Source organism: Pelodiscus sinensis, chromosome 9 (genome assembly GCF_052426305.1).
Source record: "Pelodiscus sinensis isolate ZL-2025 chromosome 9, ASM5242630v1, whole genome shotgun sequence".
NCBI classification, from domain to species: Eukaryota; Metazoa; Chordata; order Testudines; family Trionychidae; genus Pelodiscus; species Pelodiscus sinensis.
In genome coordinates this window covers 35,346,152-35,474,732 of record NC_143060.1, presented here as the reverse complement: position 1 = coordinate 35,474,732, position 128,581 = coordinate 35,346,152, and the positions used below count along the sequence as shown (strand labels likewise).

Genomic DNA, 128,581 nt, shown 5'->3' with positions numbered 1-128,581 from the left:
ATACAGAAGCAGCAGAATATTTTGTTATTGAAAGAAATGTATTAACCACTGTCAAAGAATGATGCAGTGAACAGCTGCAATACAGTGGGGAAGCTGTTTGCACATAGTTAATGAAGTGTTTCAGATCCTATGGGAATCAAAGGTGCTATATAAATGTAAAAAATTATCATTATAAAGTTTCTCCCTCTAGACATAGGGGATTTTGCTGTGTGTGCTAGAAGGATACAATTACAATCTTCTTTCATTCAAAATGCTTCATCTTAGACCTGTTTCAACTCTCCCTCAGTGCTCCATTTACAATGAATACATTAAAAAATTAAAATTAGTTTAATTGCATTTTTCTGCCCCCATAAATGAGATTAATTTGTTTTAGGCTTAAAGACTAAATTTAGAAGGAAACATCATCATCATCTACTCTGACTGCCAGCACATTATAGACCATAGAACCTCACCAACCCACTCCTTAACAGCTAACTAAGTTACAAAAGTCCTCAAATCATGATTTCAAGACAATAAATTATAGAGAATCCACCATTTCTTCGAGTGGCGTCCCCGTGGGTGCTCCACTGTTGGTGTCGGGTTGGTCCCGGCACCGCAGATTGGAGACTTGTCAGCAGTCATCCACCAGAGCATGCATGCACATTGGGTGCCTCATGCCATTCGCGCCATTTCTGTAGCGTGCAGTCCAGCTCCCGCCAGTTCCTTGTAACCGTCCTCTGTCACAGACTAAGTGAGCTCCCTCTCGCACTTCTCAATTCTTGGCAGAATAGAAATAGTTAGTTAGTTTTTCCTTGTAAATAGTTCCTAATCCTAGTTAATATTTACTTACTGTTCATTCAGACGTTAATGTAAAAATAAATAAATAAATAAATATACAATTAAATAAAGAAGTAGTGAAGACCAGAACAAACGGCTATTATGCCTGGTTCACCGGGGTTCAAGAAATGTAGCACTTGTTGTGACCCAATGCTTGCTTCAGATGGCCACTCCCACTGCATTCGCTGTTTAGGAGAGGGCCATATACCACAGAAATGGGCCCGTTGCTTGAAGCTGACTGCTCGAACATGAAGGGACCAAGAAATGAGGCTCCAAATGCTTCTATTGGACAAGGCATTCCATCCCTCACAAGTGGAGCTCTCTCCACCCAGATCAGACTCTGCTACCCTTGATAAGCAGTCTTCATCGGGCGCCACACATTTACCGAAAAAGAAGCTGTCCCCAGCTAGATCTCTACTACCAACCTGAGTCAGCGTTGGTGATAAGCCAGGCACTTCTGGCATGGCCTCTACGAGCCATTCAAACAAGACTAAGCCTGATCGCGAAACGTCAGCATCGCAGCCTAGCCCAGCACCGAGATTGCTGGAACCAGATTACGCTGCACCAACAACACCGTTGGCACTGCCACCGGCACCAATGGCTCAGCTGGCACTGACACCACAGCTGGCACCGGTAGCACTCCCTGCACAGATTACTCATTCTGCACCGGCAGTACTCTCTTCACCTAGATCAGTACCGACACACTCTGCAGCCCCGGTTAGAGCCTCCCCTTCGCAGCCTTTGGCTGATGCATCGGTATCTACCAAGGCTCAACGCAAATCACACAGGGTTACTACTCCTTCTTCTAGCCCAGAATCAATCACCTTTTTCCCTGGACCTGTCTCTCCCTCACTTGGGGCTCAGGAGCGGTCAAGAACACCACACCTCAAGGGAATATCACAGCCCAACAACACGGTGCTCCCTTTCTCCTTGATACCGTGATCGACGCCATGATCTATACCATAAATGACACTGCCATGCATCTCCGATTTCCTACAGGTCCAGATGATCCACATTATCACTGTATACACGTTACAAAGCCACTATCATGACGATCACGGAAATATCTGCTCTCCCAGGCATTCATCGCCTACCAGTTGTTACTATGGGTGCCACCACAGCTATAGCCATTACAACCATCACTGTCCAATACACTCAATTTCATCACATCGGTCCCGATGCTGCTCATCCTACCACCAATCAGATGTTCCGCAGAGCCGTGCACCATCCCCAATCCCAGTGGACACACAAGCTCAGACCCCCGCATAAATTCCATCACAGCCTCAACTCTCTGATCTGGAGGAGGGTCAACTCTCTGACCATGATCAGCAACAAGGGGTTTCCCCCATGGATCCCTCGTCATCTTTCCCTGATGAGGCAGTCCTTACTGGTGACTCATCCCCAGAGGACAACTTCCGTCAGTTCCAGGACCTCTTTAAGAGCATCGCCACTACTCAAGAGGTCCAACTCTAAGAGATACAACAGAAACAACATCATCTGTTGAAGAGTCTACTACCTGCCCAAAAATCCAAATCCTGCCCCTTGATGAAGCTATACTGGAGGTAGTGGATGACATATGACAGATGCCTGCATCGGATTCCATGACTAGTAAGAAGGTGGACAAAAAGTATTTTGTGCCAGCCAAGGGAATAGATTTTTTCTTTACGCATCCCCCAGCTAGCTAGCTTGTGGTAGATGTGGCACAGCAGAGGGCCATGGCTCCGCAATACAGAAACAATGCCAATGATAGAGACATTAAAAGGATGGATCTCTTTGGAAGAAAAATCTATTCATCTGCCACACTGTCATTAAGGATTGCTAATTATGCGGCCCTCCTGGCCAATCATGATTTTGATAACTATACTAAGTTATCTGCCCTCATCGAACATCTTCCAGACAACAAGCGACAGATTTAAAAATCAGTGGTACAGGAGGGCTACACGTCTGCTCATATCACCCTTCAGGTCGCTTTAGACATCATGGACACAGCTGCTCGTACCACAACAACATCTGTGGTGATGCGCAGGGCATCATGTCTCCACTCTGCGCAAGTGCCCAAAGAGCTGCAATTGAAGGTGGAGAATCTTCCCTTTGACAAGCAGAAGCTGTTCTCCAAGAAAATGTATGAGGTCCTCCATACCAGCAAGGATTCTAGGACCACCCTGAGAACACTGGGCATGTATACGCCCCCTTACATGTGTACACAATATATGCCCTATCAAAGATGCCAACCCTTCTCCTACACACCACAACACAGAGGCCTGGACCAGAACCAGCCCAGACAGTGCCCGCAGAAGAGGCGTCCCCAACACAACTGCGCAACAAACCATCAAAACAACAAACAGCAAGCATGATGCGCTGATCGAGGGTCTACAAACCATTCCATGCCTCAGTCACCAACACGAAGAATCTCCTTTGTTCCATCCCCACCTGAGACCATTTCAACGACGGTGGGCTGTCATCACCACCGATCAATGGGTGCTTGAGTTGATAGCATCAAGCTACTCAATCCCCTTCACTTCTCCTCCTTCTCCCCCCTCCTCATCCCTCTTCAGAGACCCTTCTCACGAGGCTCTCTTGAAACAAGAGATCCTGCCCCTGCTCACTATCGGTGCAGTAGAGAGAGTTCCCGAAGAGTTCGAGGACAGAGGATTTTATTCCCATTATTCACACAGAAGAAATCATGGGGATGGTGCCCTATTCTAGATCTACATCAACTCAACCAACACATCTGAAAACATAGATTGCGTATGGTGACCCTAGCGTCAATTATCTCCGCTCTTGACAAAGGGGGTTGGTTTGTGTCCCTCGACCTGCAAGACACCTATTTCCACGTCATGATTCATCCAGCACACAGGCGCTTCCTGAGATTTGTAGTAGGGAGCCAACATTTCCAGTATCGAGTACTCCCCTTTGGCCTATAATCAGCACCAAGGGTGTTTTCAAAGACACTTGCAGTTGTTACAACACACCTACGATGAGCCAGTGCAATCATATTTCCATATCTGGACGATTGTTTAATCAAAGGTCTGTCCTTCACCGATACACTCTACTCCATCATCATAACAAAAGATGGTTTTGAAGCACTCGGCCTTTTAATCAACATTCCAAAGTCATTGATTACACTGCAACAATCTCTAGAATTCATCAACACAAGGTTGGATGCCTCCATTGCCCGTGCATATTTACCACTGCACAGATTCCAAGATAGTTACCTCCTTACAGCTCCTAGGACACATGGTGGCTACGACATATGTGGTAGATCACGCAAGACTCCATCTGTGCTGTTTCCAACACTGGGTAGCTTCCATCTACATTCTGGGGATGCATGACTTCCACAAGCGTGTCTCCGACGGTAGTGTGGTCCTTGAAGTGGTGGACTATCCCTACAAATATGTTAGTTGGGGTTCCCTTCCACCGACCTCAACCGACAATACAGATTACCACAGGTGCATCCTTGGTAGGCTGGGGAGCACATCTCAATGACCATTGTGTTCAGAACCACTGGTCCATGAAAGAGACAGCTTATCACATCAACCTCTTAGAGTTAAAAGCGGTTTTCAGTGCATACAAGCACTTTCTCAATATTATCCACGGTCACACCATTTGGGTACTAACCAACAATATGACTACAGTCTTCTACATAAACTGCCAGGGAGGAGCCTGATCACGTTCCCTCTGTGCAGAGGCAGTGTGCCTATGGAACTGGTGCATCTGCTATGACGTCATCATCCTGGCATCATCTTGACCCTCCCTGGCAAGGACAACATTACAGCCAAAGCCCTCAGCAGATACTTCATCAGGGACCACAAGAGGTAAATACACCCCCAAGTTCTGTGAGACACCTTTCATATTTGGGGGTTCCCCACCATAGATTTATTTGCCAAATGTCACAACATGAAGTGCCATTTTTACTGTTCAAGGGTGAACACTGCGAGATTCCTTTCTCCTCAACTGGGGCCATCAATTGCTATATGCATTTCCTACAACTCCTCTGATTCCCAGGGAGTTGTGGAGAAAATTGCCAGAGATAGGGCCACAGTGATTCTAATAGCTCCATTTTGGCCCCAGCCAGGGCCATTCCGAACCATTTTGGCGCCCTGAACCCAGGCGCACGGCGCCTTCCCTGGGCGCATGGCGCATGCGCGGGCCCACTCCTGGGGCGTAGGCCCGCCCCAGGGTGCACAGTGCATGCAGTGCCCAGCCCGGCCCAGCCACCGTTGCAGGCTCGCAGCCACGGGCAGGCCGTGCCTGGCCATGCAGGGCCCTGTGGCCGTGGGGGGAAGGGCGCTGCTGGCCAGCGCTGCGGAGATGGGGGGGCCGGTGCTGTGGGAGCTGGGTGCACGGCGCCTGATGGCAGCTATAAGGGACGCCACGCGCCCCTTACAGCTGCCATCAGGCGCCCCCCATCGGTTGGCACCCCGGGCAGCTGTCCGGCTCGCCCACCCCTTAGTCCAGCTCTGGCCCCGGCAAATGTGATTGCCCTATCTCTTCTGCTCCTCATCTACACTATCTACTACCAATACTCCATGACTGCCTCACCCAGGATCACGAAGCCATACTGCATCCTCGACCCGAGCATCTTCCGCTCACAGCATGGTTCTTGACTGGTTCCAGGACATAGAGATGCGCTGCTTCCAGGATGTGAAACAAGTTCTCTTACAGAGCAGAAGGCCTACTACCCGATCTACTTACTTACATAAGTGGTGCAGATTTTGCTTTTGGTGCACGGTCAACAACTTACAACCATCCTCTACCTCGATTCCTTGCATACTTTATTACATATTAGGGTTAAAACATTCCAGTCTAGCCCTGTCCTCCCTCAAGGTCCACCTTGCATTGATTACAGCTTTCCAGCATACTGTGGATGGTTATTCTGTTTTCTCTCACTCAATCACCAAATGATTTATGAAGAGGTTGGCGAATCTTTACCCATCTCATAGACACCCACCTCATCCATGGAACTTGGAGCTGGTCCTGGATGCTCTTGGTCCTGGATGCTCTGATGTGGAACCCCCTTGAGCCATTGGCAACCTGCCCACTAATGATACTAAACACCAAGATGGCCTTTTTACTAGCAATAATGTCTGCACACAGAATAGGTGAGCTTGCTACTCTTTTGGCTGTGCCTCCCTATATGGTGTTATTATGACTCATGAGGTGGTACTTCGACCTCAGCTGGCCTTTTTACCAAAGATAAATTCAGAGTTCCACATTAATGAGTCCATTGTCTTTCCAACATTCTACCCTAAGACACACGTCTCCCACTAAGAAAGTAGACTGCACTCTGGATGTACACAGGGCGTTAGCCTTTTACATCAGTGTTTCCCAATTTTTTTTTGGCCACAGAACCCTTTTAGAATTTTGAGGAACCCCAGACAGGAAAATTGGTCGAGGAAAGGAAAAAAAGAGAGAGAGCTGTTTCTTTAACAGGGGTGGGGAATGAAAATTTGTCAAATGTTTGACAAAGGTGCACATTAATCCTGTTTGTTCTTGCTAACTGGTCAAGTCAGAAAAATCAAACAAGATAATTGTCCATGTTTGCAAAAAAAAAAAAAAAAAAAAATCAGGACAGCTGGGCCAGGGCTTAAAAAAGGAATGGGCCCAACCAATGCGGGACATAGGATCACCCTACAAGCCAAAATGAGGGACACAAAAAATGACTCAAGTAGGAAACAATGTGCTGAAGGACTTAGCCCAATGTCTTAACTTTTGCTCCAACTTCAGTTCTTCAGGTTGTATGGCTGATGGTAGCTAGTTTTCACCAGTACAAGTGAGGAGACACTGGATACAGGCAAGGCATATACGCCACAGGCATGGGAGGTGCTGCAGCCATCCCACCCCTCCCCAGTTCCTGGCCCAGAGTTCAGTGTCCTGTCTGCACTCTGTGGGCTCTCTTGCTGTTGCCCCATGCTTTGGGGGTGGTTCTGCTGCCACTCCAGGCTCTGGGAGCCCTGCTGCTAGCTCTCTCCCCGGATCCTGGCTGTAACTGTGTGCCAGGCTCGGCCTCCTCTGGGTGTGGGGAATCCAATGTAAGGAGGGTGTCAGCACCCCCACTCTTAAAAACGTCCCTGTGACACTGCGTAAGTGTGGCAGATAGTCCTACAAGTGCTCCTCAGCCTGGGGGAAGGACGAGAACTGTGAGAGCTCCATGGGTGTAGCTGGTGGGGGGCGGGAGGAGGAGGGAATGCTGCCCCCCTGCAAGCCTCAGGCAGGTGTGTAATCCGCCCACGCGCCAGTACAGTCCCTGGTCCACTTTAGCCCCCTCACACAGAAGTCACTGTGCCTAGGGCGCGCTCTGCCTCCCCAGCTGGCTGGTGACTCGCTCGCCTGCTATGGGCGGGGGAAAAATCTGAAAGTCATTGAGCTGAACTGTAGCTAACGGAACCCGCTCCAGCAGCCCCCGCCCCGCCCCGCCCCGCCCCGCCCCGCCAGCCGTTTCGAATAGCGGCGCCTGTGCGCTGCCACTTCGCACACAGAAGCGCTTGTCGCCTTTGGGAGGCGGGGACTCTACAATGCGCGGAAGCGGGAAAGTTAAACGCATGCGTGTTTCTTCAGCACAGGCTGGGGTGGGGCTGCGGGTGACGTCATTACGCAGAGCGTGTGACGTAATCGCGGTGTGACGCACACCCTGGCGAGCCCGTGAGTTTCCCGTTATGGATTTTTTTCCCCCGGCACTGACAGTGGGGGGAGGGGCGGGTTGCTCTGCACGGGAGGGGCGCGCCGAACTCGCGTGCTTGGGCAGTGGCGGGAGGACCCAAGCGGGGACGAACCGGCTGCCCTAGCGGCGCGGGGTGTCCCCTCCATCCTGCCGCATCAGGGAATATGGCCGCCGCCGTCGCCGAGCTGGTGCGGCAAAGGGACTCGGCCCCGGCCGCTCTCGCAGGGTAGGTGGTGAGGCGGGGAGGCGAGCGCAGGCGGCGGCGCTGCGGCTGGGCTGAGCGGGCTTTTCCGGAGCCGCGGGCCGGCGGGCGGCTTCTCCGCTGCCCCGGCCGGGCCGGACACAAAGGGCTGTGCCGAGGAGGGTTTTGTTCGGTCACATGAAGCGGCGCAGCCAGTGAGCGAGGAGCTAGGAGGGGGAGCGGGGCCGCCGCCATTGCCAGGCGCTGAGGAGCTGGGGGAACCCGGTGTCGCCTCAGGGCGCGGGATTGCCGGCCGGCAGGGCCGAGAGGCGCAGGGAGTGGAGGTAAAGCCCTGACCTGTGGTGCCGAGGCCCCGGCCGGCTGTGCTGCTGCCCGCTGGGGCACCTACAGCAGGACTGGGATAGGAAGCTGTAGTGCAGCCGGGGTCACCCTGGTGGGGCTGACAGGCCCGGTGCCCTGGGAGTGGAAATCAGCCTGGTGGGTTCTGCCAGGTATAGTGCCCATGTGGAGTAGTGGGGCTGGCCACGCGTGATGTCTAACTGGGTGCTTGATATCAGAGAGTGGCGTCCGCATCTGGGTGTTGTGTTAAATCTCTTCTAGCGTTTGTCCCGTTCACATGAAACAGGCAGGTCAGCAAAACGTATGTCATTGTTACTGAAGCTGGCAAGCCCGAGGCCCGTTGTGGAGTCTAAGAAGCCGGTGCTATGATCTGGTGGGTAGTCACTGCCTTCTGGACACATGGTGCACAATATGCAAATGACTCACAATAGCTAAGAAAAAATAGTGGTTCAGGTGTTAGAATTGTATCTGTGGGCTCCGATTTTATTTGAAGTAGAAGCCCTTTTGCCACTATGCCACTTGTTCAAAATACATTTTTTTCCTTTGAATGCCTTTATATATAAGGTCAGTTGAAAAGGCATGCATTGTGGCCCTATGGGCTGTAAACTGACAAGACATGAATAGAAATGTGCCCAAATAGGTTCTCATTAGCTTTGCACAAAAATAACACTTCAAGCAAAATTTCATTTACAATACTGAAAAGGGATATTCTGATTTGCTGCAGTTAACTTACTTATAAAGGCTATGCCATGGAATTTAGCAGTTACAAGCATATTCAAAACCATATACACCCAACCAAGGCAACCATTTCATCTTGAAGTAGTGCAGTGAGGGCCTAACAAACAAGAATAACTCTTGCATAGTTATGTCTTTCAAATTCCATGATGGCATTATAGCTGTGTGTAGCTTTTTATCAGTAATTCTTCATAATATTTTTTCCATTAAGAGTAGATTCAAAGTACTGGTTTGGATCAGGATGGAGAGAGAATGGAGCAATTGCATTACTGGAGAAGAGTTTAAGCAGAGTGCAAGAAAGAGCAGTGCTGTGTGACAATGCTGTTACACTGACATATAATCAGCTGTTGTTGCAAACCCGTCAATTAGGTAGCAAAGTGGTGTGACATAGCAGTGTTTGTGAATTATAACCAGAATTTGCAATCAGCTTCATAATTTATGTATTATTTCCACAGTTATAATTGAAAAGCTTTTTTAAAGTTGGATGTTTGTCTTGCCTCAGAAAGTATTCTGTTTGTCTCTTAAACATTTATGAGAGGATGGGTACAAAATAAATTTTACACTAATTTCACCCCAAAAACCCCCTTGCTCTTTACTGGAAGTAATTAAAGGAAAGCCAGAATACTGTATATATTACTTTCATACATTTGAAATATAAAAACTGTTTCAGCGCTTTTCCTCTTTCCCCTTTTCCACCCACTTTCCAAATTCTCTCCAGAATATGGAGTATCTATAAATCTTTAGATCCTATAGTGCTAGATACTAATCACAAAACAAAATACTTATAAAGTTTTTGGGACAGCAATGTTTTCTTGTAGTATTATCTTGAAACTTATCTCTGCTGTTTCTGTTTAGCTGATCTGAGTTGTCAGAAGAGATGATGACGACTTTAAACATCCTACCTGTCTTTAGCGATGTATCAGTTGATTGGAACATGTGCCAAAGTACTAGTATCAGCAGTTCAATAAACAGGATATTGAACAATGGTAGTAATATTTTTCCATTTTGAAATAACAATGTATTCTGAATTTATTTATGACTATTTCTTTAATTTAATGGATGATTGGATTTTATCAGAAGATTTGGGTTTATAGCTAGCTGTATGTATAAACTGTAAACCTACTAATGCATATGCATTTTTGCTTCAAGTTTCTCAAAATCACTTCTAGAAAATACATACTTTAAAAATGGTAAAGTATTTGCCAGTATTATATAGTTATTGATTTGTAGGTTTTAAATTTTGAACACTGACAGGCTTACTTATAAACTTACAAAAGCTGTTTAGGTTGAAAATTGGAAAAAATGTAGTGGCTACATAATTCGCTTTACAGATTCATGAAATCATTTTCACAGTTAATTGGATTCAGTGAAAATAAGTTGGGCTCTGATGCAATAACCAGAGGGGGGAGTTATTGATTATAGCACAAGAGTATGTGGATTCTGTGGAACTCAGATTTCCCCTCCCCATCCCTCATTGGGTTTTAAAGAAGAAAAGAATTGCTTGTCTTCAACAATAAGCAGAGTAAGTAGTGCTCTTAGAAGAGGGCATCTAAGATTTTTGCTATCTAGTAACTGAAGATAGAATATCCATTATTAACTTTATGTTTTTAAAGAGCTAAATGAAATTTAACATGAGACAGGTTGCTTTGTAGTCTACTGTAGAAATTCAATACTATTTTTTCAAAGGCATGGAACTTTGAAAAAGTTTAGGCATTATCTCAATAAGAACATTTTGATTGGTTTAGTTAAAATTGATTTTTAAATTGATGTGGACTGGTAGAAATCTGTGGCACATTAAGAGCTGCTTATTTTGATTTAGCATAAAAAGTCATTTTGAGCCAAAATAACCATTCCCATTTAAATAATTAAAATGTGAAACTCTAATTTCTCTTGCAGGAATGTCCTAGTTATACAGATGTACTTCAGGTTATTGGTCAAATATGTAAAATTTTGAGTCAATAGTTAAAATTACATAGAAAGATGATGAATGTTTTGTATACGAGCTGTTTTTCACATGAACCCTACTAGGCTAGGAAGTCCCAAAAATGAATTTAAAAGGATGCAGATCACATGAAGTATCCTTGGAGGAATGCCTTTTCCCTATTAAAAAAAAAAAAGGTCAGGGGAGAAGGTGGCATCCTTTTTCATGCACTTCTTTACTTAAACAAGCTTGTTCCCCGTTCCTCTTAAAAATCAAAACTTTTAAATGTTTGCTGTTCCATTTGTGTGTGTGTGTGTTACTTACATCATTGCTTCACACTTGTATCATTCATAGGCTATAGAAACAACCCCCCCCCGTCTTTGCTATCCAAGGGCACGGACATATTTAATATAGTTTCCTTCACCGCTTTAAAATTCCATGAATTAGACCAAAGGTACAGTAACATTTGGTTAATTTCTCAGATAACAGCTGCTTGTCAAGAAAAGATGCCGATTGGTGACTTTGGCTAGATTTTAATATAAGATTTCCAGATTGCTGAAATGAGTGTGTGTTCTTATTTAGGAGGAGTAATGTTACTTGCTATTTAGTTTGTAGGAATCATCCTCAAATTTGGTATAGGTTTGTGTTTGAGAACTGGACAATATTCAAATAATATCAATATAACTTCAGAGGGGTAGCCGAGTTAGTCTGTAACAGGAAAAATAAAGTCAGTCTTTGAATAAGAGAAATACACTTATAAGTTTAAGACAAATGAGTAGTTGTGTGCACTTTGTCTGTTTAACAGTATACAGCAGCTGTTGTGATGAATAAACACTGCAGCAATGCATTTAACTTGCCAGTTATCTTAAAGGGGGAAGAAACTGGCTTAACAGTGAGTATTGATATTTATTTTCTTCTACATCCAGTGTTAAATAGCTTGCTTACTGTTTTAGTGAACTTGATTAAAATTCCCTTTTAAACTAGCATAAGTATGATGCTAATATGTATGGAATGGGCGTAAGTACTTGAGAAATGATGAAATTCACAAGCTCCATCTGTAAATGATAGCTGTATGAATTATTTATATTTTTTAATGTTGAGCAGTTGTTGCAATTTCTCATTGACCAAATGAATGGTGATATATTTAGTCTTTCAGCATTTCTTCGAAATTCATGAGGTCAAGACAAGGTTAATATTAGGTTTAAATCATAATAAAGTTGATTGCTAGAACGTCTATAATAGTATCTATGTATGGGTGACTGTTTCTACAACAACTAATTAGCTAGTTAACTCGGCTACCCCTCTGAAGCTAATTAGCTAGTTGTCTGACTTTGAAAAAGTTCAAATTTTCTAAAAATGGCATTACAACTCTTTAAATTTAACCTTGCAGTTCAAACTTGCATCCTTATTTGTTTTAATAAGGGAAGTAATGCAAATTGACTTTATAACCTATAATATATGCTGCCAGATTATGCTGACACACGCTTATTTTTTAAATAATTGAAATTACCACTCTTCAGTTCATTTGTACTAAGCTACTATTGGATAATGTTACAGGATTTCCAAATGCGAAATATATCAAGTGCACTTTACAGACCTGTGTGTCAGTGTTAAAATAATTACGTGGCAAACTGAAAAGATGATCCTTAAGTTGTTTGGTGAAAAGTGTACCTACTTTGTGGTGTTCATCTCCTGGGAAAGGAGGATGCTGGAATTTCTATCCAGGAGCTGTCCAAAACACACTGCTCTCCTAGTCAACAATTTGAGCTGACATGAAGGCTGGCCTGACCTTTTTGAGGACTGTCTTTTATGTAGAGGGTGTTAAATTTTAAGTTCTTTCTGCTGTAGATGTTGGAAGGGAAAGGTAACTACTCAGTGTTGCATTTTGTGGCATTTTAGAATGCCACAATGGACAGCAACTTTGGAGCTCTGTTGTAGGCTCAAAAATGAATTGCTGTATGTTCATTTCATATTTGAAAGTTTCTTTAAGAAGTTTCTAATCTTCAGGATTTGAAAAGTGAAGAATAAAAGCTGAAAGAGAGATGACTTTTTATTCTTGTATTCAAAAGCTTCCTACTCACAGCTTGCATGTAGTTACCCTTATTCAAACTTCAGGACAGAGCCTGACTTGTGAGAATAATTCACTGTTTTTAGGCTTTGTGTACTTCAGCGCATTTTACCAAAAATTGTATGTCCAGTATTACCGCTGTTAGAAGAACCCTTTTATAGACAAGGTTCTTACACGGCTGGACGTATTCATGCTACCAAATCAATGAAACTTTGTCCTAATGTAACTAAGACCAGTGCTGGGCATAGTGGGAAATATTTAAAAACATGTTTGTGTCCTCACCTTTTGTATTGTGTAAACATGGCCAGTACTGATCTGAATGCATCTTCTTGTTCCCCAGGTTATGTCCCCATCTGTGCTTTTTGCACTGCACTTTGGTGCACTGAATCTGTGGATGACAACAATGGTTACTAATGTGTTTCTTCCCATTTCTATCACACATTTATCCCATATATATGTGCTTTGTCCTTCTGCATTTAGCAACTCCTGTTTCCCTTATTCTGTTTAATTAGGTTGGCCTCAATCAATATGCTAAGTTGCTTTTTGCTGTGCCTGAGTAGAGCTTTACAAAGTTGTATAATCCAATAAAATGGATTTAATACATTTATAAAAACATTGTAGTGAAGCTGACAAATTATAAACTTGTTTTGTAAACTCTGTCTTGTCTTCTGTGAAATAAAAATAAATCACAAGATACACTGTGTTTTTAGAAAAACTAGTCGGCAAGAGATTGATATTGTATACTGACTACTTAACAGAATTAGAAAGAAGGCATTGGTGAATTAGCACAGATTAGTTACAAAGAATGGGTGTTTTAGAGATGAAAAATCATAGAAATATAGGGCTTGAAGTCCACTCCCCTAAACTGAAGCAGAATTAAATATACCTAACCTATCCGAAAGATGAAAAAACGAGTGGTCCTGTAGCACCTTAGGGTATGTCTACACTACCACCCTAGTTCGAACTAGGGTGGTTAATGTAGGCATTCGAAGTTGCAAATGAAGCCCGGGATTTAAATATCCCTGGCTTCATTTGCATCTTGCCGGGCGTCGCCATTTTTAAATCCCCATTAGTGCGGACTCCGTTCCCGCGGCTACACGTGGCACTGAGGAGGTAGTTTGAATTAGGCTTTCTAATTCCAACTACCACTCTGTGCCGCGTGTAGCCGCGGGCACGGAGTCCGCACTAACGGGGATTTAAAAATGGCGGCGCCCGGCAAGATGCAATGAAGCCCGGGATATTTAAATCCCGGGCTTCATTTGCAACTTCGAATGCCTACATTAACCACCCTAGTTCAAACTAGGGTGGTAGTGTAGACATACCCTTAGAGACTAAGAAAAAATATAGATAGTACCATGAGTTTTTGTGGTGCAACCCACTTCTTCAGATTACTTTTTATCATCTGAAGCAGTAGTTTGTGCTTACGAAAGCTCATGATACTATCTATTTTTTGTTAGTCTCTAAAATGCTACAGGACCACTCTTTTTTTTAAAAAAATATACGTGTGTGAGTGAGTTAGTTAGTTAGTTACAGATTAGTTAGTTACAGATTAACATGACCATCCCTGAGACTGTTGTTTGGAAAGTGTTCATCTCACCTAAGCTTAGAAACCTTCCATAACCAGAATTCCACAACTTCCCTAGGTAACCTTATAGTTAGGAAAAACTATAAGGTATCTAATCTGAATCTCCTTGATGCAAACTAAGTCAGTTACTTCTTGTCCTATCATTGGTGGAACTACAGAATAGAGGATGTCTGTGCTCTTTATCACAACTGTTTATGTATTTGAAAGAATGTTATCACATTCCCTCTTCAGAGTTCTCTTCTAAATATGCCCACTTCTTTGCAATTTTCCTCATGTCATATTTACTAAACCTCTTACCATTTTTGTTGCTTTCCTCTGGACTATCCAAGTTGTTCACCTTGCTAAAGTGTGGTGCCCCAAAATTGATGTTGCTTCAGCGGAGGCATCCTCAGTGCCGAACAGAGCATAACAGTTATTTCCCACTTCTTACATCTCCTGTTAATATATTCCAGAACAATAATTATTTTTTGTCACAGTATCTGAGTGTTGACTTGTACAAATTGTGATCTACTCTTAGGAATGTAAAGGGTTAACTTGTTACCTGGTAAAGCATTGTGTTACCAGCATGCCTATCAAGGTAACTGGTTAACCAGCGCGTAGTGTGGCTAGAGCAGCCTGGTTGGGCTTGCCATGCTGCGCTGTGGGAGTTGTCTGCTCCAGCGGCCTCCTGCCTGTGGTGCCATGTGGTAAGCCAGTTAACTGGTTAAACATACAATTTAACTGGTTAACATTTTAAATGGGATTCTATATTCCTAACTCTTAACTTGGATCCTTCTTTGCAGTTTTGCTTCCCAGCCACTTACTTCATATTTGACATTTGTGTATTGGAATTTTCCTTTGTAAGTCCAATACCTTTCACTTGTGTTTGTACATTTTATTATTTCTTAATTTATCAAGATTGTTCTAAATTCTAATCACATCCTCAAGAGTGCTTGCAACCCCTCCTAGTTACGTGTCATCTGAAACTTTGTAAGCATACCCTCCATTAGGGATGTAAAATTTTGTATAATTGGCTAACCGGTTAAACATTGTTTAATTGGTGAAACAATTCAAAGGGGGTGAGCAAGGAGCTGTGCCTTCCATCCCCCACCACAGGCAGGGGCTCCTGTAGCCCGGCCAGAGCAGCCCTTTCCTACAGAGGGCCAGGGTGCCTCACAGGCAGGGGCTACTTTGGTGTTCCGATCGGAGCAACCCCTGCCTGAAGAATGTTTGGGCATGCCTCAGGCAGAGGCCATGCTGGAGCAGCTCCTGTCTGTGGCACGCCCCCACTGGGCTGGAGCAGCCCCTTGCCCATGGCAGGCGGGGAGCTGCTCCAGTCCCACCGGTTAATTGGTTAAACCTTCACATCCGTACTCTCCATTCCACCATCCAAGTCATTAATGAAAATACTGAATTACAATTAGACCTAAGGTGACTCCTTAAGAGGCCTCAATTTACAAGTCCTTCCAGTTTGACAGTGAACTACTGAAAACTTCTTAGTATGGCCTTAGTATGTTTGCAAGTGCTTTGGAAGATAGGGTCATAATTCAAAATGATCTGGAGAAATGGTCTGTGAGGTAAATATGATGAAGTTTAATAAGGACAAATGCAAAGTACTTTGCTTAGGAAGAAACAATCAGTTTTACATATACAGAATGGGAAGTGACTGTCTAGGTAGGAGTATTGCAGAAAGGTAAGGTGTCTAGAGGTCATAGTAGCCCACAAGCTAAATATGAGTCAACAAGGTGACACTGTTGCAAAAAAAAAAAAAAAGCAAAACTAATTCTGGGATACATTAATAGGAGTGATCAAGACATGAAAAGTAATTCTTCCACTCTACGCTGATTAGGCCTCAGTTGGAATATTGTGTCTAGTTCTGGGCACTACATTGCGAGAAAGATGTGGAGAAATTGGAGAAGGTCCAGAGAAGAGCAACAAAAGGATTAAAAGTCTAGACTTATGAGAGAAGAATGAAAGAATTGGGTTTGTTTAGTTTGGAAAAGAGAAGACTGAGAGGGGACATGACAGCAGTTTTCAAGTATCTAAAAGGAGGAGGGAGAAAAAGTGTTCTCCTTGGTCTCTGATGATAGGACAAGAAGCAAAGGGCTTAAATTGCAGCCAGGGAGGTTTAGGTTGGACATTAGGAAAAAAAATCCTGCCTGTCAGGGTGGTTAAACACTGGAATAAATTGCCTAGGGAGGTTGTGGAATCTCCATTACTGGAGATATTTAAGAGCAGATTGGATAGAAATCTGTCAGAGATGATATAGATGGTGTACGGTCCTGCTGTGAGGGCAGAAGACTGGACTTAGTGACCTCTCAAGGTCCCTTCCAGTTCTAGTATTCTGTGATTCTACAATTCAGCCAGTTGATTACCCTCCTTATGAGCTTAATCTAATCATATTCCATAGCAATAGATATAACTGTAGTTTGGAGGTATTTTGTATATTTGAAATCTAAATCAAACTTGACCTAACGGACAGTTGATGATAGTTCCATGTTTTTCTGTGTGTGATCAATTAATGCTAATCACCACCTTGAAGATTTTGACTGTGTATTGTCTTTTCCACAACTTTTTGTTTGCTTTTTAAAATTGGTTGGGTAGATGATAAATCTTTTAGGTCAGGAAGTGCCTTCCTGTATGTCTGTACAAAAGCCGTAAGACAGTGGTCTCCAACCTTTTTAAGCACAAGATCACTTTTTCAATTTAAGTGCAATCCAGGATTTACCTCAAATCCAAATACCTGTGTCCCACCTCCTTCCCACCACTTCTGAGGCCCTGCCCCTGCTCACTTCATCCTCCCTTCCTCCCTCATCTTCCGTCCCTTTAACTGGGCTGGGGCAGAGGGTTGGGGTTTTGGGGATTTGGAGTGTGAGGGGGCTGAGCTGAGTCTGGGGCAAGGGTTAGTGTGTAGGAGGGGGGTACAGGCTCTGTAAGGGAGTTTGGGTCAAGGGGGCTCAGGGCTATGACAGAAGTTGGGGTACAGATGGGAGGTTTATGACGGGCAGGGGATTGGAGCTGGCTCTGGCTGGACACTGCTTATCTCAGGTGGGTCCTGGGTAGTGGGGCTGTGAGGCTAAGGCAGCCTCACCCCTGCTCTGGCCCTGCACCACACTCCAAAACAGCCAGCAAACTCCCTCCATCCCAAGCTCTGTTGTGCCCCCACCCTCTGTTTTGTGGAGATAGAATACAGGATGGGAGAGGGGGCACCCTGACATCAGTGCCCCCTCCTCTCCCTGCTCTGTACCTGCTTGCAGCTTTAAGGCAAAGGACAGGAGATGCACAGCACTGCGGGAAGGGGCAGATTAAGTGCTGCCCTCGATAATAGACTCTTGGCCAAACCAGTCAGGATCACTTTTCAGAGGCTCCAAGGTCTACCAGTAGATCCTGATCTACTCGTTGGTGACCACTGCCCTAAGATGTTTTGGATACTATAGCAGCATAAATAATGCGTGTGTGGAATTGGCAGACATCTCAAGGAGTAGCCTTAGCACTACTTCCTATTAGGCAAATCTCATAATGGGGAGTGGTAGAAAGAAAGAACATGATTGGTTGGTTGTAATTTGGCTGACAAAGTGGAATTAGCCACCCCTCCATAAAGGCCTTAAATTTAATTTTCCCAGGAAATAATACCCATTGGTTTTCTGTTACCTGGTAAGTACACTGTGGGTTCCACTGCTGCTGAAGCGAAAGAAGTAGTGTTCAATTACAAAATATAAAAATTCATTTCTTATCACAGTCACTCAATTGTAACGTGTAAGGTTATCACTGTTTTCCATCATTGCATCACTAGCAATATGCACACAGATCTGTTCAAGAGACAGAATCAGTAATGGAAACGAATTTAGAAGATACCAGCTGAGCTAAAGTATGGCTGGACCACTCTGATCCAGCACTCTCAGAACTTGAGGAAGTTTGCTGGACCAGAGGAGGTTTGCCCCTCCCCCCCCTTTGCTGATGGACTCTGGGTTCTCTCAGGGTCCATTAGCAGATCGGTGGGCAGTGATTGATCCCAGCAGAGATTGATTTATTTTATAAACTATGCTGGAGGGTGTTGGGGAAGCATCATTAAGTTACCAATGAATCTTCCTTGAGATTTAAACGATGAGAACATCCATATAGAACAGGAGTTGGCAACCTTTTCAAATCAAAGAGCCAGACTACATCAAAATTCAGAACAAGTTATCAACAAAGAGCCGTATAAGAATGCCATTTGCATGACTGAAAATACACAGCTTAATATTATTGATAATTGACATAACTAATAATAGCATAATAGCATAAATAAACATTGTCTTCCCAGACTTTATTTAATGGGACTTCTGCTGCTGCATCTTTTTGCCAATTTCTTTGAAGTTGACATCATAACTGGTCAACTCCATCTTTGTGTATATGTTCAGGCTAGCTTCTGTCAATCTTATAGCAGGGGCTGGAGATATGGGTATGACAGGGGTCTTGGGTTGGAGTCTATGGGGGACTCAAGGCAGGGAGTTTGGGCATAGGATGGATTCAAGGCACAGGGTTAGATTATGTGGGGGTGCAGGAGTGTTCTGATGGGACTGAGGATGTGGGGGTGCCAGAGTTTGGGGATATGAGGGGCTCAGGGCAGAGGGTTCAGGCGTATGATGGGCTGGAGTGGGTGGTGCTGGAGTATTATGATGCTGCAGCCAGATGGGGGCTGGGCCCCAATTGGGGCCTTGTTGACCAGGCTTAATTTTGAAATAAAGTAAAATAGGTCTAACACAAAAGGTTTCAACAATGCTTATGACAGGGGTGGGGAACCTTTTTTGGGTCGGGGCCACTGACTCATAGAAAAATCAGTCAGGGACCACCCAAGTGAGAAGCAAAAAACCCTCCAGAAAAACCCAACCCTAACCGATGTGGCCTCCAGCTGAGACACCTCATTCCATTGGCACTCCAGCCCCATGCGGGGGTGGGGGGAGGGACAGGGAGGACTGAGTTTCAAGGCCTTAAAACAGATTAACTCTTTTGGAGTTCCAGGGTTAGTGGATTTTGTGCTCCTCCTCCCTCCCCCCAGGCTCTGGGGTGAGGCCAAAAATGAGGATTCCATTGTATGGGACAGAGCTGCTAGTGAGTGGGATTGGTATAGGAATGGGAGTGCAGGATCTGGGTGGGAGGTAGGGTGCAGGAGCAGGCTAGGAGAAGGGTATCTAGCCAGAGAAGAGGGGTCGGGGCAGACTGGGGTTAGGTGTCTGGTCAAGGAGAGGGGACAGGTGCAAGGTTCAGGTGACTGGCCAGTAGGAGGGGATAGGAGCAGGCTGGGGGTGGCACTGTTTTCCCCAGTGTCTGTAATAGAGATGTTAAAATTAGATCAATCAACTAATCAAATAGTCGATGGAAATTCCATTGACTTTTCAATTAGTCGATAACGGCACTTTTGCTTTGAAATGTAGCAAGAGCCTGCTCAGCTGTTGCTACGTTTCAAAGGCAGAAGTGCCACGTGGTGGTCTGCCTTTGAAATGCACAAGAGACCCTCCTGGGGGGGGTCTTGTACATTTCAAAGGTGGAATGCCGCTGCTATGCCCTGCCCCTTCCCGTTTCCCCCCACTCTCTTGCTGCCTCTTTCTGATAGAGGCAGCGAGGGGGCGGGGAAGATTAGTTGATTAGTCGCTTAAATCTCTAGTCTGTAAAAGGAGCAACAGATGCAAGTCATTCCCACGTGGCAGCTAGCTCCTGCTCCATACGGGAGATGGAATAAGTTAGCATCCCAAGGGTCGAGTGTGGAATGGAGGCCATGCCTCACCAGGAGCACGCAGGGATTCGGGCATGGATGGGAACCGGCCTGCTCGGTCACACCGGCACCAAGAAATCCAGGAAGAAGGTGCTCAGGCTGATGACCGACTCCAGCGGCCCCACGGGGCTCTCGGGCAGGTGCGAGTGTATGGTGCATAGGGGGGGCGGAGCAGTGCGCAGAGCAGAGGAGACCTGGCCATGGCAGCAGCGGGTCCTTTGCTGGCAAGATGGTGGCTGGGTCTGCTTTTCAACCCTGTGCTGTTCTCAGGCTCCTTGTCCCAGGCATGGCTTCCTGCTGCTCTTTTGGCCGGATTCTGGCCGATGGAGCAGCAGGGGAAAGTCTCCAGGCAATGTGTCTGTCGCTGCTTTGTTCCTCCAGAGAGGGAAGACTGAAGGAGAGTGCATGCGGAGTTATTTGTGGCTTCTTCACCGATAGCACAGCAAGGCTAAGGGCTTTTTCTACACCTTCCCCTGCAGGAAGCTGGCTCTGTCTTCAGTCTTGTGAGGGGCGTGAGGCTGGATCCCCGCTAGCACAGCAAGGCTAAGTGTTTTCTCCACACCTTCACCTGCAGGAAGCTGGCGCTGGCTCCAATCTTATGAGGGTCCTGAGGCTGTCTCGCCAGTGCAGACTCCCCTTTGCAGAGGGGAGGAGTGAGGGAGGGCTGAGCTCCAGCTGAGAGCCATATTTGGCTCCAAGTGAGCCATCTATGGCTCGCAAGCCATAGGTTGCTGACCCCGATACAGAGTTTTAATAAGTTATAATTTATGCATATTGATGTCACACTTTTAATTTGTTTTAACTGTTTAATATAGACAAACCTTAAATTATTTATGCATAGTCAAAAGTGTTCATTTTTGAGCACTTCATATTTGAAACTAGTAAGAATTTGGAAAGGTGCAGTAAATTGACGAACAGATTAGATGAACTATTGTCAGGAAGTATTAAGACATAATATAGTTAAACTGAAAAAGTGAAACTGTTTAAACACTGTTTCAGCTTTTTTTTTTAATGTGGTTTAGTTGATAAGTTCAGCTGTTAAATCCTTGTTTTAAAAATAGTTGTGGGATCTAATATGGTTTTTAACATTGGGTGGCCAAACCGTTGGAATGTTGTTCAAGTGGAACCTTATTTATGCCTTGTATTTTAACTTGGTTTTAAGCCTAATTCAGGTAGAGCTGGAAGGCTTTTGAAAGTAGTCTGTCAGTGTTGTAGGCACCTGAAGTTGAGCTTTTTCAAAATGCTGGAGATGGAACAAGGTTCTAGCTAATCTATGAGAAAATTGAAATAGCTTTGAGAGGAGCTGTTTCAATAAAGTTTCCTTGTTATCTGAGACTGGGCTGTGTTCAAAAATTTCAGAAACTTTTCTGTTGTTCCAGGGAACATTTTCAGAAAGCTGCTGTTTACAACAAATTCAAAGCACCTGCAAATTAAACTGAAATCACATATGCTTGGGTTGCCCTGTATCTGAGTCATAAAGCTTAATTTAGCCAAAATTCTTAATTTTCAACTAGATTGTCATCCAAAGCATCTACAGGCAGTCCCCGACTTACGCAGATCCGACTTATGTCGGATCCGCACTTACAAACAGGGCTTTCTCGCCCCGGAGGTCGGGGCGAGAAAGCCCCGTTCGTAAGCTGCTCCGGTGCCCTGGTCTGCTGGAGACCGTCTCCAGCAGACCAGGGGCACCGGGCGGGTTCCCACACATCTGAGGCTTTGCGAGAGCAAAGCCTCAGAGGCGCGGGGAACCGCCGCTGCTGCCGCTTCAGTCTGGGTGCCTGTGGTCTGCTGGGGACGGTCCCCAGCAGACCACAGGCTCCCGGACTGAAGCTGCAGCCGCGGGGGGGTCCCGCGCCTCTGAGGCTTTGCTCTGCGGCCCCCCCCCCCCCAGCAGACCAGGCTTTTGTTTTGGACTCTGGGGCAGAGCAGCTGGGGCGCTGCCGATTGGTCCTGCAGCGCCCGCTCTGGGCACTACTGGACCAACCCGGCAGCACCCCAGCTGCTCTGCCCCAGGCGTCCCCAAGTCAGCTTCTGCTGAAACTGACCAGCGCTGACTACAGGAAGCCCCAGGCAGAGTTGCTCTGCCCCGGGCTTCCTGGAATCAGCTGCTGATCAGTTTCAGCAGCAGCTGACTTGGGGACGCCTGGGGTTCTTAAGTTGATTCTGTATGTAAGTCAGAACTGGCGGTCAGTTTCAGCAGTGTCTGAATCTGGACGCCAGTTCCGACTTACATACAGATTCAACTTAAGAACAAACCTACAGTCCCTATCTTGTACGTAACCCGGGGACTGCCTGTACTTAAGAAAAATATTTGCTGTTAAGGAACAACTTAATTGGAGGGTATTGAGAAATCAAAGTGGTGCTACGAAATATGTAAGCATTTGTCAGTGACATTCTTTGCTCAAATTCAGTATCACTTGAATGTCATGTAGGTACAAAATACAGGACTATGTAGCACTATAAAGACTAATGTAGGTACAGCGCTACTCATTCAGAGAGAGTTCTCTTTTTCACTGTAGAGCAGGGGTAGGCAATACTTTTTGGTGGAGGACTTTTGACCATCAGCCCAGCAGGTTCCCTGCCTTTCATTCCCTGGCAGGTCGTTCAGAGTAGAGATGTGAATGGTTAACCAGTGAACAGTTAACTGGTTACCAGGTAAGCATCAACCTTACTGGGTAACACTTAACTTGCTCCCGCAACAGCAGCCCCCTGTCAGTGGCATGCCATGGATGGTGGGCTGCTCCAGCCCTGCCAAGCCCCTGTGGGGGTCTGCCAACTGGCAGACCATCCCAGAGTAGTCAGTGGCTGCTCCGGCGGGGGCAGGGAGCTGGTGCCAGCCACAGAGTGGGGCCTGGGAGCCAGCAACCATCCCCAGATGTGGATGGGAACCCCACAGGCTGGGTGTTGCTATCCCCAGCCTACATGCCACTTTAGTCAGTTAACCAGTTAAATGTTAGGCAGCAGTACGGAAATGGGGGGAGGGGAGGCTGCATGTAACCACACACGTTAACTGATTAGCCCAGGTTCATTGGTTAACTGTGTAAACGTTTACACTTTCACATCCCTGATTGTCTGAACAAGGAGAGGCATTTCTTCTCTTACTAGAAAGGAGCTGGCTTTGCTATTCCTATCCTAAAGGGAAGCTATTCAGATATTTTACTAAAAAGATGGGAAATTTCCTTTCTTTCTGTCACTCAAAGTGTTTGCTATATTAGTGCTCCCACGAACTCTCCTTCTTTATGGGTCCTGGTGTGTCCTGCAAATATTGAGTTCACTTCAGGAGTACAGACTGTGGAGATTTCAGATAATGCCTCTGCATAAATTAATTGGCACAGTCATCTGATTGGCAGATGGATCTTTTCTCTTAATCTGAGCGTTCATTTTGGTTTGTTTCAAGAAGATTCTTAGTTCTGGGCCATTTGGCACAGGTTACATAAGCTGTATCTTGGTCGGACAAGGTACTCTCCACCAGACAGTGGGATATTTTCTACCTAAATATTTCGAGTCATTTTCCCTCCAGTTAAAAATCTGGCATGGGGTCTGTATTCAAAAGTTAATTGGGTTATTCTGGGAACAGCTAAAAGAAAGTGCAAAATGTATGACTTTCCCCATCTGTTCTGGATTTTCATCAATCTTAGCTCAAGGAGATTTAAAACATTCTTCTAGCAGAGTTCTTTTGGTATCTGTTTCTATCTCCCCCATAATCCAATAGGTGACAAGATTCTCTTCGCTTATTCACTGATTTTTCCCTCCTCCCTCCCCCTTTAGATTGCCTTCTGGTAATATCTCTTAGCCAGAAATATGTGGAAATGTGTTTTTTATCTATCCTATCTTGATGAACTCTTTAAAACATCTTTTGTAAATTTCTTATATATGTGATTATTAAGCAAAAGGGGATAGTGGTTACAAATATTTGAAAGATGTAAACTAAAAAGGGAGGAGAATTATTTAAGCTGTGATCTTCCAATGAGCTCTTCTCTGAAAGATCTCTGCCCTACATGTAGCATCACTGAAGTCATAGAGACTCTATATGGGCAGAGGGATCTGCCTCTGAAGCTCACCTCAGGAATAAGAAACTTTCACTATTATGTGATATTATTTATATATATATGAATAGGGCCCTATCAAAATTCATAGTCCATTATAGCCAATTCACAGCCTTAAGATTGCTGATTGGTAAATTTCACATTTTCACCTGTTTAAACCAGAAATTTCACAGTGTTTTAACTGTCAGATTCTGACTCAAAAGGAGATGGGGAAGGGGGGAGTCATGGGATTACCATCCTCACTTTTGTGCTGCTTTTAGAACATGCTTTAGCCACAGGCGGTTCCAATATGTAGAAAAGGGTCTGCTCTCCCCTATGCTGCTGGGAGCATCTCAGCTAGGGGCTTCTAGTGCTGGCCAACTTGGGAGGGACAATACTTGCTCTCTGCACAGTTGCAGAAAGCTGTGCACCTCCTACCTCACACTTCTTGCCCCTGGCCTTCCCCTGTTCAATCACAGTTAAGAAGCCCTCTGTGATGGGGCCTTCCCAGTAAAGATGTTAAGAGGTAAGTAATTGGCTAATCGTGTAGTCAATACAGTGTGTATCAACTACATGATTAGTCAATACAGGAAGGTGCTTTGTTCTGGCTCACACTGAGTCCAGAACCTACCCCTGATGCAGCTCTGCAATTTAAATGTAGTAGGAACTGCATTTAAAATGCAGAGCCACAGCGGGGGTAGGTCCCAGAGCAGAGCGAGCATGGACTGAGGAAGCTCGGCTCAGTCCCAACTCATGCCGGGTCCGGGACTGCTGCGGCTCTGTATTTTAAATGTAGTAAGAGCTGGCCCAGGTCCAGAAGCTACACGTGCTGCAGCTCTGCAGTTTAAATGTAGTAGGAGCTGGGTGTGCAAGCAGCCCGTCTCCTCCTACATGTATATTGTAGAGCCCCAATGGGGGTAGGTCCCGTACCCGCCGTGAGCCGGGACTGAGTCGAGCTTGCTCTATCCCAGCTTGTGCCGGGTCCAGCAGCCCCTGTCTGCAGTGGGTCCCAGAGGGAGCTGGGACCCCCACGTGGACAGGGGTTACTCCGTGAGATGCAGAACAGCCTCTGCTCACTGCCAGCCTGGGCCCCCTGCAGGTGGAGACTGCTTTGTGGGGACCTCTCCTGCTCCCACCCTGCTGCCTCTGATAGAGGCAGCAGCAGAAGGGAGGGCAGGCGGCACTGTGGAGATGGTCTCCCGTGCACCAGCTCCTATTTCCCATCCCCCCCCACCCACTTGCTGCCAAAAAGGCAGCAATGGGGAGGGGAAATGCTATTAGTCAACTACTCGCTTACATCCCTATTTCCCAGCAGCACAGGGAAGACACAATTTAACTCAACAAGACTCCTCCAGTTGCAGGAACATCATGCTGCTGCTCAGTCTCAGACATCATCCTACAGTTGCGGGGCAGGTATCCAGATATGGGTCCAGTTTGGTCTTCCCCTTTCACTTCCAGAGCAGTTTGCAGAGGAGGGGTGAATTAGGATGACATGAAAAGAATGGGAACATCTACCAGATGGTGAGATGTATAGGGAGTACAGTAAACTTCCGATAATCCGGCACCTTTAGGACCCAGGGGGTGCCGGATTATCAGATATGCTGGACTATCGGAAGGGGGGGCTATGAGGGGTCTGGGATGGAGTGGGGAGGATGCGCCCCTTGGCTCTGCAGGACCAACCCGACAGCACCCCAGCTGCTCTGCCCCAGACTTCCCCAAGTCAGCCACTGCTCTACCCCGGGCTTCCCCGAGTGAGCCGCTGGTCAGTTTCAGCAGCGACTGACTCGGGGAAGCTGGGGGCAGAGCATCTCCAATTGTCCAGCTTCCCGGAGCACTTCTGGGTTCCAGATGGTGCCGGACCTTTGGATGCCGGACCACTGGAGTTTTACCGTAGAATACATTTCCAAAGGAAGTAGTAAAAGCTCATTTCTTCAAGACTTCTAAAACAATTCTGGACAAAACATTGGAAAATGTATTCTATAGAACAACCTAGATTTATAAGGAGATGGATTCAATGATGTAGTGTAAGGGTTTCCAAATATTAAAATGTGGATGTTCTTTGAATACAACAATTGCCGCATGAATCAGCTCCAATTTCCAATCCCATCTAGACCTGGTCTACACTAGGACTTTAAATCAACTGTAATTGCACATCATCAATTTCCAAGTGATGCATCCACATTCCAAGCCTGTCCTGTCACCCTTAGGGAACACTGACATTGATTTCTGTACTCCTGCTTTTCACAAGGAGTAACACTATTCCTGAACTTGCATGGTCAAAGTTATGCTAATGTAGAAGCAGTGTTGCCAGAAGGCAAGGCTATTGGCTTCCGGGAGGCATACCTCAGCTTCTGCTCTGACCACTCTAGCCAGAACATGCACCTCTACTGCTCTCCTGCTAACCTCAAAAAGGCCCGGGAACAGTAGAATGGCCTGTCCCATGTGGCCAATGTTGAGAGCCCATTCTGAGTGAGCTGCACACGTGGACATGACTTCAAGCATTCCAATGGACACTGCAACAACTGCGAGTACTTCTGCTCCCATGAGCTTTAGTTCCCAGGAACACAGAAGAGCATCAGCTTGGAATGTCTAGGAGATTTTGGACCTCATCGAGGTGTAGGGAGATGAAGCCATCCTCACAGAGCTCAGAGCCAACCAAAGGAATGACTACATTTATGAGGGCAGCTCCCCCATTGTGGTCATAGAGTCCACCCAAGACATGTTGGGCATCAGCCTGAAGGAAAGCAGGGTAGCGTAGGGGCAGGAGGGAGGAGGAAGAAACTAGCTAGCTGCCGATCCCTGAGAGTAAGGAGCTGGTCATGACACTGGAGCTGGTTCCCTCTTGTCCCCCTCAGGATGTCTCCCAGTCTACCACCAGCACAAGGGAGGGCACTTGCAGTGAGTTCACAGACTTTTTCTTACTAGCAGGTTAAGGCAATGGACTGTGAGGTGTGGCATGCTCTTTCTGCCTACACAGTGCAGGGGGCATGGAACAGCTTGTTAATGTGTCCACAGATGGAGCAGGAGTCTTGTCTGCATAACTTCATGAAGCTCTCAGATAGGAACTCTTTGCTCCTTCTCACAAGGTTTTGGGGGAGGCCAGCCTGATTCTGTCCACCACAATAAGACATCTTCCCACATCAAGCCACCAGTAAGTGGTCTGGTGTCATTGAACCTCAAAAAAGATATTTTGGCCTTGGAAAGGGTTCAGAAAAGGGCAACTAAAATGATTAGGGGTTTGGAACGGGTCCCATATGAGGAGAGGTTAAAGCGACTGGGACTTTTCAGTTTAGAAAAGAGGAGACTGAGGGGGGATATGATAGAGGTATATAAAATCATAAGTGGTGTGGAGAGGGCGGATAAAGAAAAGTTATTTATTAGTTCCCATAATAGAAGAACTAGAGGACACCAAATGAAATTAATGGGGAGCAGGTTTAAAAGGAATAAAAGAAAGTTCTTCTTCACACAGCGTGTAGTCAACCTGTGGAACTCCTTGCCAGAGGAGGCTGTGAAGGCTAGAACTATAACAGAGTTTAAAGAGAAGCTAGATAATTTCATGGAGATTAGGTCCATAAAAGGCTATTAGCCAGGGGATAAAATGGTGTCCTTGACTTCTGTTTGTCAGAGGCTGGAGAGGGATGGCAGGAGACAAATCGCTTGATCATTGTCTTCGGTCCACCCTCTCTGGGGCACCTGGTGCTGGCCACTCTCGGCAGACAGGCTACTGGGCTAGATGGACCTTTGGTCTGACCCAGTACAGCTGTTCTTATGTTCTTAAAGCAGTGCAGCATAAGGCCCAGGTTTCTGGCCACATTCAGTCAGCATATGCTCCTGATCACTCAGTATGATTCGAGGAAGACTGATACCTCACCTCGCAGCCTGGAGAGAGGAGGAAGGGAACCTATTAGTACTCTCTCCAGGAGACTGTGTATGTTCCCCTCACACATCTTCTCCTGCTGCAGGCTGGAAAAGTAGCACACTCCCTGGCAAGCTGTATGTGCTATGCACACATTCTCCCCTTCTCCGCAGGCAAGAAAAGCAGCATTGTCCCCAGGAGGCCATATGTGCTGGACATAGCAGGAAGCCACCCCAGCCCTTCCCCTGCACTCTATCCCCTTTCCCCTCCCTCCCCTGCAGGCTTCTGCCCTAGCTGGGAAAGTAGCAGTGGTTCCCCAGGAGGCTACGTGTGCCAGACACAAGGAAGCCGCCCTCTTATGCCAACCCGCTCCCGTCTGCAAGCTCCTGGCATAGCAGGTCCCTTCCCATACCTCCCTGCCTCCAGACCAAGTGTGTCTTAATGTTCCCCTAGGATGTCTGGGCACCTGCTGTAAAGTGCCCACTTTAAAACAAACACTTGGTCTTGCCCAGAACACTTTTCCATTGTCTACAGAAACCTTCAGCATACACTAAGGTTGGGGTTAGGCTTAACACAATGTCTGCCTTTGTAACTTTTCTTTGCAGCTGGGCCAGCAGCCAGCTCAGTGCGTCCTCCTTCGACAGCATCTGCCCACCTGGCTCAGATCTGTAGGCAAAAGTGGAAAAGGCAGGGCGTGTTCCACAAGCAAATGGACTGCATGCACTCCCTTGTGCAGGAGAACTGAGCTGAGCGCCTGGACTGGATTGTGGAGGAGAAGGAGAGGCGAGCTGCTAGGGAGCAGCTGATGATGTAGCATAAAACGATATTTGACTCCCTGGCGGCTGTCATGGAGCACGTGGCATCCTGTCTAGAAAGAGCCTCCTCCCAGGATCCTGCCTGCCCCAGTGACACTCCTGGTCTCTTCTCCTCCCACCCCATAGCTTCCACTTCCAGGATCGCCAAGGGCTGCCAGGGCCCCAGCACGAGGGGGTGGGGTAACTCAAGGGGAACTGTACCCTCCAGGGCCTTGAGAGGCAGAAGGCCATCCCACCCACATTTCAGAGGCCCTCCTGCCCTTTGGTTTTCCAATTCTGTTGTTCTCCACCCCCACCCCCCAAATAAAAACTCCTATTTTTTGTACAGCCGTCTTTTTATTGCTTGTACTTCAGGAGTGGGGTTGGGGATTAAAGGGTAAACACAAGGAACGCCAGGCACCTTATGGAGAGCCATGTGAAAGTGTCTCAAAATTGGCCTTGCATAACTCCTTCAAGGCACCTCTGATTTGCGCTGCCCCTTACTGTGCTGTCCTTATGGTACTGGTATCTGGTTGCTCAAACACTCTAGTTAAGCGCTCTGCCTCAGCACCTCACCTTGCCAGTCCCTCTTCCCTCCCCCCCTTGTTCTTGCACAGATTATGGAGCACACAACAGGCCCGATACCACAAAGGGAATGTTGTTTGCTGAGGTCCAACCAGGTTAGGATACTCCTAAACCTACCTTTTAAACGACCAAATGCACATTCCACCACCATTCTGCACCTGCTCAGCCTATTGTTGAACTCCTCCTTGCTGGGGTCCAGGCAAGGGTTAGCCTGTAAACAGCTTCATGAATCATGGGAGCAAGGAGTAGACTGGGTCACCTAGGAACACAGTGGGCATCTTCATCTCTCTGATTTGTGATTTTTCTGTCTGGGGGGGGAAATCTCGATGTGCATCTCTTGGAAGAGACTGGAGTTTCTAAAGATACAGGTGTCATGCACTTTTCTCAACCATCACACATTGATGTCAGTGAAACGGCCTGTGTGATCCACCAGCGCCTGCAGCACCATAGAGATGTACCCCTTGTGGTTGATGTACTCAAAGACACAGTGGTTAGGAGCCAAGATGGGGATGTGCGTTCCATCTATGGCCCCACTGCAGTTAGGGAATCCCATTGTGGCAAAGCCATCCACTATGTTGTCCACATTCCCCAGAGTTACAATCCTCCTTAGCAGAAGGGTGTTGATCACCTTGGTTACTTGTACGACAATAGCCCCTACTATAGATTTCCCCAATCCCAACAGATTCCTGACTGACCCGTAGCTGTCTGGCATGACAAGCTTCCATAGGGCAATTCCAACACACTTCTCCACAGTCAGAGTGGGTCTTAGGTGGATATTCTCGCGCCTCAGGACAGGGAAAGTCAGCACAGTTTCAGGAACCTGGCCTTGTGCATTTGGAAGTTGTGCAGGCTCTGCAGATCCTATCCCCGGATCAAAATGCAGTCCCACCAGTCTGAGTTTGCCTCACAATGCCAGAACCAGTGTTTTACTGTATCCAGAGGCTTGACTGGTGGGTGAACTAGCATGATCACTAGGCCTTGCCTGAAGAGGGCCTCCATGCCACGCCAAGCTTTGTCCTCATCCTTTTCCTGGTGGAGTACCATGGTACGCTCTCCATGAACTATGCCATGAGGTGCACCATGGTGCAAGTGAGCATATCTGTGCTTTCGTGCCAACTGGGCTCCATGCTCATGGTGCTCTGGCATCTGCGCGAGTGACCAGGGTACTACAAGGCACAAGCACACTGCTTCCCCTTTATGCCTTATGGGATGGTTCCAACATGAGCCCCTTTACACCCACTACAGAATTTTGGACCCAGCAGACACCACAATCATAGTCCTAAATGCAAAGCTGCTCAGGGCGTCTTGCTCCCAATCAACAGAAGGCTCCGTAGTGGGAACACACTTCTTCAGACAACAGTCAATTCTTTCCCACAGTGAGCACATGGACCTTTGACTTCTCAGAATCAGGTGCCCCGAAATCAACCATATTAGATTTGACCTTCTCTCGAAGTATAGACCTGCCTCTAGTGAGTACAGCAATGATCTATAGAAAATTAGTATTAGGCAAATCTTAAATATGTTTTTAGCTTATTTTGATGCACATTAATGGGAAACAAAAGGACCCAGCACCTTGTAACCAATTACTTCTCTATGGTTTTTTGTGTTCTAAATCTTACTATATATTTTAGAAGCTTTGTGCATCTGTCAGTGAGTCTGTTTGTTCAAGAACTCCTCCAAAATGGTATCAGCTAGGACCACCAAATTCGGTATACAGCTTCCTCTTATTATTTAAAGCAAGGTCAGGGTTTTATGCCAGGACAATGGGATTTGTGTGGAATATGATGGTTTCTCATCAAACAGAAAGGGAGGGATGTCATAAGAGAGACAGTTATCTTCATGAATGGCCCCGGGGGGCAGCAAATGCCCCAATCCTGGGGAGCAACTGCTGGACATCAGCATGGCCTCTACCATCCTGGCAGCTGCCACAAGGGAGCAACTGCCGTCTGCCCTTGGGTTATTGTACTGTACGGCCCTGCCGTCTCCAGGTCAGTCATGGGAAGATGGTAATGAGCAGCAACCCTCTACCCCTGGTGGACAGCAGTGCCCCTCCCCGGGTTGGTCTCAGGGAGAAGCCAGTGATCGGGCAGCATCTTCTCACCGCAGTCCAGTGTCAGGGAGAAGCCAGCAGACGGACAGCAGCTTCCCCCTTCCAACCTGGGCTGGCTGTGGGAAGAAGACTAGTCAATGTGCACTCCCCCCTCGCAGTGGCTTGACTAGATATTCCCAGTATTTCCACAGTCAAAAACTACTTAGATTTCTTAATAAATTATAAAGAAACCAAATGTATACAAGTCCAGTATTTTAAAAAATCTTTTGCAGGCCATTTTTAAAACGGTTGATAGACCAGTAATTGAATCCTATACAAATATCTTTGCTTTCTATATTTGGACAAAACAGTTGTAATATTTAGAAGTCAGGTCTACAAGAGTTGCATAGAGAGTCTTAGGCTGTGTCTCCATTACAGCCTGTGTTGGCAAAACTTAATGTTGATCATGAGTGTGAATATTCCACTCCTATAAGTGACATACATTACACCAGCATACTGTGTCAGTTGGAGACTAGTGGATGTGGAACTTTTTATGCCAGTAGATCTCTCTGCCGTTGGCATAAACTAAGTGTCTTTACCAGATGTGCTGCAGTGGCACAGCTATACTGGTATTTCTGTGCTGCTGTAGTGCTATACATGTAGATATGCCTTTTATTTACCAGTTTTCTTTAAAAAGTACAATGGAAGCCAAATATTATACATTCTTATTATTAAAACAGTTACCTCACTGAAGATACCATTATGTGCTCTTAAGTGAATGTTACTTAAATATTCTTATTTCTTCTACACCTTCAGTTTGTTGTATATATTGGATTACTGAACTATAATAGCTTCAATCTCAATCATTTACAATCTACCGTGACAAGTTCTCTTGACACTATTTTGGATTGGTGTGGATGTATTTTATCTAATAGCCACTTCTTGCTATGGTAGTGCTGTGATGCACATATATAAATTGGTGTGCTAAAAATCTTTTGCCCATAAAAACAAGTGCGATAAACATTTAATTAAAAATCATTACTATCTTACTTTTCTTTGTCTTTGCTGACCTTCAGCTACTCTGATGTTTGGACACAATAAAAGAAGTAGGAGTCACCAAATGAAATTAATAGGCAGCAGGTTTAAAACAAACAAAAGAAAGTTTTTCTTCATTCAGTGCACAGTCAACCTGTGGAACTCCTTGCCAGAGGATGCAGTGAAGGCTAGAACATTCAAAAAAGAGCTAGATAGATTCATGGAGTTTAGGTTCATCAATGGCTATTAGTCAGGATAGGTAGCAATGGTATCCCTAGCCTCTGTTTCTCTGGAGGTGGGTGACAGGAGAGGGATCATGTGAGGATTACCTGTTGTGATCCCTCCCTCTGGGGCATCTGGTATTGGCCACTGTTGGCAGACAGGATACTGAGCTAGGTGGACCTTTGGTCTGACCCAGTATGGCTGTTCTTATGACAGGAAGTGGTTATATAAGGACCCTAACAAGTGGAAAGAGAATATAGAGCTTATAGCTTTATTAAATTCAATTTGTTGTAGCAATGCCACTACTTTTTGTATGTGAAAAACATGTAATATGTGATTAGGAATGCTAGTAAGAATGTACATTAGGTTTAAGAAAATGCGGAGGAAAGGATTTTAGTACACATAGTTGGAGGGAGCATGCCGTAAAGCAGTTGCCACCTTTGTGTTTAAACAGAGATTGCAGCAAAAAGTGTTGGAATTGTCACAGTATTAGAACTGAAAAGAAAATGCCCACTGGAAATCGTTGCTGCTACAGCAACAACATAGCTTGACTTCTAATGTACATTTTCATATATCATTTGAAATGTTTTGTAAAAGGAAAAAGAGATGCTTAATGGAATTGTATGTTCCCAAATCGTTATTTATAGGTAAGTGAATAGGTAACTGATTAACTGGCAGCCCCAATGAGATCCCACTTTTTGACTGTTAATATATTCTTTTAGAAAATCAATCATTCATTCTATGGTTAAAAAAAGCAGTTATTTCTAATTCCACATTGTAAAATGATGGGTCAAAAGAGCATCCAAAATAAAAATATTTCAATAATATTGGGGGGAAAAATCTGTATCAGTACCTAGCATATAATCCTACTTGGCAAAAACAGAGCCATCTGTGAGTTTTAGTGCAAAAAAGCCTTCATTGTTGAAATTATAATAATATAGAAATATGTAGTGATTATTTTTAAAAGCTAAATCCTGCAACTGAAACACATTCAGGTAGAACTGTTCATGTCTTCTTGCATAGTTGGGACAGAATGGATTGAAATGTATTGGGAAAGCACTTGGTGAAAGTTATAGTTCCTGATGAAGTAATAACTGTTCTCAAACTGTTATAAGTAAAATGCATTTTCCCTTTTTGGAAAAAAAGTTCATATTTATAAAGTTGGCTTGCATACTTCACAGTTCAGGAAATGGAAAAGTTAAGCTTGACTTACGCACTTCTGTTTTTAAAAAACAAAGCATGAAGTTTTCAAATAAAAAATTTTCCACTGGAACAATATATATGAGAGAGAGAGAGAGCATGAGAAAAGGGTACTGTCACTTTAATATGCTGTCTATAGCCTACCAGCTGCAGCTTTGGGATAATCAATAAGACCCTGTCCTGCCCTGCCACCTCAGTTTATATAAACAGCCAAAAACTGAGTAAGAGTGGAGAGCAGAAATTGGGTGGGCAACAGATTGTCCCCTTGGATCGTACCTTTTCATATGTACTGTTTCATAAACAATCACTTCTCCATAAAGGATGTTCTGTTTTCAGATTTTAATATCTTAAGAGAAATGCTTACAATATTTTTTGTAATAGAAGAAATGTCTTTTCTTCAAAAATAGCTGAGCTGTTCATGCTAAAACTTTCAGAAATATTCCCATTGGGGCAGAGGTCAAGTTTAAAAATGTTGAGCCTCTGAGAAGTTTGAAGACATTGTGAGCAACTGAAAATGGGGGATTGAAATGGAAACAGGGTACCCTAATACCTGTTGCTATGGAGGAAAGTCAATGAAATAAATTAGGATCTCTGGGTTGTGTGTGTGTGTGTGTGTGTGTGTAAGTTCTTTGAGTTGAGTTTGTGTTCATGCAGCTTTGTAAATGTGAGGTGGTAGGTTGCTGTAATTGCGCAAACTGAAGATTATAGCTTTGACTTTGTGATTCAGGTACCATCAAAAAAAGGAATCTTTTATAATTCAAACAGGAGGATTTCAGCATGTTGTATGTCAAGCCTGTTTCATATACTACTAATGTATTGGAGCAATTTTGCTAACATATAGATCTAAAAAATTTAAGGTGAAGAAGGATTATGCCAAATTTATATATTGTTGGAAGCAATTTGTGGATTGGAGTGAAATGGAGAGAGAGACTTGAATTGTGCTTGGTAGCTTTCCTTGTTCAAGAGAAGATGTTAGCTTTGAAAGATACAGATTAAGAAGACTGAGACAGCTAGGTTACTTGGTCAAGATAACTAAAGTGGAACTAAGATATAACTGGGGCTGAAAGATGTACAGCCAAGTAGCAGTCTGATATAGATGTAAGGAATTGAAATGCAATAATCTTTGACATTATCCTACTAAATTGGATTTCTTATTGTAAGAGACACCAGATGCTGATAGAGAGAAAGGTGGCAATCACATTTTTATTAAATATTGTGTTAACTGTGTGGCATATTACCATCAATTACCGCAATTTTTCTTTTGCAGAGTAAGTAAACTTCCAAGTAACAAATATACGTAAATAATCTTTTAAGGATTTGAGGCCTTAAAATGTTTTCAAAACTGCAGTTTTCATATGTACACTTAAAAGTCCAGTCATCTAATTGTTCATTGCTTTAACTGTGTATAGTCTGGGTTTTTTGTTTTTTAAAGCATTTGGATGCTGCTTTCTTCCCTCCATCCTCTCTAACAGAAACTTCTTTAAATTGAATATCCTTGTTTAGCGCTGGGAAGGAAAAAACAGAAATGTTTCTATTTGTAATGGTAATAACATGAGGGAGAGCATTTTTTTAGTTAGTTTGGAATAAATATCCTTACCTTAGTTGGTGAAGCATGTTATTGTTCCGTATCTCTTCATTGCTCCTAATTTTAGCTCTTAACTATGTTTTCCCCCTCTCACTGAGAGAGAATTCATTACTGTTTTTTTGTTTGGTGTGTGGTGTGTGGGTTTTTGGTGGGTTTTTTTGACATTTATGGACTTATATACAGCCCAGACAAATATATTACGCTGTGAAATAAGGTGGTGGTTATTTAATTTTCTTTACCATTAGTTCTGTTTTCTGTGCTTGTCAAGCATTTCTTTGAACTACCACTGAATGATTAGGACTGTCAGCAAACAAAAATCTTCTCTAAGACCAAAAAATTGAGAGATTGCAGAGCTGCTCCCCAAAACACGCTCAGGCTTACATGTGTACTGTTGGTTCTTCAATTAAGGTCAGTGGACAGAGGAATAAATGCAACTATTCTGAGAGAATTATTTTCTAGACTCAAAAGTTCATATGACTAACAAAATCGAGCGGTTTTCAGAGGAGTTAGTGTGTAACAGGAAAAACGTAAACAACAACAACATAGTCTGGTAGCACTTTAAAGACTAACAAAACATATAGACGGTATCATGAGCTTTCGTGGGCACAGCTCATTTCTTCAGATGACTGGTATCTGAAGAAGTGGGCTGTGCCCACAAAAGCTCATGATACCGTCTACATGTGGTGTTAGTCTGGTAGCACTTTAAAGACTGTTGGATGTTTTTAAAAATTGAGCAGGAAATTTAGGAAGCTACAGGCAGATCTGCACTTAAATGCTTCAATGAAGACACTGTCTATGCTGATGGGAGGACTTTTCTCATTGCCATAGCTGACATTGTGTAGGTGAGGATATCTTTGTCGGTCAGGGGTTTGAATTTTCACGCTGCTAAGTGACGTTGGTATAACAGTGTAAGGTTATAGTGTTGACCCAGGTCTGTATTGATTTTCTTCTTAGTGTAAGGGATTTTTTTTAAGCAAACGTAGAGATCAAAGGCCTCTAGGAAAAAAAATTTAGCTCCTGATACTGCAAATGCTATTTGCATCTGACGAAGTGGGTCTTTGCCCACGAAAGCTTATGCTCCTACACTTCAGTTATTCTATAAGGTGCCACAGGACTCCTCGTCACTTTTGCAGATTCAGACTAACACGGCTACCCCTCTGATACTTGCAAATGCTATTGTGCATGTTTGCCTTTAAGCTCAAGTAGTGCAATTTAAGTCAATTGATTTATTATATGAATAAAGTTACATACCCTCTTCAGTATTTGCAGGATCAGTTTGTTTCAATGTTTGTTTGCCTCTAGCAGTTCTGTAAATGCCACAAGTAATCTAGCTTGTGTAAATTTTAAATAAAACAGCATTTATAATTTAGCTCTTCATAAATTTTAAATTTCAATAGCACAGGTTATCACATTAGTTTTACAGTCTCAACCTGATTTAAATCAATTTTTTAAAACTCCTGTGCAGCTCATGATGTAAATCGGTGATTTAAGTTGATCCACCCTGGGAGCTACTTTTACTTTCAGGTATTGGATGTGAATAAAGTAATTCTTCAAGTGCTTCAACATAGGTGTGTGTGCCTGCCACATGCATCAGTGCTGGAAGTTTTTCCTTAAGCATTACCCATAGGGACTTGGGTCCCCAGCATCCTCTGGAGTGGCACACACACACTGCACTATATAGGGTACCACTCTCTCCTCCGTTTTCACCGCCTGTGATAAGGTGCTTGGAAGAGCATACTCCAACCTGAGCAGTAGCAAGCACTCCTTTGTATTGTAATACTCCTTAATGAATTGCGAAGTACCTGTGAACCGTTTAGTCTTCAACCCATTGAAGAGACTCTGCCTGGGGAACAGGGCATGCCCTGCTCTCCTGGCTTCAAAGACTGGGCAGTGTGTCCCCTCACAGGCCCATGACAGTCAGGGATCTGCATGCTGACTGACTGCGTTGCCTGGAGAAAGGACACATCTTGGATAAGTGTCACATTTGTTAGGTCCTTCTATTCCTGAACTATTAAAGAGTGGAACATGCATCTTAAAGCGCTCTTAATGGAGTCCATGCTGGCCCTGCAAGATCAGCAGTTAGACTCAGCACTGCGTGCTGATGCTTTGGAATGCAGCATCAATGGTGTGGCACCACTTGTTGCCCACAGCCCTGGTTAGGCCTGCTAGGAAGTTGGGAAGAGACAAGTCCCCTTGTAAAGATAAGGGGAAGAAAGGTGGCCAGCCAGCCAGCAGCCAAGCTGGAAAAGCTCCAGAAGGCATTGAGCTCTTTCTCTGGATCACCCTCACTGGAGTTGAAGATCTGTCTCCCCTCCACACTGGAAGCCTTCCAGGCTGCCCAGGACATAAGTGCCATGCTGATACTGCCCCCGACACTGACAGGGCCCTGGCACAGAATAAACCACTGCTAAGCCCCTGATCTCCTGGCATGGTCTGATCATGCTCTCCTCTAGTGTCCGAGAGGAGAGCGCTCTGAAATCCCCATAGGTCTTCATGTGAGGGACCAGGGCACGATATGTGATTTTCTGTGTCTCTGGAACTGGTACACAGACCTATGCAGGCACACACCCCCACTGCCTTCCCCCTCCCCGGCACCAGAGGCACTGAGGTTATATAGCACTTTAAAGACTAACAAGATGGTTTATTAGATGATGAGCTTTCGTGAGGTTATAGTGATTCTCACTATTTGCTATGCCATCGTTGGGACCTCTTTACATACCACCAACAATGTTCACCATACCATAGATAGTTGGTGGCAAGGCACGTCCTGCTTCTCCCCATCCCAGCATCATGGAGCTTCTCTGACACCTCTCTCCAGACTTGAGGAGTGGTTCTTTGGTCCATCGCAGCTCCTGCGGACACTCCAGACATTCCTGGTCTCCATTGGTACCAGAGTCCCAGCACCGGAAGACCTGTCATTCCTGTTCCTCATCTTGGGCGTCGGTGAGTGTCCATTCCTGCAGCATGGCCTCAGATGTAGCCTCTACCCTCCTCCCACTACCCCAGCTCAGCAGTTGGTACAGCTGCCAGTACCATCAACATCAGCACAGTCCTGGGACACACCATGGCCACCATCTCAGTGACAGGTGCAATGGTGCCCATGGACACACTGGGGCTTTCTGGTACAGCCCCACTTACCCGCTCAGTTTCCAGAGTGTCGCAGGCCCTTTGGTGCTGCCAGGGCCTCATCTTCTCTCCCCTCCCCCCCCCAAAAAAAACAGGCTGTCCAATGTGGCTACACCCTCCAGGTCTCCTCTACACTGCCCTCTGCACCTGTCCCTCTTCAGGGAACTCCCCCCACCCACCCACCCTCCCTCCCACACAAGCAACTTCTTGAGCAGAAGCTATCCCAGTTGCTCGAGGTGGGAGCAATGGAGAAGGTGCCACCCGGAGTTCAAGAACAAAGGGTTCTATTCCCACTACTTTTTAATCCCCTAGGCAAAAGGGGGCCTACAGCCTATATTGGACTTGAGGCTTTAACAAATATCTGGTCCATTTCAAGTTCCGTATGGTGTTCCTGGCCACTGTCATTGCCTACCTGGATCCTGGGGACTGGCATACCTCCCTCAACCTCAAGTATGTGTACTTTCTTATCACCATCTTTGAGGGTCAAAAGTGCTTCCTGGGATTTGTAGTTGAAAGGAACCACTACCAATTCACTATCCTGCTCCTTTGCCTGTATATGGTCCCCAGGATTTTCACCAAGTGCATGTTGGTGGTTGTGGCATACCTGAAGCATCAGGGTGTAAAAGCGTACCCTAATCTGGACAACTGGCTCATCAAAGGCCCAGCACACTGTCCCCACTCCAGCACATGTGCCACTAGCTCGGCCTGCTCATGAATGAGAAAAAGTCCCTCATGGCACGTGCCCAGAGGATAGAGTTCATAGGAGCAGTTCAGGACTCAGCTACATCCAGAGAATTGCTTCCTCAAGAGAGATTTGAGGCCCTTTCAGCCCCCATTCAACAACTCTGTCGTTCCCATGACCACAGCATGAGTGTGTCTGTGGATCCTGGGATATATGGTGGCTGGCACATATGTAGTGCCCCTGGCCAGGCTCAGAATGAGGCCCCTCCAACTGTGGTTGTCTTTGATACATGCACCGGTAAAACGCTCACTAAAAAGGGTGGAGATGGTCCCACCTGAGATTCTGTCTGCCCTGGGCTGGTGGATGAGCCCGAACCAGGTCATGTTGGGTGTTCCATACCATCTTCAGCGGCACTTGAGAGAGCTGGTAACCAACACTTTGGACTGTGGTTGGGGAGCCCACCCAGGATACCCTTCACACTCAGGTCTTTGGTCCACTCGAGAGATCGCTACACGTAAACATAAAGGGCTAAGAGTGATCAGGAATGCATGCAAGGTGTTTCTTCCTCATCTCCTGGTTGGCAGGGTGGTTCGCAGCCTTAGACAACACCACCACCATGTACTGCATAAACAGATAAGAAGGAGCCTGCTCTCCAGAGCTCTTCAGAGAGGCTATGAGGCTTTGGGAGTTTTGCATCCTGCATGACATTGTGCTGGAAGCTCGTTGCTCCCAGTGGTTCGAAACAAGATTGCAGATCATCTCAACAGAGAGTTCTCCTCTCACCACGAGTGGGCTCGCCACCCTAGGGTAGCTACCTCCCTCTTCCACAGCTGGAGCTCTCTCCTAGTGGATCTCTTTGCAACGAGAAACAACATATGATGTGCAACTGGTTCTGTTCCCGATTAGCCCTCGATTGGGGCTCTTTTCCAGACTCATTCCTATACTGGTGGTCAGACGGTCCCATCTACGCCTTCCCTCAGTTTCCCCTCATTGGCCAGGACTTGCAGAAGGTCAAGAGGGACAAGGCGACGGTCATCCTCATTGCACTAGTCTGGCTGCACCAGCATAGGTTCAGGATGCTGATGAAGCTGGTGTACATAAGAACGGCCGTACTGGGTCAGACTAAAGGTCCATCTAGCCCAGTATCCTGTCTGCCAACAGTGGCCAACACCAGATGCCCCAGAGGGAGGGAACACAACAGGTAATCCTCACGTGATCCCTCTCCTGTCACCCACCTCCAGACAAACTGAGGCTAGCGACATCATTCCTACCTATTCTAGCTAATAGCCATTGATGGACCTAACCTCCATGAATCTATCTAGCTCGGGTCTAAGAACATAAGAACGGCCGTACTGGGTGAGACCAAAGGTCCATCTAGCCCAGTAGCCTGTCTGCCGAGAGTGGCCAGCACCAGGTGCCCCAGAGAGGGTGGACCGAAGACAATGATCAAGCGATTTGTCTCCTGCCATCCCTCTCCAGCCTCTGACAAACAGGCCAAGGACACCATTTTATCCCCTGGCTAATAGTCTTTTATGGACCTAACCTCCATGAAATTATCTAGCTCCTTTTGTTTGTTTTAAACCTGCTGCCTATTAATTTAATTTGATGACCCCTAGTTTTTATATTGTGGGAACAAGTAAATAACTTCCTTATTGACTTTTTCCACACCAGCCAGGGATCGTCCTGATTGAGCTGCTGCTGAAATTGACCAGCGGCTGATTCCAGGAAGCCTGAGGCAGAGCTGCTCTGCCTCAGGCTTCCTGGAGTCAGCTCTTGGTCAATTTCAGCAGCAGCTGACTTGGGGACGCCTGGGGCAGAGCAGCTGGGGTGCTGCTGGGTCGGTCCCGCACCGCCGCTGCTCGGCGCTACTGGATCAACCCGGCAGCACCCCAGCTGCTCTGCCCCAGGTGTCCCCAAGTCAGCCGCTGCTGAAATTGACCAAGAGCTGACTCCAGGAAGCGGGCTTCCTGGAGTCAGCTGCTGATCAGTATCAGCAACGTCTGACTTGGGGACGCCTGAGGCAGAGCAGCTAGGGTGCTGCCAGGTTGATCCAGTAGCGCCAAGGAGCAGCGCTGCGGGACCAACCCAGCAGCACCCCAGCTGCTCTGCCCCAGGCGTCCCCAAGAGCAGCTGGGGTGCTGCCTGGTTGGTCTCGCCGCTCCAAGGGTCGGCGTTACCCCGACCAACCCGGCAGCACTCCAGCTGCTCTGCCCCAGGTGTCTCCGATTCAGGCGCTGCTGGTCAGTTTCAGCAGCGGCTGAATCGGAGACACCTGGGGCAGAGCTGGACTATCGGAAGGGGGGGCATCCCCCCCACCCCAGACCCCTCATAGCCCCCCCTTCCGATAGTCCGGCATATCTGATAATCCGGCACCCCCTGGGTCCCAAAGGTGCCGGATTATCGGAAGTTTACTGTACCGCATTTCAGATTTCAAAATTGTTTAAAATGTTAACATGTAATTGTTTTTTAGTAATTTTTTTAAATGGGAATTCCATCAAGTGTATTTTTTGTTCATCCCTATGAAATCTTATTATTTGCTGTGTTATAACAAAAAAGGGCTATAATCAATGTAGTTTGCAATAATATTGTCTTATAGTTTTCAAACCTTAAGCATTCATATAGCTGTGCCAAAACAGAACACGACTCCAAATTTCTCCATTTTTACCTCTTTTCTATAAGGTTATTGAGAAGCAGCCCTATTGCAGATTCATCTTTTTGCTCATCATGGTTCAGTCCAGGGGTGAAAGTAACTTAAATTTTTTACAGGTACTGTCATCTGAGGATGGGGGAGTGGGTTGTGATACAACAGTGCCTGTAAGAAATTTAAGTGTGGGGTGGAGTGCAGGGGGTTGGAGTTTGGGGGTACAGGAGTCAGGGCAGGGACTTGGGGATGTGGGGAGGCTCAGGACAAAGGGCATGGGGGTTTGCACGAGTCAGGGAGGTGAGGAGGGGCTCAGGGCAGGCAGTTGGGCTTGGGGGATGTGGGAGGCTCGGCTGCGGGTGTGAGGTGCAAGTATCAGGGTTGAGTGTGAGGAGCGGCTCAGGGCAATGGCCTGGTGTGTGCAGGGTGCAGGAGTCTGGGTTGGAAGGTAAAGTGGGGCTTAGGCCAGGGGGTTGGTTTATGTGAGGGTGCAAGAGTAGGTTTGGGGGCAGGGATGTGAATGAGTACCCAGTTATCTGGTTACTCGGAAGCAGCCCCCTGCCCACAGCCTGCTCCATACTGACAGCCAGCCCTTTATGGGGCTGGGAGCCAGCAGCCAGCCATGTTGGAGTAGCCTGGCGTCCTGCTTAGTCGATTGACTGGTTAAATGTTAGACTAACTTAATATTTAACTGATTAATTGGGATTTAACATCTCTATTGAGAGATGAGGAGGGCCCAGGGCAGCAGCTTGTGTGTGTGTGTATAGAGACATGCAGGGAGCCAAAAGGGCCTCCCTGAGATTTGTAACAGGGCTGCTTGCTCTTCCCCTTCTTGTCTCTATTAGGGTGTGTCTCGACTACAGGGTTTTTTAGGGGAAAAAAAGTGGCCTTTTTTCAAAAAAAACTTCCCCTACATCTAGACTGCTGCCGTGTTCTTTCGAAAGTAAATCAAAAGAATGCGGCAGTTTTTTCAACTGAGGAAAACCTCATTTTACGCGTAATAATTCCTTTTTTCGAAAGTGCTCTTTTGAAAAAAGGTGCTATGTAATGCAAACTGTGCTTTTTCGGAGCATCCAGACTGCCTGGGTGCTCTTCTTTGAAAAAGTGACTTGCTTTTTCAAAAGTATTTTCTGGAAAAGCCTCTTTCCAAAGAGGCTTACAGTCTAGATGTAGCCTCAGGGAGTAAGAGAAAGGTGCACAGCTCATCTACCCACTGCACTCCCCAGTGAGAGTCAGGAATGCAGCAAACTGCTCTTTCCCTGTACTCCCTGACAGTGACAAAGGGGAACAACCATCAGCATCCCCTTACAAATCTGGATGAGGGGCTTCACCCTCCCTAATAGGCGCCTGGAGGTAAGAGGCTCAGGGGTAGGACAGTTCCATATAGAGGAGTGCACCCCCAGACAGTCCCTTTCACCTGCTTGGTGGTTCTGTCTCTCTTCTGTTTGATTTTATGAGAAGCAACCCCATTCCACGCACATCCCATTTTCTGGGCACAACCAAACCCTTATACTGCTTTAAGTTATGATAAGAGGAAGCTGTATACCAAATTTGGTGGTCCTAGCCCTTACTGTTTGGAGGAGTTCTTGAACAAGCATGCAGACTGTCTAAAATACATAGTAGATTCTCGTGATAGTTCCAGTGCATGCCTTTGCACTTTGTATTTTAAACTTCATAACTTTTCTAATACTTCGGTATTCTAGGTTATCCAAGTTCTTCTTCTATTACATTCTGGTCCTCCTCCTATCTTGACAGTGCCTCCCAATCCTGTTATCAGCAAATTCCATTTACAGGTTCCTGTTTTTTATTAATGATGTTATTACAAAAGGTTAAGATCACTCCCAAAACTGACCTTGAGGAACTCCACTAGAAACCATCCTCCAGCTCAGTATTCTCCTTTAGGCACAACTTTTATTTTCCACTTTAGCCAGCTCATTTCCTATTTTAAAATTCTTGGAATTCTTGTACTAATCATCTCCTCCAATTTAACTAATTATATCCCAGGTGGTTCGGTATCAAATAGGGATATAATAGAATAATGGTTTAAACGGTTAACTCTAAGCATGAGCTCATTGGTTACCATAATGGTTACATGCTGGCTCCCAGTCCCGCTCCTGGGGAGCCAGCTGCTGTGTAACACTGTCGCCTCTGTATCAGCACGGGGTGGCAGCTGGCTCCTTGAGAGCAGGGCTGCAGGCAAGAGCCAGTACACACCAGGAGCCGTCTCAAAAAGCTGGCTCTTTTTGAATTGCTCCGCTCCGGCACCAATAGTGACTGCTCCAGCCCCGCTCCAACTCCGCTCCGTGCTCCGAGTCAAATTAATTTTTAACTAAATAAAAAAGTGCATACTGTAATTTTGAAAACATTTTTATTCAGAGTTTTAAAATAATTTAAATGTCGTCAACAATGATACTAACTAGAATCATTCATAAGTCAATCTGTCAAAAATTATTGCAGCAATCAAGTCGTCTTTCAAGCCTGCCGCAGATCATTTAAAATTAACTTTAAAGCCGAAAACAGTTGCTGTACACTAGCTTGAGTTGTTGGCATGCTCAAAGCAATTCTACAGGTAGCGTGAATGCAGTGTGAGTAGCTGTGAATGGCCTCAAAAACAGTCTTAATTTTTAGCCAACCAGTAGACTCCATCGCCTCTCAATCTTCCGGAAAGTTTCTCTTGAATAATGCTTCATTACAATTAAGAATCGCAGAAACTCTCTGGCGTCTGTCTTGTTTATCCAATTCCTTTTCAAAGTCGTCATCTTCTGTAGAATTGGTGCTTGAATTATCTCCATTTCCCTGTGATGGTTGAAGACATCTCGGATGGACGTTCGAACAAGTTCAGAGTGGAGACAGAAGTTTGAGAACAGCCTGCTATTTCTGAAGGATGTGAACTTTCCAAAACTGCAAATTCGATTGTTTATGACTCCTCTTGTTGTGTTTCGTTTTCTTTAACCGAGTTCAAATGTAGCAATATATTTTGTTTTTCGAGTCGTCGAGCAATATCAAGGAGCCCTTCCTTTGCCTTTGGTATTTCCCTTGAGGTAAGAAGAATCCGATACCTTGAGTCAACATAAACTCCAGCAAGGAAATGAATATTGTCAAAAAGCTTCTCTTCACGTTTCTGCATGGAGAATAGAATTCCTTCTGCAATTTGTCCACCATTTTCTTGCAAGAATTTTGAGTTTTCGCCATTCTTTCATTAAAACTCCCGGGGTTACATTGACAGCTTGAAGATTCACGGTTGTTTGGTTTGGCTTTGCCAAGAGGTCTCACAGGTTCTTCACTTTGTCCCATTCAGCTTTTGTTAACTTGAGTTCTCTTGTTCCAGCAGCAGCCACTTGTTCACAGTAAGATTGAAAAAGGAGAAGCCGATCATTCATCGCAAATGTTGAACCCCAGCGAGTCATGGTATCCAATGATTGAGTTACCCCATGTAGATCAAGCAGAACACTTTGAATACTTGGGGTTCGTAGTTTGACAACGACTTGTTGAATTTTTGCTAGATATTTCTTCACATGTTCTTTCTTCAGTCCATCCCAGATTGCCAACTGAAATGTGAATACCACACCTCATCAGTTGTACTTTTGAGTCATCCTCATGAAGCCATGTTGGAAGTATGAGGCTAGGGTCATTAACCCATTGCGCAGCAGCATCCATGTTGAGTTCGATTTAATCCATTCCTTTAATTCCTTCATCAGGCAAAATAGCTTCAGTTCTGTCCACATCCCTGTTCTCAGAGGTGGAAATGGTTTCATTGTCCTCGCTGAAATTTTTGACAGCACATGTCACGTTTGCTGCATTGTCTACGCAGATGCTCAGCACTTGCATTTCATTGATGCCAAATTTTTCTAAAATAGCTTTTACTTGACTTTTCACGTAGGAAGAATTGATGCCCTTCAGTGTCGATTATGTCCAAGGTTTTTACCACAGCTTTATCTTTTCCTTCTTTGTAGTACTAAGCTTTGATTGCAAGGAAATTTGTTTCCATGGGTTGCTGCATCTATTTTCAGGTAGCACAATTTTTGCTCCAAAACTTTCTTGAGCTCTTCATGACCAGACTCAGCTGTGCTGACAACTAAATGGTGAACCGCATCGTGCTCCATCGAAACACCAAGCTGCCGACCCATTTCACCTGCAATTTTTTGGAATCCTTTGTTCTTTAGCCTGAAGGTAGTGAGCGGTGTTGAACTCAAGCAAACCATTTCCATCATCCCTTAAGGGAAAGTATTGGCATCCATGATAACTGTAACTTTTGAGGACTTCAAATGTGTGTCAAGTTTTGTTTGTTCAATTTTGGGTTTCTTTTCAGATGAAGCTCTGCAAAAAATCTTTTCTCCAGGAGTTTTCAAAGAGCCAGATGAACGTCATTTAGCCGCGTCAGCTTTCTCTTTTGCCTCATCTTCCTGGTCCTTTTTTGTAACCAGAGCTGCATAGTTTTCAGAGGGGTTACGTTTTATATGCCACCAAAGGTTGAAACTTTTTACGGCACTAGCTTCACTTGTCTTGAAGCTGCATGGTTTGAGCTCGCCATTCACTTCCTTTTCCACCTTGCACATTGCCAATTTCTTCTTTGATTTTCCCAAAAGCCCAAATTTGGGCTTTTCAAATTCAAAAGTAAAGATGTTGTTGAGATCCTTTTCTGTAAATCGGCTATCAGTCATGGGGGGCAGATTTGATTTTTTTGTTGAAGCCATGGCCAAATCATCTTTTGCTGCTACCGCATCCAGATGTTTCTTGTGATGATCTTCAAAAAGCAATGAACAAAAGCATTACATTTTTTTATAATTTACCTGCTTGTGATATCTTAACCACTTAAGGTACTTTGAATTTATTTTGGATTTTCTGGACAAAAATAATCACATTTTCTTTTTACACAAAATTATTATTAAAGTATATTTTAACTTGTTTCTTGCAGTTTTAATGAAGTAAGAAGTATTTTTAATATACATAATAATATACATTTTTATTTATAAATTGCAAGTTAGTTTTTCTTATGAAATTTTGCATAAAAATATTCGAAATATTTTCCAAGTTTTTAATTAATATCTCAAAAATGCTTTAATATAGATATAGCAATGAAATTTGGTATGTGCCATAGTGTTAGTACGTGCTGTCGCTGTTCTACAACATTAATTGTTGGGAAGTAACGAGCCTACATGTTACAAGGTTGAAAATAAACACATACTAATCTAACTATCTAACTAATCTACACGAGTACGTACTCGCCTATCCTTGGCACAAAGGTGAGAGCAGTCTGCAGTGTTGCCGGATGTCTAATAATTATCTGATTCTTTAATAAAACATATCTCCAAAAAACTTTGTAATTTTGTATCTGTACGTTAAATCTTGATTTTGGCCGAAGTGAGAATAACTGACATATTACATAAAGTGGTAAAGTAGATGTTAATATCAGTTGTTATCCAATTTGAAACTTTTTGGCACCTTTAGGACTTTCTTGCTAAAAAAATCATTCATTTTGGATTGAAAATGAGGGGGAAAAAAACTGGAGCAGTGGAGCAGTCAAGATTTTCTGTGCTCTGGCTTCGCTTCAGCTCCGGGCAAAAACCTGCAGCTCCACTGCTCTGCACTCCAGCTCTGGGCTCCGCTCCAAAGCCCTGCTCTGGTGTGCGTTGGCTTCCCTGAGAGTGCCCCCGGGAGCCAGCTCCCCACACACACTGGTTACTGGTCTTGCTCCCACAGAGCCGGCTGCTCTGTAGACTCTGCAGCAGAAGCTTTATACTGCTGAGCCCGCAGCATGTAACTGCTAAGATTTTCAGTGATTACACGGTTACCTAACTGCTTTTTAACATCCCCAGTATCAAATGCTTTACTGAAGTCCAGATAGATTAGATCAGGCCTGGGCAAAATACAGCCCGTGGACTGGATCCAAGCCACCAGCCCCAACCAGGTTCTCCTGCTTGCCCTACACACTGCTCAGAGATGCATCTGTGGGGCGCTTTCTCTTTGAGTCTGGAGGGGAGGAGGGAAGTTTCAGTCACTGCTCCCACCCCCAGCACGATCCCATTGGCTCGTTTCTGGGCAGACAATGGCCAATGGGAGCTGCCTGTTTGAATAACTGGCAGCCACAAAGCACAACCCTACTGCTTGCTCATTCGAGCACATGGCCGAGCAGGCAGAAACATTTTAAGCTCTGCAGGCAAGCAGGCTGGTAAGGCTCCTTGCGAGAAGCCTGCCTCTAGCACCTCAGCCCCTCCCTTCCCCAACCCTCTACCCCACGCTCCTGCCCTGCTACTCCACATGCACCTATGCCTCCTTCTAGGTCTGGCACCCCAGTCTCCTGCCCGAGATCACAATCCCCTCCTATCCTAGGTCACATCCCAAAATCCTGCACCCCAGTTCCCTACTTGAGGTCACAACTACCCCCTTCACCCAAACTCCCTCCCAGACTCCATTCTCCCTCCTGCATCCCAATCCTTTACCCCATGCTCCCTTCTGCATCCAACCTCCACCTCTGACCCTGCACCTCCTCCATTAATACCACAGAAGAGTGCGGCCCTCAACCACTTTCCAAAATCTTGGGAGTAGCCCCCATAAAAAATTATTGCCCACCCCTGGATTAGATCTGCTTCATTTTTGTCTACAAAAATCAGGTCTTATCCAAGAAAGATATCAATTTAGTTTGACATGAATCTACCTTTGGAAAATCCAAGTTGCATATCATCCCATTTTCCATTTATGTCCAGGTATGAACTCATTCTTTCACTTAGCTGCTTGTTGCAATCAAAGGCAATAGCTTAGCAAGCTTTGAAGATGTTATCAAGGGGTTTTCCCTAATTTTTTTTAATGATTCTCCTGCTCCGCTCACTCAATAAGTTCACCCAAGAAATAATTTGTGAACCCTTTTGTTACTATATCAGGTCTGTAGATACTCATGGTGTCTTCCCACTCCTTTAATCATAACAATTGTCACCCTCTTATATTAATATCTGTGCATGTGAAAAGGAAAGTGACTTTGAGTTTTGATCTTTAAAACTTGAGGCAAGATAAAATATTTACATGTGTATCAATGCCTCAATTAGTGCTTCACTTATCTCACCAAATGGATATAGCATCCTGAGCTGGGAGCAGGATAATAGCTCTAAGATTAACATAGTTTTTTATTTCTTATTTTCCAGGTTTGCTTTAAGTCAGACCTCCTAGCTTGATACAAATAAAACAGACAAAGGTAAGTAGAATGCCAGCTTATAAACATGGGATGTGGCAGATCTTTTCATCTGTTAATACTATTTATAAATAACTAGTAACACTGGTTTACAGAAATTGGAATGAAGTAGAGTGAATATTTACTTGTTTGTAATACTTTATATTTTCTCTTCCTGATATCTAAAAATGAAATTCTTATGCTGTTTTTTTATTTGTGTTTGTGTGCGTGTAACATTATGATGACAAATCTGTCTACAAAGATCCATCACCAAGAAAGTAACTTGCACTTCTGCTAGCTGCAGAAAGCCCAAAACAGTTCTGCAAATTGAACCACATGATTATGAAAGGCTGAAAATTGTAGTTTTCTGTGCCACTGAAGTATTATTTAGATTTGTATTTCAGATTTAATTCAGTTCATAGCTATCTTAACTGTTATGTACAATATGTGAATGGCCACAAGAATGTTTAACATTTTACAACATGGAGTGCCAGAGGATATGACGTTTATCTATATTCTTTGGCTTTGCTGTCCTCAGGAACTGTATCAGATGGCATGAGATTGACTGACAAGCTAGTAAAGACATTATTACTATAAAACATTGATATTCTTCAGAGTATTACATGGGCATTCTCAGACAACTGCAAAATATATATTCTCTAGGAGATTTTTTTTTTCACTGCAGCATTGCCAAAAAGGAACAATTCACAATGTTTTCAGATCAAGGAAATTCTAACTGAAACTGAATTCTAGTCTTCTCTTTATTGCTTGACATTCTGTTTGTGGAGGACTTCCAACTGTTTCTGCAGTCAGAAAACCTCTGTTTTTCTTCTATTTCCTATTAAAGTGTATTAAGCAAATTTAACATTGAAGAACAAATAATTCATGTAGTCAGATTTTTTTAAATGTCTTTTGGTTATCACTGGGCATTCCTTTCTACATTTTTAGCTGTTCAGGAGTTTGCAGTCAAAGGTGTTCTCACTAGCATTAATTTCTTGCTTGAGTGCTGCTTTGGCTTTTGAAACTGACTGATAGCCTGATATGAATTAAAGGACTAAACAAGTGAGTCTAAGGCAGTGGAGTTGAGCAGTAGGAGTTTGGCCAAGACTTGTGTTAGATAAGCTTTTTTTTACCAAGGGCATGACCAGGACCATTTGTTTTTTGAAACAGGCTGGAATGAAATGCTGCTTCAGAGTGAACCTGATCTGGCTATGCAGCAAGTGGGAAATCTCATGGTAAAATGCAGCATACAAGCAGGTTGACTCTTTTTTTTTTTTTTTTTAACTGAAGATTACTGCTGGGCCAAACAAGAGTCAAGTCTCTGCAGATGAGATTACATGTCAAGACATAACTAATCAAAAGCTGTCTATAGGAGCATCCATCTGAATTAAATCATGTTACAAGATTGCTAAATTCTATCCCTCCATGCAAATTAGAACCCATTTTATTTGGTCTCACGCCGCTTCTGTGACTTCTCCAAACAGCATCCCTATTTCAGAAATGTGTATGGTGGTTGTGTGGGTATCAGTCCACACATTTACTAGAACTGCTTCTTAGCTGAGACCTCAGGATCACATGTCCACATTGGTAGAGCTATCTGACGATCCTTTTTGAAATAAGACTCCTAGCACCCAACTGTAACTGAGATCACTACTTTAACAGAAATGGATCCATATGAACAGTCACTCAAAGATGAAAGAATGTTTTATTGCATTCAGTAACTGTGGTTCTGTGAGATTATTATTAATTTGTGTTACCATAGTATTCAGAAGCCCCATTCACAGACCCAGATTCCATTGTTCTAGGTTTTGTATAAGCACTGAACAAATAGCTTCTATAGTTACTATCGAGGCAATAAGACAGTAAACAGATATAGATGGAATTAAAAGGAAACAATGAAACAATATTGGTCAGTGTGATAGAGTTTTCAGCATACTGGCAGTTTAAGTATTGTCAAGTATTTTGTATGTCTTGTGACAAAAGCAGGTATTTGAAGGAGGATAATGACATTTACAGAGAGCTCTTTCCCAAGTGTGAAGTGGTGGTTGTTGTGATGAGTAAGATAGTGGGCAGTTTAGGGGTAGGCTGTAAAAGGTCTAGAAAGCAAAGAAAAGTAGCTAATGTTTGATGCAAAAGAAAAAGGGAGAAATCAGTGGAAGGATTCAAAGAGGGGGTGACATGACCAAAGTAATGGGCTTAGAGAATGATCTTTGCAGTAGCACTCTGAATGGATCAGAGTAGGGTAAAACTGTACTTTTCAAGGCCTCAGAAAACATGTAATAATTGAGATGACAAGAGACTGAGCAATCGTTCTAGCTGTTTGGATGGGCGCAAAAGGCTATATCTTACAGATGTTATGCAGAAAGAATTTCCAATATTTAGACACAGCCTGGATGTGAGGACTTGGAGAGAGGCCTCCGTTGAAGATGATACCCACATTATGGGGCTGAGTGGCAGGCAGGAAGGTGCTGTTGTCCACAGTGACAAAGACAGAACGGTGACAAATCATTTTAGCCATGTTTAGTTAGGACTGATGGCTAGCCATCCATGGGGAGATATCAGAGATAGGGCCTGGGGTTTTAGTTTGGGTGGAAGGAGACAGGTCTGCAAAAGGTAGATTCATGAAACCTCATAATAGAGTTGAATTTGTGTTTGTAGGCAATTATTCAGAAAGGCGGGGCAGGAGAAGAAAAGGCATGGAAGCTGTTGGGTGTGCTGAAAGAGAATAGATGATTGTTAGGGAGGGAGAATTCAGCAACAGAGAGACCACTGCCTGGAGGCATGACAAGTAAGTGGTCCTTTTGGTGAAAGGAAGAGTAAATTAGGGCTGCAGGCCAAATGAAGAGGTCAGAATAAAGACGTGAGTAGGTCCCAGTGGGATGTGTTGTCAATACAGAAGTTGGAGTCACTATATATGAATGTGGGAGTCTGAGAGGAAAAGAAGAGAGAGCTAGGAGTTGAAATCAGAGGAGAAGACTGATGTGAAGGAGTTAAATTGATGGCAGCTGGCAGCAACATGAGGGGGAGAGAAGAGGAGACAGATAGTTTTGGTCAAAAGAAGGAAGAAGTTGGAAAGGGATAAAAGTTGCTGAAAATGGCATCAGGATCAGAAGAAGAGAATCCTACCACCCTTACCATGGTCTGAGAGTATGTGAAAGAAGGATGGGCCTCCATATCAGGGCATCTACAGAGGCAGAGGCAGACAAAGGGAATGAGGTCTGAGAGAGCCAGGAGCTAGAACGAGTGACAGAGGAAGAGATCCTGAATGACTCTTCTTTTTAGAAATCACAGCAAGAGGAGGAAGGGGGCAGGTGTGAGGTTGGGGATGGTAATGCAAGACGGGTGGAGATGAGGAGTGGAGGGAAGGTCAGAGTTGGGGCAAATGTCACCAAAGATGATGAGGATTTGTATGAGAGACCTAGATTTGTGCAGGCAGGAGGAGGGGAGCAGGTTGGGGTTGGAGAAGAAAAGAGCAGGGATAGATGTGTAGGCAGTATTGTAGAGGGGTCAACATTAGGGATGTTAACTATTGTTTATTTGTGTAAACGTGTAACTGCTGGAAATTCTAGTGGCTACACATTTACACACAGGGATGGCAGGCAGGAGTCAGTGCTCTGGGGGAGCTGGCTTTTAAGCTGGCTCCCTGCGAGCACCGGCTCCTGCCTTCTCTCCCTCCCCACCTCCGCTGTCTCTTATGAAGAGGCAGCATTGCAGGGGTCAGGTGGCTCCATGAGAGCCAATCCGCCTGGGGAGCTGGCTTGAAACCTCCTTCCCATGTGTACTAGCTCCTGCCAGCCCCACTAACCCTCCACACTGCTGTGTATCTATCAGCACAGGTGGCAGGGTGGGAGAGAGAGGCAGTTCTGCAGGAACTGGTGTTCGTGGGTAACTGGCTTTTAAGCTGACTCCCCAGCAGCTTTTAATTTGGCTCCCTGCACATGCCGGCTCTCTGAAGAGCTGCCTGCTTCCCCCCCACCTCCCATAGAGGCAGCAGCGTGGGGGGGACAGTTGGAAGGGGACAGGTGGGCTCTTCACACATCAACCCCTCCCCCCCCCCGCACTGCTGCATCTCTGGAAGGCAGAAGGGGGGGCAGGTGGCTCTTCAGGATCCGGCTTGAAAGCTGGCTCCCCATGGGCACCAGCTCCCACTCCACCCCCGCCCCATTGTTGCTTCTGTATCAGAGTCACCAAAGGGGGAGTTGCATGCAGTTGATATAATTACATTATAATCATGTAATTGACTACATGCTGACATCCCTGGTTAAGATAACTAGGAAAGGAAGATGGAGCCAGTGGGAGGGGTAGGGAAGAGGCAAGAGGATGAGGATGGGTGATAGCATGGAGAGGAGGGGTGTGATGAGTACCATGGTTTAGTGGCAGATGAATGAGACTGCAAAAATCCCAAAACCAAACACACAAGATCTGAAGGTATGTTCTTGGGACTGGCATGGGTCTCTGTGAAGGATCCTTTGCTGTACAGACAGAGCTCCGCAGTCATGCTCCTTATTGGTTATTGTGGGTCAGGGCCAGTTTATGTAGTGGCTCACTGCCTATTGAGTGCCTGTGTCTACATAGAGTTCCACAAACTGTCTACCTTCCCTGCTTTCATGCCTCATAGCCACAGAATTCTGTATCCTTAAAGGAAATGAGAAATAGTTGGGTCATATCTTCCCCACTTCTTTACCCATGCTGCCTCTGGTGAAGAGGCAGCATTGCAGGGAGCAGGTGGCTCCATGGGAGTGAATACTCATGGGGAGCCTTGAAGGAGTTGAGGAGCGACTGTGAGGACATCTGTAAAACTGGTGGGACTCCAGGAGACACGGCTAGTCAAAAAAAAAAAATTGGCTCTTGTGCACATAATTTGTGTGCACCAGAGGTGGAATCAAATATGGATAAGACATCTTAAAGAGCCATTGCTGTTAAAGGTAAGTAACCATTGTTTTCTAGATCTGTCTCTCGGATTTGGCTTACCTAATGCAGTGTATAATTATGACACATAAATTACTTAGTTTGGTATATTTGTCAAATTGCAAGATATATTTACTGGAAAGCAGAGGATGGACTTGGTGAAGAGTTTTTGTTCTGAAGCTTCAGAGTGGTAGTCAAGTTAATCTGTAACATGAAAAACTGAAAACTAGAAATAGTCTTTAAGGTGATACTAGACTAACAAAACATGTAGATGGTACCATGAGCATTTGTGGGCTAACCTCACAACTTCAGATAACCAGAGTATAATAAGCCCATATCCAAGAATAAATAAGGGGAGGGGGAGGGGGAGAAGGAAAAAGGGGAGGCGAGGAAGAAAAAGGGAAACATTGAGTAGATAGTTCAAATAGTTACAAGAGGCTGTTAAGAATCATTAGCACCTCCATTGTTTGTTTGGTTGGTTAAGTCATTAAAAAGTGGAAGTGTTGGAGCCATTCTATATCCCAGTTCAGACCATTTGCATAAGAATTAAACTTGTGAATGAAGTTAAGTTCCAATCCTTCTCTGTGTATTTGGCTTGTGGAATTTGTCTGAAACAAAACGGTGACTTGGAAATCCATGAATGAAAGTCCAGGAAGATTAAAGTGTTCTCCAACAGGTTTTTCTGTATTGCCTTGTCAGATATCTGGTTTGTGCCCATTAATTCTTTCCTGTTGAGATTGTCCAGTTTGGCCAGTACACATTGCAGTGGAGCATTGCTGGCATTTGATGGCATAGATCACATTAGTGGATGTGCAGTTAAATGAGCCTTTGATTGGAGAGAAGGCTTGGAACTCAACCTCATTCACAAGTTTAATTCTTATGCAAATGCTCTGAACCGGGATATAGGATGGCTCATACACTATCTTCCACCTTTTAATGACTTAACCAACCAACTAACCAACCAATGGAGGTGCTAATGGTTCTTAACAGCCTCTTATAACTATTTGAACTATCTACTCACTGTCTTTCCTTTTTCCTCCTCACCTCCCCTTTTTCCTTCCTTACTCCCCTCTCCCCCTCCCCCTTATTTATTTTTGGATCTGGGCTGCTTATACTCCAGTCATCTGAGGAAGTGGGTTTTGCCCACGAAAGCTCATGATACCATCAACATGTTTTGTTAGTCTTTAATGTGCTACTAGACTATTTCTTGTTTTTTCAGTTTTTGTTCTGCGCATTCATGTATCCTAAAGTCGTGATCGTTGTAATTTGATGTAGAATTCTGAATTTCCAACTTTTCTTTTACTTGAACAGTAAAAAAAACTTTAAGTGTGTTTTTGTTTCCTCTGGAAGATTCCAACTAGATTGTGTGTGTGTGTGTGTGTGTGTGTGTGTGTGTGTGTGTGTGTGTGAGAGAGTGAGAGAGAATTTAAATAGTTTTACAAATAAACTGATTTATGCAGTTAATTTCACATTAGACTAAATATAGTCCAGATGCCTATTGGGCAATGAAAAGAAAAATTAGGTGTTATGTGTTTTGTATCCTATTCCACTTTTACAGCCTGGTATTCTTCTTTTACTGTAATTTGCACATTGGACGTGTGGTAGCTCTCTCTCTTATTCTGGAAAAAAAAATTTGGTTCCTTTCCTGTCATTCAGTATGTTGGCTAATATTCGAAAAGAGAATCCTCTCTCTCCACATCCCAAACAGCCAGATTCTTAGCTCCCAGTCTTTATTTCCTTGGCATGGCCTAGAATTGGCTTTTATTGTTTATAATTTAAAAATACATGTGATCATTGGAGAGCATAGCTATTGAATTAGGAGCATAAGACGCAGGCCCCAGGACAGGTGCAAAGAACTTCCCTAAATGTCAATCACTGACCAGTATAGTAGAGTTGGGTAGAGAAGGGAGGGCTTGCCCTTAAAGTTTGAAAGATGCATCAGGAAACTAGAAAGGATAGCCTCTGGTAGTGTGTGAGGAGCCATAGAAGAAAATAAAAGTGCTGATCATTGCCATTTTCCTTTGAAGATTAGAAAGTCTTGCTAATCTAGAGAAGATGGATTTTGGGGAGATAGGGTGGATGGTTTCCTCAGTTATACTTCATTGTGCTTTAAGTTTATAAATTGTACCTACAATATTAAGTTACCTATAAAATATTTAATGGACCACATTACTAGAGCTGTATTTTTTCATTTTGAAAAATCTGTTTTCAAAGAGCAAAATGGCATAACTCCAGTATCAACCAAAGAAAGTATCAAGTTACTAGATATGTGTCAATATGAACTGAAGAAAGAATTTTCGTTTGGAGCTTAATGGAACGTCCCTTTGAAAAATCCCAAAAACATGACAAACGTCAGCTAAAGTGAGTTAAAAATTTCTTAAGTTGACTGTAGGGAAGCTGGACTTTAAGTTCATACTGAGGCAACATGCTATGGATGTGGAAATTCTCTGTCTTTATGCTCCTGATTTTCTGTGAATTTCAGAATTTGTACTCTTGTACTAATGCACAAGCTGATGTCAAAGTTTGACAAATCTAAGATGTTTTGGTCAGTAATCAAAATGAACTGATTTCTTCCATTTCCTGACCAACAGGGTTGTGACCTTTAGGCACTATAATATATAAAATAACTTAAATTCTATTTGATTAATTTTTCAGTAAACAAAAAACTCTTAGGAATTTTGAGTATTAATGATTTGCACTGTGAAAACTCAATTTCATACTGCCAATAAAAATCTGTAACCACTGTGAGAATAAGCCTTATGTGTGACTGCCTGTTGATTGCAGCAGCATGATCAAGCAACTTGAAGAGAAATCATGTAATAATAACTACTGAAAAGAACCATAAAACTTTGATGTACAAGTTACAGGAGAGGATGATATATAAACACAATACTTTTAAAACAGTTTCAGTAATGGCTGAGTGCTAGCTTTATATGTAAGCAAGCCCTGCCTGGATTGTTCTAGGAAAATCTTGTTCTTTCTTAGGGTACGTCTAGACTACATGCCTCTGTCGGCAGAGGCATGTAGATTAGGCTACCAGACATAGGAATAGGAAGCGGCGATTTAAATAATCGCTGCTTCATTTAAATTTACATGGCTGCCGCGCTGAGCTGACAAACAGCTGATCAGCTGTTTGTTGGCTCAGCGCGATAGTCTGGACGCGCGGGTGTTGACATCAAAGGTATTTGTCGACCACCCAGGTATGCCTCCTGGGATGAGGTATACCTGAGTGGTCGACAAATACCTTTGATATCGACACCCACCTGTCCAGACTATCGCGCGGCAGCCATGTAAATTTAAATGAAGCGGCGATTATTTAAATCGCCGCTTCATTTTCCTATGTCTGGTAGCCTAATCTACATGCCTCTGGCGACAGAAGCATGTAGTCTAGACGTACCCTTAGAGTTGCTAGAGGATTCTAAGCCTTTTTACTATTTAAACTTTGACAATATCCAGGTTGGGCTACACAGATTAGGGATGTGAAGGACTAGTCAACTGTCCAATAAGCAAATGCTTCCCCCCTGCCTTGCTGCTCCTATCAGATGGAGGCAGTGAGAGGGGTGCTTCAAAGTGGCAGTGCTGCACAGAGCCCAGGGTCAGCGCTATGTGGAGCAGGGGATCAGCTGGTGATTCCCCAGCTGACCCCAGACTTTGGCGCTTTTGCCTTTGAAGTATAGTAACAGCCATAGGGGCTGTTGATAAACTTCAGGGGCGGAGGTACCCTATAGATTAATCGAATAGTTGATGCAAAAATGCATTGGCTATTGGATTAGTCAATTACCTGATACTTAACATCCTTAGCACAGATCAGAGGAAGACAGCGTCCGTCCCATTAGCTTAACATGTAAATTCTTACAGAAATCAAAATTCACCAAACTGTTACTGCTGTTCTAAATAGGGTTGTAAAATTCTGGTTAAACGTTAAGCTAACCTAACATTGAACTAATTAAGCAGGATCTGGGTGGGGGACCACTTCAACCTAGCTGGGAGCAGCCCCCTGCCCACAGGGCTGCTGGATGCCAGCCCCTGCCAGAGCAGCCTGTCCACAGTGGCGTGGGTCCACCACAGACAAAGGCTTCTCCGGATGCTGGACTGGTCCGCAGCAGGCCCCCCAGTGAAGCTAAAGCTGCCTGCTGCCCATGGCAATTGGGGAGCTGTGCCAGCCCCTACCAGCTAACAGTTAATTGGAACCGGTTCTTACCAATTTAAACTTTCACATTCCTAGTTCTAAAATTAAATTTACTCTAACCTTTGCAGGATATAACTATTCTATCATATTATTAATTTTCAGTATAAATATAAGAGTTTAAAAAAATGTTTGTTCATGGCTTTGAATACTGGTTAAAAGCTACAGTAAACAATACTGTATTTAAAATTAGTATTAGAAAAAAAGCTTTAGTTGAGACTGAAAGGAAAGTTTAGTTCTGAAACACTTAACAAATCCACTGTGTCTGTGGTAATTGAATAGTTTTAATAGTTTTTCATGCTGGTTTTGGGGGAAAAAAAGTTTTCAGTCCTCTGTTTTGTTGTTGTTGTTGGTTTTTTTGGTCTATTCCAACAAATTGTTGGTTAAAGAATTTGACCACCACTTGGTGGCAGTACTTGGCTTCAAAAGGAAAATGGCTTTAATTCTCTTTAAAATTAGAGAGTATACAGGGAATTGTATGTATTTTATTTTAAAATAGGGAAAGACTGATCTGCAAGAGGCTTTTATTTAACGTACAGAAAAGCTTTTCATTTTTATGTCCCAAAGACCATTTTATGGAGAAGTTAGAATATTTAAAATGTATACTTAAAAAGATGTGATTTTTTTTTAAGTGTTGGCTTTGAGCAATATTTTAACTATAAAGCTTAATAACTGGTATTCTTTTCATTGTATAATAACCTATTGATTACCTTAATGTTTTACTTGTATTGGGAATGGCATACTTAATGAATTCTAACACACTGTAATTTTGTTAATTTTGCTAAATGATGACATTGTACATTTAGAGAAATGTGCGTGCCTCTGTTTATATAGCTAGTCACTAAGGGAATCTTTAGTCTTGTGATCACTTGTTCATCTATAATATTTCTTTTTATTCAGTCACTTCAATTGAAAGAGCACAATTTATTTTGTATTTTGGAGACTATGGCTCCAGACAGCAGGACAAGGACTACTTTCCTAAGGATATCCCCTCACACTGGTGTAATTGCAGTACTTTTTGGCTTTAAGGGAAAACTGCTTTCAGAATTGCTTGTTCCATGAAGACTGTGTTTGTAGGGTTGAGGTCTGCAGGGATAGAGGACACACCCTTTGCAGCATCCTTACAAAGGTGCCTCCTGTGGGGAGAATTCTCATCCCTTGTAACAGGAGCTGAAATGGCTACCTCTTTGTCTCCTCAACCCCCCAAAAATCCAAACAATACATTGGGTAGACTCCTTTGAAGCATGATAAATCAGAAGGCAGTCCAGGCAAGCTGTCTTGCCCTAGAGGAAGGTAAAAGCCACAGAACAATAGTGAAATTTACAGATCTTAAATCCATGAAATTGAGTAATAATGGAAAACATGAATATTAGAAATATTAATAGAAAATGTCAAATTGCAACATAGAAAAATGCAAGTTAATACACTGGAGGAGGAGTAATCCCAAAAAGAGCAATTTAATGAGATACATCTGGAAAATACTAATACTAAAAGAGGTCTAAAGAAGGTGGTGAGCAGCATAATAGGTGTGATGTTCATAGTGACATATGCATAATGGAGAAGATAAAATAGTTATCTCCATACACCTATAATATTTTGTTCACGGGGGGGGGGGGGGAGTGATTAATATGCTCAGGAGGCTTAACTGCAGCTGCATCTGGTGATAGCATCAGTGGAAATTTTTTAGTAAAATTCCTTCATTTGTATATTGCCAATGTTAGGAGTGGTGTGTGTGAACCTAGAATTTTCTAGGAATTGATAAAATGCAGAGTTTTAATTAAAAAAAGTTGAAAAGGGTGAGAATTTTACAGGAAGGAAAGAATTGACAGCAACAAAAGAATGTAATTTTTGTTTGAAATGCAAATACTTAATAAAATTGAATTGTAATGATAAAAAGTCACTTGTAGCCACAATACTGATCTGTCTGCCAGTTACTCTAGACATAAGTAAAATAAAAATATTGGAAGTGTGAATGCAAGGAGCTAGGTTATAATGAGGAAAGACAGACTACATGGTATATTAAGAAAGAGGATGCTTCAGAATCTCAAAGGCTATGTCTAGACTGCAAGCCTCTTTCGAAAGAGGCTCTTTCGAAAGATACTTTCGAAAGAGCCTCTTTCGAAAGAGAGCGTCTAGACTGCACGTGGAACTTTCGAAAAAGCGGCTTGCTTTTTCGAAAGAAAGCACCCAGTGAGTCTGGATGCTCTCTTTCGAAGAAGCCCTATTTACATTCAAGAACGCCTTCTTTCGAAAGAGGAACTTTCGAAAGAAGGCGTTCTTCCTCGTGAAATGAGGTTTACCGCCATCGAAAGAAAAGCCGCGTTCTTCTTCGGGTAGTCCCCGTGGGTGCTCCACTTCTGGTGTCGGGCTGGTCCCGGCGCCGCAAATCGGAGCTTTACAGAGCTGTGTGTGTGTGTGGTCGGGCAGCGCGCGTGCACTCTCGTTTCGCGCCTTTCATCTACCGCGCGCTGCCCGGCTCCCGCCAGTTCTTCTCATCCGCCTTGGGTCGCAGACGGAGCTTCCCCACTTTCTCTTCAAATTTCCCCGTTCTTCCCTTCGGCTGCTTGCCGTGGGGAAATTTCATATTTTTAAATGTTAAAATACATAGCGCGTCTAGCCCCGTTGGCAGACGCGGTTTAAAAAAAAAAAAAAAAAAAAAAGGAAAAGAGAAAGAAAAAACCGAGTAAGAGCAGTGCTACATATATAGTGTTGGCGTTTTTTTCTGTTGCCTGCTCCGGTTACCAAAAAAAAAAAAAAAAAAAGACAAAGGAAATAAAATTTAGATAAAGTAAACAGAAGGAAACTAACTCAGAGAAGCTGGGGACGCATACAAGCGGCTGCACTTAGCCGGCGGTAACGTTCAGTCCCCACAATTCAAAATGCCGGGCTCCCCCGGCTTCAAAAAATGTGAAGGCTGTGCTGAACCAATGCCGGTGTCAGATGGTCACTCGGCTTGCATTCGCTGCCTTGGGGAGACTCACATCCCCCAGAAGTGCTCCCACTGTGCCAGCCTAACGACTAGAGCCCGCAAGGAGCGGGAACGTCGCCTGAAGGAGATCCTGTTTGATAAGGCTCTCATGCCTTCCACTGCCTCAGGATCCTCTGCCTCGGACCCCACCACTGATAAGCGGAAGGCTCCTTCTGAGGCTTTGTCCTCATCAAAAAAGAGGAAAGCCTCTCCTGCTCACTCCCTGCCAGCTGCTCCGCAGTCGCGGGCAAGCGCAGGTGACAAGCCGGGCACTTCTCGTTCGAGGGTAACCCGTGCTCCGTCAGTGAATAAGCCGGCCGGCACTTCAGAGTCTCGTCAGCCCCCTGCTCGGGATCCTCACCCGGCACCGGGGCTTCTTAAAGAGACAGACGCAGCGGCTCCAGTTGTATCGGTGCCGGCTGCTGAAGGGCTTTTAACCACGGCCCCCCACAGGGAGCTGTCCTCAGCACCGGCAGGGGATCAGCGTGCCCATACTCAGATGTCTGCTTCACAGCCCTTAACCCTTCACTCTCCAGGCTCTACACAGCCAGCAGCATCAACACAAAGATCAAATGCCCAGGGAATCTCTCAGAGTACCTCGCCAAGGTCTCACCACGAGCCATCCCCTTACCGTTGTGCCTCTACGCACCACGCAAGAGACCATGGGCGTTATTACCACCGCAGTCTCTCATCTCGTCACTATTACGATAGAGAGCGTAGCTGTTCACACCAGAGATATTCCAGATCTCCTTCTCCTGCGAGACGCTCACGATCACCAACTCATTCATCTAGAAGTGCATATTACGTCAGGTATGACAGCACTAGATCTTCTAGACGCTTGTCCCCTGCAAGGTCTGGCCGGCACTATACCCATCGTTATAGACCGGACTATATTGAATCATCTCATCGCAGTCACTCTCGATCTCATCGCAGGTCTCCATGTTCCTGTAGGTCAGTTAGTCCACGCTCTGGCCGCTCGGAGATCTCCAAACGTTCTCCGCTACGACGCCCTGTATCTTCTCGTTCCCCCACGCATTGTTCACGAATGTCAGACCTAGAGGAAGGGCAACTCTCGGAAGCTGATCCGGATATGTCCCCTAATACCAGTTCACCACAGCCCTCTAGGGATGAACCGTTGTCTATGAGCGAGAAGTCACCACCGGACGATCTTAGGGAATTCCAAGACCTGTTTAAACGTGTGGCGCAATCCCAGGAAGTGCAGCTCACTGAATCTCAAGCTAAACAGCATAAGTTGTTTAAGAATCTGCACCCTAAACAACAGAGAAAGATTGCACTCCCGGTAGATGAAGCCATCTTAGAAGTGGCACAGGATATCTGGCAGACGCCAACGTCGATACCGCCCACTAATAAGAAAATTGATAAGAAGTATTTTGTCTCATCCAAAGGTCTGGATTTTCTTTTCAATCACCCCCAGCCGAATTCCCTGATAGTGGATGCGGTTCGTCACAAGAACAAAATGCCCCAATTTAAGAATTCCCTACCGGATAGGGAGACAAAGAAATTGGACCACTTTGGTCGGAAAGTGTACTCCTCCTCAACCTTGCTACTGAGGGTCGCCAATTATGCTGCTCTGCTATCGAACCATAACTTTGATAATTACTCTAAGTTACCGGAACTTATGCAGCACCTCCCTGACAGTAAGAAGTCTCTCCTTAGATCGGTTGTCCAGGAAGGTTTCACCGCATGTAGGACAGCCCTTCAGATAGCCGCGGACATTGCCGACACAGCCGCTCGAGCGATGGCAACAGGCATTGCGATGAGGAGAGCTTCCTGGCTATTGTCAGCGGGAGCCCCTAAGGAGTTGAACTCCAAAGTGGAAGATTTACCCTTTGATTGCCAGAAGTTGTTTGCTTCTACTACCGATGAGATCCTCCATTCTGGCAAGGACTCTCGTATGACCCTCCGCTCTCTGGGGATGTACACGTCACCTTTTAAACGCAGACGATACTACCCCTTCCAGAGGAGATATGATTTTTTCCCCTATAAGCAGCAGCAGCAGCATCAGCAACAGCAGCGTGGATCCGACCAGCCTAGATTCAGACAGCGCCCTCAGCGCAAACGTCAACAACAGAACCGCTCTGCTGCTCGGCCTTCCCAGAAGCAGCAGGTTTGACTCCCGTGCAGAGGACGCGAACATATCTCCACCGGTCAACACTCTAAAGCCTGCAATCACCACCACCACCTTATTCCACCACCGCCTGAGGCCATTTCTTCATCAATGGGCCACCATTACCTCGGACCGATGGGTCCTAGAGGTCATATCATCGGGCCTGACAATCCCGTTCGCATCAATCCCTCCTACCACTCCTCCCACCCCATCCCTTCTCAGGGACCCGTCTCATGGGGCCGCTCTTCGAGAAGAGGTTCTTCACCTACTCGAGATTGGAGCCATAGAGAGAGTACCCGACGAATTTCGAGGCAAAGGGTTCTACTCCAGGTATTTCCTGGTTCCCAAAAAGTCCGGCGGGTGGAGACCCATCCTCGATCTGAGGGGTCTCAACCGTTTTATCCGAAAGCAGCGCTTCAAAATGACCACCCTGGCCAAAATCATGCCAGCACTAAACAAAGGAGATTGGTTCGCAGTCCTGGATTTGCAAGACGCATATTTCCATGTAACGATTCACATAGCGCACAGGCGTTTTCTCAGATTCGTAGTGGGCGACGATCATTTTCAATACAGGGTCCTGCCTTTCGGCCTCATTTCGGCCCCAAGGGTGTTCTCCAAGACACTAGCGGTAGTGGCTGCCCATCTTCGAAGGATAGGAGTCGTTATCTTCCCCTACCTCGACGATTGCCTCATCAAGGCACGCACCCAGTTAGAGGCTCAGCACATGGTAGTCGCAACTCAGGAGTTGTTCGACTCCCTCGGCCTTATCGTGAACACTCAAAAATCACGCCCACTACCAACACAGATTTTAAACTTCATAGGAGCGCGTCTCGACTCCCAGTCGGAAAGAGTCCACCTTCCACTCGAGCGTTTTCAAGTAATGCAAGACCTGATAAAAACAGTCTTGCAAGCTCCAATGCTCCCGGTACGCGTGTGTCTACAGCTTCTGGGACATATGGCTTCCACAACAATCATAGTGCGCCATTCAAGGCTACACCTCAGGTGTCTGCAGCATTGGCTAAGCACGGTTTACAAGCCTATGGACCACAGCATCCGCAAGACTGTGGTACTTCCAGTACATGTCAAGGACTCCCTAGTATGGTGGACGAATCACAAGAACATGCTGTCAGGAGTCCCCTTCCATGCACCACAACCGTCACGAGAGATAACCACAGACGCTTCTCTCATCGGCTGGGGTGCCCACATGGGCACAAAAACAGTTCAGGGTCGTTGGTCCACGATGGAGATGATGCTCCATATCAATCTTCTCGAGCTTCGGGCCGTGTTTCATGCCTGCAAACACTTCAAGGTATACATGAGAGGTACTGTCACCAGAATTCTCACGGACAATGTAGTGGCAATGTACTACATAAACAGACAGGGGGGTGCCCGATCCCGTTCACTTTGCGCAGAGGCGATCCGCCTTTGGAAATGGTGCATTCGAAACAACATCTCTATAGTCGCGTCATACTTACCGGGTGTGAGCAATACCACAGCGGATGCACTGAGCAGGTATTTCCCCCAGGACCACGAGTGGGTGATCCGCACAGATGTCATCTTAACTCTCTTCCATCAGTGGGGGTTTCCGGTGATAGATCTCTTCGCAACACATGCCAACGCGAAATGCACAGCTTACTGTTCCAGAGCGGGAGTGGGACCTCACTCTCTGGGAGACGCATTCCTCCTTCACTGGGGCACATCACTCTTGTATGCATTCCCCCCTGTTGTACTCATTCCCAGAGTACTCGAGAAGATTGTGATGGACAGGGCCCGAGTGATACTTATAGCCCCAGCATGGCCCAGGCAGCCATGGTACTCGACCCTTCGGCAGCTCTCTGTACGAGCACCGCGCCGACTACCTTGCCTACCGGACTTGCTGACACAACAGAGAGGCTCCCTGCGTCACCCAAAGCTGGATACTCTGCACCTCACTGCATGGATGGTACATGGTTCAGCGAGTCCGAGAATCTTTGTTCGGACCAGGTGAAGCGTGTTCTCCTGCACAGCAGGAGAGATTCCACCAGGAAAACTTACCTGTCAAAGTGGTCCAGATTTGTACGATGGTGTGCTCCTAAACTCCTGGATCCCTTGCTTTCGCCGATGCATGTATTATTGGACTATGTCCTCCAGCTGCAGGCAACCGGACTAGCCATTTCATCACTTAAGGTCCATATAGCGGCGATAGCTGCCTTTCACTACCCCGTTGAAGGCAAGTCAGTTTTTTCTCACCCCATGATGGCTAGATTTCTCAGAGGATTGGCTAACCTCAACCCACCACGGAGGCCTCCGCCACCTGCATGGAGTCTTGACCTGGTACTTGATGTCCTCACTAGGCCACCGTTTGAACCGTTGGCCACGGTACCACTACCGATGCTTACAATGAAGGTACTCTTTCTTCTGGCCATAACATCAGCACGCAGGGTGAGCGAGTTATCCGCACTAATGTCAACACCTCCCTATACAGTCTTCAACCCGGAATCAGTGATACTGAGGTCTCATCCAGCCTTTCTACCTAAAGTCTGTACGGAATTTCACATAAACGAACCAATCGTTCTGCCATGTTTCTACCCAAAACCGCATGCATCTCAGCGAGACGCTCTCCTGCATACGCTTGATGTCCGTAGAGCTCTGGCTTTCTATATAGACAGAACCCGTGCTTTACGTAAGACAGACCGCCTCTTCATTTCAACATCGGGGCCTTCTAGGGGCAAGTTCTTATCCGCCCAGCGCATTTCCAAACTGGTTGTCTCTTGTATTACGACGTGCTATACTATTCGTAAGAAGTCTCTCACCTCGCAACCTAGAGCTCACTCAACACGAGCAGTTGCTGCGTCTACAGCTTTCGTGAAAGGTGTCCCTCTTCGTGACATCTGCCGTGCTGCGACTTGGTCTTCAAATTCTACCTTCTCAAGACATTATGCAATTGTTCAGCACTTCGCCTCTGACTCAGCAGTAGCCTTGGCAGTGTTGCCTGCTGCTCAGAATACCGATTCCGAAACACACGTTTAGCCGAGATTACTGCTTCGGAGTCACCAGAAGTGGAGCACCCACGGGGACTACCCGAAGAAGAAAAGGAAGTTACTCACTTCGTGCAGTAACGATCGTTCTTCGAGGTGTGTCCCCGTGGGTGCTCCACGACCCGCCCTCCTCCCTGCTTCGGAATCTTGTCTTTCTGTCTTTCAGATAGGCGGTGAGACGAACTGGCGGGAGCCGGGCAGCGCGCGGTAGATGAAAGGCGCGAAACGAGAGTGCACGCGCGCTGCCCGACCACACACACACACAGCTCTGTAAAGCTCCGATTTGCGGCGCCGGGACCAGCCCGACACCAGAAGTGGAGCACCCACGGGGACACACCTCGAAGAACGATCGTTACTGCACGAAGTGAGTAACTTCCTTTTCTTTCGATTTAATTTCGAAAGAACGTGGCTGCAGTCTAGACGCAGGGGAAGTTTTTTCGAAAAAAGGCTACTTTTTTCGAAAAAACCCCTGAGTCTGGACACAGCCAAAGTGAAGGAAAGGAATTTACATAGGCAGAGGAGAACAGAAGAGAGGTTTGGAGGATAAATCAAGTGTACGAATAAAGAAGAGCTATGAAGGACTGAAGTCAGAATTGTCCAAAATGAATCATGGGCTGTGAAGCCTTCTAGTGGGAGATTAAGGAGCTTGGTGTATTTAGGATATTGAAAAAATATTTGATACAACTTGATCATGCTTAGTACATACACGGAAAGAAGATGTCTGATACTAGAGGATTTGGCAGACAAACATAACAAGATCCAGTGGCAGGAAGTTGAAATTGGACAAATGCCTACAGGAAAGAAGGTACAAAAAGGGTTGATTAACCAACAGATTGTTAAGGTTCTTGATAAATTCTCTATCCCGTGGAATATTTAAATAAAGACTAAACGTCTTTCTAGGAGATATGTTCTAGTTCAATCACAAGTTATTGTGCTCAATACAGGAAAAATTGGTTGAAATTCAATGTCTGTGTTTAGATGGGAGGAGGGATCGTACTGAATTGTGATTGCCTCTTTTGGCCTGAAAAATCTGTAAGTCTATTAAATATATAGTGAAGAGAATAAGACTTTATTTTGGAAGTGTCAGAGTTGATGGAGATGAGAACTAAACTTAAACACAAACCAGCCCCAAACCATTTAAGAATGATCAATCTTTCGTGGGGGGGGGGGGTCGGTTGAGGTAGAAAGTAAACCTTGAATAGACTAAACATTTTTGATACATAGAAAATAAATCATCTTTATTCTTTGTGTGACATTGACATAGAACATTTGAAACTGCTTCATAATTAAATAAAAGCAATATTTTTAAAAATCCACATTTTTATGTAAAAGAGGCTGAATTTTGAAAAAGCACTTTACACCCCCTATTTGAACCAAAATGTCAAGAGAAGGATTAGGCACCTAAATAAAGTGGCCAGATTTTTCAGAAGTGTTGAATTCCTATTTTCTTCAGTGGGCACTGTTGGTTGCTGAAAATTCTTACAAATCTTCATTATAAATACTGAAAAAAATTTCTTTTCTGCCAATAAGATGTTATTTTTGTTAAAATTAGTGCTACTTAGTATTTGAATGGACAAGAAAGCAGGGGGAGACTTTCACAATTCTTTAACATTGTCTCCGGTTCAATGCTTTAGACCTTACCTAAGGCTGAACAAAATAATGTAGTTGGTGTCCTTAAACCAAGCTTCACACCATCTTCGCAGTGGGATGTCAGCAGGAGCAAATGATCCCTTCGGCTTCTCTTACTCCTTGCAAATGTGAGGAGTAATGGCGTTGACCGGGGCCACCCTCAGCGTTCAGTTTAGCGAGTCTTTACTAGACCCTCTAACTCAGAATGCCAGAAGACTGATATCCTGCGCGACAAGTAGGGACGTGGCCTCAGTCTCAACAGTACTTTAAATGTATTTTGTACACATCTTTACATCTTTATATATTTTAGAACTATGGTGTCCAACTAGTTCTGATGCAGTAGCCACTGTAGTTATGTATAACTATATAGCTATATACAGGGTTCACCAAGCCGCGGGGAGCCCTGCTCGCCAGCCGCTCGGTTCGGGGCGCTGCACATGTGCAGACCACACTGCGCATGCGCTAACCGCGCTGCGTTGCTGGTGCCGGCTTGTAATCTACTCGCCACAGGCAAGTAGATTACATTGATTGTTGAGCCCTGGCGCATGCTCGGGCACGCTCTCTGTGTGTGTGTGTGTGTGTGTGTGTGTGTGTGTGTGTGTGTGTGTGTGTAGTGGCTACTGCTTCAAAACGGCTTGGACACCATGGTTGTTGTAAATATTCTGCTATAGCGAATTAGCCACTTGAGGCTAGTGGCTAGCATGTTGGACACCATGAATTTAGAATATTGCTCTCAAAACCTTCAGCCTCTGTATTAATCATTTGGTTAGCATTTAATTTGTTTGATACACATAACACTCTCCACAAAATTTGTGAGTTTCCATGTAATTTCAGTGGGGATCATTGGGAAACTAGATGTTTTAGCAGCTGGATAGAGAAGATTTGGGTGGTTTGGGTTGCTGGGATAAACATATTGGCTGGATGTTTATATTGAAATGATTACCAGTAATGGTTAAAAATGCTGACCTTTGATTCTGAAATCAAATGAGGAAGTTGAACCAATGCAGGCTTTTAAGAACAGATTAGTGCAGGGTTTCCCAATCTATTACATTTCAAAAGGGTCACCAAGTGTCTCCCCAGGTGGCTCTGCCCTCCCCCACTCTCCCCATTTTTGGATTGCCTTAGGTTACCAAGTCTTTCTGAATTGTCAAAATGGGTCCCCTTCTGGAAAAGGTTGGGAACCGCTGGATTAGAGAAACATTTCAGGGATGGTCTAGGTTTACTTGGCTCTGCTTCAACACAAGAGGCTGGACTTGATGGCTCCTTAAGGTCCCTTTCAGCCCTACACTTCTGTGATTATAATGTACTCCATAAAGCTAAATGGAGACTGTTCTCATCTATCTTAGACTCTTCAGACTGCCTGCTATCATGAAAGCTAGGAACAAAACTTCATTTAGATGAAAACTTAGATTTGGAAGAATAGTTTGTCAAGAAGTGAGTTGTGCAGCATATTCAGTAGCAATGAAATACATAGGAAATGTTTTTAAAAGCTGTTTTTCAATTTAGTGTTGCTCCATAAAGGAGTCCTTTTTTAACTTTAGAAAAAAATATCTTGGGCAGCGCAGCTGTCAACCCAAATAAAATATTTTTAGATTAAGGAATTAGAATGAGAGGACTGAAGCAGGAGATACATTAATCAGTCCCCTAATACTTCGATATCCATAGTGTTTGGTTCTGCACTGTAACATGCTCTCATTTTTTTAGTGTAATACCTGGAAGACTCAGACGTATGAGCTGATAGGATTGGATTACAGTGGGTAGGATTCCAGTTTCTATCAAAGAAGATAGTAAGTCAATGATATCATAGAAGATGCAAAGTATAAAGGATTAGGATAGGTTCTTGGTGACTGAGATTTCCACTGAGGCTATCTATCCTGCTTGGCCCGACATCTGACAGGAACACATGAACCAGAACAAGAGATCAGACTGGTCTATGCTGGTGAGCCTACAGAGTTCGCTTGGGTAGCTGTTATGACAACAAGAGAGAGCTCTCCCATTTACATTATAAAACCACCTCAACAAGTAGAAGTAGTTATGTCCTTGGGAGAAACTCTTCTGCCAATATAGCATAGTTCACACTGCCACTTATGCTGGTGAAACGTTTGTTGTTTAGGAGAATGTGGTTTTTCCCCCACACTTCTGAGTGGCATAAGTTTTGCCAACATAAATGGTAGCATAGACATGACTGAAGAAAAGACATCTTGGGGAGGGAATGTTTACATAGAGCAGGTGGAAGTATGGCTGATTTATATTGCAGAGCTGTCTTTTCTGGAAAATAGAACTTTATTTTAAAAGTGAAAAAACAAACTAAAATATCATAGAACATTAGAACTGGAAGGGACCTCAAGAGGTCATTGAGTCCAGTCCCCTACCCTCATGGCAGGACCAAGCACTGTCTTGATCAGGACTACTCAACACGTGTCCCGTGGGCCACATGCAGCCCAAGCCCATTTGTTTGAGGCCCATGGTGTGGTTTGGGTTTACTGTGAGGTTTGGGTTGATATGTGCTTTAGTAGTTGAATTCCTGGCTCATTAAAAGTGCTGTCATATGGGTGGAAATTGGATAAATATTGGATGTTATTAATGTTAGTAGAGCTGACTTAAATGGGGCCTGTGTGTTATGTAGTCTTGCCTTAATCTTTGTATTCATGACTGTCAGTGTGAAAGGAGCTATATGCATATATTTGTGTATATATGCACCCACACTTAAGTTGCGGGCCTCAGCATGTGCTCTGAGTATTATTGTGGCCCCAGGGCTTCCGAAGTTGAGTAGCCATGATCTGTATCATCCCTAACAGGTGTCTGTCTAACCTGCTCTTAAATATCTCCAGTGATAGAGATTCCACAACCCCCCTAGGCAATTTATTCCAGTGTTTAACCACCCTGACAGGCAGGAAGTGTTTCCTGCTGCCCAGCCTAAACCTCACTTGTTGCAATTTAACCCCATTGCTGCTTGTCCTGTCCTCATACGCCAAGGAGAACAATTTTTCTCCCCCTCCTTATAACACCCTTTTAGATACTTGAAAACCGCTATCATGTCCCCTCTCAGTCTTCTCTTTTCTAAACTAAACAAGCCCAGTTCTTTCGTTCTTCGTTCATAGGTCATGTTCTCTAGACCTTTAATCATTCTTGTTGCTCTTCTCTGGACCTTCTCCAATTTCTTCACGTCTTTCTTGAAATGTGGTGCCCGGAACTCGACACAGTACTCCAATTGAGGCCTAATATGTGCAGAGGAGAGTGAAGGAATCACTTCTCATGTCTTACAGTAACAAGAGTGTTGTGAGCATCCCAGAATCATGTTTGCTTTTTTTCCCAACAGTGTCACATTGTTGACTCGTGTTTAACTTGTCGTCCATTAAGACCTGTAAATCCCTTTCATCAGTACTCCTTCCTAGACAATCCCTTCCCATTCTGTATGCATGAAACTGATTGTTCCTTCCTTATGCACCCACCTTATAGTAGCCCCATCTAGGTTGTATTTCCTTAGTTTATTGATAAGATCATACGAGACCGTATCAAATGCATATGTATATCTCCTTTATCACTTCTCCCTCAAATGTACACTACCTCTGTACACCTTAGATTCATGATGTCCAACTGGTTCTGAAACAGTAGCCACTATAGTGAAGAACTAGCCACACTAAACTGGCCAAATAGCTTCACGTGGCTAGTGGCTAGCATGTTGGAACCATGGCCTTAGATGGTCTGCATTATACCTGTACTGGACAAATTGTTTTCTTGAGAGAACTTGAGGGTTTTTGCTAGTGTGTGGTGTTTTATCAGTTTCTGACAAATACCACACAAAAATACAGCTCACATTGGTAATTAAAAAAAATAGGAGGAATGGAAGATTCCTGGCTCTGTGTTCTGTAATACATTAATGTGGCTTTTAAATTATTGAAATTTATACTAAACGGATGTCTCTGCAATAGTAAATGGAACTCTGAAACTGAGTATGTAATAAGCAAAAACTTAACAGCTTTAATGAGTGTTGAATCACAGCTAGAGGAAACTGCTGGTTATTTTCCACTGCAAAAATATATTCATTTTAAAGATAGTCATGTGACAAAGGTGAGTACTAAACAAGTTTCAGTGCAGAGAAGCAAATTTCCTGTTTCTGAAGTTTCACTATTTGAAACTGAATCCATAGTATTGATTACCTTGAGGCTCTCTTACCTTTACAAATAATTTGATTTTTTTTAATGGGGCATACACAAGACATCTTTAAGTTACAAATAATTTGTTGTTTTTACAGTAAAACGATAAAGGTTCTGACTTTGTTGAGATGGGAGCAATTGTACTTATTGTGAAAAGTTGCTTTAGCTGGACTTAGCTAGATTTTGTCTTTTCAAACCTTTAGAAATAGTTGTTTGTGTTACAGCTAATTTGGTTATCAGTTTATGGTCCCAACAGGATGGGGATATGCTCTTCAGTGTTACCAATCCTATGTATTCAAATATCAAGATTTTCAGGCCACTGCCCCCGCCCTCAGCACAATGCCATTGGCTGGTTTCTGGTCAGAAAGTGGCCAATGGGAGCTGCCTGTTTAAAGAACCATGACCTCCTCCCCTCCAGCTCAGTTATTCACACATGCACATGGCATTTCAGCGTGTGCAGGCCCGGGGCAGGCAGGCTGGCTGAGAAACGTTTTAAGCTCTGCAAGCATTTAGCTCTGCAGGCAAGCAGGCTGGTTGAGCTGTTGACTGGTAAGTCTCCTGGCAAGAGCCTGCCTCTGGCACCCTGGCCCCTCCCTTCCCCAGACTACTGCCCACCCCTTAAACATACCCAAACCCTCTGCCCCCCTCCTGTACCCATGTCCCCTTGCAGATATGGCACCCCAATCCTTTGCCCCAGATTACAATCCCCTCTTACCCTAGGTCACAACCCAGACTCTTGCACCCCAGTTCCCTCTCCTAGATCACAAACCAAATCCCTGCACCCCAGTCCCCTGCCCTAGGTCACAACTGCCTCCTTCACCCAAACTCCCTCCCAGACCCTACTCTCCCTCTTGCACCACAGTCCCTTATCTCAAACTCCCTTCTGCACCCAACCTCCATCCAGACCTCACACCTCCTCCACTAATATCATGGAAGAATGTGGCCTCACCCACTTCCTAAAATCTTGGAGTGCCCCCCTTCCCCCGGTCAAATTATTGCCCACCCCTGCTCTGTGGCTTCGGAAACTTGCACTGTTGCCATCCAAGCTGTAGTCAAATAGGAATTCAGATTCCAGTGTTGTCATTTAGGAATCTTTAATAGGTACTAAAATCACTATAAAAAACTTATCGTTCATAATGAAATCATCCTGTTTTTAATAGCCCAATGGATTCCTGATCTGTGACTACTGTTCCTATATGCTAACATAATACAAATAATGCATGGAGAAAAACTTGAATTTTAAAATTAAACGACCAGATAAAAATTCATGACGCTTTTTTATTTATCTAATCAATTGTTGCTTCCAAAAATCAAGAGAAGAGTGTTATCAGGAATCTTGAATTCATATGTATTGACTTCTATAACTATATGATAAGCATGCTTCAACTCTGACCTAAGATGAATCTGCTTTTCTTTCAGGGTAATAGATGGTAAAAATCTCACAACCTCATCCTGAGTGAAAATGGAAGTTCAGAAATGTACTTGTGGCAAATTGTTCAATTCCGTCACTCTCAGAAGAAAATATACATTATTCTGATAGTTATAATGAAACTGCCTCCTCAAATATAAGCACCTATTTTCCAATACTTAAAACTTTCTGAAAATATCATTGTTTTGGGCTTTAAATTTCTCATAAATATTCTCACTGAAAGGTGAATTTCTTTTGTTATTTGGTTAGTAAAAAACCACTTTGCCATTCCTGAAGGATCTGAGCCTGAGGATGTGGTATATTTCAGTGGCTTTCAAACTTTTTTTTCTTGCGATGTAGTTGAAGAAAATTGTTGATGCCCATGATTCAGCATAATTATATTTTTTGACTAGAGTGCAGGCTCCAGGGTGGGCTGCAGGGATGATGGGTTTTGGGTGAGGGGAGGTGCAGGGGGTGAAGGCTATATCTAGGGGTGTGGTCTCTGAGGTGGGGCCAGAAATGAGGACTTTGGGGTGCAGTGTAGGGTGGGAGTAGAGGGGTTCAGTATGTGGATGGGAACTCTGGGCTTAAGGCATGGGGGCGGGATAACCGGGAGTGTGGGCTCGGTCTAGGGGTGCAGACTATGGGATGGGAAGAGGTGTCTGGGCTACAGGAGGGATTTCTGGATATGTGAGGCTCAGGGCTGGGATAGGGGATTATTGGGGCACAGGCTTATCTCCAGCAGCTCCCAGTCAGTGATACAGTGGGCCAGCAAGGCATGCTTCCTGCCTGTCCTGGCATAGTGGACTGCACTGAACCCTGGAAGTGGCCAGCAGCAGGACAGCTCCACAGGCTGTCCCAGCCCCAAGCTTTGGTTTCAGGCTCCCATTGATTGGTTCTTGATTTGTCCCCAGGCATTGCTGAACCAAAATGGACGGAGCTCATTTTGGACTTGTTTTGAAATGGGATTGGCTTCTTTTTTTTTTTTTTGGCTTGTTTTGCTATTTTATATTGAGAGTTGGCTGCTCACTTCCACCTATTAGCTGGACCTGTTGCTGACTGCTTCCAGGGTACAGGGCAATCCACAGTGCCAGAACAGGCAGGAAGCTGGCCGTAGCACCCCTGCTGGTCTCCGTGTCACCCTACAGCAAAGTGACCCAGTGCCTGGCTTTCTTCAACCCAGTACTGGGTCGCAACCCAGTACTTTGTAAATCACTGATATATTTTACCAGTTCAGAAACTTGCTCGGGTGTGTGTGGTTTTTTGCACCCTCTTACTTTTTCTGTTTCTTGAATTGTATGACTTTTAATGCCTTCTGTCTTGTTCGAAGAATTTTGGTTACCAAATTGTAGCTAGTTGCAGTCTCCTCTCCTTCCTTGACCCCTCCTCTCCCCTTGGCCATGACACAATCTGTTCACTTTTCTGTAAATGAGAATAATATTTGTACCTCATAAGAGTGCTATCTTAATACACTGTCTGAAAAGTGATTTGAGATGATAATTTTCTGTTAAATGCAGCACATCTTAATGCATTAAGTTGTTTCAGAATTGGATAAGAAGGTGACATGTTCTAGAAAAAGTTTTGGTAGAAATTTGGATTTCTATAATCAAATCAGGTGTAAAGTAATTTTTCTGTCAGGGGTAATTAATGTTAAAGAAGACCAAAGCCTCTTCTCTACTTAAATGTAGTGTGAGAGTTCTCATGGCACCAGGTATGAAGGAGTGCATATTCAAATAAATGCATTTGGTATGCTTATTTGAATCTGAGATCACACATTGAAAAGTGTGCTGGATATATTCTAATTATTGGATATAGGTCTAAATTACACTTCTCCATCTTTAGCAAGACCCACTGCACATAACCGAGGATTAACATCTAAAGAGGATAAACATTATTTCCACCTTAGATCTTGGGAGGAGTCCACTGGTCAGGAGCATTTTGAATATTGGTCATGGTTTGATCTTGGGATGTAAGAATAAATTTATTTGTGTAAACATGTATCCACTGAAATTTTCAGCGCACACACATTTACACACTAGGGGTGAGGAGGTAGGAGCTGGTGCTCATGGAGAGCTGGCTTTAAAGCCAATTCCCCATGTATAATGGCTCCCACCTGCCCCTTTCTTCCCCCCTCGCAGTAAGGGGGAGGGTGTGTGTAGTTATGAGTAACCAATAAGCCCAGGCTTATCAGTTAATCGTGTGTACTACTACATTCTAGCATCCCAAGTTTGATCAGGCCCAGCTTTATTTTGTGCTTAGTGTTGGATCTCACAAGCTCTGCTAATTGAGGCAGTCATGGTAGTATACTAAATTGACACATTTTCTGGTTGCCATGCCAAAATCCATGCAATGACTATACTACCCACTCTGTGGGCTGTGATCACACTCCCAACAGAAAGAATAGTGTGAATACTTTGCATCACTACAGCCTCCTGTCTGGTGGAAACTTTGCCTCCAGCAAGCCAGAATATGTCTTTAAGGACCCAAGTTACAACCACTGTACAGTGTACAACCACTGTACTCGTTTAACACGTGCCCGCTTAACACGTTTTTGCAATAGCACGATTTTTGTGGGGAACTTTTTTCGACTAACACTACTGTCCCTGAAATAACATGAAAATAATGAAGTGGTGGACTACTTCACCATTTGATTATTGGTGAAAACAATGGTAATGCATATGAGCGGATGCATACATCTGGTCACAGAGCTCCTCCGCTCACTCATGTGTTTATCTTGTGTTTTAACAAACCACGGCGACCTGTGTTGCTAGATATCTTGCTGTGTGTTATCCCTTATCATGGGTGGAAAGCGTAAGGAAAGTGATACATCTGCTTCTGCAAGCAAGAAGCATAGAAAATCGTTTACATTAGAAGAGAAACTTGAAGTGATTAAGTGAATTGAAAAAGGTGAACGCAATTGTGATATCTCCCACGCTTTGAATATGCATGAGTCTAGTGTGCGCACGATCCGTGCTCAAGTTGAGAAAATTAAAGAAAGTTGCAAAACTGCAACACCAGTGAGTGCTAAGAAGGTTGTTTGTATACGATCTAACCTAATGAAAAATATGGAGAGGAGATTGTCTATGTGAATTGCAGACCAAACACAATGAAAGATGCCAATGAGTTTGATTGTTTCTTCAGGAAAAAGCCAAAGTTTTATATGATGCTGTTATATTAGAACTGAATGAAACTGATTCCAAACCATTTAATGGAAGTCACTGTACAATATGTCAGTCTTCAGAGTCACTTGTTAACAAATCAGTTGTCCATTTTCCTTCTTTCTGTGGCTGTTGCTTCTTGAGCGTACTCATGGAGCGCTTGACTCATATACAAGGACTTAGATTCTGTTCTCTGATTTGAGTAGTGCCACACAAGACCACCTATCAAACTTAATTTTAGCAATTCATTATAGTGGTAGTTAGGTTGGAATTGTTTACAAACCAGTAATCATAATTGTTTCAAAACCCTACACTCGTGAATTAATAAAAGTAAATTTGAGTGTCAGATGATGTATTTTAGTACACATACTCAAAATAGTTGAACCATGTAGATATCACACAGAACCAGTGGCACTCCAGCTTTCTCTTTCCTTTTAAAAAGAGAGCTTTGGTATAGGGATGTAAGCAACTAGTAAAGTAGTCGACTACCTGATAGGCTTATCAGGTAGTTGGGTCGACTACTCGTGTATCCCCCCCCCCCACTTTGTTGCCTCTGTATCAGAGGCAGCGTGGAAGGGGGGAGCAGGAGCCAGTGCTGGAGGGAGCTGGCTTAAAAGCCGTTTTCTTCCCAGCACCTTTCCCATGGGGGGGAGGCAGAGCTGCAACAGTCCTGGAGTCAGTGTGAGCCAGGACTGCACAGTCCTGGCTCCAGGGACTACCCCCTATACAAATTGTATTAACTACATGATTAGCCAATTACCTGCTTCTTAACATCCTTACTTTGGTAAAGGCTTAATGGAGCCTTCCTCCATTACTCTTTTACTAAATTTTATAGGATGCTCTGTATGTATTTAATTAAATTCAACAGGAGTAGCCAAAGGAGAAAGGGGTCAGACCATGTGCTAAACAGTTATGTCTGCATTTACTGGATTTCTGTAAATTGTGGATTTCTAAACAAGGCAAGCCCGTAATAGTGGAGATGTCATGATCAATAGTGTTATGCCACAAGTATAGGAGGACAGTCTCAACAATCTGTTTTGTAAATACAAGCAGCAATATGGGGGAAACCACTTTGAAGCTTTACATAAAGTATCTCTGTCTCAAAGAGTGGTCAGAATGGCTCTAACAGGCAGAGAACCAGAACTGCTAAATTTCAGAGAGAAAGCTGTGTTAGTCTGTTTCAGCAAAAACAAGAAGGAGACTGGTGGACTTGGTATTAGAGCATAAGCTTTCATGAGTGACAACATAATCTACTAAAAAAAGGTGGTGACCTTGCTTGAACCACATTTGGATATTTTGTTGGGTGACTGTCTGGCTTCTGCTAGCATTGTTTGTGATGGTAGAGCAGGCTATCTCCCTCCAGGCTGACTGTTGGCAAGTTAGTACCAATTTATTATCATCTCTGCTCCTTTCTGTTCCTTTCATTTTTTTTGGAAGGTCTTAAACTTTCAGACATGTTCTAAACCAGTGCTTAAACATGATGTGGCAATTTGCTTCATTAAAACAACCCCCCTCAAACAACATGATTTCTTGCCTGCTGTGGCTCTTCCTTTCTCCCCAGTTCTCCTGTATACTTTTTTCTTTAGAGAAAAAAGAGCTTCCAGAATGGAGCGATGTCTCCTTATCTCTTGGTCATTCTTTCTCTTCTATCACTCACCACCTTTACTTTTCTGTCTTTGTTGTGACTTTATAGAGCCCCTCTTTCTGCATGGCTACTAAACCAATCTGTTAGCCTGACTTTTTGGTCATGTCTCATACAAGAATCAAAGAGCCAGCAGACTGGATTTTCTGTTACTGCCCTTTCTTGAAAAACTATGCTTTAGTTCAGTCTCTTCTCCCAATTACATATGGGTTGTGTACGTGAGGGGCAATTACTCTATGAAAGCTTATGTATGTAAAATATGCATTTTAGTAAGTACATTCAAAATTGTCAATTGATATATTAGTAGCAGCAATCTTTTGTCTTCAAGGCTTCACATTTTGGGTGACAGCAGAAGTACAAGTGAACAGGTTGGTGCTGAATGTTGGATCCATATTTCCTGTCTAAAATCATTAATGTGTCTGTTTAAAAAAATCAGAGGTGCTGGTTTTATATAGGGTTAAAACTCTGCTTAAAGGCTTGTTTTCTCTCTTTGATATTGTAGAAACAGGATGAGTAAAATTAGCTCACCTTTACATTGGTTAAAATGTTTGTCACCTACTTCCCAGTGTCCTTTTTAATCAGGGTTTCAGAAAATAACAAATCTCTATAGCCTTATCAAAAATGTCTCATGTTAATATTACTTTAATATGCATGGTTTCAGCTCATTTGAGTTTGTACTTGCAGCTTTTGCTTGAACATTTATATTGGCTGTGGGAAAGCATTTTATGCTCTTGACAAATTTGGTTAAATCCTATTACTCTGACTTTCCAGGTTTTTTTTAAATTGCAAATGCCTGAGAAAGAAAGGGGTTATAACAAAAAATTACAATCCTCTAACTATAACAGTACTAGCAAGCAACAGTATCATATATTTAGTTCTGTAGTGAACTAGCCTAGAATGAGAGCAATATTATCATTTGGTTTGTCAGTATTACATGGCAAAGGTTGTCATTATGAAATAAGTAGGCAAGAAATATTAACCTACTTGTAATAAATACAATTAATAATCTACATAAAAGAATGAAATTTAGTGCTTTTTCTATCAAAAAGAATTATTAATGAACAGAAAGTGGACAGCATAGATTTGATGACAGGAAGGTTGCATCTAATCTGAATTACTGAGTGACCTAGGAAGCTTGCTTAGAGGGATTACAGAATAATTATGTTAATATGCAATTATCACCTCATTTCTTCTGTAGTAACCTCAAGATGTAGTGTAGTAAGGGTGTTATAGCAAGTGCTGATAGTTTGCAGAAATACTGATGTTTGAGATTTCTGAGACAATAAGATTAGCTTGAGGCATTTAAGTGATGATCTGTCATCTTGAAGACAGATCTGACCTTTGCACCTTTTTAAGGCTTATAGTATCTAGCTACAGGCAGTTATAGCTGCAGAACTCATTAGGATTCTTTAGAAAATAAGATGTTCTATGTTAAATATTTCAAATAAGATGTTTATGAAGAATTAGTGTGGGGGGAGGGGGTTTTAATGTCCATTTATAAATAGAGGGGGCAAACTGTGTTTTGATTGTACTGGTGCACTCTTGAGTAATTCAATACAATAAATAGTGTGTGCAGGTGTAATATTGATACTAGCAGTGGAATTATTCCTGGTGTAAATGAATTTGGCCCTTACTTGTATACACTTGGATGATAATTCATCACAGTAGTGCTATCAGTATTTATTAGCCAGATATTATAGGTATATATTGTGCAAGCTGTTCAAGGCAGGGACTTTCGTTCTGTGTTTGCAGTAGTGCCTGAAATATGCTATTATCGTACAATCTAAATGCCTTGTTATACTAGTTTTTAACCAGGACAGGAGTCGTAACTTATTTTTAAAAGTATCTATTTTAGAAAGAGAAATGATGCTTAACATGAGGAAGGAATACTATATACATTCAGCATTTACAAAGAAATTGTTAACTTAAACCCTGACAGTGAAGTGGCTGATGCTGTGTAAGTACAGTATCTTTAAAGGTTACTACTGTGCATTTGGATCAGTTTGTATTATATGCTTTAATGGTACAATGTACAGCATTAAGCTTTTACATGTGTGCTATATTTGCACATTAAGAATAATATACAATCTTAACTACTGTACTATTTTGAAAATGCCTTATGAAAGTGCCTTCTGAAACTGATTACACTTTAATAGATCATTCATCTTGAGGTTCAAGCATAAACATTCTCTTAAAAATAAGAACATTCAAAGCTCAGGGTAAAACATTATTAAAACCATCTAACCCTGCTTATTGTTTTATTGCATAAATTGAAGGATATCTGAGCAGATTATTTGTATGTTGTAGCACTTACATAAACCTATTGGATTGTACTTATCGAATTTCAGCCTCAAATCTCTGCCTCCTAATACACTCACAAAAAGACATTTAAAATCATTGTGAACATAAAATTACTTCATCTTTTTGTGCCAGCTAATTGGCTCCAACACTTTGTTCATAGGTGGGAGAATGCTACAACTAGCTTAAAATGATCTGATATATCTTAGTTGGAGTGGTGCATTAGGGACCTGATCCAAAGTCTGCTGAAGTCTGTGTGGAAAGAATTATGTCAATTTCAGTAGTCTTGAGGAGACCTCTCTGGCTCATTTTCCGTTTTCATAAACCTATAATACCTGAAGTAATTTATGAAAAATAAAAAAATCTGATATTAAACTGCTGTTCATCATAGCATTAAAGTAAATTTCTAGTTGGAGATGGTTGGAGTGTAATATTTCCATGTTCCATAATTTGAATACAATTAAATACTCTATATATTACTACAGTTTTAATGCATTTACAATTTCACATGTGCAACAGTATAATTTTGTCTCTTCATGTGAACTTGTGGAAAGTTTCATGAAGCCATTTTGATAATGAGGATTGCAATCTCCAAGCCGACATGATATTCTCAGTTTGCCACCCTGCTGTTCAGGGGGTACCAATGAAGTTGCTTTAAATGGGAAGCGTCTGTTCTTCCTCTGAACCCCTAACACCAGAACAGATGGATGGAACATGGAACATGGAAGGTTTTACCTCAAGAGGTGGTAACAGTGAAGCCACTCATTAACACTGAATTTACCACTTCGTTAGCAACATTGCTTCCTGTTGAGAAAAACTAATATAGGCTCTCAAATTGACTGAGCATACATTTGTCTACCTCTGTGAATATAGTAAAATGGGAAAAAAAGCAAATATTTTAAGAATAAATAACTTAAAATGACAAAATCCTAAATTCTATTTCAGAATGATTGAATACTCTGAGAGTTCAATATTTTATACTTATTCAATGAGAAATTTAACAGGGAAACTGTGGTACATCCATAGAGATTGCTTTTCTTTTAACTGACATTTGCACTACTGCTTTAGTGCATGTTTGTGCTACCCATTTTTAACTTGTGTACGTGAGGTAAAGACTCCTGCTGGGTGCTGCATTATCGCCATTTTAGGGTGATAACAGTGAATATGATCTTATTATTAGTCTTTTAATTACTGTGAAAATTTGTTAATCTCAATATTTAATAGAATTTTGGAAATTGAAGAAATAGAAGAATTAAAATGGATGTTTTGTCTAGTTAGATTAATTTAAGAATATGGCATAAATCAATTTAAACTAGATTTGTCTTACTTTAATATACATTAAAGGCATTCTTTAAACAATGTATTTGTGACAGCACACTAAGTAAATACTATATTACTGAAATGTAATTGTTCTGAATATTGATAGTGAAGAAAAGCATTTTTTTATATATTGCTTGTAATGAAAAGCTATTTTCATTATAAAACAGTACTGTATTTGTATTATCATTTCTGCAGACTCTTTAGCTCAGTTTAGTTTTTATAGAGTGATACAGAATAACTATGCCAGGAAAATAAGATAGTACAAATGTGTTAGGAAGGAAGAGGGAGAAAATTAAGTGTGGCTTGGTAAATCTGTGCTTTTCTGTCTCTGTAAATTGGCTCCAGTATAAGCAGTATAGCAGCTGCATTTCCATGAGGCCTGACATTTGCTAGATCTGTGTTGGGGGAGATTCTTTACAGTCAAGTATAAAGGGTTTTTTAAAAAGACAATATGAGCCCGTTTTACTACTTTATAATATGTTCATTAGCTGAAAATGCATTTTTTGACTTATTGCTTGATTTCTAATTTTAATTTTATGAAAAAGGAATGTTAAGTGCGGTCTTCCTTGGTTTTGTTGAAGGACCATTAGGAGGAGCCAAGGGTGTTTGTTGTGACACTTTAATTGAAGGAGTGTAGGTGATGATTTTTTAAGAGGATATTTATTCAAAATGTTAATTAGTAATTGAAGTTAAAGAGGTGTTAACAAACATAACAAAGATCAATTTTTTCAGAAGTGCTTAGTGATTTGTGCTGCCTCAAGTTTTGGTTTCCCAGTTAGATGCACCTTTACAATTCTCTCGCACATTCAGTTGCTTAACTTTCACTTTTTGCACTGTTGAGATGTCACAGTACATTTGCTCTCAGTTGACATAGTGTTCCATTCTAAATGGGACTGGAAATCCTAATGTAAAACCAAGCAGAAGAAGAAAATCTTTTTGGAGTTGATGAGGAGGGTGCGGAGGAAGGAGAAGGAAAATCCTTCAGGCCACGTTTATATAGTATAAGGAAGTAGTGAAAAGCAGACTTTCAACTTTTCCTCTTTCTTGCAGGGCACATTTAAATTCATTAACTGATTTAAATAACCCAGGTCTGTCTATATACCCAGTGTGCTTTGCCATGTTTACCTCTATGCTCATAGACTAGAAATTAGGGGGGAGGGTTGTTCTTTCTGGTGCTGGGGAGTTCCTTTACCATCAGAACAAAGTTGTAATAAGTTGTTCTATAGTAAGTGTCAGCCCTGATGTGGCAAACACCTTGGAATAAGTGATGCTTTGAGGTACAGAAAAAAAATTCTCTGGATTAACTCTACAGATCCGAAATGGAGGGTTTTGACTTCTGATGACGCATGCTCATTGAGATTATTCTAACATAATAATCTTGGAATCCTTTATTCTTTTCCAACTGTAGTTTTATATCTAATAACGAATGTGTAGATTAAATGTTTATAGTAAACAGCTAAAGATGAACTCTGGCGGGTTTGTAATCCACATGAAGGTACTTAAAATACTGAAAATACATTTTATTTGTTAATGATACTTTCCTACCCTTTTTACCTACATGTACTAGTTCATTTTTTAATTGTGAAATTAAATATTGTGTAAATGGATGACTGATGGACAATGTGGAGAGGGTGAAAAATCAAACTAGGAAGATCCTTTTTTCTATCTTTTTTTTTTAATTACCTGTAAATATTGTCATTGATCTCTGTTGTTCTTTGTTTTCAAGTTGGTAGGATCTAAAACTATATACTGAATATAATAGAATATTTGTCAGCTTGACATGGGTAAAGCCAATAGAGTTTGTAAGGTGTGCACACCCAACTGATGTGGAACATGGTATTTAGGCCTTGATTCTGAAATCTCTTGAGTACTATGAGTAGTTCCACTAGAATCAGTGGAACTCCTCACCATAGTAAAGTTAAGAATGTGTTTGCATAAGATTTGGGACCTTAAAAAGTTCTGCTGGAACTTTTTGGCTGATCAAGCCAATTACTTCTCATTTCCCATGTTTTTACCCTTTTAAACAAATATAAACTGTAGGATATTAGAAGGGGGGAAATGATATCAAGGATGCAAGATCAGGTTAAAAGCACTTGTGTAATTTCCAAAAGTTAAGATTACTGTTAAGATAAAGTTAAGATAGTATTTGTTATATCTTTTCCTTGAAATGTGTTAATGTACATCCTAAAGTACACAGGCTATTCAATGTGGCTACATTACTATTGTTATCAAACAACCTTTTGAACTTTTAGTTTGTTTTTAATGCTTTCTCTTAAACTCTTAATGTTGCACAAATTAGGGAGATGTAATTGTATGCATGGAAAGAGTCTGCCCTAAGTTTCCTATATGAAAAGACTTAACTGTATTAACACATTTAAAATAATGTTTTCAGCTTTAAACCACTGATCATAATACAGTACTTTTCTTCAGAAATAATATCAATTTAAAGCTGCTTTTTTCAGCTATGTTAGTGAATGTCTAACTACTGTATTTCTTTTTATTTTTAGTATAAATGTGCTCAATAGACAGACCAGCAATATGGATGGTTCAAAGATAAATACTGAGATTACTGGTGCTAAAGAAGGACTCCTAGATGACAGCAATTTCATCTCTGAGGGAAAAGGAGGCATTCCTAAATCACAAGAAAGTGAAACCTCATTTCAGAAAAACAATATATTGACTCTGTCAGAAGACCTGTCAAGGGACAGATCCGAAAAAGCCTTAAGTGGAGGCCAGCAGTCTCTATTTATACATACTGGTGCTCCTACTGTTTCTACGGAAAACTTTATCTTGCCTACAGGAACTGCTGTTAATGGACCAGTTTCACACTCCACCTTAACTAAAACTTCCATTATGAATAAAGGCAATGTTTCATTAACTACTGGACAACCTGTGAGTCATACAGATTCCTGCTCAACATTGCCAGTCATGCATGATCTTCAGCTGCCCGCAAAGAGTACAACACAGAAATCAAGTCAACACCAAGTGTTATTTTTGTTACCTGATGTAGCACAGGCTAAGAACCTGACTCATTCCATTAAAAATCTACCTACCTCTGCTTCAGTTGGTTGTGATACACAGAAATCTATAGGAAATAGTGTGAAATCAGATAGCACTTTAATAAACCAAGTAGAAGTGTGTGAGGATAGCAAAAGTTTACTAGTAGATGAAGATTGTGTTAATACATTAACAGGAATTTCCTCAGGTACAGGTGGTTTCAGATCAGGAAATGATACAAACTGGGATCCACAAAAAGAGTTCATACAGTTTCTTATGACAAATGAAGAAACAATAGAGACGTCTCCAGTTCACTGTAAAGTAGGTCTAGAGAAAAAGCGAAAAAGAAAAATGGATGTTAGCAAGATAACACGTTATACAGAGGACTGTTATGATACAGATTATATTCCCAGTAAATCAAAATTACTAAATGTTGACTATTTAGAGCAGAGTGAGGATCTAGAAATAGTAGAACCACATAAATATGCATTAACAAAAGTGAAGCCTGAATCAATGGATGAGGAGTTAGAAGCTGTTGATGCTATCCAACAATTGATTTATAGTCCTACTAACAAATGTGCAGAAGATACTTCTCCGGTTCACACTAGCACTTTTCTTTCTAGTACTTTAAAAAGCAAATGTGAACAGAATGATTCAGAATCACCATCTACTTTTAGTACTGATGAGCCATCATTTTATCCTTGTACTAAGTGCAATGTGAATTTTAGGGAGAAGAAACATCTGCATAGACATATGATGTATCATTTGGATGGGAATAGTCACTTCCGTCATCTCAATGTCCCAAGGCCCTATGCATGTAGGGAATGTGGACGGACATTTCGAGATCGTAATTCACTTCTTAAACATATGATAATTCACCAGGAAAGAAGGCAGAAACTGATGGAAGAAATCCGAGAGCTGAAAGAACTTCAGGATGAGGGTAGAAGTGCACGATTACAGTGTCCACAATGTGTTTTTGGTACCAATTGTCCCAAAACATTTGTGCAGCATGCTAAAACCCATGAAAAGGATAAAAGATATTACTGTTGTGAGGAATGCAATTTCATGGCTGTAACAGAAAATGAACTGGAATGCCATAGAGGGATTGCTCATGGAGCAATGGTGAAGTGTTCAATTATCAGTAGTGATATGTCCCAGAGAAAAACACAGAAAAAGACTTCAGTGAAAGATCCATATATAGGGTCATCAAAAAAGTCAACCACATATATGTGCAAAATGTGTCCATTTACTACATCAGCCAGAAGCATTTTAAAAAAACACATGGAATACTTACATCCAACATCATGTATTAGTCCATTTAGTAGCCATCTTAGATTAGAAAAAAGGAAAAGTAGCATAATTGAAGAACCTTTAGATTTTGGCAGCAGAACTAAACAATTGATCAAACAATCATCTACATTTCCAAAGAATTCTGTTTTAAAGCAAGATGTAAAAAGATCATTTGGCTCAGCTTCACAATCCAGTAACTTTGCAAAACTTCACAAGAGACCCCACAGGATACAGAAGGCTCGGAAAAGCGTTTCACAGTCAGCTGTAAGTGTGTGCAATCTAAAATCTCCAAACAAGACTATTTTGATTAAAAATAGCATTGACCAAAAACCTAAATATTTCCATCAAACAGCAAAACAAAAAGCTAGTGTCAAAACAAGCAGTAATTATTTATATAGACACAAATATGAAAACTACAGAATGATTAAAAAATCTAGTGATCCTTATCCTTTACATTTTAAAAAGGAAGAGTCCAGCTCTGTTAGTTCTTTACATTTATTTTCATCATCAAATAGTCCCCATAATAATTGTTTTATCATGGATTCTCCTAATCTTGATTCCAAAAGGTCAGAAGGCTATAAAGACCATAGGCGTGTAGCTGTAAAAAGAGTGGTTAAAGAGTCTAAGAGGGAAGGCTCTGTTACAGGAGATGATTTGGATTGCTATCCAGATTTTCTACATAAAATGACTGTTGTTGTTTTACAGAAACTTAACTCTGCTGAAAAAAAAGACAGCTATGAAACGGAGGACGAAAGTTCATGGGATAATGTTGAACTATGTGATTACACTGCACAATCTATGGAGGATGATTCTTACACTGATATTAATCAGGATCATGTAAACCTCTTCCCTTTATTCAAAGGTAAAATAGAGGATCAAGAAGCTGGTGATAAATCCTCTCTTCATTATGAGCAGAATGATGGTTTTTATTTTGAGTATTATGAAGATGCAGAGAGTAATAACTTCCTGCATGAATTACATGATCCTCAAAATTTAGAAAATGTAGGAACAGCATTGCCAAAGCATAGCTCGGTTTTCCATTGGACTGATTTATCACTTGAGAAGAAGTCCTGTCCGTACTGTCCAGCAACATTTGAAACAGGAGTTGGATTGTCTAATCATGTCCGAGGGCATCTTCACAGAGCTGGATTAAGCTATGAAGCCCGCCATGTTGTTTCACCAGAGCAGATAGCGACAAGTGACAAAATGCAACATTTCAAAAGAACTGTAACAGGAACCCCTGTTAAGCGAGTTAGAAAAGGTATGATTTTTTAATTTGGGTGTATAATGGGGGATAGGGGAGGATGTAATTGTTAATCATTAAAAGAAGGTAAATAATGTTTTCTTGCCTTTACGAAAGGTTGTTTGATTACAAGTTTATAGAGTTAAACACAAGTTAAGATTTCAAAAATATTTGGGAAAATAGATAAATCATTATTTTTTCTTTTTTAGCTATTGAGAAATCTGAAACGTCTTCTGAACACACGTGCCAGCTTTGTGGTGGTTGGTTTGATACAAAAATTGGATTATCTAATCATGTGCGAGGACACCTGAAAAGGCTTGGTAAAACCAAGTGGGATGCACACAAGTCTCCAATTTGTGTTCTAAATGAGATGATGCAAAATGAAGAAAAATATGAAAAAATCCTAAAAGCATTGAACAGCCGCCGTATTATTCCCAGACCATTTGTTGCTCAGAAACTTGCTTCAAATGATGACTTTTTATCTCAAAATGTAATACCTCTTGAAGCATACCATAATGGCCTAAAGACTGAAGATATATCAGTGTCTGCATCGGAAGAAGATGGTCTGAGTTTCCTAAATGAATGTGATGAAACAAAAACAGTACTACATGAAAAAAAAAATCAGTCACTTACACTGATAGAACTTCTGAAAAATAAAAGGTTAGGAGAAGAAAGAAATCCTGATATTTCTCCTCAAAAGATCCATAATCAAACTGCAAGAAAGAGGTTTGTTCAGAAATGTGTTCTTCCATTAAATGAAGACAGTCCATTGATGTTTCAGCCGCAAAGAATGGACTTGACTATGCAGTCAGGTAAGAGGCTGTTTATAGATGTCTGACTATGATTCCAAATAATTCTTTCATTTGTTAGAAACATTACAGCAGAGTAGAATATATTTTCTAGAACACAGTTCATTTACCCCTTGTTCTCTTTGCAAAGAGAAAGAGAGTGCAAATATTCCTGAGTGGGGAAAGAGAGTGCAAATATTCCTGAGTGGGGAAAGAGAGTGCAATAAACTTATGTAACTTGCCCAACATTAACGTCCATCAGCAGTGAATTATCTTGCACAAAATATAACACTTTTTCAGCATGTGGTTGTGGTGTGATTTAGAAGGAGCTAAGGAAAATAAGGAAAAAGTTAGACCAAAGCACAACCTCTGATAGCAAAATATGCAGTTCCTCAATGAAAATAGTGTCTGGGTACAATCTTAGACCTGCTAAAACATAATCCAACATGTGCAGAAGCAGCATTGACTCAAGATGACAGAACTATTCTCAGTGTTATAAAGGCATAATATTTAAAACTATGAACAACTATTGAATAATTCCAACGTTTTAGGCAAACATGCTTCTTCAGCATAAATTAATGCATGTTTGTTGTATAATTGTGGCTGATATGGGTAACTGCTGTTCTCCTTTTAGCCCTGTCTACTCTGGGAGAAGAACTGTGCTAGTTACAGCACTATTTGAACGCAGTGGTTGCCAGCAGGATTCTAACACAGTCCCTGAACTGATGTGGGCAAAGATTTTTTTTTTTCCCTGAGAACTGTGCTGTTAAAATAATTCTGTCATAGTCTCTAGCCCAATTTTAGAATGATGTTCTTAATGCAGCTCTTGCCAAAAAAAAAAAAAAAGTATTTCTGTTGGTCAGGGAAACTCTCTACTAGTACCCTTTGATAACACCCTTGTGTAAAGAGAATTATAGCTAGTATGTTTTTGCTCATAGTTTGTACACTGGTTTCTGGTACTGCAATTACCTAGATGCGGAAGTACATGATCTTATTTTAGTCCTGTAACAGTTTTTTTGTTTTGTTTTTCCTGGTTTTCTTGTCAATATTCCAAGTGCAGTAGACCATATTTGGCAGTGCTCAGTACTTGTTCACCTGTGTTTTTGCCTTTTTTTAAAAATCTTGCCTGTGAAGTAAAATCTGTCTTAAGTGACTACTCAGTTGTCTGACAAAACTCAGTTTAACTAAGGTGATTTTTCTAATTTGGACTAACAAAAGTGGAATAGTATTGTATTCAGTGCATTGGGGTATTTTTGGTGGTCCCTTCAAACAAGAAGTTGCCTAGTAAGGGAAGTGTCTCTTTGACAGATTTCACTGTGTTTGGAAAAACATGCTGAAGTATATCTTGCCAAACCTGACCATGTGTATTTCTTTGTATTTAATACATTTACTTCTGAATGTTAGGTCATATCTATTTGGCTGTACTAAAATATCAAGTGAAAATAACTTATACTTGCATAATACTGATAGCTATAAACAAATCCCTTTTAGCTAAGGTGGCTAACGGAATAGAATATGACAACTAACTCAGTATGACTGTTGAGTTAAAAAAAAATCTCTGTAAGTTGCTTATTAAGCAAAAATTAAGATACTCCAAATATATTTAATACAATTTCAATTAAAAAAGGTGTCTATCAACCAGTCAGTCTTGTTCTGTAATTTGCCTGAAAAGTAGCCTTTCTTCTGCGGGCTGCTGGAAAATAGGATTCTTTCTATCCTGCAAATAGAAGTTTTCCAACATAATAGCTGTAGAAATGTTTAAACTAACGTATTTTAAGTTTTCTATAATATTAGTGGACATCATTGAGCAAGATAATGTATGTGTAACGCAGGGAAGGGAAGCACTTTGATGTGGTATCACAGCAGATTTGAGAAGAAACCAATTATAATGGTTTCTCTGGTAAGTGAGGAGTTTAGTTATTGTTTCACTATGTGTTTTTTCCTGTGATAAATAAGATGTTAGTTTGTTGATCATTTATTTAGCACAAAGATTTTAGCAAAAAACTTCAAATCATTAACTTTCATTATTGATTGCGCATCCAAAGTAATGAACATAAAATGCACTGAATAAAATGTTTTGTCTAACAGCTGTTCAGTGGTGTGTTTTACCACCTTTTCTCCCAGCCTTCATCAGCAGCCTAATTTAGTATTGAGCCTTTTACAGTCTTGTGGGTAAAACACTTTAATTACCACTTTGTCAACTAGACTTTTTAATTCTCTTTATTGGGAATGTTGCAGGCTTTGAAACTTCTCAACAGAATTGTGCTATTCAAATCACAGGATTGTATTTTGGGGTTAGGAAAAGATCTGCATACTGTGGAGATCTGCAGGAAAGTGATAATAGGTGTTAAATCCAGAGAAGCTTGGGGGTTCAAGCTTTACTCCCCTTTTTCAAAATAACATGGTTTGGCTCTGAACTCTACATGCAAAGCTAATAATGGTTAATTTGGATCCTTCTACTATACTAAACGATTGCATCAATACAGTGAATATATTTTAAACATCTTTATTACAGAAAACTTTTTACAACGCTTTGAGAATTTCATTTTTTGAAGAGAGAACTGGATTATAGTTTTCTTTTGAATGATAGGTATGCCTGTGAAGCTTAGAACGTGTGTGCATTGCAATACGACGTTTACAAGTGCTGTTAGTCTGTCCAACCACTTACGCGCTTATGCACGAAAGAAGAGTGCTGGACTTTTGACTGGGACAGGTATGTTTTGTTACAGATGTAAAAGCAAGTTTGTGTATGATGCATTTCCTCATCAAACTGCACAAACTTATATGTTAATCCAAATGAATTTTGACACTTTCTCTGATAGACAAGTTGAAGTAAGAGATTGAACTTCAGCAACTTGTAAAAATATAGGTGTTGCTGTTGTCCATTTTTCATGTTTGTTTTTCATACTTACTCACTCATTTTGATCCAGCATTTCAGGTATGTAAACAAAGCTGCAAACTGAGCAACTTTCATTCTTCACCCCCAAAATAAAAATAGCTATTTATTTTTTATGAAAGGGAAATGACCACTTTAAAAAATCATGCCTGTCCAAACACTTTTTACCTACTTACTATTACAAATAACCCTTAAAAGTACTATAGTTTAAATAAATGAGCAAAAATAACTAATTTTTCAGCTTATGCATCTGACAGCACTTTGTGTATAGTCTTATTTCATGGCTCTGTGTGTTGGTGATTTACAAGACGACTATAATTTGGTAGTGGGACTAAGTGTCAGGATTGTACCACACTCACCACAACTTTTAACTCATTTGTATTAAAATAAACTAGATTTCAGGTTGGCATCCCTTACCATTTTATGCTGTAATCTGAAATCAGATCCCAGGCCTTCATTCTGTAGCTGGGTCTCTGCATGCATCCCCCAGTAGCTGCATAAAGTATCACTGATGTAAGTGTGATCTGACTCTGTATGGTCTATAGTAGTAGGCAGAATGAGGGGTGGAGAGCAGAAGGGGGACATATCAAGACAGTTGGAAGGTGGAGAGCCTGGAATAGACATAGTAGGTAACGGGAGTGAAGCTGTCTTGTCACTACATAAAGGAACAAGTACAGGAAATCTACATATTACTTTGGTAAAAGTAGTGTTCCTTTTTCTTAGCTGTAGAACTTATTGGTTATATAAAGTACAACTCATAGGTAAAGCAGGGGTCTCAAACTTTCTGCAAAGTGAGTTAAAATATTATTTTAATTCAAGTTTATGGGTAGAGTCTATGAAGGTTGGGTTGCATATAAACCTTGATTCACAGTGGATCACCCATTAATAACAATTGGAGATTAGGACAAGGACTGTGAATGATAGACTATGATTCTTAACCTAATAATTAACTTTGTTGTTAAGAATTCCCAGAGAGGTAGCCCTTAATCTGTAACTTTAAAAATAATGAGCAGTCCTGTGGCACCTTATACACTAACAAATATATCCTGAGCTTTCATAGGTAAAACCCACTTCATAAAGACTTCTAATACTCCTATCATCTGAAGAAGTGGGTTGTGCCCACAAAAGCTCATGATACCATATACATGTTTTGTTAGTCTTTAAGGTGGTGCAAGACTATTTGTTGTTTAAGTTTGTCCTGTTACAACTCAGCTACCCCTCTGAACCACTTCATAAGGTTACTGTTTGCAGTATCACTTAGTGAGGAAAAGATGATTCACGGGGGTTTGGTACTGTCGTTGCTGTTTTGGGGGTATTTGGCCCCTTTGCTAATTTATTTATTCAGTTTATGCACACAGTTATGATTGTGCCAGATAACTAACAAATGCAATTGTGCATCTATTGGAAATTATTGCTTTTTAAATATTTTCATTAGACTCAAAAGTTAACAGAGGGAGGCAGTGGGGCTTAGTGTATAGAACACTTGTCTGCAATTCCTGAGACCTGAATTTGGTAATCTTGGGCAAGGCACTCTGTGCCTCCATTTCCCAATCTGTAAAACAGATTATACTAATGTCTTAAAGTCCTTTCAGATTACTATGAAAAGTGTTATATGAAAGCTAGGTGGAATTCTTATGTTTATATATATATATATGAGAAAGAGGCGGGGGAGAAGCGGGGGACACACACACCCTACTAGACATTTTGTAAAAATGTAGGATAAGGTCTTAGTGATAATTATGAGCTCGTATTATTTTTCTGAGAAGTGAGAAGAGATGTCTTTGTGTGAGTACAGATATTAATGAGCATCTCCCACATTGGGAAAATCCCAGTTCTTCTTGTCTTGTTAGATGAAGACGGCCATTGTTTAGTGAAATTATGATATGAGGTCTTCAGCCCTGAAATTCATTGGCCTCCATTTCTGAACTGTGTAGAGGCGTTGAGTATCTGTTAACTTTTGCTGTTTTACAAAAGCCCTCAACTTACTCTTTTACTTCCTTCTATCTTTGTAAAGAAATAGGTAATTCTTTCAGTTCAGTACTCATTCTAGCTCCTTTCTCTAATTACATAATTGTATGCATATGTGATTGCTGTAATTCTTATATGATGTGGCAATTGCTATGGGAACTATTTATACAAGAAATAAAATCATCTATGCAAGTAATTGAAGCAGAAATGAAAGCTTTCTCAGGCTGCATTAGCTGAAGTATCCTTCTTTTAGGTAATTATTTTCCCCCACTACATTTACTGTGTGTATTTTCAGTATTAACTGTTACAACATTACTTTCTAGTAGAATCCATGCTTGTTTACAAGAAATAACTTCCAGTCAAATTTTGCACGCTGAGCAATACAGGAGAGTTATGCTGTCACGTGTTATGATTTAGCAAGAAAAAAAATGAAATGTAGTTGCCAATATTTGAATAACAGTTCAAGGAACACATTTTCAAGCAAAGGCAAGATTCTGTTGGCCATTGGCTATGCCACATTTAATATATAATGACAAACTTAATTTATACAATATGGGTCTACTGTTCACTGTCACTATATGCATAAATGACCAACTACGTACATTTGTGTGCACAGTTACCCACAGTTTTGCTTGTGAAATTACACGTCTAACTTTAGAAGGCTGGTTCCAGAATTTGGTGCAAGTTTTCAGGCTGTATAATGCCCATTTGCACAATTGTTTTAATCCCCTGTGTCCAACAGATGCTAGTTTTCTTCCTTCTTGTTTTGGTGAAAGATTTAATGAACTACTGTTCACTTCTGAGGTTTTGCAGAGCTGATGAGAGGCTTGTTCTTTCACCCTGTCACTTTATAGACTGACCTCCCCACTATCTGCAAAATACATCTTGCTCCTCTTGGTTTTTCCCTATTGAGGTCTTGTATTCCAGAATCCATTTCTATCTTTGACCTCTCCAACTTTCTCTTTTTCCTTTGGGCTTCTTTGATCTCTCTTGCACCCTGGCATTCCTGCTTTCTTTTGCTTTTACCATTCTATCCTTTCTTTTGTTCCCCTATAAATGAGGATCCATGTGCTTTCTCAGCTGCTGCTCACTATTGTGCTGCACATAACAAGGGAAGTGGCCTTGAAGCTAGGAGGAGCAAGCGATATAGCTGAGAAGTCTTTTTTTCTCTGCTGTCTTACATCCATAACTGATCAACCAGCAGACCTTATGCAAATATATTAATATCTTCAAGAATAGTGTAGAGGAAAATATTTTGAGGTATAGCTAAACCTGACACATGGGCATTAATGATTGTGAAACAGGTGACAAATTATTGTGGCCAGTTAGCAAGTAAGCAAACAAATACTGTTAAAGATAATCATATATCTCTTAACTGTTGTATTGCCTGAGTTTAGTGTACTAGTAAACGTTCTGTAGCAGAAATAATGAAGTCCTAATAAAAACACACCTTGCTTCAGCACTTGAAGTAAAGAGTGTTCCTGTTTTGGGAATGGTGGATTAGCAGAAAACACAAATTTAAGTCGGAGTGCACATACATACTTATTTCAGAGCCTGGGTTGGACCTAAAGACATGCAGCAAAGAACTGTTGATTACAGTTTCCAACATAATCTGCGCTGCTGCACACACATACTGGGCATACATTTTAATCTGCCTCTTCCATGAGACTGGGGTATTTCCCAACATGCAATCACTGTGCTGTAAAATTGTGTATATGCAGCCTATGTATCTAAAGCATGTATACTTCGTAAATAGTGTGTTTTCAATGGAATCTGAGCTCCTCAAAGTGTTCTTTCCAAAGATTTTTCAATCTTCTATTTTCAATGGGTGGTTCCTCTTCTCTGCCATGCTGAATTAGAGCTTTTGATGAGTGGTAAACCCAGTCAGTCACACACAGCTTTCAGAAGCAGCAACTAAGCAGACAGCAAGTAGTCAAGATTTAAGGGAAAAGTTATCTTTCATAGAGACTTTTGTATTGAATATAGTGTTCATAAAAGGTGGTAATTGACAGCTGTGGGGACTGACACCTTCTTATCTACAATATGGATCTAGGTCAGGGCTGGGCAAGATGCGGCCTGGGGGCTGTATCTGGCCCATGGACTACATCTGTCTGCTTTCTATTTATATCCTGCTGCCTTTGCCAGCAAATTTTCAGGTGGTAGCTAAGGCAGTAAGATCCTGTTTAAATGGCTCATGGCTCCTGGCCGCAGCACTACTCTAGCAGGGGCTAGAGCCACAAGCCTTTTAAATATCTGCAGCAACTGTGGTCAGCGGCCAGGCAAAGCGGTAGTGGCAAGGCCAGGAACTGTGAGCCCTTTGCTGTGTGTGGATTTTTTTTTTAATTCAAAGTCTTCAGCCCAGACAACTTTCAGGCGAGGCTAGTCCCCAACCCCACCACTTTTGTCCCAGACCCTGCCTCTTCTGAGGAGGGGGAGGTGGAGCCAGCCCATGACTACATACCAAAATTCATTAAGTGCCCCCTTGAGAAAATTATTGTCCGCCCCATATCTAGGTAGTGTCCATCTGAGCTTACATACCCTTAAACGATGTGCCTCACCCTAATCTTAAAGCTCATGAAGCTAGATGGGATTTAGGTCTCTTTGCTGAGTTTTAGTGAGCCTGCTGCTTGTGGGGGTGATATTTTGTCAGGTGGGAACTATCCACTAGAAATTAGGTTGAATCCGCCATACTGATGTTATTAAATAGCCATATTTGGTCATAACAGGTGCTTGGCTGGAACAAATAATCTAGAGATGAGACTGTGTTATTCTTTAGTCAGTACTGCTTACTTTAGTATTCTGTCAGTACTATATATAAGCATCAGAAGTATTTGTGCATACCCGGCTTTATTTTAAGTTAGTTTACTGCTCCTGAATGTTAGTAATTCGATGACAATTTTGCAGTTACACTTATACCAATCTGTTTGGAGAATTATACATCTGAATGTTGATAAAAGCTTCAGTCAAATTTTACCAAAAGTTTTGACCTTACCTTCTCTCCTGTAGTGACTTGAAAGCACATTCATGTTGGTTTATGCCTTTCAAAGTAAAGAGATGTATTCAAAGTAAAAAAAAAAAAACAAGAAAAAAGGACAAATGTGTTGTGTGGAATGCTACTTCAACTCATGCAAGTTTTAACATTTGGATTGCTATCAAATTTTTCTAAGTCTACTGTTACTATTGCTTCATGTAAACTGATCCTTGTGTTCTAATCTGAGTCCTGTTATCCTATATGAGAGGGGCTGCATACACTGGAACTCTTGTGATGAGTTCTTCGGTCCTATGTTTTACAGTTCTATCTAGAGTCTATGTACTAGCCACAACAGAAAAATTGTTGCCATTTCTATCTGTCCTTTTCTTTCACCCCTGTAAAATCCCTGACTAACTATTGCAAAGTCGCCTTTATTGGTGCACTGTGCCAAATTCCATTTTCCTGTGTTAGTGCTCAGTTAAGCATGGAATGACCAGGAAGTTTTTTTTCTCAGAAGATTGCACATCAGTGTCCTAGATTTACTAGCCTTCAGGAACTTTTTATTAGAAAAGCTAGAATTAGGATGCAAGTGACAGTATAGCCTCCCTGAAATCTTGGAGTATTTGCCTAGAAGAATCCCAATTTCTTGATGGGGGATGTGGGGATTCTAGCCTTGAAGTCCATATCCAAAGAAAGCTGATCTAAGAAATTCTGAGCCACAAAGCATTTATCTCACAAGAGTAAGTGCTTGTAAAACATCCTTCTGTGTTTTGAAGACAGCTGTACAAATAGGGCTGCTACTTCGTAGACCTTTTTTCATATTTTTTAATGTAATTGATTTTGTAAGTGCTAACTGATCTTGAAAGAACTTCACATGGTTGCCTTTGCAATGTAATGGATCTATTGTTTGCGTTTCCTCCAGTTTTCCTTCATGGGGTCTTCTGTAGGTTCCACAGAGCAAAGCCATTGTTGTGACCATCATTTTCACCTGGACAGATGGATCTACTTTTGTGCTAATAGCTCTCCAAAGGCACACTGTTAACCAGATTTCATGTACCGTATCTCGTCTCTCAGAAGGCTGTTGTACAGTGAGAAGAAATAGCCATAAATTTCATTATCTTCCAAGCAAAATGCAAACCTCACTTCTTTGATCAAGATATCCATCAGTAATACTAGATTTAAAAGGATGAAAAATGCAACATGAATTAAGCCCAGTTCTTATTGGGAAGAAAGATTGTGCACAGAGATCCACTCCATAATTATGGAAGGTGCTCAGATGTTGCATTTATGACAGTTGCATAAAATACTATATAGATAAATAAGGCTGAAAAGGGATCTTTGATGCCTTTTAGAAGACACAAAGTAGTGAAAATTAGTACCTTGTGCTTTAGGCACCTTTCACTTGAGGATCTCAAAGCTCCTTAGCAGAGCAGTGAATGGGATTTGTGAATGGGATTATATAATGGGGTTGCCTGCAATGCTGCCTGTATGATGAGTGTTTGGACAGCCAACCAGGAGATATTTAGGGGCTGCCAGCTGATTAGCAGAGTGCCCACAGCCGATAGCATGTGTTTCTATTGGTGGCACACTTCTGCACATACCTTGGTGTACATACAATTTATTCTGGACATGGATGAGGAAAAAACGAGGGAAAATTGGTTGCTTGCAATATGTAATGACCCAGGAGATCCTTTCCAGTTCCATATCCTAAGATCCTCCCTGAAGATAAGATGCCACTGGTGTGGGAAAGGTCAAGCCACCAAATTAATGGTTTCTGCTCTATTAATCCGTACTTTCCTAAAGCTTGTAAGAAGTGATCTTTACTCCATTAGAGAAAATGAAACCTGTTCTTTGTATGTTGGCATGAAACAAGGGCCACTTCCTGTTCCCTTTATCTCATCCTTCACTTTCTCCAAGAGGATCTTGACAAAGTCCTTGCTGTCAGCACCTTTTGTGTCCAGATCCCTTTATTCACTGCTGTCAAAGAGAACACCATTGAGCCTTATCTGATTGGGGCCTTATGCTAATATGAGACTTCCTTCAACTTTGTGTAAATAAGCCTGTTTTGTACCCATTTGGAGTCTGAATTTATTCCTCTCATCTTGAAGCCGTGGAAGCATCTGAGTTTTCTGTTGGGTTTTTTTTGTCATTTTTCTAGAGCCTATATTTCCATAAAAGGGATCAGAAAATTGGCAGTTGTCTCTTTTATTTCCTCTCCTTTGTTGTCTTTCCACAACAATAAAATGATAGAGGGAACATCTTGGTACTAAGTCAGGAGCTGGTTTATGTGGCAGCCTCTGAACACTATGGCCTTGAGGTTCTATCTGGAAATAATTAGAGGAACAGAAATCTGTAAATAGTTATTCTGTGTGACAGAATCAAGGCCTCTAAAAATAAGTTTGGCCCAATGGATTAAAACCTGTAGATCAAATATTCATCTGCTCCCCAGAGCACTCACCTACAGCAGAATAAAAATTCAAAGGTGCAATGTGATGCTCCTTCATTTCTCTTAACATAAATGCCAAAGCAGAAGGGGCTTTCAGTGCTGAGAGCAGTTGTTTTTGTGTCATTATCCTTCATTCTTGCCTGGTATGTCTGAGAATTGAAACAATATGATTTTACATCCTAATGTTTATGCATCTCAGAAACACCAGTCTACAACAGGGATTCTCAAACTTTGCCACAGTGAACATCCCTCAGCTTAGGGAGAGAAAAAATTGCACCTCCCCATGTAGCAATATATAAAGAGCTGAAAATCCTATACTTTGCAAGAATATGAATAATATTGTAGAAGAGTTTGCTCAATATAATTAAAATGTGCTGTGGGTATCAAAAGCACTAATTTTATTGCATAAATTATCTTTCTCGGTGCTATCTCAGTAGTTTCAAAAGATTGCAAACTGTGGCAGCTAAAATAAAACTGCACAAACATTTTAGGAAATCATAACACCATTGATCGTAATCTTCCCCAGCATCCTCTGGGCTCATGGGTCTTTGGCTTATGGGCAGGGAACATGGTCCCCCATTTAATCTAGGTAGCGGGATCCTTGGATGGTCAGATCATGGCAATCAGATGTACTCCAGTACTGTGAATTCCGCATAAGTCTGGTGCAGCAGGAAGTTCATCAGAGTACTTACCTGATAGCTGGGACTGAGCTGGGTTGCTGTTGGCAAGAACAAGGTGGTTACTGTCTAGATGCACTGGTGTCTTTGGGAAGGTGGTGTATCACCTCAGGCAGTAACCAGGCAGGGTCCTGGCTCCCCACTGCCACACAGATTCACTCCATGCCCATGGTGGCTTATCACTGTTGCAAGCAGTGAAGCTCCAACACCAGGGATGGAAAGGAAGACAGTGCCGAATAGGTTCTGCATAGCTAAGAGCCCTCTTTGAACAAGAGCTGCTGCCATAATACAGACACCAGCTGGAGATGACAGCTGCAGCAGATCAGAATGAGAATCCTTTTGCTAAGCCCAATTCATCCAGCATCACAAGCCAGGGATGAGCAGCAGCTTGGTAGCAAATGGAGGAGATATTACAAGGCTAAGACAGGGGACAAGCGGAGCCCTGGGTATATTGCACAACTGAGCTAGTTGAATGAGCATAGAAGAGAGCCCTGGGGATACTGCAGGGGTGCGTCAGTCAAAGAGGAGAGTCCTGGGAGATGGAGGAGCCTTAGCTGAGCTGGTGAGCAGAGCATAGGAGGAAGATAGGGGGAGGGTATGGGACGCCTTGTGTTATTGCAGGAAAGGTGGGGAATCAGGGGAATCTCTGTGTTGCTGCAGGCAGGGATAAGTTGGGAGTGGCACAGGGGAGCCCCTGCAAGCTGCTTCCCTGGTGTCCTTTAGAAATGTATAACTGTAATCGTTTAACTTAAAAGCTGATGCTTATAGGTTTCTGTTAATAGTTAAACGCTTCTTGAGTCTTGCCTACTGGATCTGTGCCCAGGATTCTTCCTTGTGCCCGGCCTAGTATCTGAGGCTCTGCTGCCATCACACCTTGAAGTCCTGATGTTGCCTACCATCCTGGAACCTCAAGGTCTCTCCAGGCTGTCAGCCCTGCTCCTCGGTGGCATCCCAGAAGTGGGGCCAGCAGTTGGGAACCCGTGCATGCTGGGATTCCTGCCAGTAGCAGAACCAAAGGCATGAGACAGCAGCCAGAACCCTGGGTGCAGGGGCATCCTCCAGCATCTTTCCCCTGTATTCCCAGATAAACATTTAACCGTGTAATTGACAGAATTTTTGATCATTACATGGTATTGGTATTATACAGTTTTTATATCCCTAGTGTCCACACACCTTTGACTGGCTCTTGTCCCAGCACTTCCCTCTGGATGGAGCTCTTGTTCTTTCTGCCCTGCCCCCAGGCAGAACAGAGCTCTGGTTCTGCTCAGAGTGTGCTTAACTCCTAGCCAAAAGGCAGGCAACCCCTGTGCCTTATTGTTTTAGAACTTCTGGTGTACAGGGACCTTCCCTAGTGCTGCTAATGCCTTTTCCTTTATTATTGTAACACTAGGTCAGGGGTCGGCAACATACAGCATGCTTGCCATAAGTGGCATGCAAGATGATTTTCAGCGGCACACACAATGAACAGGCTCCCCCTCACTCCCTCTAACCCACAATGGGGAGCCTGTGCTAGCAAAGCTAGCTTCCTGGAGTGGGAAGCCGAGGCTTCACACCGGATCCAACTTGTGGAGAAATGCGTGTGTGCTGCTCTACCTTTTCCCACAGGGAAAGCCAGAATGGAGCCTAGGAAAGGAGACCAAGTGGTGGAGAGAGCGGCACAGTCCAGGGCAAGAGGGTTAAATCTTGGCACGCCAATTCAGAAAGGTTGCCAACCCCTGCACTAGGTAGTTAGTGTTTAGTGTTCACGTTTAGCAATAGTTGGAAGTTTTCACCTACCTCCAGACTCTCCTTCTGGTTTAGCTTCATGGTAAGTCTAAATCATTGCACAATGTATGTAAAGTACAGTTTAAACTTATTTCCCAACCATAGCTGATGTAGAGTTTTTCCCTGTAAAGCTTCTTTGTTGCAAACTTGAGTTTCTTCTGCTCCTAGAGGGCTCAGCTCTTCTTAATCCTAATCAAATCCACCTGTTAGTATATTTCAGTGGTAATTATGCTGTACCTTCATGAATAGTTTAAACACCTGATAAGACAGTAATTCAGTTAAATGGCTCTGCATCTCTAGGCATTGTCATAAAGTCTGTCAATCTATTACAAGAGGTTCATTATCATTGTTTTCTTATTACTTTTTAACCATTGACTAGACAGAAATGGTAAAGAAGCTTCAGTAGGGGGTCCAAGAGACAGGACAGGAGTAAAACTTTTGTTTTTGTTTGGCACTTGTATGGTGTGAACAGATGACTGTGAATTCCTCACTGTGGTAGAAGATAGAAATTCTCATTCATATTTTTAATATATCAAATTACCTTGAATGCGTCAACATTTTGAAATATAACTGTATTTTTGTGACATAATTTGAGTTATAGTTATCAATAAATTTTTGAAGACTGAAAATTTTAAGAATGAAAGGTAATTTCAAACTGTCATTGAGAAGTTCAGATAATTCTACAATAACAGTTGCTAATGCTTGCCAGAACAATAATGTATATAGCTTAATGCTTGTCCTGTGGTTTTTAGAAGAGAACAAAGATTAATACAAAAAAGTAAGGAAAGACTATATATTTGCTTCTTTGCAAATTGTTCTTTAGAGTTTGGGTAATTGAAAGTTTTGGAATTTAGATTGTAATTTAACAGGGCAGAGTAAGAGAAATTAAATGGCTTTTTCAGGGTGGTTATAATAAATGAAGGTTAGAATATTTCTGCTTTGGTTTAGGACTACCTTTAATTGTTCACTTTTATATATGGAAAATGTTCTCCTTCCTCCTTAGCCTTAGATTGTAAGCAAAAAAAGTCAAGATCGAGATCTGGAAGCAAGAAAAAATTGCTGCCATTACCTCATAGTGCTGATGAAGTTTACATTCTCCGATGCAGGTACGCGCAGTGTTTTTATAATTGATTAATTTAAATTAGTGTCTGGATTGTTTTAATAAAAATTTATAAATAGTTGCTATTACATAAGAATATTTTGTAACTGGATTTGATCTTAAAATCAATGTTGAGCAAAAAAAACTAAGTTAAATATTACAGTAACATAAACAAAATAAAACATAAAATAGTATTTTATTTTGAACAGATTTTTTTTCCCCCTCTCCTGGATTAAAATGTGTTTTCTGTGTTTCCTATTTTGGCAATGTTCTTCCCCTACAGAAAACAACAAAAGCCTGTTAATGGAAATGGGCCATTATCTATAGCATTACAAATGTGAAGGTATAATTTATTGTATAAACTTAATCTTATGTTTATATGTTTGAAACAGTTATTGAGTATTGTTGAACTAACCATGAAACCATTAGAATTTTATTAAGATGAGCTTTTAAGAGAAAAATGTACTGTCTGTAGAATTGTTTACCCTTAGCAATGTCTGCTGACTTGTGCTCTATTTCATAAATATATCTTCTTGATGGCATGATTTTAAAATTTGCACAGGTTTTGTGGTCTGGTCTTTCGAGGACCATTGTCTGTTCAGGAAGACTGGATAAAGCACTTGCAGAGACACATCGTCAATGCAAATCTTCCACGGACTGGGGCTGGCATGGTTGAAGTCACATCACTACTTAAAAAGCCTGCTTCAATTACTGAAACTTCATTTTCTTTACTGATGGCAGAAGCAGCATCATAGAACAATGAAACATTTTAAATTTGAATTGGATGTAAATTTAAAATACTTTGTCATTTTTTTAAAAAATATTGCTACACTAAATTATGTTTATAAATCCTAAAGCAAGAGAAGTAGGGAAAGTGAATTACAGGAACATCAAAACAAATTGAGTACTTAACAGTTACAGTAAGTAGTCTTTATATTTTATATAAGGTGAGAGATGTGTTTTTAAGGTTTACTATGTTTTTGTCAGTTACTGTGTTCACTATCAATACAAAATCATTACATGTAAGCAGCCATTTTTAAATTGTTGCACATGGGTACTTAGATTTTATTAATAACAAATCATGCCCTTTGCAGTGTTACCAGAATCAAGGCTTTGTTTATTTGAAAAAAAAACCCACAAAAACACTTGCATAGTAAAATAAGATATATTTTGTTTGTATGTATGTAGTGTTTTGTATAATACAAGAACCGCTAATACAACTTACTCAACTTAGGGCATTAAATATCATGTACTTCATAGTTCAAGAAACTGTTTCATTCAAATAGGGCAATTAGTACTATTCTTATCTATGTGTGTACGTGTTTTGTTTTATTTTGTTTTTAATTACATGAGGCTTTTTGTACTAAAAAGTGGAGGGAAACTTGTTTAAACAAATATTTGTAAGAGAAATATGTACATAGTACTGGAAATTATTTGTGGTAAGAAAGTATTCTTTACTTCAGTTGCATTTCTCACTGACAATAATGTGGTGCATCCATGCTACCTCCTACTTTGTCAACAAAGATGGTATTTACCCTTTACATTTTGTATCATAGTAGATTCAGATCTAACTTTCTTTATTGCAAAGCATTTTTTGTTAAAGTTTGTTTCCTTACGATGTTTTACTTAGTCTCACATGCTCACAGAACAGTTTGCCTCTACTACTTTATTTAACACCGTAGAAATGTACTAATAAGAATTGCTCACTACACGGTTTAGGACTAGAATTTTCATTTATAATTCTGTTTAAAATATTTTGATCATTTTAACAAATTTGAACACAGATTGAAATGTTTCTACATATGAAGAGAATGTTTACAATTTAAATTTTAGAACTTCTTTTGGATGTGATTATATGTATGAAAACTGTGTAACACTATGCTCATGCTAAGGACCTACTTACAGAATTACTGAAATAAATGTGCTGTGAGGATGGAATATATGGTGCAGGTGTCTTGATCATGATTAATTGTGTTTATTCATTTAAAATTGTCATCCAAACGTGATTTAATTTCTTAATCAGTAAATCAGATTCCTTTGCAAATCAGTTTTGTATGCAAGTAACATTTTATTCATGTAGGGTAACTAAAACTGTAGTTAAATCAAGAATATGCATTGATATTTTCTTTATATGTAAATAAAGTTAAAAGCAGTTAAAACCAAGAGTATTTTGGTAGAGTATATACATACCTCACTGCCAGTGAAATTGCTTTCCTATGGTATATCTCTTTACCAGAAAAATCTCTAAATAAAAAGGTTTAAAGAAAATCTAAATGTCTCTATAATGTGAAGCATTTCTTATTTGTATTATGTATGAAGTAACAGTTCATGAGAAGTTGATTTGTCTTGCTTGAGATTAGAATCTTCTCGTTAGTGAGTCAGAGTGGAATACATTTACTCACAACGTAATGTGGTTTGTACACAAGATGCATAATATCTGATTGGTGTAAATGTCAGGATTTTTTTTATATAAAATTGAAATAATATCTATACTAGGGCTTGCTAATACCTTGCAAAAGTAGTGTTTGTATGTCTAGGCTAATGTAATTAAAGAGGCATTGTAATGTATTCTTTATGTAACTCCTGTGGATAACTTGAAGTTTTAACATGTCCAATTATATTGTTACCTTTCTGAATCAAAAATATACTTCAAAATATTTATAGAATTTTTGGCTGCGGGAAAAAAAAATTAAAATAGGGTAAATGAAATATGTCTGGGTAGTACAAAAATATCCTACTATAATGTTATAGGGCTTCTCTTGTTGTTTAGAAAGAATGCTGCCTCCTGGTACTTTCAGCAATACACCTGAGCATTTCTTTACAGATTTTTGGTTTGATATACTAAAACTGAATCTTGGTTTTTTTAATCTATCATAAAACTAAGGTGTTTTTTTTATGATTTAGGAACTGATCCTACATTGTATAGCACACAGGTGCACTGCTGTGCCCATGCAGAGCTCCAGCTACATCAGTTGGGCTTTGCTTGAGTGCTGCAGTACACCCACACACTAGACAGTGTGGTACCAGAGCCTTACTCTGTCTGCATAGGAATGGTATTTTATTATGGATACTGAAAAATAACTAGGTCTTTGCAAGCAACCTCTGGGATTTTGAGCTCTTATGATAGAAAACTTGCTTTGTAAGTGAAGCTGGAGGATTAGAAAAAACTTTCATGAGAAAGTTATGTAAATTAGATAAGTGACATTGCTTTAAAAGTTCATAATGTTTTATTAGAATATTTTTTCTTTTCACAACTATATTCTATGCTGTTTAGCTAATGATAAACTCGGTGAAGATACACTGATATTTATCTAACATTGCTGAATACTCTGATAGTTAAAACCATACCCCACAGAATTTAACAGTAGTAGAAAAATCTAACAACAAAATAAATAACTTTAATTCATGCAAACCATGTAGTGTGTAATATTGCTGAGTGAATCCATTTTGTGACATCTTCATTTGTAAAGTCAAGTTTGTAGAGCATATGGATCTAATTCTATAATCTGTGAAGGAGGAATTCTGCGACTTCTAGGATCAGGCCTTAAATTTTGAGAAAATTGATTGCTTTTAATGGCTAGAATTCAGCGTAGTGTGAGCCAGAGGTGCACAATGTTTCAAATATACCCTCACTGTTACTCCGTATCTGTCTTAAAATATGACATCCTGCTATGCTTGTCTTGAATTCCTGCCAATATTTTTTTAAATATAGGCCAACCGTAGCATTCTTTGAATAGTTAAACTCATTGCATGTGGGTCCTACGTTGAATTTGAAATGAATTATTGAAAGGCTGCTCATTAAATTGTCTATTCCTATGTCTTTAAAATAACCCTGTTTGACCCAAGATTTTAGGATTTCTCTAGTCTCCTCGTGGAAGTGTTGCTGCGAGTCTTGATCCCCATCAGTGTTTGCTCTTAAATTCCATAAATCCCAATTTCCAGTATTATTGAGGTAATGTAAAATCTGATTGAATGGGCTTAGTTAAATCACTTAGAATTTTAAAACTGGGCATCTAATTCCATGTTTAAGCATCTGGATAAGAGGCCTGATTTTCAGAAGTGCTTTAGCATTCGCAACCTGTTCACCTCTCATTGACTTCAGTGCTTCCATTGACTCAAAGTTGCTCAGATCTTCTAAGCCCACTTTATGTAGATTCTAAAATATGGATTTTCACCCTTCATGCTGGGCCTGTTGTAGACACTTTTCCATTAGAAGCTGAATGGAGATGACGGACTTAACATAAATCATTCTACTACTTTATACGTATTTAAAGATGTTGTTTTGTGGCCAGTTTAAGTGACCATGCTCAGCCTGAACTGATAAGGCTGAATTTTGTTGTTGTTTAAAAGCGTTTATTAGACTTTTTATGTAAATATATTATATGTAAAAGAAGAATTTCAGCTTTCCATAAAGTTGGAAAGATCTGACAGGAACACCAAAGAGAGGGGTAGTGTATAGGGAGTTTTATGAAGTACAAGACAGTTTTATAGTGGATAAGAGTGGATCATTTATCATGGATGTCAAGCAATAAGGATGATCTGACTTTTATCAGAGGTGCTAGCTTTGCCATGGAAATCCATGAAATCTAGTTGCAAGTACTCAACACCTCTGAAAATCAGGCCACGCATTTTCCAAAATGTTTGTCTTTTGTTAGTCACTTTTCCTGGAGCTGACAAATGACAAAATTCTAAGGTGCAATCCTCTAAGTATAGAAATGTTGAATCTTTGGATGTTTTTTGTGTTTCAGAGGCTTTAAGCAGTGTCTTCACTAGGAAGTTGAACCATTCAGATTGCACTTACATGACCATCAGTGGTGCAGTGTCCCCACAATGGCCATGTTTCAGGCTAAAAGACTGTTGTAGTTTTACTGTCTCTTTATATTACGCTCTTCTACAGCACTGTAGTTGTACTGATCTCCCAATAACTATCCTAGTTTCTGATACAGCTCTTGCAAGCAGCTGCTTCTGGAAGATTGTGGAAGGGCCAGGAGAATTATGGGAAAAGTCAAATTTTAAAAAAGGTGTTAGAACGCATCTAAGTAAGCTGCTCTAGAGTGATGGAATGGTTCAGATAATACCTGCAGAAAGACAGGATTATATAAATACACATATCAGGCAATTACTGCTGCTTTAACTCTTTACTGAATTGCACCCAATGAACTATGACTACAAGCTTGTGGGACAGAGTAGTTGAGGTGACTTGGGATGGCCAGAACCCTGGGATGAAAAAAGAAACAGTTCTGGAACTCTTGTGCTAACTTTGTCCCAATACAGCAGTGCAAGACTTCTGTGGAAAAGAGTAGCGGTCATCCTGTGGAATCCTCATTGCCAGTCATCTGGAGAGAGTCAGTCTGAGGCCAGTGGTAGTCCACTGTTTTGGTTAAAACAGAATAGTGGAAGTGAAAATGTGCAAGATAAAATAGTGTAGGAATGTGTGCTTATCAAGGTATTTTAGGCAGTTGGATTTTGTGAGCTATTGATGGAAGAACCCATGTAGCCATTCAGTATGCTACCTACCATCTTCCCAACAAGTTCAGGAATACGCTTAACTGGAAGAGCTATTCTCCATTGTGGTGCAGGCCTTCTTGGGTCTTAATGAGAAGTTCGTGTATATTTACTTTGGGGGCTTGAAACATGCATAATTCCAGGATTTTCAAAACTTTGGAAGAGTGAGTAGTGTAGAATCCACCAAATTATGTTGACATTAATGGCGTTTGTAATTCCACTGTGATCTGCTGTTATCTTCCAAGGTGTGTTCATAATTAACCCCTTTCCTGCATACACAAACATATATAAAAGAAAATTCAGCTGTGCACTGAGCAGAATAGTAATGATGAATAGCGAGTATTTGCTTTTATGAACAGTTTTTGGAAACCGTAATTAGCAATTGGGATGAAATAAGGGCTGTAGTTAATAGAATTATCCACTAGACTGAGTGACCTGTTACTTGCACATCAGTTACATTCCAGAATTGTGTTTTATACCATTTTAAAGGCATTGCCTAACCAGCAGGAAAGAATATGCTTAGGGTAGTTTTTCATAGAAACTCAGATTAATTTTATGTGATTTCAGGTGTATAAGCTCAGCATGTGATGTAGATGTCATTGCCTGGCACATGGGCTAGCAAAGTCGATGTAATGGATATATTTTAGCCATAGTGCCCAATATGTAACTTCTTGCAATAAAATATTTATATGTTTTGCCTTTTAACACTGCAGTTTGTGTGACTTCTTGAAAATTTTTCCTAAGTGGTTCTCCTTTCCAAGTTCAGTCAGTGACTTGGTTCAGTTAGCTGCTATACATGACAAACCAGGCCCTTCTGCTTCCACTGGGAGCAATGCCCTATGCAGATGAAGGGGAGCAAGAGAATTACAAGGTCTAGGAAATTCTGAGGGGCCTGAATTGGGTATGCTAGGAAGAGTCCAGCCAGATCTTGTGCCACAGTGGTGTAATTGGGGAATGGGGCATACTTTAACAGGGTTAAAAAAGAACTAGACAGGTACATGCAGGATAGGTCCATCAATGGCTGTTAGCCAAGATGGGGCGGGAATGGTGTCCCTAGCCTCTGTTTGTCAGAGGCGGGGAATGGGCAACAGAGGAAGGATCACTTGAGGATTATCTATTCTGTTTATTTCCTCTAGGGCACCTGGCATTTGCCACTGTCAGAAGACAGGATACTGAGCTAGATGGACCTTTAATCTGACTCTGTATGGTCATTCTTATGTTTTTATGAAACTGGTAGAGCAGGGAGAGTGTATGGACAGGCTTTGTCCATCCTTTCACAAATAATAATGGTACTGTTCATAAGAATTTGGAAAACTTTTCCCCTAAGCCTGCCAAATTCAATCTCATTGGTACCTTTATCATAAGAAGCTACCTATCTCCTGTAGAGAGGTCCCAGATCGCCTAACTCCTCTGTCACAGAACTGGCTTGGCCTTTGGGTAACCAGATACATTTGGATCCTGAGTCCACCTGAAATAGATCCTATGATCCTTAGATTCTACCAGTATAACAGGCATCTCTCGGTGCATCTCCTTAGCCTCTTGATCCTCCCTGCTGGCAGTTCTGAGCCCTCACAACTATATCACAAAGGGATTCATTGCTGACCCCGAGAACTTTTAAGGCTCACTAGGGAAGCAAATGCCCAGGAGCCAATCTAGTTCATGCTAAAATAAGCATGTTTTCCACCAATTGTTATTTTTTTCTCAGCCTTGCTATATTGTAATTTAAGACCTTTAATTCCCCAGCATTACTTGCTAGTCTTGGTTATCTTAAACTCTGCCACCTGTCCATAAAACAGGGTAATTCTAATTAGGTTACCTTTCTTACCTTTCATAGCCACCTCTCCCCAGACTGAAACCAGGGCCTGAACATTGACCTCAAACCAGATGGCAGGCCATTTGTGCGAAGACTTCCTCTGTGACATACAGATAATATTCAAGTGCTTGGAGCACAGGATACTTGAAGTCTTAAGTAATTTGCATCTGTAGTCCATGTGTTTTTGCAAATTTGTACAGGTAAGTGGTGTCTGATCATCTTGATTTCTACTCAGTGGAGCACAGAACCTAAACCAGACAGGCCACCAGAATGCTCTGGGATGGAAGAGAACTATTTGCACCATGTGTGTTGTTACAGTGGCAGATTATGTCCATGGTGGCAAAGGAGACTGACACAGTGCTTAACATGCCTTGAGACATGTCTATTTCAAAAGATGTTTGGCATGGATACACATCACTAGCAGCACTAGTATAGAAGAGAGGTTACAGGTGTGTTAGGGAGACTCTCACAAGATCATGGTAAATTTTCCTAAGTATTCCTGATGATTGTAGGATTGCATCTTGGAATTGCTTTTTTAGGAACAGCTTTGTTGTGAGTGAAACTTGAAGGATAGCAAAATGCTGGAAAACTCCATTACACTTGAACCAATCCCATAGCATTTAATGTGCATCAGCATCCTGTAACCAAGACTAGCAAGATAAGTTTTTAATCTCTGAAAACTGGATCTTTATAACAAGTTACCTGACTAATTGTATCTTATTGAATGCAGTATTTTGAAGTGGAGTGACCTGAAACATCCAATTCAAAAACAAAAATATGATCTTTGTTCTTGTATATTTTTGTAATGATTTGTGGTCTTTGGAATTTCATGGGGTATCTATACAAGGTAGTGTTGATAATGGATCTTTTAGATATCTACAGCTACAAGCCAGTTAATGTGTGTCTTTGTGAAACATTCAAATTCAGCGTAATACAGGCAGTCCCTGACTTACGCGGATCCGACTTATGTCGGATCCGCACTTACGAACGGGGCTTTTCTCGCCCCGGAGCTCACGGGCGGCGACTCACCGCCCGTGTCCTCTGGGGCGAGAAGCTTCTCCCGGTCTCCCTGGTCTGCTGGGGGGGTCCAGCAAAGCCGCTGGACCCCCCCAGCAGACCAGGGACACCCGAGCAAAGCCGCCCAGGCGGTGGCTTTGCTCTGGCGTCCCTGGTCTGCTGGGGGGGGTCCAGCGGCTTTGCTGGACCCCCCCCCCAGCAGACCATGGGGACAGGAGCAAAGCCGCGGAGCACGCCGGCAGCGGAACAGCCCAGGCGCGCTTGGGCTGTCCCGCTGCGGGCGTGCTCTACAGCTTTGCTCTCCGTCTCCCTGCAGACCAGGGAGACCAGGGAGATGGGGAGCGAAGCCTCGGAGCACGCCAGCAGTGGGACAGCCCAAGCGCGCCTGGGCTGTCCGGCTGTGGGCGTACTCCGCAGCTTTGCTCCGCGTCTCCCAAGTCAGCAGACCAGGGAGACAGAACAAAGCCGTGGAGGACTTGGGCGGTCCCGCCACCCCCGTCTCCCTGGTTTACTGGGGAGGCGGGGGTGCAGCTAGTGCCCCCCCCCCCTCCAGCAGACCAGGCTTTTCTTGCCTACCCCTGGGGTAGAGCAGCTGGGGGGGGGCTGCCGGGTTGGTCCCGCAGCGCCGCTCCGGACCAACCCGGCAGCACCCCAGCTGCTCTGCCCCAGGCGTCCTGATTCAGCCGCTGCTTGTCAGTTTCAGCAGCGGCTGAATCAGGACGCCTGGGGCAGAGCAGCTGGGGTGCTGCTGGGTTGCTCCAGTAGCGCCAAGGAGCCGCGCTACTGGAGCAACCCAGCAGCACCCCAGCTGCTCTGCCCCAGGCGTCCCCAAGTCAGCCGCTGCTGAAACTGACCAGCGGCTGACTAAAGGAAGCCCGAGGCAGAGTTCCTCTGCCCCAGGCTTCCTGGAATCAGCCGCTGATCAGTTTCAGTAGCAGCTGACTTGGGGGCCCCTGGGTTTCTTAAGTTGAATCTGTATGTAAGTCAGAACTGGCGTCCAGATTCAGCCGCGGTTGAAACTGATCAGTGTCAGCAGCGGCTGACGCCAGTTCCGACTTACATACAGATTCAACTTAAGAACAAACCTACAGTCCCTATCTTGTACATAACCCCGAGACTGCCTGTATAAGTCACTGCAGAAATGAATGCTGAAGTGATGATTTCTTGCATTTGTTTGGTATAAGAGGAACACCTGACAAAGTGGTGTGAGTTACGATTAAGTTATATATTAACTGAATATGAGAATGCATGACAATTAGGTATAAACTCTGCTCACTGTAAACAAGACTTTCATCTTCCTCTTTTCTGAGCCAATTACAGAATGTAAAATAGTTTAGTGTCCTTGATAGGACACAGAAAAGATTTCCTAAGTTTTCCCAGCTTCTGAGAAATAGCAGAAAATACCCTATAATTGTTACTACTTTGATTGTATTCCATGAAATCTGATTACTGAATTTCCCAGATACTTCAGATCTTCTCCAAATACCTTTACAAGACAAGGATCACTAATGTGGTCCATCTGATTGTCCAGATAAAATATATAAAAGGACATAGGTTTGTTGCAGGAATGAATATGGGCTTTGAATCCAAATTACCATAAATTGAAAAGCTACCATTCTACTTTGCCACCTGAACTAATTTCACTGTCAGTTTTTAATATGATGGTTCAATCTGCACACATGAATGATTAGTCATATAATGAATTGTCTCTCAACCATATTTAGCCTCAATCACAAGCCTGTTACTGATAACTTTCTAGCTCCTCTTCCTATTAAGTCTATTTTCCTTCTTAATGGTCTTTCACATATCTGCCATTTTGTGACCTTTTCTCCAACTGAAACTATAGAGGCAGGCCTTCCTATAAAAGACAAGGGGGTTCTTGAGTGATCTAGCCAGCAGAAGACATTGCTACTGCATGCTATATTCCCATGTAGCCAAAGTCTCCAGAAATAAAGATTCTCTTAATTCTCAAGTCCAGGACACACAACTGTTATGTGCTTTCACCAGGCCAATCTGGCTATCACTTATTTCCTGAACATCTTTTTTCCATTCCTCTTTCTCTAGGTTTTCCTTTCCTCATCCTTTATTCTTCACTTTTCTCATTCTTTTTCCAGTCCTTTCACCTGCTCCCTCCCTTTCATTGTCTTCATATATCCTTTTTCACTCTTCCTTCACTAGCTTATCTCCCTCTCTTACCACGTGGCCCACTATGTTCTTAAGGGCTAATTCTGGTCATTTTTCTTTTTTCTACAGTGTTTGACCTTTCTGCTCTTCCTGTCCTATGGCAAGGGCCCTATCAATTTCACAGACATGAAAAATGCATAATGGACTATGAAATCTGGTTTGTGTTTCTGTCCTGTACTGTACAGATTTTATGGGAGATTCCATTGTCCCAAAGGTAGTTGCAGAGGGATCTGTGTTATTTTAGAGGTGTTGCAGTATTGCCCCCCTTCTGCACTGACTTTGGAGCTAAGTGGCTGTTGGCTGGGTGCCCAGCTCAGAAGGCAGTACCCTGCCAGCAACTATACAGAAGTAAGGGTGGCAGAAGATAGTGATAGCTGCTGAGAGCCCAGCTCTTCAGGCAGCAGTAAGGGTAACAATACTATACCATGACATCCTTATGTCTGCTCTGTTGCTGGTGGTGGTTCTGCCTTCAGAGCTGGGCTTCTGGCCTGCAGCTGCTGTTCCTGCTCTTCCCCCCCCTCAATAACCTTGAGATTTCACAGATCCCAACTCCTTTTTGGATCAGGACCGCTACAGTTACAACTCCATTAATTTCAGACTTAAATAGTTGAAATCATGAAATGTATAATTTTTAAAACCCTATGTCCATAAAATTGACCAAAATGGACTGTGAATTTGGTAGGTCCATACCTCTTGGCTGTGTCTACCCTGGCATGAATTTCCGGAAATGCTTAAAACGGAATACTATTCAGTTTTCAGTTTTTCCGGAAAAGGAGCGTCTACATTGGCAGGCTGCTTTTCCGGAAAAGCCCTTTTTCCGGAAAACCGTCTGTGGCCAATGTAGATGCGCTTTTCCGGAGAAGAGCCCCGATCGCCACTTTCACGATCGGGGCTTTTTTCCGGAAAAGACTACTGGGCTGTCTACACTGGCCCTTTTCCGGAACAGTGTTCCGGAATAAGGACTTATGCCCGAGCGGGAGTAGAATAGTTTTTCCGGAATAGCGGCTGATTTTGTACAGTAGAGCATCGTTGCTTTTCCGGAAATTCAAGGGCCAGTGTAGACAGCTCGCAGCTTATTCCGGAAAAGCGGCTGATTTTCCGGAATAAGTGGCCCAGTGTAGACACAGCCATTGGCTGTGTCTAGACTGGCAAGTTTTTTCGCAAAAGCAGCTGCTTTTGTGGGAAAAACTTGCCAGCTGTCTACACTGGCCGCTTGAATTTCCACAAGAACACTGACTTCCTACTGTCTGAAATCAGTGATTCTTGCGGAAATACTATTCTGCTCCCGTTTGGGCAAAAGTCCTTTTGCGCAAAGCTTTTGCGCAAAAGGGCCAGTGTAGATAGCTCAGATTTGTTTTGCGCAAAAAAGCCCCGATCGTGAAAATGGCGATCGGGGCTTTTTTTTTTTCGGAAAAGTGCATCTAGTTTGGCACGGACGCTTTCCTCAAAAAGTGCTTTTGCAGAAAAGCATCTAGACGCCAATCTAGACGCTCTTTTCCGCATATGCTTTTAACGGAAAACTTTTCAGTTAAAAACATTTGTGGAAAATCATGCCAGTCTAGACGTAGCCATTGTGTCTTGTTTTACCTCTGCCACCTCAGAGCTCCAGCTTTGCTTCCTAATTGTACTGGAAAAGATTGGCAGAATGTGTTGTGTGAATACCTGTAACTTAATAGTAGGTACATATTTTCTCACACTCATGATCTGGAGTTTCTATAAGTCAAAGTTGGTGTCTCCCCTATAAATAGACCCCAGGTGTCTTTGTTAATGTTTAAAAATGTTTTTGAGCATATGAGAGAAACAAGGAATAACGAGGCTAGAGCTATAACAATTTCTCCCAAATCTTGCTAGTCAAAAGCCACTTTTGTTTCTATTCAGTTTTGTGATCAAGATACCTCTTCTTGAATTATTTTATGTATAATAAGCTGAGTCTGTCTGAATGGAATATTCTCTTTTTCCTGTGCTATGGTTCTGGTTTCCTAACGTAACTGTAAAATTATTTGCTGACAAGTATAATTTTAAAACAGGGGAAACTGGGAAATTAAGTATTTTACTTGAATGCTTGTTTGCGAGCAAGCAGATGATTAGCTTTTTAAGCAAGGTAGTACTGATAACTTCACAGGCAGATATGCTGCATACAAACATACTGAAGAACCTGAATAATGACACCTTACCTGTTAAAAATGAATGCTGTAGCTGTCATGAAACTCTCCATACAAAATTAAATTGTGATTTCAGATTTTACCTGGAAATGTGCCAGAAGTACCTGAACCCCCCACTGCTAGCAGCAAACAAAATCAGCAGCCTGCAGTTTAACATAATTTCTTTGCAATACATAACAGCTGGCACATAATTTAATAAAGGGCAGAGGGAGCACTGACTTTAAGGCTGCATTTGCTGTAATGTGTTGGGCATTGGATTGTTTTATGAATGGCGTGATGTGAAAGAAATGCAGTTTGTGTAGCCTTAGAAATGTAAAGTAGTTAGCATATTGAAAAGGAAGGCTATTTATATCTTTATATAGATGTACACAGGATTTACTGCCATAGCAGCCCACACCTACAATAGGCAGATTCTTACATGTTCCCATTTGAAGCATAATATTTTCCTATATTGCTGTCTCAGCTTTCATAAGTTTATAACTTATTAACTTTTCCAAACTTCTTTGATCACAGATGATGTCTAAATGTTAGCTACCTCAAGTGTCCTGATTTTTCAGAGACACATTAATGGCTGATGAGGGCTCAGGATCTCTGAAAATCAGACAACTTAGGTATCTCATTTCAGACTCCCAACATCTGAAAATTTTGGCCTAATTGTACAAGCCTTCAGTGAAGCAAAATGCAGGACAATGTAGCACTTTAAAGACTAACAAGATGGTTTATTAGATGATGAGCTTTCGTGGGCCAGACCCACTTCCTCAGATCAAATAGTGGAAGAAAATAGTCACAACCATATATACCAAAGGATACAATTAAAAAAATGAACAAATATGAAAAGGACAAAAGAAGTGGGTCTGGCCCACGAAAGCTCATCATCTAATAAACCCCCTTGTTAGTCTTTAAAGTGCTACATTGTCCTGCATTTTGCTTCAACTACCCCAGACTAACACGGCTACATTTCTATCACAAGCCTTCAGTGGTGATCCTGTTATGTCTATACGTAGATAGAATAGTCTGAGTTTCCCAGTACTGAGTGAACATTAAAGCAGGTATATTCAGCATCAACTGTTCCATATCGCAGCTGTCTGGGAACGACACATGTTATCTGTATACAGTCAATGCTTTGTATTGATTACTATCCCACAAAGATCTCAATTTGCCACCACTATGAAACTCATCACAGAGCCAGTATTTTCTCTGCTAGCTCCTTTCCACTTAGGAAGGAACAATCCGTTTCACACATACAGAATGGGAAGTGACTATCTAGGAAAGAGTGTGCTGAAAGGGATCTAGGGGTCATAGAGGACCACAGTCTAAATATGAGTTAAAAGTGTGACACTGTTGCAAAAAAAGCAAACATGATTCTAGGATGCATTAACAGGAGTGTTGAGCAAGACCCAAGAAGTCAATTTTTAATAATGGAGATTGCCTGTCTCCTAGAACTGGAGGGGACCTTGGAAGGTCTATGAGTCCAGTCCCCTGCCTTCATAGCAGGATCAAGTACCATCCCTGACAAATTTTTGCCCCAAATGGCCTCTGCAAGGGTTGAACTCACAATCCTGGGTTTAGCAGGCCAATGCTCAAACCACTGAGCTATGCCTCTGCCCCTTCCCTCAGCTCAGCTGTGTCTAGACTGGCAAGTTTTTCCGCAAAATCATCTGATTTTTGCGGAAAAACTTGCCAGCTGTCTACACTGGCCGCTTGAATTTCCATAAGAACACTGACGATCTCATGTAAGATCGTCAGTGTTCTTGCGGAAATACTGTGCTACTCCCGTTCGAGCAAAAGCCCTCTTGCGCAAATCATTTGCGCAAGAGGGCCAGTGTAAACAGCATAGTACTGTTTTGCGCAAAAAAAAACCGATGGCTAAAATGGCGATCGGGGCTTTTTTGTGCAAAACCGCGTCTAGATTGGCCACGGATGCTTTTCCGCAAAAAGTCCTTTTGTGGAAAAGCATCCTGCCAATCTAGACGCGATTTTCCAAAAATGCTTTTAACGGAAAATCATGCCAGTGTAGACGTAGCCCTGGAGTATAGTGTCAAGTTCTGGGCACCACATTTCAAGAAAGATGTGGAGATATTGGAGAAGGTCCAGAGAAGATCAACAAAAATGATTAAAGGTTTAGAAAACATGATCTGTGAGGGAAGACTGAAAGTAATGTGCTTATTTAGTTTGGAAAACAGAAGACTGAGAGGGGACATGGTAGCGGTTTTCAGGTATCTAAAATGGTGTCACCTAGAGTGTGTCTAGACTACAGGGTTTTTTCGAAAAAAGTGGTCTTTTTTTTTCTAAAAAACTTCCCCTGCGTTCTTTCGAAATTAAATCGAAAGAACGCAGTGTTTTTATTCAACTGCAGTAAACCTCATTTTACGAGGAAGAACGCCTTTTTTCGAAAGTGCTCTTTCGAAAAAAGGTGTTCTTTAATGCAAACAGGGCTTCTTTGAAAGAGAGCATCCAGACTGCCTGGGTGCTTTATCGAAAGAAGTGGTTGCAGTCTAAACACTCTCTCTTTCAAAAGAGGCTTGTAGTCTAGACGTAGCCAGAGAAGAGGGGGGAAATTGTGCTCTTTAGCCTCTGATGATCGGACAAGAAGCAATGGGCTTACACTGCAGCAATGGAGGTTTAGGTTGGACATTAGGAAAAACTTTCTAACAGTCAGGGTGGTAAAACACTGGAATAAATTGCCTAGGGAGGTTGTGGAATCTCCATCACTAGAGATATTTAAGAGCAGGTTAGACAGACATCTATCAGGGATGATCTAGACTGTACTTGATCCTGCCATGAGGGCAGGGCAGGGGACTGGACTTGATGATCTCTCGAGGTCTCTTCCAATTCTAGGATTCTAGGACTCCTGCAAGAGGTATTAGTTGTGTGAATGTTAATGAAGATGGTTCTCATGAAAAGTCTAGGTTTTGATGCAGATACAGCTGTGTAGCTGAGATTGGATACTTGTTCCTCTCTTTGTCTAAGTAGGTCTGAACTTTTTACTTTCCAGATTGAAATTCCCATATGCTTTGGTTCATTCTCATTGTCCACTTCAATTTTATTCTTAAGGAAAAAGCCTGAGACATTTAAATATACACTTGGCTTTTCACCACCCTAGAGTTTTACTTTGCTTACCCACACTAATTTGGACTGGTATCTCCTTCACATAGACAGCTATTGAGTGATGGACAGATTATGGAATTGCCATGCTGTTTCCTAGTGACATAATACTCAGGAAGAGATCTGAGACTGGAATGGCTGTTTCAGGCTTTGATTGAAGAGATGTATGAGTGACTGGACAACTGATTCATGTCTCTTGATTTCATGATCTTTAAGTTCTCCATGTTAAACTTTAGTGGCCCTTCCCTATTCACTCTGTGCAGGGAAGTGGGTAAGTAGATAGAATAGTGCTGCACTATTTATCTCTCTCTAATTTTGATGCACTTTCTTATAAAATCAGTCATCAGAAGTAAATGAACCACACATCTTATTTTCAACCATCCGTCTAGCTAATAAATTGTGCTTTCCATTAGTGAGAAGGACTAGATAATTTAAAACATAACAAATGCACATGTGTGTTTGAAAGCAAAGGAAACTGGACTTCCTTTGCCTTTCTACAGAAGTGTGTTATATGATCATAGTATCTTCAACAGAATTGTGAACATTGTGCAGGAGATGGAAGCTCTTTTCCCTAGAATAAAAAGGGACATCAGTACAGTGCAACGAGGCTAGCAATTAGAATATATCCAGACAAAATCACAAGGGGATACATAAATAAAAGAAAGCTTTAATGTGATTTAAATACCATGACGGAGTTGCATTCAGTGACAGCCTGGCCACCACGTACAGTGCGACATCATCCTCTATAGAGATGTGTTCTTCCAAAAGACTTCTGCATCAGCCATCTGGCTCAGACTCTAAGCACAGCTCAATGAATGACACATAACCCAAGGGGATGTACCAAATTTGCTTAAATATAGGCACACCATCTCATAACAAAAGCTTGATATGGCCTTAATTTTATATTATATGGAAGTACGTCATAAAAAAATTAAAGGACAATGTCTCCTTGATGCATGCTTTTTAAGCCTTTTGTTCATTACACTTGTTTACAGTTGTACCTGAAAAAATTACATTTACTAATTATGTAGATTTCATAGAAAGGTTTCACCCTTATGAGGAAGATAGTCAAAGATAACTTCCATTATGGGTTTTTGAAAATATACTAATAGTTTCATGAGCTCAAGATTTCCTTGTACAGGCAGTCCCCGGGTTACGTACAAGATAGGGACTGTAGGTTTGTTCTTAAGCTGAATTTGTATGTAAGTTGGAACTGGTACATATTGTAGGGGAAACTCTAGCCAAACATTTCTCCAGAGCTCAGTTTTATTCTCCCACACCTCACTTCCCTCAGTCCTTTATTCTCAAGATGAGGTGTCTGCTGAGAAAAGCCGCTCCGCGTCTCCCTGGTCTGCTGGGGGGGGGGGGTGCTAGCTTCGCGTCTCCCTGGTCATCTGGGGGGAAACAGCTAGGGCTCGTCTACATTGGCCCCTTTTCCGAAAGGGGCATGTTAATTTCAGAGATCGTAATAGGGAAATCCGCAGGGGATTTAAATATCCCCCGCGGCATTTAAATAAAATTGTCCGCCGCTTTTTTCCGGCTTTTAGAAAAGCCGGAAAAGAGCGTCTACACTGGCCCCGATCCTCCGGAAAAAGCGCCCTTTTCCGGAGGATCTTATTCCTACTTCAAAGTTTGTAAGTAGGGATCCGATGTAAGTTGGATCCATGTAACCCGTAAGTTGGATCCATGTAACCGGAGGATCTTATTCCTACTTCAAAGTTTGTAAGTAGGGATCCGATGTAAGTTGGATCCATGTAACCCGGGGACTGCCTGTACTTTGCATCTTGAATAAAATCAAATTAAGAGTAATTCCTGGGGTTCTGATTCTCCCCACTACCCATAGTGAAACTATTAGTTCATTAATGGAATGCTAAGGTGTTTTAGTTATGTTTCATCTTAACCTGACCCACCATACATCTGAATGCTTTCAAATTAAGTTTGGGTTGTGTGTACACACTGTGGATTTATATAGATATACTGCACACCCCTCCTTAAACAGAAACAGCAGTCTACTCTTTCAGAAATCTCATCCCAACTACCAATCCTTGATTTCAAGAAAGTGAGTGTCCTAGTTATGGAGATCAAGCCTGTTGGCACATTCTTTTCTTTTCTTGGTATCTTTGTAAAGTGATTGATCTGGCCCCATTCTGTAGTATTTCAGTGCTTCCCAATTTTTATTGTATTTAGCCTTACATCAACCTCCTGTGAGGTGTTATAAGAAATATCCCCATTTTACAGATGGGGAAATAAAGCATAGCGAGATTAAATGACTTATTCAAGGTAACATAAGACAGTGGCGCTCAACCATTCCAGACTACTGTGCCCCTTTCAGGAGTCTGATTTTTGTCTCATGCCCTCAAGTTTCACTTCACTTAAAAATTACTTGCTTACAAAAACAGATATAAAAGTATCACACTCTTACTGGACAATTGCTTACTGTCTCATTTTTACCATATAAAATAAAGCAATTGTAATATAAATGTAATTGAATGAAATTTTAGTCTGTACTGACTTCTAGTGCTTTTTATGTAGCCTTCTGTTAAAGCTAGGCAAATATCTAGATGTGTTGACTCACCCCCTGGAAGAGTTCTGGGGTACGTTTACCTCCGTTGAGAATCATTGACATAGGATGTCTGTGGCAAAGCTAGGACATGAACTCAGGCCTCCCAGGATCTGGACTTATTTTCAATACTAATTCTGATGCACTGGTTTTAATAGTTGCAAAATGCCTTCAAGAATAATGGGACCCTTTAACGCTACATATTTTTTTAAATGATTAAAGAAATAGATTCTGGCAATCTTGTCCTTAATAAGTAAGATCACATTGATTAATCATTGTTGCAAGAGTAAAGTGAAAAAAATTTAAAAGGAGTAAAACAAATGAATTATAGAAAATTAACCTTTCAGAAATAATTCAAGATAAATGCCAAAACATGACAATAGAGACTTAAATGATCTTTTCCCCTGTATACTAGTCAGTACTCAGAGTGGTTTTGCAAGCCAAGTATTTTTTTAACATAGAAGTTTTCCTTTGCTCACTCCTAAAACTAGATCTGTACCCAGTTGGGCAAAAGATTTACCATGTGCATTTCTTGATGACAGTGAGTGTCAGTTACAAGTGATAGCCAGAACAAGATACTCAGACTAAATCATTAAACAAAGTCTCTGGCCAGAAGATTGAAACAGAGAAATACAGTAAGGCTGTGTCTACACTGGCATGAATTTCCGGAAATGCTTAAAACGGAATACTATTCCGTTTTCAGTTTTTCTGGAAAAGGAGCGTCTACATTGGCAGGCTGCTTTTCCGGAAAAGCCCGAGCAGGAGCAGAATAGTTTTTCGGAATAGTGGCTGATTTTGTACAGTAGAGCATTGTTGCTTTTCCGGAAATTCAAGGGCCAGTGTAGACAGCTTGCAGCTTATTCCGGAAAAGCGGCTGATTTTCCAGAATAAGTGGCCCAGTGTAGACACAGCCTAAGGGCTTGATCTTTGCTGTACAAATGAATTAGTGGGGGGGAGAAAGCACTGGAGCCTCTTCTATCCTTACCAGTTTCTATGCTAAAACAAGCAGCGTATTCCTTCAGCGTAGCACTCAAAGAGCAGTCTAGTCCTCCGAGGCTGGCACTGTTTGTAGAGTCAGAAGGCACATAAGCTTATTCTTGTTCCTTTTATTTGCCCTAAATCCAGTTTATAAAATGTTTTGCTGAGGTTAAGCATCTTTGTGTATGGTGGTGAGGGGAAGGCTGGAAGTGCTGACTCCATTCTGAAATCAGAGTTAACTCCCTGGTCTTTAGGTTATATTTTGTCCCTTCTCCAGAATATTTCATTGTTTGTCATCTCCCTTCCCTAGCATAACAAATGTTGTAGAACAGGCCAAACCAAGACATCAGATTGGCTACCTAAGCTCTTAGCCTGCATGATACGTGACAACAGCCACACTTCTTGGAACAGGGGCTTAGCAGTTCCCTTCCTCATGTTAAAGCCACTTATTCCTTTACATACCTTAAAAAAAAAAAAAAAAAAAAAAACACATTTCAGGATTTTAAATGGTTGTGAGAAAACTGCACTTCTCAGATTCTAAAGGCATTTGGCCTTCAGTCTAACAGTTCAGCACCCACTTGAGATGTATGCTTATCTCATAACAGCCATGCACCCTGTTATCTGCTATTCCTGATGGCACTTAATCCAAATCTTTAAGATGAGCTCTCATACCTTCAGAGGGTATAGAAGAGAATAGAAAAGGAACATTTTTCAATTCTGAAGACAAAATAATGGTAGCCTCAATAAGTGGTGAAAAGTATGGATAAGAGTGCAACCATCATTCTACCCAGCTTATTATTTTAAACTTATATTGTATTTTAGACATCTGATTGGGGGAAAACTTCCCTTTATATAATGTTATAGGAAAATAATATGCAACAGCGTCATGGATCCTTTCCAGGCAGCTGTAAATATTACTAAAATAAATGAATAATTAAGAGATGACACACACAGTAATTCAGATGCCCTGTCTAACCATTTCATTTAAATGTAAAGGAAATCAAACAGGCTGATGCAGAAATGGGTTCTATTTGCAACAGATTAAGTAACTGCAACAAAAATGGGAAGAAACAGCTGACCCAAGTATAACTCATTTACAGTTTTCTACAAAGAAGCCTTACAGAAAAATATATGGAGCAGATAGGCAAGAAATATTCATGGCATTATGTGCCTCAGTCTTTTCAAAACAGATACAAGTGTGTGCATCCTCAGAATTCCTCACTACTGCTCTTGGGTAGTGTTAAATTATAAAATATTCCTGCTGAGGATGATTTTTGAGTTGTGATATAAAAAATGTTGATCTATTAAAGTATAATACTTGTCAATGTTAAATTAAAATGTTCCCATTTGTTGTCTAAGAGAACTTATAAAATACAAGGATGATGTAATTAGAGCATCTGGTGCTCCCAGTGAGACTAAATTAAGAGTGCCCCATATGGGGTAAAAAATAGGAGAGTTCTTAGCAGGGATTTGAACTAACCAATAAAAGCTTTTATATTTTATACTTCACTTCAAAGGATGCCAGTCAGATATCACTAACTTAGTGTGGCACAGTTTGTAGTTAAGACTCCTAGCCCCTGATCCTGAGCCATGCCAGAGCTGTATTCTGAGCGTGGAAAAATGTCACTTTTACACCCTTCTCTTTCCTTCCCAGCCAGGCTTGTTCTCTGGTGCAACTTTATGCAAGGCTTTAAATGTAAACTCAAGGCTATTTTATGTACAGAACCCAACAGTACCAAAGGGCTGGGGCACACTAGTCATGCTGCCTATGCCAAGGCCTGAGAAGGATGCTGGTACAGAGTGCAACAGTGGTGGTGCATCATGTGGGTTTTCTTGCTTAAGAAGATTCTTGAAGGGACTGATTTAGCCAGCTTCAGAGGCCTCTGTATAGTTGAATGGTACAAAAAAGCCATAGTGTTGCAAGGAATGGGTCTGTAGGTTTGGGTTTTGCTATTCCACTGAGGTACAATTATGGTGTATAAATTACGTAACCTCTCTGAGCTACTGTGCATTTGGAATCCTTGGAACCTGAATAAACCTGATAAGTGCAAACACAAATTCTAACCATGAGCTTTCATAAGCATAGAACCATTTGTGGAGTCAAAATAACATGAGAACTGCCCTTCCTATGGATCTTCTACTATTCAAGAATGAAAATACCCTGGGAAGAACTGATCTCTTCCCATTTCAGCCCATCTCTCTCTCTGAGAGATTAATAAAACCTTGTGAAAATGTGAACAGAAACATCTATAAGAAACTCATATTAGCAACTACATTCTTCCCTTGAGTTACATGAGTATAAAAAGTAGATGCTTTCTTCCTTTGAGGAGAATATCAAATTGTATCTTGACTGACAATTTTTTATTCCCTAGAACAAGAAATTACATCACAATTAATTATTTTCAGTAGTTTAATCTAACTTTAAAGATAGTGCTGTTTCCCCTTTTAAAATAACATTGTAAAGTTGAGCTGAAATTAAAGATCCAGAAATAAATACTATTCTCTTCCTAAGACTTTGATGATTGGCACTCTGATCACTCTACATATATATTGCATTCCTTCCTTCAACCCTTTGTATATTTAGATTGTAAACTTTTTAAGGTGAAAAATATTGCTTAGTGTTCTGCTGCTGCAATCCCTATGCATCCTTGATCTCTGCTGAAGCCTGAGTATCAGCATAAAAGGCCTACAAGCCAAAATTCTTATTCCACATATGTTGTGCCAGAGGCTGTTTAAAGCTAGACAAAAATAGGGATTTTAAAAATGTTGATTACAAATGAGCACATAGCACTCTTAAATTAATAAGCCCCCTTCTCAAATTGGGACTTCAGGTGGCCACTGGTCTAGGATTTCCTTTGAGGTTGGCTCTAACAAACAGTTATCAAATGCCTAGAAACACTTGAATTCATATTGTAATGAAAGTCTGTTTATTAGCAATGCTTGATAATAAATTTGCCTTCTAGGAACAGCAGATCAAGGATTGAATTAAGAAGGACTTTGCTCTGTAAAGAAAGATGTAATAGAGAATAATTCTAAAATAGAACAAGAAATGCAAAGTTGCAGAAAGTGCCAAATTTTCTAACATTAGAAAAGGATTTTAATTTGTCTCTTTAGTGCTAATCTCAGTTGGAGAATAGTGAGTGTTAACCATAATTTGAAAACCATGCTTACCTTCTTTTTCAGTGGAAAGTATAGAATTGGTAATTTGATCATATTTGTTTAATATTTAACACTATACAATTTAAGATTAATAGATTTGGGATTAGTTACTCCCAAATCTAACAAATTGGTCAGGAAGTAAATGAGTCTTTTGTGCCATATCATATTTAAAAGTTATAGGAAGGATAAAGTAATTACCAAGCATAGGAAATTCTACTAAAAGTCTTAGGAAGTTTAGATAGACAACAACTGATCAGATGAGTAATTGAGGTAAAGACCAAAATGTGTTTATAAAGATTAAGTGGGATTTGTGTTTGTAGTACTCATAGACACTTGCAAAGAAAAAATCCTGGGCTTTGTAAGAGGAAAGATCTCTACAAAATTAGGCTTCAGTCCTGCAACTGCATTCAATGGAAGGATCCTCGTTAAGCTCTCCCTGGGCACAGGAGTCTTCCTGCATGGGAGCAGTTGCAAGGATGGGGACCTATGACAATTAAATGTATAACTCATGTTTAATTGGCAAACTCCTGTCCAAAATACTGGTTTTTGTATGGTTAGAGCCCTGTGTAGATGCAAAATGTGTATCCGCATCTGCAAAAATGATCTGCAGATATGCTACCTGTGGATATAGAGCAGATATCCACCAATTTGAAGGGTTCTAGATAGAAAATGTGTATCCACATCTGCAAAATGAGCTGTGGATATCCACATTCACATCCATGGATATAAAATGGCTATCCGCACATTTGTAGGGTTCTAGATACATTTGTATGTGTCCATATTGTAAAAATGAGCCATGGATATCCACATTTACAGCCACAGAATATAGAATCATAGAATTCTAGAACTGGAGGTAACCTCAAGAGATCAAGTCCAGTCCCCTGCCCTCATGGCAGGACTAAGTACAGTCTAAATCATCCCTGATAGAGGTCTATCCAACCTACTCTTAAATATCTTCAATGATGAAGAGTCCACAACTTCCCTAGGTAATTTATTCCAGTGTTTAACCACCCTGACAGGAAGTTTTTCCTAATGTCCATCCTAAACTTCCTTTGCTGCAATTTAAGCCCATTGCTTCTTGTCCTATCATCAGAGGCCAAGGAGAATAATTTTCTTCCTTCTCCTTGTAATACCCTTTTAAAAACTTGAAAACTGCTGTCATGTCCCCTTTGTCTTCTCTTTTCTAAACTAAACAAGCCCAGTTTTTTCAATCTTCCCTCATAGATCATGTTTTCTAAACCTTTAATCATTTATATTGCTCTTCTCTGGACCTTCTCCAATTTCTCCACATCTTTCTTGAAATGTGGAGCCCAGAACTGGACATAATACTCCAATTGAGGCCTAATCAGCACAGAGTAGAGCAGAAGAATTACTTCTTGGCTGTGTCTAGACTGGCCAGTTTTTCCAGAAAATCAGCTGCTTTTCCGGAAAAGCTTGCCAGCTGTCTACACTGGCCACTTGAATTTCCGCAAAAACACTGACTTCCTACTGTAAGAAATCAGTGCTTCTTGCGGAAATACTATTCTGCTCCCATTCAGGCAAAAGTCCCTTTTGTGCAAAGCTTTTGCAAAAATGGCGATCGGTGCTTTTTTGCAGAAAAGCATATCTAGATTGGCATGGACACTTTTCCGCAAAAGTGCTTTTGCGGAAAAGCTTCCGTGCCAATCTAAACGCTCTGTTCCGAAAATGCTTTTAACGGAAAACTTTTCCGTTAAAAGCATTTCCGGAAAATCATGCCAATCTAGATGCAGCCCTTGTGTCTTGCTCACAACACTCCTGTTAATGTATCCCAGAATCTCGTTTGCTTATTTTGCAGCAGTGTCACACTGTTGACTCATATTTAGCTTGTGGTCCACTATGACCCCTAGATCCCTTTCAGCAGTACTCCTTCCTACACAGTCACTTCCCATTCTGTATGTGCAGAAACTGATTGTTCCTTCTTAAGTGGAGTACTTTGCATTTGTCCTTATTGAACTTCACCCGATTTACCTTAGACCATTTCTCTAGTTTGTCCAGATCATTTTGAATTATGACCCTGTCCTCCAAAGCACTTGCAACCCTTCTCAAGCTTGATATCATCTGCAAACTTAACAACCGTGTTCTCTATACCATCATCTAAATCATTGATGAAGATGTTGAATAGACCCAATCCCAAAACAGACCCCTATGGAATCTCAGGCTACATCTAGATTGCAGACTTTTTTCGGAAGAAGCTTTTGCGGAAGAGATCTGAAAAAACTTCTTCCAAAAGAGCACATCCACACTGCCAAAGCTCATCAAGAAAGCAATCTGCTTTTTCGAAAGATAGTGTCCATTCAGTCTGGATTCTCTCTCTCATTTAAACTGTGATTACTGTGAACAGAGTGGCCACCAGGGCACTTGTGCTTTTTCCTCTTTTCTTCTGAAAGAGCTCCCTCTTCCCTATCCACACATACCTTTTTCCAAAAGAGCTCTTTCAGAAAAAGGCTTCTTCCTCGTAGAAAGAGGATTACCAATGCTGGAAAACCCCCTCTGTACTTTCGATTATCTTTCAAAAGAACTTGATTGCAGTGTGGACATAAGTGAAGTTTTGGGGGGGGGGGAAAACAGCTGTTTTTCCCCCAAAAAAGTCTGTAGTGTAGACATACCCTCACTTATGCCCTTTCAGCATGACTGTGAAGCTATGGATACCCACAGATATTAAGCAGATATCCCTGAATTTGCCGGGCTCAATGTATAATATCTATTTAAACTAATTTGAAGCTAAATGAAAGACAGTATTCTATTAATTTCTTTAATAGAAATTAGGAAGGTGATTGATTTCATACTGAATACTTTTGCAGAGGGATTTAGTTGTAAATCAGATTTTCATTTATCTAAAAGTTCTAGTGATTTGAAGCAAACTTTCAATGATTAATTTTAGCAAGTATTTGCAGCCAGTTTCTTAACTGAGCAGTTTTAAATTCTGTAGTGTGTGAGGTGACTAGAAAAGAGATTACTGTTTGAGTTAAGATTTGCTTCAGCATAGAAAAGTCAAATGCTACAAGAACACACAAGGGACACAAGAATACACAATGTTTTTCTTCTTATAATTACTGCACTTAGGTGCTTTTACTGTTGCTGGATTTGTCACGTGGCAGTAAAACTACTAAATTAAAATCATTTGAATGAGAAAAAGGTGTCTTAGGGGAAGAGATGATCAAAAGCCAGGAGACAAAACTACTGAAGACCATAACGAATGCACTACTTAAGTAAAGGTGAGTCATGGACTGGGCTCCTGTTAATTTGCTGTATTTTAAAATGTTCAGAATGTAGGGTTTTGGTTTTTTTTTTCCAGTTCTGGTGGTTGGCATGTCGTCAGAGCCCTCATAGTTTTAAATAACAAATCTAGATGGTTGCTCTTTTTTTTCCTTCTGTTTTCACATGTTCCGAAATGTCTTTTGTATTTTTGTGAGGTGCCATAATTGAACAGTATGACACGGAAAATTTGACAATGGTAATAATGAGCAATATCCATGGCCCACAAGCTACTATCTGAGGGTATGTCTACACTACCCCGCTAGTTCGAACTAGCGGGGTAATGTATGCATACCGCACTTGCTAATGAAGCCCGGGATTTGAATTTCCCGGGCTTCATTAGCATAAGCGGGGAGCCGCCATTTTTAAATCCCCGCTGCTTCGAACCCCGTGCAGCGCGGCTACACGGGGCTCGAACTAGGTAGTTCGGACTAGGGTGCCTATTCCGAACTACCGGTACACCTCGTTTCACGAGGAGTAACGGTAGTTCGGAATAGGAACCTAGTCCAAACTACCTAGTTCGAGCCCCGTGTAGCCGCGCTGCACGGGGTTCGAAGCAGCGGGGATTTAAAAATGGCGGCTCCCCGCTTATGCTAATGAAGCCCGGAAAATTCAAATCCCGGGCTTCATTAGCAAGTGCGGTATGCATACATTACCCCGCTAGTTAGAACTAGCGGGGTAGTGTAGACATACCCTAAAAGACTTGTGGGTTAGGGATGTGAACGACTAGTTGACTATCCAATAAGCAATAATGCTTATTGGATAGTCAACACGCTAGTTGGCCAGTCACTCTCTTCTCTCCCCCTGCCCCTCCCACTCTTGCCTTGCTGCCTCTATCAGAAAGAGACAAGAAGGGGGAAGAAG

The 128,581-nt window shown here is 42.1% G+C and overlaps 1 protein-coding gene and 1 pseudogene across 36 annotated transcripts; one reads left to right on the top strand and one right to left on the bottom strand.

Moving 5' to 3' along the window:
• The first annotated feature begins 7,331 nt into the window (after positions 1-7,331).
• On the top strand, positions 7,332-104,121 carry ZNF644 (zinc finger protein 644). 36 transcript variants are annotated; one of them, XM_089780509.1, is made up of 12 exons: positions 7,369-7,458; positions 8,280-8,391; positions 9,609-9,739; positions 11,480-11,566; positions 48,975-49,024; positions 53,705-53,925; positions 56,123-56,269; positions 84,327-87,367; positions 87,559-88,161; positions 90,728-90,850; positions 101,863-101,965; positions 102,521-104,121. In XM_089780509.1, the coding sequence occupies exons 7-12, from the start codon at positions 56,220-56,222 to the stop codon at positions 102,711-102,713; spliced, it is 4,113 nt and encodes a 1,370-aa protein (XP_089636635.1). In that variant the 5' UTR covers positions 7,369-7,458; positions 8,280-8,391; positions 9,609-9,739; positions 11,480-11,566; positions 48,975-49,024; positions 53,705-53,925; positions 56,123-56,219; the 3' UTR covers positions 102,714-104,121. The 36 variants fall into 36 exon arrangements, with proteins under 36 accessions (XP_075792590.1, XP_075792595.1, XP_075792601.1 ...); XM_089780507.1 differs by lacking the exon at positions 7,369-7,458 and adding an exon at positions 7,554-7,703; XM_089780510.1 differs by lacking the exon at positions 7,369-7,458 and adding an exon at positions 7,840-8,002.
• On the bottom strand, positions 44,261-48,554 carry LOC149523927 (uncharacterized; annotated as a pseudogene).
• Positions 104,122-128,581: the final 24,460 nt, after the last annotated feature.

Coding starts and splice junctions, on each gene's coding strand:
- ZNF644 (XM_075936454.2), top strand. CDS start 7,642: ATGGCCGCCGCCGTCGCCGAGCTGGTGCGGCAAAGGGACTCGGCCCCG. Junction 7,704..84,326: donor GCCCCGGCCGCTCTCGCAGG/GTAGGTGGTGAG, acceptor TTTTATTTTTAG/TATAAATGTGCTCAATAGAC. Junction 88,162..90,727: donor GGACTTGACTATGCAGTCAG/GTAAGAGGCTGT, acceptor TTTGAATGATAG/GTATGCCTGTGAAGCTTAGA.